This window comes from Pleuronectes platessa, chromosome 6 (assembly GCF_947347685.1).
Source record: "Pleuronectes platessa chromosome 6, fPlePla1.1, whole genome shotgun sequence".
NCBI lineage: Eukaryota > Metazoa > Chordata > Actinopteri > Pleuronectiformes > Pleuronectidae > Pleuronectes > Pleuronectes platessa.
In genome coordinates, this window is record NC_070631.1 from 27,216,799 (window position 1) to 27,337,832 (window position 121,034).

At 40.6% G+C, this 121,034-nt stretch overlaps 4 protein-coding genes across 12 annotated transcripts; 1 reads left to right on the forward strand and 3 right to left on the reverse strand.

Moving 5' to 3' along the window:
- Positions 1–1,109: 1,109 nt before the first annotated feature.
- LOC128443098 (targeting protein for Xklp2-B) lies at positions 1,110–11,383 on the reverse strand. Of its 2 annotated transcripts, none has more exons than XM_053425839.1 (17): positions 11,254–11,383; positions 10,719–10,841; positions 10,351–10,407; positions 9,929–10,108; positions 9,496–9,615; positions 9,137–9,316; positions 8,704–8,823; positions 8,401–8,524; positions 7,969–8,046; positions 7,723–7,818; positions 7,279–7,388; positions 6,974–7,122; positions 6,451–6,761; positions 4,026–4,245; positions 3,801–3,896; positions 1,587–1,784; positions 1,110–1,312 (listed from the first exon to the last, which is right to left on the reverse strand). In XM_053425839.1, exons 2-17 carry the CDS (start codon positions 10,825–10,827, stop codon positions 1,202–1,204), a joined length of 2,259 nt encoding a protein of 752 aa, XP_053281814.1. In that variant the 5' UTR covers positions 10,828–10,841; positions 11,254–11,383; the 3' UTR covers positions 1,110–1,201. The 2 variants fall into 2 exon arrangements, with proteins under 2 accessions (XP_053281814.1, XP_053281813.1); XM_053425838.1 differs by having other exon boundaries at positions 10,288–10,407.
- A 2,753-nt stretch (positions 11,384–14,136) lies between these two features.
- LOC128441928 (DENN domain-containing protein 2D) lies at positions 14,137–43,983 on the reverse strand. Of its 4 annotated transcripts, none has more exons than XM_053424053.1 (19): positions 43,715–43,982; positions 39,071–39,137; positions 38,858–38,944; positions 38,608–38,673; positions 37,029–37,115; positions 36,779–36,844; positions 27,738–27,785; positions 27,269–27,364; positions 26,077–26,252; positions 23,972–24,084; positions 22,988–23,057; positions 22,813–22,890; positions 20,554–20,694; positions 18,310–18,458; positions 17,383–17,554; positions 17,234–17,281; positions 16,390–16,471; positions 16,070–16,306; positions 14,137–14,448 (listed from the first exon to the last, which is right to left on the reverse strand). In XM_053424053.1, exons 1-19 carry the CDS (start codon positions 43,742–43,744, stop codon positions 14,381–14,383), a joined length of 1,881 nt encoding a protein of 626 aa, XP_053280028.1. In that variant the 5' UTR covers positions 43,745–43,982; the 3' UTR covers positions 14,137–14,380. The 4 variants fall into 4 exon arrangements, with proteins under 4 accessions (XP_053280028.1, XP_053280027.1, XP_053280031.1 ...); XM_053424052.1 differs by having other exon boundaries at positions 16,070–16,309; XM_053424055.1 differs by lacking the exon at positions 14,137–14,448 and having other exon boundaries at positions 16,150–16,329; positions 43,715–43,983.
- A 9,335-nt stretch (positions 43,984–53,318) lies between these two features.
- Positions 53,319–73,737, forward strand: stk38a (serine/threonine kinase 38a). 2 transcript variants are annotated; one of them, XM_053424416.1, is made up of 14 exons: positions 53,319–53,395; positions 59,065–59,202; positions 60,046–60,097; positions 60,415–60,537; positions 61,998–62,081; positions 62,179–62,302; positions 62,391–62,545; positions 67,333–67,444; positions 67,574–67,635; positions 68,702–68,819; positions 68,911–69,034; positions 69,248–69,343; positions 71,063–71,157; positions 71,248–73,737. In XM_053424416.1, the coding sequence occupies exons 2-14, from the start codon at positions 59,072–59,074 to the stop codon at positions 71,382–71,384; spliced, it is 1,413 nt and encodes a 470-aa protein (XP_053280391.1). In that variant the 5' UTR covers positions 53,319–53,395; positions 59,065–59,071; the 3' UTR covers positions 71,385–73,737. The 2 variants fall into 2 exon arrangements, with proteins under 2 accessions (XP_053280391.1, XP_053280390.1); XM_053424415.1 differs by having other exon boundaries at positions 71,063–73,737.
- Positions 73,738–80,157: 6,420 nt separating this feature from the next.
- Positions 80,158–96,071, reverse strand: LOC128442954 (mitochondrial carrier homolog 1). 4 transcript variants are annotated; one of them, XM_053425607.1, is made up of 12 exons: positions 95,774–96,071; positions 91,043–91,127; positions 90,300–90,406; positions 89,295–89,354; positions 87,487–87,544; positions 87,120–87,171; positions 85,808–85,867; positions 85,613–85,706; positions 84,473–84,520; positions 84,324–84,391; positions 83,710–83,785; positions 80,158–83,581 (listed from the first exon to the last, which is right to left on the reverse strand). In XM_053425607.1, exons 1-12 carry the CDS (start codon positions 95,915–95,917, stop codon positions 83,507–83,509), a joined length of 927 nt encoding a protein of 308 aa, XP_053281582.1. In that variant the 5' UTR covers positions 95,918–96,071; the 3' UTR covers positions 80,158–83,506. The 4 variants fall into 4 exon arrangements, 2 of the variants coding, with proteins under 2 accessions (XP_053281582.1, XP_053281581.1); XM_053425606.1 differs by lacking the exon at positions 84,324–84,391 and having other exon boundaries at positions 89,295–89,357; XR_008338924.1 differs by having other exon boundaries at positions 83,508–83,581; positions 83,710–84,391; positions 89,295–89,357.
- Between the last annotated feature and the right edge of the window lie 24,963 nt (positions 96,072–121,034).

Below are 121,034 nucleotides of genomic sequence, written 5' to 3' on the forward strand. Positions count from 1 at the left end.
TAAAGTTAGTTATGTCATGCTCTTCACAATCTTTGTGTAGTGGTCAAGAGTTTGGGGTGACCGATGAATGCCGATCGGGTTCCCCACATATACCCAGAATAAACAGGACGGGCGGCTGATGAATCCAGAAATAGACAATGTATAAAAGTCTGACACATGATTAAAAAGACTGATCAAACAGCACAGGATTATGTGCAAAGTATGGAGTACTGGCATGTACTTGATATAAATAACAGATTAAAAAGAGAGAAAAATTATCATGCGTAGGCGAGCTTCAAGAGAATCAAGACATATGTGAAATGCAATACAACAGGAATGTGTGAGGCACTGGCCAAGTTCCCCAAGGAACTAGTGAACATTCTTAAATTTTAAAGAGTGGTTAATATATCACTTTGCATTTAAGAGATTTAAAGGATCAGTGTTTAGTATTTAGTGACATCTAGTGGTGAAGTTGCATGTTGCAGCTGAATACCCCTCACACGCCCCTTCCAAACATGAAAGGGAACCTGTGTTAGCCTTCAGTTGTCCGAAAAACTCAAAAGATGTTTAATTTGTCCAGTTTGGACAACTGCAAAAAAACATGGTGCCTCCATATAGAGGACCCGCTCAGGATGTAAGTATTGAAATATAAGGGTCCCATTATAGGGTAAAAAAAAAAAAAAACATTTGTACAATACAGGCAAAACACACAAATGAAAACATCACTAAGATTATTTTATATTAAATTTCAGCCAATAGATCCCTTTCACCTAAACCTTACACACAGGAACTTCAAATAGGGATTAAATTGTGTCTATTTCAGTCATTGTAGAGCATGTGAAAACTGCTGCACTTCTGTCAGTCCTGGGAGAGGGATCCTCACATATGACCCTATGAGATTTTACGTCGTCTCGCCCCCCCCCCCGCCCCAATAGGTGTTTTGGGGTAATTTTCCTTACTATATATATATTTGTGACTATGGGCTATACAAATAACATTGGATTCCGATTGATTAAAAAATATTAAATAATTCATCTGTCATCAAAACAAATTTGACCCCAAGAAATTGGAGAGGAACCGCCGCTGGTTGAAAGCTGAAGATGACAGGTATTATGCAGGCAATACACATGTTCACTAAACGTTACAAATTTTATTGACTTTTATAAAAACTTAATGTAGCAAGATCATTATATACAGCATTTCCAACAGAAATAAGGTTTGATCACAGGCGGAACCGATCAGAAAACTTTGGAGTGTGAGGGACCGTGAGAGGAACGTCACTCTTCTTCACTTCTACAGGTTTGTAGTGTCTGATGGGCTGAGCCTTGCAAACCTGCAGAGGAGATACAGAGAGAGTGTCACACACACAGCATCTGAGCCAGTCACAGTCGTAACACACTCAGTTTATAGAAATCCATGTTTTATATACAACATTCAAACTGCTAATTGGTTTCAATACCAAGGCTCATCAATGAAACTTTTATTCAGCAGTGATTTATCAACAAAGAAGAACGGTGTCACATTATGTAGATTATAGAATGAAATATAGCTCAAATTGTATTTTCTCTCATCTTCTCTCAATGAACGCTGTTGTGTTTGAAAGTGACCTGTTCTTGCCGCAGCCTGGTGATCTCCTCTTCATTCTTCTCCTCCAGCCTCTTTTCTTTCATTGCCCTCCTCTCTCGCTCCCTCTCGTCAAAGGAGAAAGGACAGACCTCCACATGGTGGTGCTCTGGGAGCCGCGGCTGGAAGGGGAGGCCAAAGTAAGGCACTGGGAGGGCCTTGATTGGTGACGGCTGTTTTACCTACAAGATACCAAAGCAGGTTTGGGTAATTTACAGGAGTCTGAGCAGGGGGAGGAGTTTGTTACAGTTGGTGCTGCATACATTGATTAATATCAATTACTCTGATCAGTTTTCGATTTTAATTTTCATCTATAAAGAACAGAAAACACTGAAAATATGTTTTAAATGACAGAGCAGAATGTGATGGCGCTTTGTTCAACCACTTTTAAATTCAAGTCAGTAAAAGAAAAAAGCAGATGGAGAATTCTCCAGTTGGAGAGACCATTTATTAAATATGTACTTTCACATTTCTGAACCTAAACAGATTCAAACATCTACAATGTAATTGCCAAGTGCTGGGAATTACTACATGCAGCATAGTATCTGCAGACCTGTAGATTACAGTTTGATGCCATGGTTAAGGGTAAGTGGTCCTTATTGTGTCAGCGACCCAAGGGGTCATGATGAATGATTGGTTAATCCAAATCAGGTGTAGATTTAATCTCTATTCGTATTGATTGCAAGAGTGAATGCAATATATGACCTCTTTATCTGATGCGTCACATCAAGTCACAATAAAGTGACGCTTAATAAAAATGATTTGCTATGATTCTTTCCCAACGGGTGTTGAAACACTTAATCTTCAAATTTAATACCTACAAAGAAATATTGGACCATCATGCATTGAGCAGTTCTCTCCCTCTCTCCCACTCCATTTATCTTACTTAAAGCCCATTTTACCGCAAGTTGAAATGGTTCCTAAATGAAATGTCTGTAAAAGAAATTGGTCAAAATACCACAAGGATCATTTAAAACGGCACCCTTTTTACCCTGTCTAAAACAGCCCTCCTCAGATTGACCTGTTTTGAGTGACACACACCTTTTGTGGTGAAATGCACTTAAAACCCCGAGTATGAGTTTATTTTAAAGCGAGCGACAGAAGCTGCTGGTGACCGGCACTGGTTCGTATAGCTCGGGGTGCGTGGAGCAAATCTGTACGGGCCACAAAAGTTATAAGGCGCAGCTCTCTTCCCCCCCCCTCCTGCTCCTCGCCACCCGGGCATCGCAGGAGAGGCTGTCCGCTGAGCGAGCACCCAAGCACGGGTACAATGCAGCCGGAGACCGGGGGGGGGGGCTCCTGGAACACGTTCGGGTGCTATTTTCTAACAAAGCTCCACAAAAACAGCTGTTGCACACGCACACCCGCGATCGTAGTGGTAATGGCGGATCCTGTGTCGCGTTGGCATCATATAATGGTGGTGGACCACGACCGAGGTCGGCGGCTGATGATGGATCCTAATAAGCGGCAGTGGACAATGACTGGACTATAGTGGATCTGATCAGGATGGCGGATCATTATCTTGCTGGCTGCTGACCATAGACTATGATTGCAGCAGGACTGCTTGACATATAGTATTGAAGTTATCCTTCAAAAATGTTTACCCTCATCAATGCTGCTAAAACCTTTATCTTGATGATGTTTTCCTACACTTGACATCTATTGCACTTCTGTCCGTCCTGGGAGAGGGATCCCTCACATGTGGCTCTGAGGTTTCTACGTATTTTTACCCTGTTAAAAGGGTTTTTAGTAGTTTTTCCTTACTCTTGTTGAGGGTTAAGGACAGAGGATGTCACACCATGTTAAAGCCCTATGAGACGAATTGTGATTTGTGAATATGGGCTATACAAATAAAATTTGATTGATTGAGCTTCAGTCCATTTCTTTCTGTGACCGGGATTTCTCAAAAGCTGATAACCAGATTGGCAGTTGTGTCTGGTTACTTGAGCTAAACTACATTTTATAGACATCTGAACTAGAATTATCACCCCTCAGACCACTTCTCCCAATTACATCTATATCTTTGTGGAAAGGCCTGGAATAGTTGACACATGCATGCTGAAAGATGTCATGCCCAACACATATGAACGATATTTGTCCTGGTTATTGTGGACATGTGAATATTCTTGATGAATATCCAGTAAAGTCAATAAATATTGAAGTTGCTTTCCATACAAGACAAACAAATGTGTCCTTACTTCCTCGACCTTGCGATCAACACGAACCCTCTTCTTCAGAGCAAAAGCTGGAGACTCTGGAACAGTTGGATGCAGAACTTTCCTTTCTGGCACTCCCTGTTGACAGGAGGAAATCGACTTGCGTTTATTTATGGGACGAACCTTAAAAGCTCCATGTTGTCAGTACAAGTTTAATGTGAAGCCTGTAGCTGAAATTGAAGTGTCAGCAGCAGGTTTCAAACTCACCACGACTCCTTCCAAGATCCTCTTGGGCAGAGGCTGGGATTTAAAGGTATGTGGCCTCTCTTCTTCCTCAGGATTCTTAGAAATCTGTCTCTCCTGGAGCCTTTTTTCAATCTGCAGCTCGAAGCCTTCCGGTACTGTGGGTTCCTTCACAGCTGGCTTCTTCAAATGCTCTGCACCTTCCAGCAGTTTCCTGTTTAGCTCCAGAGCCTTGAATTTAAACCTGGGATTAGAACATAAGATTAATTAATTAATGGCCCATGAAACTCAATGATGCATTTTCCAATTGATAAATTTGAAACACCATCAGCGTTAGACATTAAATAAAGCCTGAGCCCGTCAGACACTTTAAGACAGGGTGTCAGCTCAGTATTTGTAGCTTGAACTTTAATAGTTAAAAAGGACCCATCGTATGCCAATTTTACCACAGTTGATATGGTTCCTTGGGGTCTTAATGAAATGTCTAACATATTTTGGTCAAAATACCACAAGGATCAATAAAAACAGCACCCTTTTCACCTCGTCTAAAACAGCCCTCTTCAGATTGACCTGTTTTGAGTGGTGATGGTGGGGGGGTGGTCCAAGGCCATGTAGCGAGACTCCCTACATGGGCATGGTTGGAACATGATGTATTTTTCGGTCGTAATGGAATTCGACACCATCTAGCGTATCGTTTCTGACATAGAGGAACCATAACAAATCGCGTTTTTTTTCTAGAGTTTTTGGGACGATAGACATGCCAGATACCCAAATTAACGTGTAGAAGCACTACAAAAGTGGAATTTTCATAATATTTCCCATTTAACATTAGATTGCAGCCACACTTGTATGTTAAGGAGAAGGATTCATTTTTGTTTGGCTCATCACTCTGTAACCCCCCCCCCCCCAACCCCATAATATCTCTGCAAGGATGTGGCTACCTGCCAGGAGCTTTGTATTTATCTGCCTAACCTTGATGTCGTCATCATGCATGGACAAAACAGCGCCTATGTTTTAATACAAGCTAGGGTTCAGCGTGCATAGTTAGCGTCTGAGCAGCAGTGTCAAGTGAACAGTCAGTGCTTTAAGTGACAAGAGTAGTAAATGCGGGAAGTTGCCAGTAGAGTTGCACCTCGAGTCCAACCTCACATGTAAGGCAGCACGACATCAATTTTTAGCCATGTACTGAGATGATAAGTATCAGGCTGCGAGCGTGTTAAGCCTGCTCAGCCAGTGCAAGAACCTCCAGTAGAGCCAGAGACACCAGTTAAGGTGCTAAGCACTTCATGTACTTTAGTTTTCACATTTTGTCCTCACTGCTGTTCTGATGGAGTTTTCTCTTTCTGGAACAAGTTGTAGGATTTATGTCAGCAGCTCAAAATGTATTTTATGTTAATGAGTCATTCTGTGTCACTTTTCTTTTGCACCATCACAGATATTAATGAATGTTGTTCACGTTGATTTAGTCACATGAGAAAAATGGAACTTCATGCTTTTCCTTATTGAAAAGAAAATATGGGCCAACAACCCTTAATTTTTAATGGGGACTCTTAAGTTCTAGTAAGTCATAGCTCTCTTCAAACAGAAATGGTTCTCATATTGTTATAAAGCTCGTTTAAAATTCCATATTCATCTTAACAGTATTCTATCCCCAACATGAAATGAAACCATTGTTGAATTGCAATAAATTGATATGGGCAAATAAGATGACAACGATTCATTCACAGCAGGCAACATTTACAGTTTTAACACTGTTTGCTCATAATATGAACTTGACCAAGACCCTCTGGAGGAGAAAGTGGAGGGAGTAATAAATGACTGAGCCATGGCTCTTTGATCCATCTAAAACAATACATCTTTCCATACAGTTCCCGCATCTTTTTACATGCTTTCACAGGTTGCCACGTTTCCTATGCCATTTTCAGACATCACCTGCGGATTTAGTCGGGAGAGATGGGTCCGGACTTTAGCCGCAGGTTTTTTTTTCACATATGCAAAACACAGCTGGAGGTTCATAACAGCAAGAAATCCTGCACATTATTTAGGCGCAAACTCTCTAGACCTTTTCATTGGTGTCTTCTATGTTCATGACACCCCTTTTTCACTGAGCCATATTTGTTTTCGTTGTTAGAGTCAACATTACCTACCTACCACCCCCCCCACTCACTCGCTGTGAATCCAGCAGGGGTTCTCACATTAAATTCACCTGATTTTCCTCAGACTTAAAATCTGGGGGCCAGGTTGAGAAAGATTGACCTTTGCGTTCAAACACGGCCATATTCAGGAGAACTTGTGGAGACTCTCTGGAGTTGAATTCATGTCGGAAGCAGCTCTAGTGTGACTTCTCGCATTTAGTGCACATTTGGTTGAAGGGTCCAGAGAGCAGGTATAACCACCAGTTTAAGAAAGTGACAAAGACGTTATGGTGTGATGAAGAACAGGCTCTTACTTGTGAAGTTGGTCCACCTCTTCAGCCTCCAACTCAGCACTGCTCTTCACAGTAGTGGGCCGGCTCCTCTGGCGGGTCATCAGGTGTGGGGTATGAGGTTGGGTGAGCTTCAGCTGGTCGCCCTTCACTGGATGTGGCCCCCTCTCTTGACTCTGGCGACTACGCAGATGGTAGCGGTCAGGGGTTCGTTTTTGGTACTGCTCAATCTGCTGAGCCATGGGAACATAGGCACCTGACCCCTCCACCTTTCTCTTGTTGCCTGTCGACAGGTTGAAGGGTTGGGGTATAGTGGCACCTTTCATGGCCTTTACCTTAAAAAAAAAAATGTTTCAAATAAAGTTTAAAGTGGTTTGAAGAGCTTTTATTATATCCATTTGTTTACTTTTAAACGATCATATTACTGCTCAATAAAGACATTAGAACTGAACTCTAGGTCTATAGAGACAGGATGAGCTGAAGACAATTAAGGCAACGAAATCTGAGTATATTCAGAATCTTGATCAGTTGGATTATAAGAACTTACTGGAGAGGAAGGTTTGCGAAGCTGACTGATGAAGTCCACTTCTTTATCTGCTGTACTGGATGAAGTAGTCGCCTTAATGCGGTTGTCTGTGGTGAAATTGAATTCTTTAGGCACAGTCGTGGACAGGGCCACCTTCTTTGGGGGTGGATCTGAAATAACAGAGACAAGTTTCAGTCAAGAAGCAAAGTGAATCTTGATTCCATTTAACAGTCATTTTCAAATGGTACAAACTAACAGCTAGTTAATCAGCACATTGAACTGAATTAACTGCAGCCATATAAAGTCAGTCACTAATATCCACTCACTGCCAGCCAGAGCAGCTTTGTAGCTGGCCTCGTTCTGTCTGAGGTGCAGAGCTACTTTCTTCTGGAGGATCTCGATGCGCTCCAGCTCCTGTTCTTCAGAGCTGCACAGCCTGTTTAAAAAAAACCTCTCAGTCTCATTTAAAGTAAAATCTCCACTTCTATACATTCAATACTATTAAGATACTTAAGATTGAGGACACTATCTCCTAGTTTTTTACAGACTTCTGTTTTGGAGTAGACAAAACCATCCCGACAGATTCTGCATGTACATAAAAAGGCAACCAGCCGATCCCTGGTATCCCGAGAATCTAGTTCAAACATAAATTGACTTGAGACCAAATCAACATGTTCAAAGGGCCCTGAAGTAACTGAGACCTATAGCAGGTGCATCAGTCCCTTCAGGATTTTTTTAAAATCACACAGTCTGAATATAATTCTTCTTACTCTGTCTTCCCAGTCTTAGGTGCAATTCTGGAATTCCTTTGTCCATTTCTGTGGAGGACACTACTGGATTTTGGAGCTGGTCTGGCAACAGGACTCCTAAAACAAACAGCCGCAGTAGAAAACATGAATGAAACACAACCAAAAAGGGGATACAAAGTGGGGAGCAGACAAGGCATCACAATCATTTGAACTACTAGTACTGAATCTATAAATGTCTTGGGATGAAAGGACAATCATGAAACTTACGGTTTGGATTTCTTTGATGGTGGTGCAGCCGACTGTGTAGGAGCTGAACCGGTTGTTGTCACTTTACGTTTTGAAATCCTAAAATGAGGGGGGGGGAAATAAAAGATAAATTGAATTACATCAAAAGTTCAGCGTTGCTAACAACTTAATCTGAAGTCCCCAACCACCCGATTGTAAATTTACCGTTTCCCCTGACTGAGTGTCAACTTTAAACAAAGCAGAACATTAACCTTTGGCCTCTGTGCACTTTGTCTCATGTTTAATTCAGTCTTGCCATTGGATGCTAATACAAATGTTTTATCGGTTTGCTCAAGAGCGTGCACGAATAAAGCTGCAGACTCCAGCACCAGTTTCATTTGTTGTACTGTGAAGCTTGTGGCAGCACACGTCGATCACACTGTACTGCATGTGTAGCCATCCCTAGAACTGCACCTGCTTGGCTGGGCAGGGGGTTGATTCGCCGTCCTCCTCTTTGGTCGGCCATTAGCATGAGTCGCAGTTCCAGCTCCCCAGGATGTGACAACGTTTGGGGGTGGAGATGTGGATGTGCCAGGACCTGGAACATTAATAAGTCCACATGGATTCAGATTGACCAAGTCATGAGGTTACTGAATTACAGAAGACCAGAGGAACTCACACTAGGACCAAGCAATCTTTTAAAACCACCTTTAAGTAGCTTAACAGAAAATAAGGAGTGCATAATTTGTACTTGGTTATAATGCAAAGTTAACTAACCACTGTCTACATCCGTCTTGATTTGAGAAATCACGATGGCTTTGGGCAGGTTGGGTGTATTGCCTCTCATAATGGACCAGTCAGGTCTTAAAGGTGTAGCTAGGCCCCCGACCTGTTGTTCTGCACGTGAGACACAGAGAAAGTAGATGTGAACATGTAGGTTAAAACACTTACATATTGGTTATTCTTTCATACAGACTGTTTGCACCCTCAGTTTCAGAGCCTGGGTGAGTAGTAACAAGAGAGAAACTGTCTGCACTAAGATTAAGTTGAGTGTTTGATTGTCCTCATTGTATTTTAGCAACATGTAGAACCAGGGTTGCTCATCAGGACTGGACACAGCTTCAGCGTTCAGCTGGTCAACGAAGGTCCAACAAGTGTTTACTACCGTCTGAGCAGGTCAATGTTAAACTGAAGTCACACTGAGACTCACCGAACCACTGATCATCACTGTCGTTATTCTCCAGCTCCTTCAAGTCGATGACGTGGGAAGTAGCATGGAACTCATATAGATCTGCCGTCCTCCTCTTTGGTCGGCCATTAGCATGAGTCGCAGTTCCAGCTCCCCAGGATGTGACAACGTTTGGGGGTGGAGATGTGGATGTGCCAGGACCTGGAACATTAATAAGTCCACATGGATTCAGATTGACCAAGTCATGAGGTTACTGAATTACAGAAGACCAGAGGAACTCACACTAGGACCAAGCAATCTTTTAAAACCACCTTTAAGTAGCTTAACAGAAAATAAGGAGTGCATAATTTGTACTTGGTTATAATGCAAAGTTAACTAACCACTGTCTACATCCGTCTTGATTTGAGAAATCACGATGGCTTTGGGCAGGTTGGGTGTATTGCCTCTCATAATGGACCAGTCAGGTCTTAAAGGTGTAGCTAGGCCCCCGACCTGTTGTTCTGCACGTGAGACACAGAGAAAGTAGATGTGAACATGTAGGTTAAAACACTTACATATTGGTTATTCTTTCATACAGACTGTTTGCACCCTCAGTTTCAGAGCCTGGGTGAGTAGTAACAAGAGAGAAACTGTCTGCACTAAGATTAAGTTGAGTGTTTGATTGTCCTCATTGTATTTTAGCAACATGTAGAACCAGGGTTGCTCATCAGGACTGGACACAGCTTCAGCGTTCAGCTGGTCAACGAAGGTCCAACAAGTGTTTACTACCGTCTGAGCAGGTCAATGTTAAACTGAAGTCACACTGAGACTCACCGAACCACTGATCATCACTGTCGTTATTCTCCAGCTCCTTCAAGTCGATGACGTGGGAAGTAGCATGGAACTCATATAGATCTGCCGTCCTCCTCTTTGGTCGGCCATTAGCATGAGTCGCAGTTCCAGCTCCCCAGGATGTGACAACGTTTGGGGGTGGAGATGTGGATGTGCCAGGACCTGGAACATTAATAAGTCCACATGGATTCAGATTGACCAAGTCATGAGGTAACTGAATTACAGAAGACCAGAGAAACTCACACTAGGACCAAGCAATCTTTTAAAACCACCTTAGAGTAGCTTAACACAAAAGCAGGAGTGCATCCTTTGTACTTGGCTATAATGCAAAGTTAACTAACCACTGTCTACATCCGTCTTGACTTGAGGAATCACAATAGTTTTGGGCAGGTTGGGTTCATTACCTCTCATAATGGACCAGTCAGGTGTTAAAGGTGTAGCTAGGCCCCCGACCTGTTGTTCTGCACGTGAGACACAGAAAGTAGATGTGAACATGTAGGTTAAAACACTTACATATTGGTTATTCTTTCATACAGACTGTTTGCACCCTCAGTTTCAGAGCCTGGGTGAGTAGTAACAAGAGAGAAACTGTCTGCACTAAGATTAAGTTGAGTGTTTGATTGTCCTCATTGTATTTTAGCAACATGTAGAACCAGGGTTGCTCATCAGGACTGGACACAGCTTCAGCGTTCAGCTGGTCAACGAAGGTCCAACAAGTGTTTACTACCGTCTGAGCAGGTCAATGTTAAACTGAAGTCACACTGAGACTCACCGAACCACTGATCATCACTGTCGTTATTCTCCAGCTCCTTCAAGTCGCAGACGTGGGAGGGAGCATCGAACTCGTATCGTTCATCATAGCCACAGTCGCTTTCCGCCATTATTCAACACGAACCTTTAGAAAACATGCGACATTACAGTGAGTTAAACTGCCTCAACATGTGTTTAACCACTAGTTTACACACGATAACTATCTGTGCTGAGTTAAGAACAAGACCGAAGCGGAACAGATAACAGAGAACCTGGTTTATCTTTAAGAATGAAAAGGTTCGTAACATTCAGTCAGTGAATGTCTCCGGAGACAGTTTCTTCGTATGCGCTCTAGTCTCCGTTAGGTTCATGTTATGGAGGAAGCAAATGGCTAACGCTAGCTAAGCTTAAACATGAGCTGCTTCAGAAGAGTCAGGTCGTTAAATGAACCAAAGACTCACACACGTTCAGTATCGATTCAGTCATTTGATCAGAGATCAGCTTGAATTCACAGATTCTGATGTTTCACTGAATATGAAAGAAGAGTTGTAACTTACCGACACTCTTTTCTCTGTACGATCGGACTTGGAGCACTGCGCGGAGGGATGTGACGTTAGCTTTTATATGGAAACTGACCAATAACTGAAGTCCTGTTCATCAACTCGTCGTTCATTGGTTCGTAAAAGCCAACTTCCTGTGACCTGGCCACGTGATCACCGCGGCTTGTATACGGAAATGAGGACATGTTTTTTCCCTTTTTTTAAAAAACACACAAACAATAACAAAGAGCAAATAGTAGACCATAGATATATATCTATGGTGTAGACTAGATGACAGTCATACGAAAGGGGGATATTTGTACAAATAAAAGAAACCAAACAAACACACACGCGCGCGCGCGCGCACACACACACACACAGACACACACACACACACACACACACACACATTAACCAACGATTCAAAATCACCAAAAGGGAGACACAGGGACCTCTTGAATAACAAATAAATTGTAAATCATTTATTTAAACTACAATGAATATGATATTTACCCAAACATTGCCTACAGATGTGCCACGTCAGGCCATAATGATGCACTTCTGGAGGTTAGCCTAAAGTTGCCCACTTGTAAAATTTTAACCCTTGGTTCAAATCAATTCAATTTTATTTGTGTAGCGATATATCATAATCAGTGATGCCGGTAACGCGCTACTTAGTAACGCGTTACTCTAATCTGACCACTTTTTTCAGTAACGAGTAATCTAACGCGTTACTATTTCCAAACCAGTAATCAGATTAAAGTTACTTGTCCAAGTCACCTTGCGTTACTATTTCGTTATTTGTGGTTAACCCGCTGGGCACGTCCTGCGGCTGGGGGAGCAGTCGCCCCGTCGCCCTCCTCACCACGCCGCCGGAGGCTCGGTGTGCGGCACGCCTCGACGTTTTTTTAGGGGGGGATGTGCTCATCCGCGGTGCGGGGGCTTTCCTTCTAGTATGCCGCGGGGCGGTGTCCGTCGGCGCTGCGGAAGGCGGGGACCGGTTGGAGGGGACCGGGTACGGCGGTCGGCGGTAGCGACTCTGGACGCGTGTCGGTCCCGTCAGATCACCTCAGCTACAGCGCCCGTTGGGGGAACCCTCCGTTCGCGCGGGGGGGTTGGGGGGGGGGGGGGACCTCCGGCGGTGTCTAATAAAGTTAGTGTTGGCAAAACCGGTTGTCATTTTTATGTTGAGGCGGCGGGGGTGTTGTCGGCAGCTGCTGAATGTAACTAATAAAGTAACTTGTAATCTAATTTAGTTACTTTTAAAATCAAGTAACTTGTAATCTAACTTAGTTACTTTTAAAATCAAGTAACTTGTAAAGTAACTAAGTTACTTTTTCAAAGTAACTATGGCAACACTGATCATAATATACATTATCTCAAGGCACTTTACATTGACGGTCACGGGCATATCTATGGTCACGGGGAAGTGTTAACAGGTTGAAATATCATTGACATAAGTAATAATCTTTGACCGAAATTTGTTAGAAACAGGGCATTAAAAAAACATGTGTTGTAATGTTTCGTCTAATTGCAAGGGTCCACCTCAAAATTATAATTTTTTTTTTAAAATTCTGCCACATGGTAGAAACCTTGTGTATTGTGTGTAAAGTGGGTCTCCTTGACCTTTGGAGTAATTGCCCATTTGACAAATTTGATTAAAATCATGACAAAGGATGAGTTTCAATACAGCCCTTATAAATGTGTTGTTACATTTTTAACATTAAGGTTTCACTTATCAATCACAAAATTGGGATTGCATTAATGTGTTTTGGATTAACTGCCTAAGACATAAAAGGATATCTTTACAAAGCTTATTCTTCTCTCTTTGGGTACAATTTCAGTTTTATTTCCAAAAAAGAAAAGGCCATAGAGTCCCAGGGGTTACCCATTTCTTACAGACAAATTGCCCTTCTCATACCAATAACATTTTCTTATATATTTCCTATTCATTGTATTTAACAAGTATGTGTGCTGGGACTAACAACAACTATCAGGTAAATGTGTCATTTATCCTGCATACAATTAAAGAAAATTATAGAAAACATGAGTAGACACTATAAGTCCTGTCTGATGGTTAATGCATAAAGGCGTATGTGAGGGTTAAGTCAGACTGAGATTTCATAAAATCTGTAAAAATGACTATTTCTGGTGGTCCAAGGGGAAAAGTCATGGAGCAGGATTGTCCCTCTGGGAAACATGATTGTATGTATCAAACTCTGCGACACTTCATCCAATAGTTGTTGGGACATTTCAGTCTGTACCAAAGTACTGAGCTGAACAACTGACTTTGCCGCCCACTAAAACATAGAGATATCTGTGTGCGTTTTGAGACAAGCTAACTGAACGAAGCCAGTAGAGGAGTTAACATTTTACCCACCTATTATGACACTTCCCTGAAACCTGAACCAAACCAATCAGATCCCATTTTGCTAATAAAGATTTTATTTAAATAATTTAAACTTGTCAAATGCAAGAATGCCCTTAACCTGCATTAGTTAGTAGATATTATTAAAATAATCAGCTATCCCCATTTTTTACTTTTCATAATTATGATCTAATATCAATATTTATTAACTTTATTTGGAGTTTTGTTTCCTTAAGTGCTTTCATATTATTTATTTGATCAAGAAAACATGAATGTGCCTTGTTTGTTTGTTACCTCAGGTCATTCCCTCATTTAGGAACCTTCACTATTAGACTGTACTTATGCTTCAAACCAGTGGGTTGCCAATAGTATTTCATTCAGCTTTTTTGAGGTTAATTAATTCCTGCATAACATTATAACTACATAAAATGGCATTAAGCAAGAATAACAGACAGATATGGACAGACATGTAAATAGAAACCAACAAAGACAAATGAGGAATATACTTGTTAAGAAATCAGAGAATGCAGGTATGTGGACATAAAAAACTAGTCTTTATTTGAAATGATTTTCCTGCTCATTGGCACAGGCCGCAGGCCAAGAATCAACACCTGGAACTCAACTCTCTCATTCTGCCAGTGTTTGACAGAGTAGCAGCAAGCTAGCCATACAGTTATTCACACATTGCATACATATTTAAAACCAAATGGACACAGGACATCATTCAAATCCTTTCCTATATACTCTATTATATACACCAAAAGTCCCTGCTGAAAGTTAGTGTTTCCGTGCCTTGTCCCTTTTCTTCTTTTCTTCGTATTCTAGGATCTTTTTGTGGAATATTCCTGCAGGACAGAGGACAAAAGCATGAATAAGTGCACTGGAAAGTGTTCAACAGCAGATCATTTTACAAGTTGTTCTTATCAGCTGGCTGTGATATGGCTTAAAGAAAAATGTAATATTGCATAGGAAAGTAACTTGAATGCACATAATTGAAAGTAACTCTATAGATGAACGGTGAGACACTTAAGATAAAATACGCTATGTTAACTAAGTGTCAAAAAAGAGTAAAAAGTTAAGTAAAAGTAAAAAAAAAGAACTAGGTTGAATTAAAGAAGTGGTGTGTGAGTGAAAAGGTGAAGTGAGTCTTTTTCAGACCACTGTTTTCCTCCTAAGGGGGTCGGACATGTCCCTTGGGACAGTCACACTGTGGTCATCCCTTTTGGAGAAGAAGTGAATTTGCATTGTTTAATTGTGTCACCTAATGTCTAAACTTTAGACTCTAAAGGGTGAGGTCGCATTCTATCTCCACCATGAACCAATTAACATTCACTGTGTATAAAATCAAACAATAAAGCAATATACGGCAGAAGGGGAATTAAGACAAATGTGTGTTGTAGGAAATCATTGATGGAACGATATACAACAACATTAGAAGTAATTTTGATAACAGTATTATGAACTATTATAACATTAATAAATATTACTAACATTCATAAATGCATGCGGCTATATGGCAAGGGAAATAAAACATAACATTCCTAGCTTCAGTGTGTTTATTTGGTAAATGTATAGATGTATGTTAGAATATCTCAGTCTTCTAAATTCTCAAATTAGTTTTCATTAAATATGAATGGCGTAGGAATTTTAATCAATTTACCTGAAATCAATTAGAAATCAACATTAATCAAATCACATCATTGCACTTTTTATGTTGACCTAACTTGTAACTTACATGTGATAACCGACTGTTAAATATTGTCGCCCATGTTTAGGTGTGGAGAGTGACAGTGTGTGCAGGTCAAAAGAGAAATGCTGTTTTGTAACAATGTGAGGCAGCTGGATTTAACACAAGCCAGAATCCATCTTTCCAGACTCAAGGCTGCGGTTCTTTCTCTCATATGAGAACTTGTCTGAAACCCTTTAGTCTGTGTACCTGTTACATGGATTCTGAAAGATCTGAGACGTCCGTGCATGTGCATGGGCGACCCAAAAACTGCCATAGATTTTGTTGCATAATTATTGATTATATTGCACTCTTTGCTCTTTGAGCTGCAGTCTGAATGTGATGTCAGTTCACTGAAGTCTTCTTCTCACATAGATATCAAACTGCAGTCCCACAAGGAATCTGGATGTCTGGTCTGTCTCATACTCACTGTGAAGTTCCCCGTATGGGATCAATAAAGTTTGGTTTGATGGAAAATGGTTTGTATTTATATAGCACTTTTAGTCTTGATGTTTAGTCTTGATGACCACTCAAAGTGCTTTACAGTACAGTTTTGCCATTCACCCATTCATGCAGTGCATCTATTGGCAGCACTTTTTTCTATGAGAGGCCATTTCGGCATGCAGATGGGGAAGGCTGGGATCTAACCATCGACCTACAGGTTGGATAAAGACCGATCTACCCCTCAGCCACAGGCTTATCTTCAACTCATTTGTGTGTGATGTATTCACAGTCCTCACCTTGCTGCGGCCCAGGCTGCTGCTCTACCTCCTGGATAAACAGGTCAAACATCTGTGTCTGGATGAACTTCTTGACAAAGTGTCGAGTGGTCTTGGACTCAATGGCCTTGTAGAAGCTTCTCTTTTCAAACACTCCCTGCGCCCCGCGACTGTATTTCACATATGAGGAGTAATGGCCGACTGTTTTCACAAAGAAATGCAGGAAGGCTTCCGACACCACTCTGTTCAACTCCTCAGCTGCTGAGAGAAAGAACAGAAAACTTTTGTGATGTTGGAGCTATGTTTCTCTTCGTCACTGTCTAGTTTTTGTGTTTACTCACTTGATGCTTCTTGTCTTTTACTTAGTGCCTCTAGTATTTCTGTTTGGAGCTTTGGGGGCAGAATAGAGGCTTCATCCCCAGTCTGGTAAAGGTAAAAATATCAAAATTTGCATACAGTTATGTTCACAGGTTATATTGTTTCCCCATGAGGCACCTACGCACAGCATTTCATTTAATGGTAATTACAACATCTACTGATTTACCTTTTTTCTTGGAAAACAGAGCTAGTAGAAAGCTAATTGTTTTTGGATTTTCCAAATCTATCCATTGTTCCTCGTTTGCATTGTAAATTATTGAAACATTTGAACTAAACTGTAAAACTCCAGGTTGAAGAGGTTGAAGCCTCTCTCCTTTGGAGGGTAATTTAATAGTTTCCGCTTTAATCTGGGAGCTTTGTTACACCAGATAAATTAGGAAAGGAGTGAATTCATTTGTTTAAATAAAGGGTTTGGTAATGCAATAAATAGCAGGAATAAACCTTTTAAATTAATCCTTAAAATCACATTTTTTCAGCAATTGGTTACATTTCCAATGCAAACAAGGAACATGATAAAGGGCCACCTTGAGCTGTAGCTCTAGTTTAGGTGAGGGTTCTGAAAGCACTCCACTTGTGGCCTGAGTGACTTATAGATCACTTTCACGATAAATTTCACTGGGAAGTCAAAAACCTCAGGTGCTTTATAAAAATATAACCATTTAGTTAATTCGAAAGCCTTTTCTGCATCAACTTCCATCAGTGTAATTAACACAAATTTGAACTTGGACAAAGTTATTGTTTCCTTCCAAAATTATAACCAATTTTCAACGAAAAGATTCACTACAGTTTAGTTAACAAAGCACTCACCGAAAAAATGAAGGTCTTCTTTTTATCCTCAGACAAGTCGACCATCAGCTGTGTCACAGAAGAAGAAAGGGACAGAATGAGGGCGTCCCTCTTGACTTCACAAGTAATCCTACTACTGCCTTTGTACAGCTTAAGTAATGTTTACTCACATCACCCTGGTCGTCGACCTGGTCCAGCAGGCGCTTCTGGACTCCAAGCAGATAGGGGGTGGGTGCCATCACTACATCAATCAGGATCTTTGGAACAATGGAGATCAAGGTGTGCTGCCAGGTGAAGGGGTAAAGGAGGGCTGCTACTGCATGAATGACTTGGGATAATGTGCTGTAGAGAGATGAGAGTCAACATCAGAGCTGATTATGAGCAAATAGACTGAATTTGATGAACCAATCTGATTGATAATCAAAATTTCAATATTACCTAAAGTTTCAGCTGCAGAGTTTAGGCTTTTTATGAGGTGCATAGGTTTTATATCAAAATCAAAATTCAAACAACTGAATTTTCTGCAGACCAATAAATTGGGAGTCTCTGATTCCACTTCCAAGAATTTGGGGAACTTTCTTAGATGATTTACTTCGATGGTACCAATACTGATTCGATTCATAAAAAGGTTTTCTTAAAGGTTCAGTGTATAGGATTTAGTGACATCTAGTGGTGAAGGTTCATGTTGCAGCTGAATACCCCTCACTTCACCCACTCCTTCCAAAATGAAAGATAAACTTGGGTAACCTTCAATTGTCATAAACACTCAAAAGGTGCTTAGTTTGTCCAGTCTGGGCTACTGTAACAAAACTGGCCACCTCCGTAGCGGGGACCCGCTCTTGAGATAAAGTAATTAAATACAAAGGGTCTTTTCTAGGGTAAAGAAAACAACTATTTGTACAGTTTAGGTGATTATACTTATATATCAATAGGATTATTTTATATACAATTTCAGCCAAAAGATCCCTTTCACCTAAATCATACGCACTGGACCTTTAAATACGTTAATGTTAAGGAAACAAAAGGTATCCATGTAGAAAAGCCTTTTCCACACTTCTTTTATTTAGTAGAAGAGTGTCCAGGTAAGTATGCAATACCCCAGATCATCCGCGATGAAAATTATCCTTCTCTCCAGGACAGCGGCCGCGAACACCAGTAACACCTCATCATCTGTCAGGCAGTCGAAAAGTTTGGCAAAGTTGACATGTTCCAGCCATGAATCCAGTGGACGCGTCAGACTGATGATCTGATGGAGAGTGAAACTGTCACAAATATGTCAACAGTGGTAGCAGCAATCTTTCAGACCATTACTGCACCTCGGTCTAAAGTCACTATAGCCTTGAGATAAAGTGACAAATGTAGGTTATTTTCAGTGCTTTTCAGGATTTATTACATCCTCTTTACGTGAATGTACATGATGACAGCAGTAGCATCACTGCCAATCATGAACCAGAGGCATTGTTCAGAAGAACTGGTATTTAAATCTGTCCTGACAGGTCTGACCACAAGTGGTCAGTGTTCAGTACGTGTTCATGTCTGGCATTAATATACATTCTGAATATGTCTCCTGTGACCACTTGTGATGACATTTCATAATAGATTTTACAAATGTGTTCCGCCCAATGAAAGTTGGCTACAGGAGTTTAATTGCAATGGCCACTGTCAGATATATAAAATAAATAAAGGAGACTGTATGGATCAGGATTAAAGAACCTTACTGGGCCCCTGGATGTTAGGGACACACACCCAGGTCTGATCAGCCTCTGGTGGGCCTGCCTCAGCAAAGGGAGTCTTTTGATTAAAAAGAGGAAATGCCCAATGATGCTCAGCTGATGATACTCCTGGTGATCGCTAACATCTGCTAGTGGTTGGTAACTTAACACTAAACTAATGCGGAAGACCTTCAAGTATTCCGGAGCAAATCTGGTGTGTTCACTCCGGTAATTAGCACTGACCACTTATGATCAATTCACTCAGGACGAATGCTAGCAGGTGTGAAGTAGTCAGAGTCTTTACGTCGTCAGGGAACCATTTATCTGTCCCTCTTTGAGTCTGAGAGCTGGTCACAGTAGAACTGCACTGCAGCAACAATGGCAACAGTGAATACTTGAGATGACTGAGAGATGCTGAGACATGGTATGTGGCCTGATGTGAGAAGTGTTAGGTTTCTGCTGTGAGCTACAGGTTGGGTAATGCAGGACAGGTTCAGACACAACCTTACACTGACACACCCACCGAGAGGATCTCATGTGACACTGGATTTCACTGTGTGTGGGGGTTTGTGGGCGTGTTTTTATCCTCTACATTTACAACCTTCAAAGACATAGAAGCCAATCAGTGACAACACAACAGCCTCTGTACTCATGATTATCAGAGCAAGGGACTGTCTCTCTATCCACACAGCTTTTTGGAACCTGTCTTGAGAACTTTCTGTCTATCCACTGGCTCAATGTTTTCCTCTTGTGTCACTGAATGTAGTCATACTACTTTAATGCAGCTTGGCTGAAGTCCCAGTCAGCCAGCAAGAAACCACTTGCACTCCTCACCGAAGCCTACTGGAAATCTCTGATATATATATGTTTACTGTCTTTTCACCGTCCATAGAACTTACAGTTGATTCAGTCAATAGGCGGTGAAATTATAAGGATTTGTGCGATTCTCTGCAACCTGACTTGTAACCAGGGATGGGAAGTATTTATGATACGTGTATTAAAAAAAATTATTCATATATTTATCAAAACACTTAAGTGTTTTGTATTTTTGTAGTTTAAAGTATTTTTTGTGAGAGGTCTGCGTAATGACTCATAAAAAATGAAAATTGGTGTCTACTCAGTAATTTGCCCAGGCTTAACAGTTCCTGTTAGGTGTTGTTGTAGTATCCTAGGCGAAATCAAATTTACGGTGTGTTCTAGCTATTTAACCCAAGCAAGGATACACGTCTACGTTTAGGCTACGGCGTAGCATGGACGCAGAACTATGAATTGGGCTTAATATGTTACGTCCTGCCTGCAGCACCAACCCTCACATGAGCACTCCGCAGATTTCTGTTGTCAAAACTTATCAACGGAAAATGTGAAGGCAGTAAGGTAAAGGCAAACTCCAGAGAAAGTCGGACTCAAATTCTGTGCACATCCTCCAGAGATCATGTCTGAAAACGGCTTTAGTTTGTCAATAAAAAGGTATTGACTTTTTAATTAACATTTGGCTAACGAAAACTACAGACAAACGACTATGTGGATCTGCATAGTCTACTGTGTCAATAAAGAAAAAACACTATTGATACATGTATCGTTAAACTTTATGTGGACTGTTGTGAGCAGAGGGAGGGGTTTAGGTCTGACCTCAGTGCCCGACTCAGGAATGAAGCTCTTAATCTCCACAGTGTTTCCCGGAGCTGGGAATGGGGCCTCCCGCAGCTTCTGCATGAATGGATAGATCATAGCCATGGAGATCTGCCGCCGCTTCTCCACCTCATCAAATATCTGGACACAGACAGGAGAAAACACAGTAATTGGGCAATAATAATATATCTCCACTTACTAATTGGACCAAATGAAACAAGAACATAGAGGATCTAACTTAATTTGACTTTAAGTTATTGAATAGAAGGCAGTGTTAAATTCAGCAAATTTATTTCAACACCAGCTTCCGGATTTAATGAAGTGTTACACAATAACAAACAAGTAACAGGAAGTGGATGATAAAGATATTTCTAAGTTTCATTCCCATTCTGAAAGGGTTCACGTTTGACCACTGTTTTAAAGATAAAGAGCTGTAGCACCAAACAGGACATGTTTTATTGTGAAGTCTGACCTTTAAACACAGTGGAAACTTCAAAATCAAGCAGAACTTTAGTACTACAATACTGAGACCGTAGACAAAGACAACAGGTTAACATTTTGGAAAAATATAGTGCTTTGGTAAAAGTTTTCAGCACTTATGTGATTCTTAGATTCTGACACATCATGTGTCTGACTGACATTCGACCCAGAATTATTCTGCAGCTCGACGATGAACCCTAACACTAAAGAGACATGGAGAACAAGGAGTCAAACAGCAGATGGTGTGGTCCCCCCAGGGACCTGATCTCAGCATCATCGAGTCAGTGTGTGATCAAATGAAGACACAAACACTGAGGCCCCGTACACACCTGGCATTAACATCTGGCCTCACATGCGTCTCATGATCAGATCTCACTTCCCCCCTCTATACAAAGAAACACGTACAGCCTTTCTGTTCATGAAGATCAAGTTCTGTTGTTTTTACCCAGTCTGAGTACATGAGAGGGTCCGATGTCACTCTGTTTGTGTGTGTGTCGGCACGAGCGAGCAAAAGAGAGATAGAGAGACGAGTTAGGAGAGTCTGAATGAATCTTGTGTGAAGAACGATTTGACCAATTTAAGGAATTTATCGATCATTATGTGATGATAAGTGTTGATATTGTGGCGGATGTTACAAAATAATCAACGAGAAGAGGATAACTACGTTTGATTTATAGTATTATACTATATATATAGTGACACTGCAGCGGGTCAGAGGACGTCAACTGAGGTCCTCCACATGTTTCCACTGCTGAAAGAATGTGGAAACATGTGGCCCAGATCACCTCCCATTGTGATCAGATCCCTGTCTGATTTGAGTGCATTCCCACCAGTATTTATAGCTGTCCACTTGAGATCAGATCACAAAAACCACATGTTCATACCAGTTGTGACAGACTGAATCCACTAAATAACTGGGGAAACTCCTGCAGACAACCTTACTCACTGTGCAGGTGAACAGAGAACTGCTGCTGCTTTAAAGGCAGAGTGGTCACAGAAAATATAAAAAAAGGTTATTTGTGTTTACTGGAGTTATTTGCTGTATTAATATTATTATTTAAAAAAAATATTTCTTTTTTTTTAATTATTATTTTAGACAGCATCTTCATCTTACTTTTATGGCCCTAAACATTTGCTTAAAGTTGCTGACTGCTTCTCAAGGAAAAATATTTCCAATTCGAGGAGACAGAGAGATTTAAGTGAGCACGACACACGTCAATATGGAGCACTTGATGTGGTACCACAAGGTGACATTTAAAAATCTCTTGTTTTGTCCAACCAAAATATTCAGTTTAATACCACACGAGAACGATGAGAAATGGAAAATTGTGTGGGTAAGGAGATGGTTCAGTTCAGCACCTCCAGTTAAGCCGCGGGGTGAATAGTGCTGCAGATGGCTGTGAGCTGATTACTTCCCTGTTTAAAGGAGGCAGCATGTGAGAGCTGACACTGACACAGAGAGACACACGCTCTGTAAGTGCAGATCCAAAGAGATTAAAGTGAGAAACAAGAATTTATGAAAAGAATTGTGCCCCAGAACAAATGGGCAGCAAGGTGCGAGGTGGTGTAGTGTTTTTGTGCTGTGTTCTACACATCTGGTGTTTTTTTTTAGAGATTGATATAGATTAGATTGTTATATAAATTTAGTCAACCTGTCAATAACATCTTTGTGTTTGAGACCCTGTTAAAAGGTCAGACTTACAGTTAACTGGGCTGGATTAATACATAGAAAAACACTCACTTATTTCCTCTTTTAGAAATGTTAAAAGTTGAGCTCACCTTGGAGAAGAGGCCGAAACAAGCCAGACTGCTAATGATGCAGTATGCCTCCGGGGGGCGAGCTCCTTTCCCTCCGGGCTTCAGGTTGGTAAGTGGAAATAGAGAATACTTCATGAGCAATACATGAGTTCAAAATTATGACACACAGTGAGACCATTTCTGAAAAGACACTGACCAACAACCTCCTGCAGTATCCATTTCTTCTGCTGCCATCAACCTCAGTCAGAACAAAGGAGAAGGTCTCACTACAGACAGAAGAGGAAAACTCACAACTAGAGCTTTACACGACATTTCACATTGCATGAAAGTTAGGACAAATAATATTTTGCTGAGTACTCTTTGTGAGAGAGAAAAAGTTAAAGAAAAGGCTCAGCAACAAACCGACATCCATGTTCTGCTGTTACCTTGTATTTCCTAAACTTTGAATAGATCCATAATGATAGCATGAGCAAAGGTCTGATCAATTCTATTTGTAAAACAGTGGGAACTGCATTAACTCATCAGGCTATATTTGATTTATTGGCACATGTAGTGCAGCTCTGACATGACTCATGGGATAAAAATCATCACAGACGTGAGCTTCTGAAGACTCCAGAGACGAATCTGGATAGGACAGAGTGGAAATAAGTGCTGTGGATAGATGTTGCCATAAAATCTCTAAAGATCTATTTGGAGCAACTTTTGATGAGACAAACAATTTAGCCATTTGCCGAAATGTTGTGCTGTGGAGCTGTGAAGCAGCCAGTGGGATGGGAAACATTGCACAGGTAGATTCATTAAAAAAAAAACATAGGTCAAAACAGTGAAGATGAAAAGAGGCCTCCGTCCCCTGAGCTGAAAGTCGCTGTGGGTAGATCTTAAACAACCTAAAAATATCTTGGAGCCTAAAGTGATCTGCAGGAAGGTCATTCTTCAGTCAAAAAGAGAAAGACTGCTACAGAAAGTGTTTGCGAAGGGTGATTCTATCCAGACATTTGGCACAATCACTTTTTCTTTTTTTTAGATTTGAGTATGTGAAATAAAAAGAGAGTATTAACATTCAAAGCAGAAAGACTCAGATTGACCTCTTTTCAGTCATGGATCTTTTATGAACTTTAGTGTAGAGTGAAGCAAGAACAGAGGAATTAAGGTTGTCAAAGTGATAAAGGAGCCGACAAACCTGTGGTATTCTGTTAAAGGAGCCCAGTTGATGCCTTCTGGGAAACAAAACAATGTGATTGCCTGTAGCGTCTTCTCTTCTTCCTCCTTCTGGGATCTGGCCATCCCATCCCTCTGTAAACACACAGATGATTATATCAACATATCTTGATTTGGTTTGGCTGCTTCATATTGTTAATTTAACATATCCTCTTGAACAAAGTGTTAAAATTGATAAGCTGGGAATTTAATGTTTTGGGACTGAGCTATGACGGAAGAAGGGGCCGACTACAGTTACATCCACACTACCACATCAATTCTGCTCCAGATACGCCTCTTGTCCACACTACTCTGGAGTTTTAGAGCCACTTAAACAGAGAAGTTTGGAAATGCTGCTGGACCAGTTTCAGTTGCCTTTTCAAACTAAAACGTAATAGTATGGATGTAGCCTATGGCCCCACCTTTTAAACTCTTCTTCCTGCAATCCTCATATCAGAATCTTTTACTTGTTGCTCGGGTTCGTATTTTTGAAACAAACAATTCTATGAGCAGGTTAAGTTTCCACACTGGTCATTATGACCTTGCTACAGCAACAGAACTGGCTCCTGTGCAGTTAATATAGTTAGTTCATTTGTTTTACAAATTTAACATCAACAGCAACAGATTATTTTACTTTGAGCTATTTAATTGTTGTATTTCTTACCACTAACTGTGGATAATATACTACGTTGGACAGACCACACAACCATGCCTTGGATTGTGTATTACTGTGATCTGTCTCACTTAGCAACACATCAGGTGTACTTTCTCAGGCAGATCTCATGTGTCTACCTAGCCTGACGTTGTCATACTCACAATTCTAGTCAGAATGTGAGTCTGATAGCGCTCCATTGGGCTGTGATTATGGGGCGTGTTTCAGCCGATCCAGAAAAAAAAAGCCTCTTGTCTCAATTGGATAGACCTACAACCAATCAGAGCAACGTAGTATGTGACGTATGTTAAGCGACTCATTGTGAGTTATTTACTAATGCCGGGTTCACACCGGACGCTGAAGCGCAGCGCCAAGCCTTAAATAACAGCTGGCTCCCATCCACTCCCATGTTAAACCTTTGTGCGGGTCACACCGGAGGCTGAAGCGCCGCGCTGCGCCAAGGCTGCCTAGCGCCGTGCAGCGATCGTTTCGGCGTCGAGTCTATTTCTTGCGCTTGACGCGAGCGTATCGCACCAGGAAACACATTGAAAAATGATTTTAAACGATATTGATGACATATTTTATATGTTATAAATGATCAAATATGCATCCCATACTTTGAATTCCCCTTCTGTTGTCCTGGAGTTTTAATTTTACCAATGACATTATTAAATGTCCCCCTCTGCCCATCCACTAAAGCCACACAAGCAGTGATAAAGATAAAAAGAGAGAGGGGGGGCTACGTATTCTCCACATAGGCTTGAGTGGAGAATACGTAATTTACCCTCGACACCCGATATTTAACGGAGCAAACAGCGGAGAAGTTCTTCAACATGGATGACATTAAATGAATAATTAAAGTGGAGAAGTACATTGAGTTGTATTATCCTCGGAACAAGTTGTATAAAGACAACACCAAGAAAGACACATGTTGGGATGCTGTTGCTTAATGTTGGAGCAACAAGTAGGTATATACTTTTATAATGCTGGATCAACGGGTGATATTATTAGCGCTGCCCGGCGCTTCACCGTGGCTTCAGCGTCCGTTGTGAACAGCCCGAACAGCCAAGCGCCGGCGCGCTAGGGATTAGCGCGGCGCGGCGCTTTGGCGTCGCCTCCACGTTCTTTGTTCCTCTTTCAAAATGAAAGCGCTGTCGATGTCTTCTAAAACAGACTCAAATGCAGCATCTACACATCTCAGCTCTCCAGCGGCAGGCGTTCAACCGAAGCGCATTTTGATGACGTGGTTGATTACGTTACCGTTGATCATCTGTCCATCATCTTATGAAGCACAATCTGATTGGCCTGATCGGGCATAATTTCTCCCCAACGGAGCGACTCCAGATCGAACTTCCCGACCTCAAATGTTGTGGGCGGGGCTAAATTCGTCTGGCATCCAGGCTAGTGTCTACATGGTGTGACAGTGACAAACTGACCTTGGGAAACTGGTAGGTGATCTGAGGCTCATAGTTGCTTCCATCCTTGTTCTTCTTGAGGCTGACAACCACCAGATACTCAAAGAAGTACTGACCACTCAAGTAACGTTGCTGCCTGGATGTGTTGGGTTCCACTGCTTGGCCGAGTGGCTCTGCAGGCTCCTGGTCTTTCGATCCTTCACAGAGTGTAGAAATACATTGTGAAGGGTTACTGCTGTAGTCCAAACAGAAATGTCCACAGGCCTCTTTCTCAAACTACCCATCTGTCCTGTTGACTGCACTCTACTGCTCTGCTCAGAAACCATCTGTCACCCCCACCTCAACAGCAGTCAGATTCCTTTGAGCCTCTGAATTATAAGGTTATATAGAAATGACTTGTTTATAAATGTATTTTGATAATACCCTTGAATTAAAGCTGAAAGTCTGCATTTCACTTACATCTTGATGTTTCATATTCATTGTGGAGGTGTAAAGTGGAGAAAGTGTGTATCATGAGTTACACTGTTGTCGCTGTGGAGATAACTATCATTGGATTACTCTTCCTGATGATTTTCAGATAAGCGCTACACTTACATTTTTATTTCTGAGCAGATCCATGGGCATTTATTAATGAGCTATGTGACTTTATCTTCAGAAAGTGTAATTCAGACTCTGAATATTTAAATATGTGTATCATGTCAGTGAAGGAGTGCAACTTTTGATCAGCCATCGGGTGCTGGAGGTCAGAGCCTCAATATCACCAATGAGTACTTCTGCAGCTCCAGCTGCTATATTTGTTGATAAGCAGCCAAATCAGTGGTAAAAACGAACGATAGGAGTGTACTGTAAGTGAAAATAAAAATCTTGAGTGTATACGGAGTAAATACAGAACCACTGACTAATAGAAATAACAACAGAAATGAGAAAACAAGTCTGTTACTTGAGTCAGTAAACTAAAACAAAAACTAAAGTGGTACTAAGACACCATGATAATAGGAGTAAGTAATAAGGAATATTGCATGTGATAACATAACTACAAAAAACTGTTTGCAGGTCTTCATGCACTGCAATGCACTTGCATACACTGTCCTTTTTACCTTAGGCAATATACAACAGCAGGTCCTGTTCAGTCTCTGTTCCACCAGTCAGTGTAATGCCTAATAAGACTTTGACCACATGTGCCTGAATCATGTCGCTTCAACAAAATACTCACTATCTTTTTTGCCTCTGCGGAAGGAGGACCACATGGCACTAAACCTCTTGAGGGCCCCTTGTCGTCCACCTTCATCTTCACCTGATGGGATGGGACCTGATGGAGAAACAAAAGCTGCACATCACTGACACTGTCACACAATCACACAACAACATTACCCCCAGCTCCTCTTTTTAACTTGTTGTTAAAACTATATTTTACAGAATAGACAATGCAGAGAAGAAGTTTTGGCATTTTAGATCATTGTTATTCATAAATAAGTTTAGGTTAAGGTTCAACTTAAATATCGAGGCACAATTGTATTTCTTTGCCGCACAATAATATGATATCATGACAGTCCTATTATCAGTTATGAAACCTTATTTTGACAATGCTTGGTAATATGAAAAGAGAGAATTTTATATTGTCAGTCAAAAGGGAAATGTATCATCAAGAAACAGCCTGATTGGACTTCAGCGACTTTTCTTACCGTGGTTTCCAGCGACATCAGAGATGAGGTTCCCTATGGGCTGTTCACCTACACAAGACAGAGGCTTGATGAATATAATGCTACTCAGGAAAAGTCCTGATTCAGTCACAGGGACTTTACAATCACAGCCATTCTGCTGGCATTATGCTACACTTTGGAAAGTATTGTATTGATAAACCTGAGGTAAAAAAATATCTAAACTCAAATCCAGCACCCAGTAGAGCTCATACCTCCAGCCGTGCACTTAAATTCCTTATCAAATCCATCACGTTCATTCGGACAAGGTTCTATAACTTTTGAGGATACATATAAGCAGTTGATGCCATACCGAATCCACATTATCTCGGCTCCACATTAGTGGTAGTTACAGGATTGGAGCATTATTTGTTAGCATACATTGGCTGAAAAGTCCCTACATACTATGAAAGCCCATTTAAATCTGCCCGAATCACATTTTGATTTGGCTCTGCAACAGATTGCATGGATGTCAGTCCCCTAACAGTGCCTATTTTTTTTTTTTTTAATCAAGAGCATGAATTATTCCCTCAGATAAATTGAAGAATGTCAAATAAAACTTCAAATAAATGTTTAAGAAAGTGATTAAAAAAAATCCCTGATCCATCCCTTCCTCTGGATCTAAGCCAAAACTTAATGGCTTCTACCTTGGCTCACGTCCCACCTTTCCAAGGGCATACAAGGCATCTCGGAAATACTGAAAGAATTCCTTTAATTTATTTTTGCAGAAACTTGAGTCAACTTTGGAACTCACAAAAATATACAGATTAGGATGTGAAAAAAAGAAAAAACGCAGCAGAATAAAATACTGCAGAAGACAAAGAAGACAAAATGACTATCAATGAAATGCTGATCAAACTTGATGAAGTAAAGACTGTAAAATGTGAATCTCAAATGAAGAATGTGAGAAACTACTCTGTACCAGTAAATTGTGAGGAAGTTACTATATGATTTAAAAGATTTAACAAAGGAGGAAAACTGAACATTGAATGGATTCAACGTACATTTGGCCTGAGAAAGAACACAATGAAGTGACTGCACGACTTTTATGAATTTGAGAGGTGAGTTTCCTCTTGATTATAAATGCATAAAATAGATGTGCAATATGTATGAGAAACAACGTGACAACAGAAAATATGACCTCAGTAAGTTAATGTTATGGCAAGAAAACTTGTGCATTTGCATTTTTTTGGATCTGAAGCTCTCTCCCTTTTCACAGATGTACATGTGATGGAAATAATCACAAAATACTTACTTAAAAATATATTTCTGTGCTTTCTTATGAAAGAAATTACTGGGAACACTACGCATTATGATCTTTAAATTCAGGTCACAGCCATGAGTTACTTATTAACCTTGATATACGCAGTCAGATAATCAAATAGCCTAAAGCAAACACTTGGGAGTCCATGTGGTCTGAAATACAGACTGAACTTTGAGTCTGAACAACTGAAATAGTTGAAGCTCAACTATGTTAAATCAAAGGTCAACAGTGTGATTGTTTCGCTTGCATTTGTGACTGAAGAAATGAATCTTAGAATGAATGTATAACTGTATTTTAGAGTTGTTCAGACTGCACAGGCTTCCGTGCAGAATCCTGCAGCATGAGCCACTCAAAATTAGCAAATCTCAAGGTAAAATATTCATGTCACATCACTGTAAGTTCTGCAACTGTATTTTCCCTCATGTCAGGAACCAAGACCACAGAAGTTTGATCAAGAAGCTCATAAAAATTGAGGTGAGTGAGTTAAACTTATATATAGCTGGGCTATTTCACTGTGTCAGGTACACATGCTGCTTGATAAACTATTATATATATATGATAGGATAGAGTAAGCAGATACCCAATATTAAAGGAATCACATCAGGTCCAAAACAGCTTATTGATAACTATGGCTACTTTCTGACATGCAGTGAACTCCATTGACATTCCCTAGTAAAAAGTCCCAAAAAGTCTGCCAAAACCCCGGAGGCACTAACCTAGACATTTGCGTTTCTAAATGCTAATCAACAGCCAATACAGAGGCTTGAATGACTTGGCTTATTCCACTAATCCTGCTAACAGACACACCCTGCAGATACACAAAACTGGCCAGCTTTAACCAAGCCATTAGTGGCCGTCATTCATTAATAGCAATATAACAAAAGTCCAATCCCAATAAATATATATCAATATAAGCCATTGTGTAAACACAGTGAAGAGGAATATCACCTTTTATCGTTCTCATAATTTTTTTAATGTTTTGTTGTTTAGAGAATGTGTTATATAGAAAAGTTTTAAAATCCCTTCACCTTCAATCAATGTCAATATAAGTCTTTTTAGATTACATTCTTTAAACTTTAAAGAAAATAATAACATGAAATTTATTGCAATTATAATTAATACTGTATATTAGATTCACAACTTCTGATTTCAAACTTAATCAAAATGTACTCGAGCAGCCATCAATAACATCTCCTTGTTGTATCAACAGCAGCACTCTGTTGAATCACTTGTTTACTGCAGACTCTCAGGAAAGAATTTTTATACTTGTGCTGCATTCAAGTCACATGGGAAAAAACTGTCCATTTATCATCTTTTAGATAGTGAATATACAGCAGTGGTTTAGCATAACTAATACAGAAACAATCTTAAACTGATTATTTTTTCTGTAACAAAATAGAATGGAATAACATAAAAAAAGAAGTGCTATTCAATGTCTTCATCTAAGTGCTTGGGCTAAAGTTAATTTAACAATCGGGGTAGCATTCAAGAGTGGAAGTAGGGGAACTGATTTGACCAAACCCACAAACTCATAGGAGAAATGATACATTATACTGGGGTGTCCAAGCCTCATATTTACCAAATGTGATGAAAGATGGGGAGTCAATATATGTTGCAAAACATTCATAGTGCCGGAAAAGGTTTACTGACACGAAGGGGTGTGGTCTATATCCATCCCTTCAGCCCTCTTGTGTACAAACACACCTCTGCCACCACCGCAGAGTAACTGGATCCGCCAATTTATTTGAATCAGCTTAAAAATTGTATTGTATAATTGTTAAAAGAGTTCTTTCCTAATCCATACTGCATCCTTCATGTTTTAGTCGCAAAATCCTGCTAAAAGACAGACAGTTACTCCATCATCGTAACCTCGTAGTGGTAAAAAAGAGGGGCACTCAGAGTGTCTACCTACACCAAGGCCCAACAGTCCCCTTATAAAACCACATTTAAATTCATTTTTTCCAGCTGTTTTTACGTAATCCTGCTAACTGACAAGTGCAGATGAAAACATAACCACTTTGGCAGAGGTGGCCATAGCTGCTCACTGCTCTGTGTGTCCTTCACCAGATGGGTTAAAAGCAGAGGATACATTTCCCTACCTGCATGAGTGTGCCTGTGCATGTCTGTGCATGTGTTTGGGACAAATAAATGTATCTTAATCTTAATCTTAATCTCAAATGCACTGAAATCCCTCAAATAAAATATTGTATGATGAAAATCCTATTTACATGTTAGAGATGAAAACTGGACAACAAAACCTAGACAAAAACTGAAAGATCAATTGACTGAAATTTGTTAAAACTGATATACACTTTCACCAGAAGATAAAACTAATTTAATATCAGCTGCCATAATGAACAATGGTCACCAGACAGCCCTAGTCCCTGCTGAATCTCTTAAACACTTTGCCCCAGGCTGCCTTCTTTTAGGTTTGTGGTTGTCTGTGCAATGTTTAGTTTGCTGTCAAATAGGTCTCGCATTTATCAACACTTAGACTTTTATATTAATTAAAAAAGCTGAGTGAGCACAAACGTTACATAATAAAGACTGAACTCCAAAACAAAATCCCCATGCACATTATTCTGGTTTCACTTTCGGCCTGATTCACCTCCCTGGTTCCTGAAAACAACCTTTACTTAAGTTAACAATAGAAAATCTCTATTGACAGGACAAGGAGCTTGTACTAGGTCAATAGCAATGGCGTGATAAGGGTGTAAAAACCATCCTGTTGAACAGCTTTATACCCTGGGGCTGCTGAACATGTTACAACACCGAGCTGTCTCGTCTGTAAGCAAAGGAAGGTGTAGCAACTGAGGCTTAAACAAGAACTGAATCCTGTTCATGAGTTGTTTTCAACTTAGGAAACATGAAACTGTTGATTTAAAATAAAAGCTGCCCACTTTGTGTATAGGTTGTAAAGTGTGTGTGACGTTTTATTAACTTTTACATTTCCTTTTCACTAGTGATCCATTTCAGGAATCCCACTGTGAAGCCAGTGCGGAAAGACACAATTAAACCGGGAAAAAAATGTATTTGTCAATGCAGCTGTTGAGGCACAAATACAATCACCCATATTACACATGTGGATCCATTAAAAAGCTAAAAGTTGATATGCTAATATCTGATGCCAAATGTATTAGGTATAAGTTGATTTTAGTTGGGGGAACTAGCTTAAGTACGTGCACTGGTTACAACCACATATCCGGCTTTAGTCATATAGTTATAAGGTTCAACAAAACACCAAAATAACTTGCATGACTTAACTGAAACACACCAAAGTGCAAGTTGTATTTAGTGGAAATAATCTGATGGCTTTAAGAAACAAACCACTGAAGTCAATTATTATTGTTATTATTATTATTTTTAATGATAATAATATTTAATAATAATAATAACAGGCCATCGTATCAAATATAACATCATTACGTCTATAAATATCACTCTTTTCATTTTCATTATAAAAACCAGTCTGACAAACTAATGGAGGTGTAACCAGTGGTGGAGCACATGACACCCGGATATAAGAGTTCACAGACCTGTTGGAGACAGGTTACAGGCTCGCTACTGAACCAGTTAGTCGGTAACATGAGTTTTGGTTCCCAAGTCACGTTGTGCTGTTCGTGCCGGGCTCGCACTGTGAGTATGTGGTTCCTGGAGCAGTCTCCGTACAAAGTTATGGTCAGTACTCACTCCATCTGTTCTGTGCGCCTCCTCTCCTCCTCCTCCTCGTCACCGCTTCACTCATGGCTGCTCCACACACACCTCGGTCCTCTGGGAAGTTTCAGAGTCAGTGACACAGCAGCAGCAGCGGCTCTCATCGTGTCCTCTCCGACTCAAACATTTCATCCTGCTCCGTGTGCTCACTTCCAACCAAAACCCCCAGCCGCACCACCAGCACAACCCGTCTGAGCCCAAGAGCTGCTCTTCGTGCTGCGTTCAGGGGACGAGTGAAAAAAACCGGTGCGATGCGACTTTAGTTCGCTGTAACGAGGAGCCTGGTTTGCTGCCAGTAACACAACAAGCAAGTCAGCCACATTTACTTAACAACAGCTGGACAGCGCCGAGGGTTAACTTAAGTTCATGTAGAGAAACAGAGATCCGCCAGGCGTCCTCCTTCCAGCTGCAGGCAACAAACAAGCTCTAACAAGAACATCTGGAGTAGACTAGCGCAGCTCTTACCTAATAAGAACCTGTTTATGGAGGGTTTTCTGGGCCAAAACTATATATATATTTATATAAATACATAAATAAAAGGATAAATAAACAGGTAGATAGTTATCAAATTAATTGCCTGAATAAATGTGAATTCATAAATGTATTTATATATTTCATATTTATCTTTTTATCAATATATTTCGAATTTTATTTAGACATTTATTTATAAATTTCGAATTTTATCTATTTATTTATTTATACTTTTATTTATCCTTTGCGTAACCTGCTGCACACTACAAAATAAAACTGTCAACATCAGTCATCAAAGGGCAGGGGGCGGGTTAAAGCTTCTGATTGGTTTGTGAACAGTGTTACGGACCCAGCATGCGCAACCTGTCGATTCTGCTCTCTTTGATCAAGCTATGAGTTTGGTTTGCACTGTGAAGCTACAATCCAGCAGATGGAGATGAGGCAGAAAGAAATCATAGGATTCAAAAAATATATTATATGGTCTTTTATAAATGATAATTATTTTATTATTATCTGGGAATATTGTATATATTAACATTCTTATATATTCTCTATACCAGTTGGTGATGATAATTAGGGCTGCAAGATATTAGGAAAATATGCGACATGAGATAATGTTGTTTAATATCGCGATGACGATATGATTTGCCATAAATAAACATAAACAGTCCCTGGCTAAGGTTATTGAGTCCATGACAGCTCCGTGGCCGGGAGAAGGCATTTATTCAGGCATTTAATAATGTAATAATGTGTTTATTTATCCTTTTATTAATTTTTTATTAATTCATTATGTATTGAAATATATAGTTTTGGCTCGGAAAACTGTATTTATATGTCATGATAACCACTCAAAGCACTCTACAGCACAGATTTGCCATTTACCCATTCACACACATATTCACGCAGTGCATCTCTATTTTATCACTCATCACTCATGCACTGCCAGCACAGCCATCAGGGACAATATGGTGCTCAGTAACTTGCCCAAAGACACTTTGGCATTCACACTGGGGGATCTGGGACTGAACTGTCGGACAACGCATATTTCCAGCTTTTCACTACAATACTTAAATTCATATTGTTGCTACAGAACTGCTTGCATCACACGGATAAAAGGAGACCATCGCAGATTTTAAACTGATTCTGCAGATTTCTAAAACACTGGTAAAAGTTTAGCAGAGGCCTATGGGCCATCTAACTTAATGTTTTGGACCTTACACTTATCATAATGGAAACCAATATACACCAATCAGAAACAGCATTTAAACAGTTAAAGTGTTAATGTTGTGGTTGGTCTATGCACGTAAAGTAGTGGTGTGTTCCCTTTGAATGTCCCCTGAAATTGGATTTCAGACTCAGAGACAGACGAACCTCTTCAGCCACGACCTCATAATCCAAGATGGCTGTTCCATGCATTAAAAGTCAAAAAGCAGATACTATTATCACGTTCATTTTATTTGTCCCTCATTAAAGCAGTCATTCACTGAGTGCTGCCCAACATTCACATGTGGACATATTGGTATGCGAGTAGTTTTTGAAATGGGTAATTTTACTTTTACTTAAGTAGATTTTGACTGAAGTATTGTACTTCGCTACATTGGAAATTACATCCGTTACGCGCACCTGTTATGCCTCCGCGCAGTTTGAGAATCACTGGATTGCTGTTCACTGTAAAGCGAGCCCGGATGAGCTCTACTCACCTTGAAAATCAGCTGTTGCTCAAACTCAACAAGAAGTGTGTAGACTAGTGCTCTAAAGGTGGACCAAAGTTTAACCAAAAGTTTAAATATACAGTGGGACTGCGGAATTTTAACTTTTTATTTTAGCTGTCATGTGGTTCATGTCTTGACATGTTTAATGTCATTGCACTTATATTTGTAAAGATTCTCCTATAATAAAAAATTAAAGCGGCCCCCCCATCAAGTTGTTGAAGTAACTTAGTAACTTTTACTTAAAGTACATAAATGAACTACTTTTTACTTTTACTTGAGTCGATTTTTAAATGGGTACTTTACTTGTACTTAAGTAAAATTTCATCAAAGTAAAGGTACTTTTACTTGAGTACAATATTTCAGTACTTTTTACACCTCTGCTTATACCTGGCTTTAGAGCAAAGCCCTCGTTCCCTACACAATGCATAAAAAAACTTTTTGTTTTTCTAGAACCCAGTGAACTGAGGTCTGAGTTAAAGGTAATGAAAAATACATACTGTGATATATTTATAAAGATCCTATCACAGCCACAGAGGTCATTGTTCAACCTAATTCACACAACTAATAGAACTTCTCAGGAATAGTAAATTGACTTTGACAGAATTAGATTGTCAATGTGACATCATAAATTGGTTTTGTCTGCGAACTTGACTTCCTGCCCTGTGTTCCTCCACCTGTGGATCACCCTGATTGTTTCCACCTTCACCTCCCTGGTTTCTCCCTCTAGTGGATTTAGTCTCTTTTGTCCTTCTTCTGTTTGAGAGTTCACTGTAGTATTTGAGTCTCACGTCCCAGCCTTTTGTTCCAAGTATCTTTGTGTTTTGGACTCATCTTCTGTTTTTTAACTTCCTCTTTGCTTAGTGATTTGGATACAGTAACCTGAACCCGTTTTTTTAATTTTTATTTAGCTCTACTACTCTGTGTGTCTCATCTCCTCTGTCTGTTGGCTGCCAGCTGGGTATCACTCCCTCCTTCTTCTCTTGTTTTTCATTTCACCCTGTGTGTGAGGGTGAATGCTGCTACAGGATGTGGCTGCAGGTCTTCTCCATCCTGTCTCCTCCGCACCTGATCACACCTGCTGCCTCCATATCTAGTCCCAGTATTCATCCAGTATTCATTCAATCCTCTGTAATCCAGTTGTATACTGAGACTTCTGTTCCGGCCTTTTTGATCATGTTTTCACCTGTGACCCTGACTCCTGCCTGTTTGTGTGTGTCAGGCTCAAACCCTCCATCTGTTCCAAATGCTCCCTGTCTGGTTTCTGTCATGTCACATTCCAACTGGATTAGATTCATCATCTGCCATCTCATCTCCGCTCTCACCCCGTTCACATACAAACTCTTAGATCTGTTGCTCATTCTTATATTCAGTAAATGTCGCTTTAACTTTAACTCTGCCTTCATGTCTGAGCTTAGCATTGAGGTCCAATACTTGCTTTAAACTTTACACACGGGTGTTGTCATAGACAGAAATAATATTTATAAGATGGAAGCCCAATATATAATAAGAAAATTATTACTGTTTTTTCCCATGTTTAAGATTCTGCTCTGTCAGGGAACTTTCAAAAATTCATAGCAGCAACAAGATTCTCCAGGAGAATTAATACCCCAACCCAATGCATGATTATTACATTTCAGTTTACGTGTATGTCATCAGAGTAAAGGTGTGCTCAAACTGAACACTAGAAAATATTTCCCTTTGTGTTCTAATGGAGCACAACTCAAAGTGCCGGGTCATATAGCTGCACCTGTTTGAATATGATTGGATGTTATTAGTCACCTGGTACCCAAGCAGCTTCTGAATTAGCCAGTCACAGTGAAGCTTGAATCGAGCTGCTGATCATTTAGTGTCACTTTGTAACATACCTGTCTTCTTCACCTGATCTTGAGAACCACAGGGCTGGGAGGCACCATCACCATCGGAGACCGACTCTGAGATTGAAAGGCAAAAAATAAAGCGTACAAGGTTTGTATTGACAACTCTGAACAGTTGGTGTTCTTCACGAGGGACCAAATCGATTTGTCATGCTATTGAAAGAGAATGTCGAATTAATGTCACCATCTTGGTAGATTAAAATTAGTGAGAGGAGCTGAAATATGAAAGTATCATATTTACCCTTCCTTGAAGACTCTCGCACTGATGAAAACGACGGCAACCCTCTGCGCCTTCTAAATCCACCCTCTTCCTCGCTGTTGTGCCTTTCTGTAGAAAATGCATGACATGCAGCAAGAGGTATCAGTAATTAAAAGGCTATCTGACATGCAGGTATTGTCTTTGACCAAATATAGGCATTTTATATCTTTTTGAATGTTTGTGAATTGATCATACTTTTTATACGAAGAGATGAGAAGTTTCAACTTCTCCTTGTGTTTGGAGACAGTTGCTGCTCCACATCACAGCCACAGAGGTCATTGTACAACTTAATTCACACTACTAATAGAACTTCTCATGAATAGTAAATTGACCTCGACAGAATTAGAATTTTTGTAATTCTACATAATTGCTAATAAGTCTTAGATTATTATGACGTAATGTAAATGTAACAACATAAATAAGGGAAAATAAATTATGACATAATTTGCAATAGTCCTAAACAGATTGTTGAGATTTCGTCCTTCTAACATCCCAGACTCATTTTAAAGGTTATTTTTTCTTGTTTCTTCTTATGTTGAATTATATCCTGTTTTATTTTGTATACTCAACTCTTGTGTCTTCTCAGCGAACTTGACTTCCTGCCCTGTGTTTCTCCACCTGTGGATCACCCTGATTGTTTCCACCTTCACCTCCCTGGTTTCTCCCTCTAGTGGATTTAGTCTCTGTTGTCCTTCTTCTGTTTGAGAGTTCACTGTAGTATTTGAGTCTCACGTCCCAGCCCTTTGTTCCCAGTATCTTTGTGTTTTGGACTCATCTTCTGTTTTTTAACTTCCTCTTTGCTTAGTGATTTGGATACCGTAACCTGAACTCTATTTTGAGACTTTAGCTCTACTACTCTGTGTGTCTCATCTCCTCTGTCTGTTGGCTGCCAGCTGGGTATCACTCCCTCCTTCTTCTCTTGTTTTTCATTTCACCCTGTGTGTGAGGGTGAATGCTGCTACAGGATGTGGCTGCAGGTCTTCTCCATCCTGTCTCCTCCGCACCTGATCACACCTGCTGCCTCCATATTAAGCCCAGTATTCACCCAGTATTCATTCAATCCTCTGTTTAACCCAGTTGTATACTGAGACTTCTGTTTCTGCGTTTTGATCATGTTTTCACCTGTGACCCTGACTCCTGCCTGTTTGTGTGTGTCAGGTTCAAACCCTCCATCTGTTCCCACTGCTCCCTGTCTGGTTTCTGTCATGGTCCAACTGGATTAGATTTATCTGCCTCCCCCCCCCCCCCCCCCCCCCCCCCCCCCCCGTTCACCTACAAACTGTTATATCAAACAAACTAATCACCCAACCCAATGCATGATCATTACATTTCAGTTTATGTGTATGTCATCAGAGTAAAGGTGTGTTCAGACTGAACACTAGTAAATGTTTCCCTTTGTGTTCTAATGGAACTCAACTCAAAGTGCCGGGTCATAATAGCTGCAGCTGTTTGAATATGATTGGATGTTACACCTGGAAGCCAAGCAGCTTCAGAATTAGCCAGTGACAATGAAGCTTGAATGAAGCTGCTGATCATTTAATTGTGTGACATTGTAACATACCTGTCTTCTTCACCTGGTCTTGAGAACCACGGGGCTGGGAGGCACCATCACCACCAAAGACCGACTCTGAGATTGAAAGGCAAAAAATAAAGCGTACAAGGTTTGCATTGACAACTCTGAACAGTTGGTGTTCTTCATTAGGGACCAAATTGATTTGTCATGTTATTGAAAGAGAATGTCGAATTAATGTCACCATCTTGGTAGATATAAATGTGTGAGTGGAGCTGAAATATGAAAGTATCATGTTTACCCTTCCTTGATGACTCTCGCACTGATGAAAACAACAGCAACCCTCTGCGCCTTCTAAATCCACCCTCTTCCTCGCTGTTGTGCCTTTCTGTAGAAAATTCATGAGACGCACAAAGAGGTTCCAGTAATTAAAAGGCTGTCGGACATGCAGGTATTGTCTTTGACCAAATATAGGCATTTTACATCTTTGTGAATGTGTGTGACTTGATCATACTTTTTATACGAAGAGATGAGAAGCTGAAACTTCTCCTTGTGTTTGGAAGCAGTTGCTGCTCCGCATTCTGAGAGAAAAAGAAATAAGAATACACTTAAGTGTAATATAAGACTAGGTCCATGATAAAATAAATTTGTCGTCAAGAAAGGAATTGTATCATAAGAAAATAAAATGTTCTGACTTGCAAGCAAAGAAATAAATCTATATCCCATCAGCTTCTGGCATATTCAGAGAATATTTGACACCATTTGACATTTAATCTTGATCTTGATGCGGAGCTCAACATGGTGATGACTGCTACATTGGGTCAACAATATGTACTTTGTTAAGGTTAGAGAAGCATCATGGTTGGGTTGAAATTACTCAAATGAGGTGAGAGGACATTTGATGTTATGGTTACAATAATTCCAATATGGTTAGAGTTATGAAACTATCCTGGAAATTCCCTACTGATTCTACCCACATGTCTTTCTGCCTGTATGAACTGTGTATTTATGCATGTCTGTCTGTCTGTAAGTCTGTATTATGAACACATAACTCGTTAAATGTTCAACTTGCTTGACTTCTCACTTGCATGTGTATGCTTACAGTTTTTCTCGATTGCATAAACACTAAAATTAAAAGTATTACACAATGATCAATACCTTACACTCAAGGAGCAAATATCGGCCCAGATCTGCACCTCTATAAGCACAATGTCAGCCTCACACTTTTTGCATAACAATACACACAGTGATCTGCAAAACACTAAACACACTTGTATACATTAGACACATAAGTATATCAAGATATCACTTCCTTGCAATTCCAAAGCACTGACTTTCAAATGACCACCCCTATGAGCTAATTGGTTAAACACAGCCATCAGGTGCTCAAACACAAGATTGCTTAATTGTAGACACAACAATCAGGTTTAAGCACTATACAAATGCATCAGCTGAGTTCACCTGACTTCAACCAAAATGGAGCTTGTGCTAAAAAAAGAAGAAGAGTGAGGGTGAGAGGGGGAATCCACGGAGGAGGAGGAGGCTGCGGCTGCAGCTTGAGTATGTGGAGGTATGTATTGTTCACTTTAGCACTGTGATGTTGAATACTGCACAGGTAACCTTTATAATGTAAATGTACTGTATACCAGACCTATGCTGAACTACACAATCTTGTCTTTCACTGTATTTCGGAGAGTTTTACAGATGGATGCCGAGGAAATCCCGCATGAATTCATATACATAGATGAGGCAGGGTTCATAGGACAAAAGCAAGAAGGAGAGGCAGAAATATCATTGGCCACGGGGCTATAATCCATGTCCCAGGGCAACGTGGGGGTAACATCACCCTTTGTGCTGCCACTACACGGAATGGGGTCCACCTCCGTCACGCCAATATGATCCCTTACAACACACTCACATTCTCAAATGTTTGGACCGATTGCACGACATCATCACAGCAGAACACCACATGCACCAGATGCAATACATTGTCATCTGGGACAATGTGTCATTCCACCAATCTGCTCTGGTCCAGAACTGGTTTCAACACCATCCACAGTTTACAGTACTATACTTTCCACAATACTCTCCGTTTCTAAACCCAATCAAAGAGTTTTTTTCAGCATGGCGGTGAAGGGTTTATGATCTCCAGCCCCAGGCTCAGGTACCCCTCATTGAAACCTGTACTGGATACAGAATTTTCTGCTAGTCTGATATTTGCTGAGCTTACAGTGTTATGCACACTCCTGTAGTAGCATGAAAACTGGGACATGTTTTGTTGTGATTCTCCATGTTGACATGTTGACTGATTTGGGGATATGGAGAGAAATAAATTATATTTTCATGAGACTGCAGTATTGGTCTTGAGTAGTGTTTGGTGAGTTTATTGTATATTTGCACTTTCTCTGTGTACTTCACTTACAGTACTCTAATCAATGATAACTGGAATTGCTAAAAGTGTTTTAGGTTAGCAACAGCAGTGTGTAACTGGGTCAAACTGAATTAAGTCGTATGAAACGTGTGTGTTTCATATGGTAACAAATTTTCATTTTTTCATTTTGCAAAGGATCTGAGGTGTTCTGCTTATTGGGTGTGTGGTTGTGATAATGTGTGTAGTGCTTTGAAAAACTGGGCCCTGTTTTCAAAATTGTACTTAAGCAATGGAGTGTGTGTATGTGTGTGTGTGTGTGTGTGTGTGTGTGTGTGTGTGTGTGTGTGTGTGTGTGTGTGTGTGTGTGTGTGTGTGTGTGTGTGTCAAAACAAAGAGGATTTTTACATTAATATCCAAATTGCAAGAATGAGGAACTGATTCTAACAAAAACTAACAGGTCCTCAAATATTTGGGATTGTAAAGTACAACCCACAGCTTGGTGGCTGTAGTTCAGAATGTGTATATTTGTAACTTATATATGATTTAATTTCTGCTTCCGTTTTCTATTCTACATACATTAAAAATGTTTGTCTAATTTATTTCGTTTTTCACTGGTTTGGTTTGGTCAGTACTAATAATGGTAATCGCAACCACATGCACTGGTCACACTGGGTAGTTAGCGACACCAGAGGTGTGATATGGTTTCTCCTAAACGTCTGTCTCTGTGCTCGGACATGTTAAACTTAAACAGAGATTTCTGGGACATTATTCATATTACATGTTCAAATAAAAAAAATAAACACATACATTTCTCAGTGTTTACACTACTGTAAGTGAAGTACACAGAAAAAGTGCAAATATACAATAAATTCACCAAACACTAAACAAGACCAATGCCGCATAATGTATTATATGTATATGTATATGTATATAATGTATTTCTGTCTATATACCCAAATCAGTCAACATGTCAACATGGAGAATCACAACAAAACATATCCCAGTGTTCATGCTACTACAGTAGTGTGCATAAAACTGTTAGCTCAGCAAATATCAGACAAACAGAAGATTCTGTATCCAGTACAGATGCCACTGTATATCTGCTAAGATTTGGCTGAACTCTAACCCTAACTCCCTCAGCGTCAATCCGTGGTTCACAACATGGTCGACAAGTGTTGCGCGATTTCATTTGATAAATTTTGTCTTCTTATAGCATGTTCTCCTCCTGCTTCAGGTCTTCCTCTTCCTCTACCACCACCTCGGCCTCTACCTCTGGCCCGGCCTCCGCATGTTCCTCTTCCTCCTTCTCCTCCTCCGTGGATTCCCCCTCTCACCCTCACTCTTCTTCTTCTTCTGACTCCTTCCATTTTGGTTGAAGTCAGATGAACTCTGATGATGCATTTTTATAGTGCTTAAACCTGATTGGTGTCTACAATTAAGCAATCTTGTGTTTGTACACTCGACGGCTGTGTTGAACTGATTGGCTCATGGGGTGGTCATTTGACAGGCAGTGCTTTGGAATTGCAAAGAAGTGACATCATGATATACTTCTGTGTCCAATGTAGTGTGTTTAGTGTTAGTGTGTATTGATTTGCAAAAAGTGTGAGGATGACATTGTGCTTATAGTGGTGCTTATCTGGGCCGATGTTTTGCTCCTTGAGTGTAAGCTTTTGATAATTATTTAATACTTTTGATTTTAGTGTTTATGCAATCGAAAAAATTGTAAAGTTAAAGTTAATGTCATGGTCTCTGAGCAGGCCTCCCCCTGCGGGAGTTTGGTCATCAAGGAGATGTAGCTCATCTGTTTGGCTGCATCTTAAAAGCTGGTGACACTCAGTCGATCTCTCTCCCCATGGTTTCCACAGCATTTAGTTTCAATTCTGATTTGATTTCCACATTTGATTTCCTTTTCATTTCTTCAAATAACCTTAGTCTTAGTTAAAATTCATGTGTGGTCTACACTACTTTTTCCAGCCTTGAGCCAGGTTGTGACAGTTAAGAAAAGATCAAATAATAGTAAAGGAAGTAACGTACAATGTTTTATTGATTCCAACCATAAAAAGACCATTTCCCCTTTTAAAATTACATAAATTAGTATGAGATAATCAGTATATATACTGCAGGGACCCCAATTTAAAATCTAGTTTTTTTAATCAGCCACTACCACAAAGTAATTAGTAACATGTATAGTCAGTGTTTCAAGTTCAGTTTGATCAGCACTTCAGTCTGCTCCTCCTCTGATACCGATGAAATATTTTTGTTTCACTTACACAGAGAGAGAATGATACTAACATTGAGATGGTTTGAACCCTTGTGAGTAGAATGCAATGTGAATTGATGAGATAGAACTTGTTTCAAACTAAACTAACTGCAGTATTCAGGAGTTAATCTGTTATCAGTTCTGGATTTTACAAGTTTTACTATAGGAATATTGTCACTTATACTTTGTGGCCACATTTACAGTTTTTTACACATGATTAGAGTAAATGGTTCAGGTTCAAGTAATTACATTTGAACCCTTCCCCTCTGAGTCAACACCAAAATGGTGTGCTGATGTAAATCTGCAGGAAGTAAAAATGAAAAGTTGACAAAATGAAAGTTCTCTATTCCTGCTGTCATGGGTTCAAAGGAACTGTCAGTTTCTCACACTTTACATTTCAATGTGAAACATTTGCTCTGGTTTCCAACCTGCTGCTGACTGTTTCATTGCACCTCAACCTTTATCCAGAATTCAGTGTCAAGTTGATCATAAAGGAGCAACAGACAAAGAGTGTGAAACACACTTACCACTTGTGCTTGCTGTGACGTCTTCTCCATTTTCTTGAGCTGATGTAAGAAACTATTTATCCACTGGATTCCCTGTTAATGAGCTGACTCCGAAATAACATTGACTTTACTTCTCCATCAGTAAATAAAAGCTGAAGAGGTTCTCTTTCCCAGCAGTCAGTAGTATGAAGAAGCAATTGCAAGTGTATGAGGAAGCGCTTATTTAAGTGAGCGGTTGGACTTCAGTCTAAGGCTGGGATTTCCTCTATCAATGTTTAACCACAATACTGTGACGCAGATGACACAATGTGTGTGTGTGTGTGTGTGTGTGTGTGTGTGCTTGTGTGTGTGTGTGTGTACTTTACAGTTAAACCGTTCGTCTACTTTTAAAACCAGTTAATTAATGTACTACTTAGACTTGGATAATGATTAGTACTGTGTACTTTCCTGACTCTTTAAATAATTTTGAGGCAACTGTCCCCAGTAAGATCCTGTGTAAGCCTGTATGATTCTCAATAAATGATATGAATGTTAAATGTCATATCCTTGGAGTGCTCTGCCTTTGGGTCTTGAAATCTTTGACCATAACCAACTTGTGCCATCTATTGGTGATATAAAGATGGAGCAGGTGCCAGACGATAAGATGGTTGTGATGGAAGCTGTTTTGGATAATTTGTAGACTGTGTAGAAATGACTTGAAGGAACTGCAGTTGTCTATTCAGATGATATAAAAGTGTGTATAATACTGGTTGAAATGCAATAGTCTTGAGTTTTGGCCATCTTTCTTAAATAGAGACAACATATGAGGGCTAATAATTTGATATGCTGTTCAGAGTGCAAAGGGCATGATCAAAGTAATCTTGGAAATCTCAAAATTATGACAGTACGGCGAAAGAAAGATAAAGCTAGATCAAGACCTTTGAAGCTTTGCTATCTGAAGCAATGATAAGGACCACAGTATTATCAGAATTTAGCTGTTGTTTGCCATCCAGACTTTTATGGCTGTCACACAAATCCCCCAACAAGATGTTTATCTGCTTAAAAGACAAACTGCTGAATAGCTTTATTTGTAGGAGATACTGAATTTGTGATGTGACTTGGGGCGGCTGCGTTTCGGGAGATAGGTTGTCCGCTAACCAGAATGTTGACGGTTCCCTCCGAGTCGTTTATCTTTCCGCCTGCCGAAGTGTCATGGGCATGATACTGGACCCCAAATTGCACCTAGTGGCTGTGTTTGCACTGTTTGAATGTGTGTGTGAATGGGTAAAGGGCAAAACTGCACTGTAAAGCTTTGACTAGAAGAGCGCTGTATAAACACAGACCATTTACCATGGTGTTAATACCAGGTCAGAAAAAAGTGTTAGTTTGGTTCATGTGATCAAAAGTATATTATACAGCAACATATTGATTCTACCAATGCTGAAGAACTCTCACTATCATCCTAAGAAAGGAAAAATAAATATTTCTACATTAAATAAACTGTACATATACAGTGGATATAAAAAGTCTACACACCCCTGTTAAAATTCAAGGTTTTTGTGATGTAAGCAAATGAGACAAAGATAAATCCTGTCCTAACTTTTTCCACCTTTAATGTGACCTATAACGTCATCAATTCAGTTGAAAAACAAACTGAAATCTTTTAGATGGAAAAATACAAAATAAAAAACTTACAATAACCTGGTTGCATAAGTGTGCACACTTTTAACCTAACACTTTGTTGAAGCACCTATTGATGTTATTACAGCACTCAGTCTTTTTGGGTAGGAGTCTAATGGCACATCTTGACTTGGCAGTATTTCCCCCCTTTTCTTTGCAAAAGCGCTCCAAATCTTTCATATTGTGAGGGCATCTCCTGTGCACAGCCCTCTTCAGATCACCCCACAGATGTTCTATTGGAATCAGGTCTGGGGTCTGGCTGGGTCATTCCAAAACATGAATCTTCATCTGGTGAAGCAATGTTTTTGTTGATTTTGATGTGTGCTTTGAGTCGTTGTCATGCTGAAAGGTGACATTCCTCTTCATCTTCAGCTTTCTAACGGAAGCCTGAAGGTTTTGAGCCAAAAACGACTGGTATTTTTTAACCGTTTATAATTCCCTCCACCTTGACTAAGGCCCCTGTTCCAGCTGAAGTAAAGCAGCCCCAAAGCATGATGCTTCACTGTGGGTATGGTGGACTAGTGGCAGAAACTTGGACTATTGGCAGAAAAGGTCTCTGGTTCGTCTCTGGTTCGACTCCACGGAGAAACAACAAAAAGACAAACCTGGATTGATCTGTCCATAAATCCAAGAGGATTCTCCCTACCCTGTCTAGTGCCCCTGAGCAAGGCACCTTACTCCCCCAACATCTGCTCCCCGTGTGCTGTACATGGCTGGTCACTGCTCTGTGTGTCCTTCACCAGATGGGTCAAAAGCAGAGGCTAATTTTCCCTACCTGCATGAGTCTGCCTGTGCATGTCTGTGCATGTGTTTGGGACAAATAAATGTATCTTAATCTTAATCTTAAATCTTTGGGTGCAGTGTTGTTTTTGTGCCAAACATACCTTTTGGAATTATGACCAAATTATGACCAAAGGTTCAACCTTGGTTTCACACATTTGCCCACATGCTTTTTGGAGACTTCATGTATGTTTTTGCAAAATTTAGCCGGGTTTGGATGTTTTTCTTGGTAAGAAAAGGCTACTGTCTTGCCACCTATACCCCATAGCCCAAAGATACGAAGAAGACGGAAGATTGTTGTCACATGTAGTACACAGCCAGTCCTTGCCAGAAATTCCTGCAGCTCCCTTAATGTTGCTGTCGGCATCTTGGAAGCCTCCCTGACCAGTTTTATTCTTGTCTTTTCATCTATTTTGGAGGGATGTCCAGTTCTTGGTAATGTCACTGTTGTGCCATATTTTCTCCACTTGATGATGATAGTCTTCACTGTGTTCCGTGGTATATCTAATGCCTTGGAAATTATTTTGTACCCTTCTCCTGACTGATACCTTTCAACAATGACATCCCTCTGATGCTTAGGAAGCTCTCTGCGGATCATGGCTCTTGCTGTAAGTTGCAACTAAGAGAGTGTCTTGAAAATCCTACTAGAACAGCTGAACTTTATTTGGGATTAATCAGAGTCACTGTAAATGATGGCAGGTGTGTACTGACTACTATTTAACATGAGTTTGAATGTGATTGGTTCATTTTGAATACAGTCACATCCACAGTTATAAGAGGGTGTGCAAACTTATGCAACCGCATTATTTTAGTTTTTAAGTTTTAGTTTCCCCCCTAAAATAGTTCAGTTTGTTTTTTTAATCGAATTGTTGACGTTATAGGTCACATTAAAGGTGGAAAACGTTCAGACAGGATTTATCTTTGTCTCATTTGTTTACATTACAAAAACCTTGCAGTTTACCAGGGGTGTGTAGACTTTTTATATCCACTGTACATAAAACCCAGAGTTGGGCCCAGGAAGCAGAGCTGCAGTGCTAAACACTTCTCTGCGCTCCCTCTGGATCAGTCACACAACCACAACCCCATAGAGATTGAGTTTGTCCACCGTCCGATTAACTACTTAAATTAAACAATAACAGAGCGAGAATTCCACACAATAATCTAATACAAATTAACACAGCCTCTGAAGCAACGCAGGAAACTAAGACTTTTAAATGTGGTCTTTTAAACATTAGATCACTCCCCCCAGTCACATAAATTCACAGGTTCCCACAGAATTCGGGCGAGGAGGTGGAGTTGCTGCTATTTTTAACTCCAGTCTATCAATTAATCCTACACCTAAACTCAGCTACAAATCATTTGAATGTCTTGTTCTTAGTCTTCCACACCAATCCAGGAAACACCAACAGCCAATCATATTTGCTGTAGTTACAGATTTTTTCGATTGCATAAAAACTAAAATCTAAAGTATAACATAATTATCAAACCTGACACTCAAGGTGCAAAACATGGGCCCAGATCTGCACCACTATAAGCACAATGTCAGCTTCACACTTTTTGCAAAACAGTACACACAGTGATCTGCAAAGCACTAAACACACTTGTATACATTAAACACAGAAGTATATCAAGATGTCACTTCCTTGCAATTCCTAAGCACTGCTGTCAAATGACCACCCCTATGAGGTAATTGGTTAAACACAGCCATCAGGTGTTCAAACACATGATTGCTTACAGTTTTTTACGATTGCATAAACACTAAAATCCAAAGTATAACACAATTATCCAACCTGACACTCAAGGAGCAAAACATGGCCCAGATCTGCACCACTATAAGCACAATGTCAGCTTCACACTTTTTGCAAAACAATACACACAGTGATCTGCAAAACACTAAACACACTTGTATACATTAAACACAGAAGGATATCAAGATGTCACTTCCTTGCAATTCCTAAGCACTGCCTGTCAAAGGACCACCCTATGAGCCAATTGGTTAAACACAACATGTTTAACCATTTGGCGTTTAAACACAGCATTGCTTAATTGTAGACACAACTATCAGGTTTAAGCACTATAGCAATGCAGCAGCTGAGTTCACCTGTTTTCAACCAAAATGGAGCTTGTGCTCAAAACAGAAGAAGAGTGAGGGTGAGAGGGAAAATCCTCGGAGGTGAAGAAGGCTGCGGCTGCGGCATTAGTAATGACGTTGTGTGTGATGTTCATACTGCACACATAACTTTCATAATGTAAATGTACTGTATTCCAGACCTATGCTGAACTACACAATCTTGTCTTTCACTGTATTTCTGAGTTTTACAGATGGATGAGGAAATCACATGAATTCATATAAATAGATGAGGCAGGGTTCAACCTGACAAAATCAAAAAGGAGAGGCAGAAATATCATTGTCCACGAGGCTATAATCCATGTCCCAGGAAAACGTGGGGGTAACATCACCCTTTGTGCTGTCACTACACAGAATGGGGTCCTCCTCCGTCACGACAATATGATCCCTTACAACACACCTCACATTCTCAAATGTTTGGACCGATTACACAACATCGTCACAACAGTAAATCACATGCACCAGATGCAATACATTGGCATCTGGGACAATGAGTCATTCCAGCGCTCTGCTCTGGTCCAGAACTGGTTTCAACACCATCCACAGTTTACAGTACCATACCTTCCACCATACTCTCCGTCTCTAAACCCAATCAAAGAGTTTTTCTCGGCATGGCGGTGGAGGGTTTACGATCTCCGGCCCCAGGCTCAGGTACCCCTCATTGAAACTGTACTGGATACAGAATTTTCTGTTGTCTGATATTTGTCGAGCTTACAGTGTTATGCACACTCCTGTAGTAGCATGAAAACTGGGACATGTTTTGTTTTGATTCTCCATGTTGACATGTTGACTGATTTGGGGATATGGAGAGAAATAAATTATATTTTCATGAGTCTACAGTATTGGTATTATTGGTAGTGTTGGGTGAATTTATTGTATATTTGCACTGTCTCAGAGTACTTTACAGTACTCTAATCACTGAGAACTGGAATTGCTAAAAGTGTTTTAGGTTAGCAACAGCAGTGTGTAACTGGGTCAAACATAATTAAGTCATATGAAGCGTGTGTGTTTCATATGGCAAAAAAAATATGGTTTTGATAAATTAGTGTATAGTTTTTACAAGAGTGTTTAGTTTTGCAAAGGATCTGAGGTGTTCTGCTTATTGGGTGTGTGGTTGTGCTAATTGTGTTTAGTGTTTGAAACACCGGGCCCTGTTTTGAAAATCGTGCTTAAGCAATCGAAAAAAACTGTAACCGTGCTCTGGGGGCTTATACTGAATTTTAACGGAATTCCCTGAGTTTTTATCAAACCTAGTCCTAAAGACCGATAAAATTGTTATTGTTGGTGACTTTAATATTGATGTTGACAATAATAAAGATTGCCTTAGCGTAGCATTTATTTCGATACTAGACTCAATTGGTTTCATTCAGTGTGTACACCAACCTACTCATAGCTGTTACCACACACTTTACCTTGTATTATCGTACGGTGTCGGAATTGCACATTTAACAGTACTTCCGCACAATCCAGTTCTATCAGACCATAATTTAATTACCTTCGATTTTTCATTATCTGAATATATGCCACTAATAAAAAACTCCTTTTCTAGATGTCTACCTGATAGTGCGGTAGCTAAATTTAAGGAAATAATTCCGATTACACATTTCAACCTGTATTAACCCGTCGATATAAACAACAAATTCTTTAAAAACCCGAGCTCCATTGAGATCGACCACCTCGTTGATAGCTCTGCAGACTCATTACGATTAACATTAGACTCCATAGCGCCTCTAAAAAAGAAACATGTCAAACATAGTAAATTAGCTCCATGGTATAATTCCAAGATACATGAGTTAAAACAATTATCAAGAAAACCGGAAAGGAAGTGGCGCTCCAGCAACAGTATTGAAAATCTCCTAGACTGGAGGAGTAGTGTTAAAGAATATAAAAAGGCTCTGCACAAAGCAAGAGCTGCCTACTATTCAAGACTAATAGAAGAAAACAAAAACAACCCCAGGTTTCTCTTCAGCACTGTAGCCAGGCTGAAAGAGAGTCACACCTCCACCGAACCCAGTATTCCTCGATCATAATTGATAGTTCGTTACTTAATACAATCAATCTGTCATTATCATCAGGATATGAACCACAGTCCTTTAAAATAGCAGTAATCAAAACCCTTCTCAAATATAGAGAAGTCTTCATATATATGAAGACTTTCAGTCGGGGTTTAGAGCCAATCACAGCACAGAGACAGCCTTGGCAAAAGTCACTAATAACCTTCTAATAGCTTCAGATCCGGGATTTGTGTCTGTCCTCGTTCTGTTAGATCTCAGTGAAGCATTCGACACAATTGACCATCACATTTTATTACAGAGACTAAAACAGTTAATCAACATTAAAGGAACCGCCCATCTTATTTTTCTGATCGCTCCCAATTCGTACAAATTATGATGAATCATCTGTGTGCACCAAAGTTAACCATGGTGTGCCACAGGGCTCTGTGCTCGGCCCAATTTTATTCTCCACTAGGAAACATTATCAGGACACACTTGGTAAATTTCCACTGTTATGCCGATGACACCCAGTTGTACTTGTCAATAAAACCTGAACAAAGTAATCAATTAACTAAACTTCGAGCATGTCTCAAGGACATAAAAACCTGGATGACCCGCAATTTTCTCTTATTAAACTCAGACAAAACAGAGGTTATAATACTTGGCCCCAAACACCTTAGAGATACATTATCTAATGATATAGCTGCGCTAGACGACATTGCCCTTGCTTCCAATGAAACAGTCAGGAACTTGGGAGTGATCTTCGATCCTGATTTGTCCTGTAATTCTCACTTAAAACAAATTTCTAGGACGGTCTTTTTCCACTTGCGTAATATCTCAACATCATGTCCTTTCGCAAAAAGATGCAGAAAAACTAGTCCACGCCTTTGTTACATCCAGACTGGACTATTCTTATTCCTTATTATCAGGCTCCAGCAGTAAGTCGTTAAAGACTCTGCAGCTTGTCCAAAATGCCGCAGCACGTGTCCTGACGAGAACCAAGAAAAGAGAGCACATTTTTCCAGTATTAGCATCGCTACACTGGCTTCCGGTTAAATCTAGAGTAGAATTTAAAATTCTCCTCCTCACCTTCGAGGCCCTTAATAATATGGCGCCATTTTACCTTAAAGAGCTGTTAGTACCTTTTTAACCCACTAGAACACTGCGCTCCCAGAATTCAGGCTTACTTGTCGTCCCTAAAGTCTCTAAAAGTAAAGTAGGAGCCAGACCTTTTAGCCATCAAGCCCCTCGGCTGTGGAATAATCTACCACTTTCAGTTCGGGAAAGCAGACACCATCTGTACGTTTAAAAGTAGGCTTAAAACCTTCCTTTTCGATAAAGCTTATAGTTAGAGCTGGTCCAGGCTTGTTTCAGACCTGCTCTTAGTTATGCTGCTATAGGTCTAGAAGGTTGATAGCATCCACTGGCGGTATGCATTAATTAGTGCGGCAGAACGTAACTTAACCTATGTTCTAAAATAGAAAGTGTTAGATAGATAGAAAGGCATAGAGGTATTCATGTCTGATCTACTGAGTGGGCCACATGGTTTTCATAGTAGTGCCATACAAACCAGTAGCCAGTCAGATTTACCTTGAGCCTCAGTGTACCCTCAAGTTTGGCCTGTATCATTGTATCATTGATTACAAAGCAAAAACACCTGATGACGCTAAGGTGCAAAGGGAATTTATGATACAAGACACACAGAGCTTCTCTTTCCAGCTTCTCCTTCCTCTTCGCCATCCTTATCACATCAAAGTAATTCATATCACATTACTAATCACTAATACAATATTTCTGACCCTTGTTCCCCTTCCCCGGAGTATAGCATTGAAGTTATCCATCAAATGTTTACCCTCATCAATGCTGCTAAAACCTTTATCCTGATGATGTTTTCCTACATTTGACATATTGCACTTCTCTCCGACCTGGGAGAGGGATCCCTCACATGTGGCTCTCTCTGAGGTTTCTACGTATTTTTACGAGGGGGGATGGGGTTGACCTGTTCAATGTTCAATGTGTAAACATAAAATATTTGGGCTCTACAGTGGCATGCCACTATTTAATCACTGTTTGAATAACATCTTCCATTCACAGCAGCAAAGTGATCAATTACCCTCTCATTACAAGCATGCATGTGCCCTGCCCATGGGGAGCTTGGTCAGTGCATTTAGATGTCCTCATCCCATTGAGGTTCTAGTAGTACATCGTACATCTTATATCAGGCTTATGGAGTACGCCATACTCAAAAATTGGAGTACCTGATATCTCAATGAAGAGCCTCACAGTCAATGACTGATCTGGTTGAAATCATTCTGAAAGAGGCAGCACTACACTGAAAATGCTGCAGACAACTGGATATTCAAAGAAAAAAAATCAAATTAATTTAACTATTCTTAAAAAGATTATGACAATCATGATTCATAATTATCTATATTTTATTTTGTAGATCAAGGGATCGATACCCTATCGCCCTCTAATGACCAGCAGTGACTTATTGTAAACTCAATTGAGTTACTGCTGCTTTTGATTCTTATGTTAATTGAGGGTAACATTTTACAATTTACCTAAAATAAATTTGTAACTTTCTAATTTCAGTTATTTTCAATTATCAGGGACTGGACTGGAGTGCTGTAGTCACATGTTGGACTTTATATTTGGGTTTACACAAGCGACGACTACACACTATTCATCATAGTGGGAGAAATGGAGACTGGTGATGAAGCAGGTTCACTGTGAAGCACTCCACCAGAAAAAGCTTGTCTGCGTTGATCTTAGTTTTCTTATCACATCTGTGAGAAGCTTCTTTCAGGGACAGGACAGTGTGATCACAGCTAAGACTTTGGAGTGTGTGAATATGTTACTCAGACCAGAAACTCAGCTGACTGACATCAGTGAGAGCCGAGAAAACACGCCTGTGCTGATTCAGCATGGAGAATAAAACATGTTACCTCTTTTTTTCGGGTAATTTTTCAAACTGTATTTACTGTAAATATTCTGAGTTCCACCTCCGAGTTGTTCAGTCAGGCGTGCTGCTTTGACACGGTTTAGCCACTAGGGGTCATGCTGAGTTTTGAATGATGGTGACACGCAGTACTCAGTGACACAGAGGAAGAGACGGCAGGCACCGCACCTTCGACCAAGGTAAGCGAACAAAGACAACTCTGAAAATACACAACAAACAGACTAACGGACAACATGTCGGCTGTTTTCTTTCTTTAACCTTTACACCAAATGAACTGTCGACACACTACCGTACAACCTTGTATTTGAAAACAGACGACTCGAGGTGTTTTAGCAGAGAAGTAGCTAACGTTGGCGAGCTAACTTTCCCTTTGCTGTTTGCTTTGGGTAACTTCGGGTTGTCAAGTTCTTGAAAGTGAAGATCGAGGTTTTCCGACGAAAGCTTTCAAAATAAAGTTCCTAATAACGAACGGGTGAGAAACTGTCCTTCTTAAGCGGGTCAGTTTTATTTTGAATAAGGTTTCCGGTTTAGTGTCATACTTTATCTTCTGACTTCACCCAGTCAGGAACTTTAATAGCTAACTAGCAAGCTAACTGAAGTTAGCTGGTTAAAGTTGTTGTTTATAAGGCTATTGGATATCGGGAGCTGCGCAAACCTACCATTATATATCATATTTGAGCCAAGATAACGTTTAAGCACCTTAAATGTTAAGTTAAGTTCGTATCTGCTTGTTCTGTGGGTGATGAATGGCTACGTTGCAACCGAGAGGAACAACTTCAGAGGCTATGTGGTGTTTACGCTGACTGGTTCACAGAGCTGAGCAAAATTAGCTTCACTATATGTTTTTTAAATAGTTAGCAACACTATATGTCTTTATGGAGGACGACACGATGCGCCCTCGTTAAAATTCTGTACAAAATACGTTACCTAAACCTACGGTCAGGTGGCATGAAACGCTACAAGCATATAGATTATCATCAATACAAGGCTGAAGATACATACTGCTCGTTATTAATAAAATGAAACTGCTCACTGGTTAATATGAAGCGGTTCAGTATAACAACAAACACATGGTTTCTATTTCGGGAAGCTTGACACCACCACAATAATTTGCATGTAACCCCCATTGTAAAGGTTTTGTGATAACAAAACATCCCCATATTTTATGTAGGGTCGTAACTGTATCAGGTTTTCTCTCTATAATGAGTTTTGAATTATATAACAGTATATTCCTTTTCATAATTATTATGTCCATCACCTTTATGAAAGTTGAAACATGAAATGATTTAGTTAAATGAATTGGTCGTTAATGTTTGATAGAAATATATGTGGACATTTATTTAGCAACTAAATAAAACATGCAAGAAATTAAGTTAAAATACTAGATCAAAATGCAATTTAAAAAAAGATCATGACAGATTCTATCTGATTCAATACCTTTTATTAACACCCGTCTTCAGAGATGTGATCATAAATGGTCAGTTCTAATTACAATGCACCCAAGTGCATTCGAAGATCCAACCACTTGGAGATGGTCCGGGACGCATCTGACCACATTGATTATGCTGTGTGAACATCAAACCGTCCTGGGCCAGGAAAGACCACCTAATTAACTGCATCTTCCAACCTGCTACCATTTCACAATTAATCAGACAAACTTTATCGTTTCTCAATGGCCATACATCGATTTACCACAATATCAACACTGTTCACTACATATTGACTGAAGCTTTCCTTAAATTGATAAACTCTTTTCTTGACAGCATTGCTGTACGAGCTTTATTCACTGCCTCCTTTCTATCTCACTCATGCACACAGACAAATTGACATAAGACACACCTTTGTACTCAGACTGGATAAAAACAGTATAATTAAGTCTATGTGAACACAGGACATTTGTGATTATTTGCGAGCAGGGAAGTTAGATCCAATCACAAGTGGTCACAGAAGACCCATTCAGGATAAATTGTACTGTCGGGTGTGAAATGACAAACGTAGAACTGACCACTTGATGGGAGTTTTCAGGATGGATGTTGATACCAGGTCTGAACAGGGCCAGTGAGACAAAGAACATAGTTCTACAATGAAGCAAAAGCATAAAATACTATGGTTATATAATTCAATAACATTTTTACTGCTCAGAATCACAATACACATTATTGACCTGACAATATTAAAGAGGAACCCAACAATTCCCACCACAAGCAATCCAAATCCCATTAGAATCTTGCCGCTGTGTCGGGAGATGTGCAGGTCCGTCGGCGTGTTTCAGAAACTTTGTTAAGAGTTTTACTTCCTCTAGATAGTCAAGTTTGATCGTCTTCTCAGCGCTCCGCCAGGGCCGATCCAAGGACCTCACTAACCCATCCAATGGGTAGTAGTGATGTGTGTTCAAAGGGCAGGGACTTAATCAACGTGAGCACATTTCCCATCCATTTATTCCCTTTAGAATTATCCAGATGCTCATGCAGGAGCTCGGTTCAGTCTTTATTATTCTGTCTGAAATTTAGCCTGCAGCAAAACTAGACTGTGTCCAGTGATTTTTTTCTTCTCTGTACTAGCACTGTGCAGGTTGTAAACAAAAGAGGAGAACTATCCTATTACAGTGCCTTGCATAAGTATTCACCCCCCTTGGACTTTTTCCCATTATGTACTGTTACTAACTGGAATTCAAATAGACTTAAATAAACTTTTTCCCGTTTGATCAACAAAACATGCATAGTACTTTGGAGGTGCAAAATAAATTTTATTGTGACACAAACAATAATGAGAACAAAAAAGTTGACATCTGTTGGGTGCATAAGTAGTCACCCCCCTGTGTCAATACTTGGTAGAACCCCCTTTCGCTGCAATTACAGCTGCAAGTCTTTTGGGGTATGTCTCTACCAGCTTTGCACATCTAGAGATGGAAAGGTTTGTCCATTCTTCTTGGCAAAAAAGATGAAGCTCAGTCAGATTGGATGGAGACCGTCTGTGAACCGCAATCTTCAAGTCTTGCCATAGATTCTCTATTGGATTGAGGTCTGGGCTTTGACTGGGCCATTTTAAGACATTAACATTCTTTAATCCAAACCATTCCTTTGTAGCTCTGGCTGTATGTTTAGGGTCATTGTCCTGCTGGAAGATGAACCTCCGCCCCAGTCTCAAGTCTTTTGCAGACTGCATCAGATTTTCTTTAAGGATTTCCCTGTATTTGGCTTCATCCATCTTTCCCTCTATTCTGACCAGTTTCCCTGTACCTGCTGAAGAGAAGCATCCCCACAGCATGATGCTACCACCACCATGTTTCACTGTTGGGATGGTGTGCTCAGGGTGATGGGCAGTGTTGGGTTTTCGCCACACATAGCGTTTTGCATTGAGGCCAAAAAGTTCAGTTTTGGTCTCATCTGACCAGAGCACCTTCTTCCACATGTTTGCTGTGTCTCCCACATGGCTTCTGGCAAACTCCAAACGGGATTTTTTATGGATCCCTTTCAACAATGGCTTTCTTCTTGCCACTCTTCCATAAAGGCCAGATTTGTGGAGTAGACGACTAATAGTTGTCCTGTGGACAGATTCACCCACCTCAGCTGTGGATCTCTGCAACTCCTCCAGAGTAACCATGGGCCTCCTGGTTGCTTCTCTGATTAATTTTCTCCTTGTCCGACTCTTCAGTTTGGGTGGACGGCCTCCTCTTGGTTGGTTTGCGGTTATGCCATATTCTTTCCATTTTCTTATGATGGATTTTATGGTGCTCAGAGAGATGTTCAAAGCTCTGGATGGTTTTTTATAACCTAACCCTGCTTCATATTTCTCCACAACTTTATCCCTGACCTGTTTGGTGAGCTCCTTGGTCTTCATGATGCTGTTTGTTCAGTAATGATCTCCAACAAACTCTGAGTCCGTCACAGAACAGGTGTATTTATACTGAGATTAAATTGCAGACAGGTGGACCCTATTTACTAATTATGTGACTTGCAAATGTGACTTGTGAATGCGATTGGTCGCACCAGAATTTTGTTAGGGGTTTCACAGTAAAGGGGGTGAATACATATGCACTCAACACTTTTCAGATTTTTATTTTCTAAATAATTGTGAAATCCATGTAATATTTCCCCCCACTTCCAAATGATGCACTATTTTGTGTTGGTCCATTACATAAACTCACGATGAAATAAATTTTAATCTGTGGTTATACCATGACAAAATGTAGAAAAGTCCAAAGGGGGTGAATACTTATGCAAGGCACTGTATGTGTGCCTAGAACTTGTTTCCTTTTGCTGTTATCATAAGGGGCATTGTGTATCATTCTGGTTACTGAAATGTAAAATTATACTTTATCTGTATATTTCTTTTTATAATTTTTCAGTCAGTAGAAATAAAGCCTGAAGAGCAGAATTTTTGGTTGTTTTGTGTCTGTTGGGCCTACTATAAAAAGCACTTTGCATTTTTACGATTGGTACTTTTACTTTTGATCCTTAAGTAGATTTCAACACCAGATACTTTTGATACTTAAGTACATTTAATATGAGCTACTTTAAGACTTTTACTCAAGTCATTTTCTTACGGGTGACCTTTACTTTTACTGGAGTCACTTTCAGGTAAGATATCTGTACTTTTACTCAAGTATGGATTTCAAGTACTTTATACACCACTGAGTGTGAGACGTGCGACCAAAAGTCTGTGAAGTGCAACTTAACATTTTCTTTGATCGCACCGGTGTGCCAAACATTTAAATGGTTTGTTTTTTTGCCAGAATTAAGTTCATTTATCTTTGAAAGGATGTACTTGCATGATTATGCTATAATACTCTCATTATAATAGTGGTTTAAAACGGTTTCACAATGATGACAATAATACAATTTATCACAATAATTTCTGGGACTAATATCGTGCAACAATATTTGTTATTGTGACAGCTCTACCTTATTACCTTTTGAATAATGCACCACACCAGAGGTTTTCTCGCACAGTTTACAGCTTTAGTTCCATGAGGGCAACTCGCATAAAACATTTCTGAAGCGGCATGAAAATATTTGTAGATGGCTGACAATTGTGAACGCATGTTGTGATCGTCCTCTCTGGTGAATGCACAACCAACGTGCTTGATTTGAGACATTACCCTGCTGGAAATATATGCACTATACCAATCAGGATACTCTGTACAGTACACAATGTACTACATGCGAGTGTATTGACTGCAGTATGCGATTAGATTACAATGTAAATGTAGATTCAAATATGAGCTCAGTTTCCCTTAAATCGCATCTGCCTCAAATATGGAATCTGCTAGCATTGCACAAATCCAATTTCGTCATTATTTCTTCATAACTGCATGTCACAATGTTATTGCTCTTTTCAGGCAGCAGAGCCCATAGCTTTCCTTCCTCTTTCTCTGGGTAGACATCATTGTATTTATTACATTTAATAGAGCAGACATTGCAGCCTACTCGGCTTCTTCTAACAGCAATCCATTATCTCATCCAGCGTCTTTCGTCTCAATGGTACAGTGCTGTGGCTGAGGGGGTAGATTGGTCGTCCTCCAACCTGAAGGTCGGCAGTTCGATCCCCAGTCTGACCCTTCTGCATGCCGAAATGACTGTGGGCAAGATGCTGAACCCTGAATGGCCCCCATAGAATAACAAAGTGCTGCGAATAGATGCACTGTATGAATGTGTGTGTGAATGTAAAACTGTACTGTAAAGCGCTTTGAGTGGTCATCAAGACTAGAAAAGCGCTATATAAATACAAAACCATTTACCATTTACTTTTGCTCAGCCTGTGTGGCAGCAATATGGACTGACAAAAGGTGGACTGTGTACTTTATGGTGGACATTCGGCTCACTTTGTTGTTTTCATGTATTTGAAGGTAAAGCATGGCGATGACCGGCCAGAGCTCATGCTCCTCCATGAGTAACCACACTAAGGAGAGGGTCACTATGGCCAAAGTGACCCTGGAGAACTTCTACAGCAACCTTATTGCCCAACATGAGGAGAGAGAGATGAGGTAATGTCCAAGACTTTCACATTGACATATGGGATTTTTAAATGGCTACATGCTGAGTTTTTGCAGTGCTGCCGATAGATGTGCCCGGATTAAATGTGACCCCAATGTTTGAAATCCACTTTACTCTTCAACTATCGTTTTATCTTATAGTGAAACTGAAAAATAACTATATCTTCAAATTCTACCCTAATATAACTAGAGTTTAACCTCCTTAACTTAAGGTTCTGCACCAAGGACAGCACTATATACTACAGTTATACTTTAGTATAGGTTTTCACACATTGCAACCACAATATGCGTATCTACACTTTGAGATACTTATATTTGCAGGAAAGTGTCTCTTCAGAAGAAAAACCACACAGACTTGGAGGAAATTGCCTTTTTTTGGATGCTGAAATGTTTGGTAGTGGTCAACTCTAAGGCGAGGTTACATCTGTGTGCTATTCAAAGGAATTTTGTAGTTCTTAAACGATCAATGAATCAGAACGAGTGAAACTTTGGCCTTCACAGTTTTCCCTTTGTTGCACATTTCCTTCTTTTTTCCCCTTGAAATGGTATATATAGTTTTTTTCATTAAAATATGCCATTTAACTTATAATATTAGGATTTCCCCCCCCAAAAAATTAGTCTTTCAAAATATTTTTTTCCTTCAATATGGCCCCAATACTCTGTTGTATTGTCTCTCCTTTTGCTCGGAATCGTTGTACATTTTTTCACAAAGTGGCAGTGAAGTTTTTGTGATTTTGCCTTATTTCTATATAATATAATGCTATATGCCAAATTATATAATGGGGGTGCATACTCTATTTGGTTGCTATAAAACACAAGTAATTGTCTTTCCAGACAGCAGAAGCTGGAGAAAGTGATGGATCAGGAGGGCTTGGCTGATGAAGAGGTGAGTTACATCTGCAGGGTTTCCCACAATGCTCTGTTGCAGTATGTGTTAACTCTGTCAAAGGACTTTCGTCAAAGTGTTGGTCAGATCATGAGGCTTGCTGAAACAATACTGTGAGGTGCTTGATGTTTGTTGTCTTTGAGTGAACAGTATTTTAGTATTCATTATGACTTTCTTCACAAGTGTTTGATCCACTGTTGCCTCTTGTACAGATGTGGCAGATTTTTTAATAATCAGAACGATAGGTGTTTTCGGTTTTTAAGTAGTTGGTTGGTGTATATATATATAAATTTAAAAGTATGGTTTGTGCTCTGCAGAAACGTATTCGGCGCTCTCAGCATGCAAGGAAAGAGACAGAGTTTCTGCGTCTGAAACGAACTCGCCTGGGTCTGGAAGACTTTGAGTCCCTGAAGGTGATTGGCCGAGGAGCTTTTGGAGAGGTAAATACCCTTTTACACACAGTGTAAAAAAAACGGCTACTAGTTTATTTTAATATGGTGAATTTGTTATGTTTGACAACTGTAGATGATAGCACTGATGACATCATCAAAGGTGATGGACCAGTTGGACAGACACCGCATTAGACTTAATAATAAACACCCCTTCACTAGTGAATCTGTTGGATCACAGTGGCACGCAGAGAAGATACTCTTTTATCTGTGACAACACACACAAACACTCAGGTCATACCAACAATGTCTTTCTACACAACTGTCCCCCCTGGTCTTATATCTTACACGGCCACATCTGAAGTTCTTAAGCTATGAGCAATAGAAAGTCAAGATTCATTACAAAATATATATATATAACCACTCAGGCAAAATGCAGAATCACAGCAGTTGAGAGTGTGTCTGTGCAGAGTTACTTTTCCCTCAGGTTGTGGGATCACAACACAGCTACACACTTATCTTATATAATCAACCGCTCATAGTGATGAATTCAACTCGGGACATATGTTTCCACACGGGAGCATTTTGTTGGAGGAGGCGGACTGGCTCTATCTGATTGACAAAATATATTGACATGGAGATTGTGAATGTGTGGCGCATAAAACACCATTTATCACAGTTTTTGCCATCTTTTGCAATACCTCTATGGCACACGTTGATATCGCCATAACGATAGATTTTCGATATATAGTTCAGCCCTAGTTCTAACTAGAGATGGATCCCTGTCCATTAAGCCATCCTGCAGCTGCAAGTTATGTCATGTGACATGGTGGTGTTCTGCAGCACCGGCAATAGTTGGACACAATTTCTTACCAGCATGCATTGCTTTAAGTCAAGCATGCATTGTTAAGTCAGAGCTGCGAAGCACCGCATTAAGTCAAATGTGTCGACTGCTTGTATTTAGCCATCAGTCCACCCATCCATCCCATTCTGGTTGGAATAATTACTCAGGATTGTCCTGAGGGAATTTCTTCATGGCCTCTCGAATAAAGTGATTAGAATGTAGTGGTCGTAGATCACTTTGACACCACAAGGCGCATCTTTGGCCATGTTGCAAGAATTTATAAAATTCAAGACATAATTTTAGAACATAAAATGATGACTTTATATGCAAAAGGTCTAAGGTCAGTTTGACCCTGACATCATTATGATCCGATACAACGGCTTCTGCTCTTTAGACAACATAACTCTGTCACAGAATGGACTGTGACCACTTGTCACATTAAAGCAGATGCTAAATTTGTAGTACAGATCTTCTGGTAAAATCTCTAGACAGCATTTTACACACTGGCAATCATTCACTGGAATCATAAATGTCAGTATAAGGATAAAAACATAAGTGCTAAGAGATGGGTGTAAAATGCAGCACGACTGGTTGAGAGACCAAAGACGATTTTCCACTGATTAAGCATCTGTTGATGTGGTCTGAGCTTTGCTGTGTTTGCCTCTAGGTCCGTCTGGTTCAGAAGAAAGACACCGGTCATGTATATGCCATGAAGATACTCCGTAAAGCTGACATGCTGGAGAAAGAACAGGTGAGGCAGCAAAATGCTCAAACTGGAATACTACTGCTGTTGTTTGTGAATGACATTTTTGAACCCGCCTGGGTTTCTGGTTGTCCCTGTCTGTTAGGTTGGTCATATTCGTGCTGAGCGCGATATTCTGGTAGAGGCAGACAGTCTGTGGGTTGTCAAGATGTTCTACAGCTTCCAGGATAAGATGAACCTCTACCTCATCATGGAGTTCTTGCCTGGAGGTTTGACCTCTAACCCAATAACACTGTCATCTGTTTTAATCCATTTCTCCTGACTGTAAATCTGACTGTTTCGGCTGCTGTGCTGCAGGTGACATGATGACTCTGCTGATGAAGAAAGACACTCTGACAGAAGAAGCCACTCAGTTCTACATAGCAGAGACAGTGCTGGCCATCGATTCCATCCACCAGCTGGGGTTCATCCACCGAGACATCAAACCAGACAACCTGCTGCTGGACTCCAGGGTGACTCAGTTTTCATTTACTGTTTTCAGTAGACTAGATACAGATCAGTTTAGCTTCTGCCGGGCATGCACTCAAATCTGCAGAACCTGCTGACATACTACCAAGGAACTGTATGTAAAAATGCAAAAGTCCAAGCCTCCGGACTTTCCCTGGATGATCACAGCCAGCCTGCCTAGTAAAAACTCTTGTGTCTTATGTCTAAATGAGCTGACATGAGAACACAGTAGGATATCCTCCGAGGGATGTTTTTAACATGAGACAGATGGAAAAAACTAAAAGATAACAAATATCTCAGGATGATGCAATACACGTGTGCTGTATACAAAAACACATCATCTCCGCAGTAGAGTTATTACACCAAACCACACCCTGCCTCTGCCTGCTGCACCAGCCCTTACCTGAGCGCACCAGAGATTCCTGTGTAATGAATGCGTCAGAGCGGAGTATCTCTTGCACTGCTGTTCATGTGTGAAAGACCAACTCAGGTGAAAGTCTGGACTTAATTCCGCGGACATTATCCAAAGTTCATGTCTGAAAAACGGCTAATGTCACTGTACATAAGTTTATGTAAAGATAGAGTAAGTGATCCTGGAGAAGGACTGGATCACTGAACTCCACAGCAAAGCAATTATTCCCTCTGAAGAAACACAGAAAGGGATAACTAAAGCTAAGTATTATATTAAATGCAATATGTTTCAGTATTCCAGCCTGCAGAGAATTTAGTTGGAAGCTAAGATTGAGATATTTTAAAACACCCCTAATAGCTAAGTATGACAAGAAGTATTCCCCTCTCTGCTGGAGAGGTTGTGGTCTAGTAGGGGACTTTTCTCACATTTTCTGGGATTGCCCTGAATTACAGAAGTTCTGGGAGGAGGTGAAGAGGGAGATATGTGAGATCTTGAACTTAGACTTGACCCACAATAGCTGATTTTGGGAGCTACACCTTCAAGGGGGCTAGGGAAAAACGAATTGTATATGATCAGAGTAATGATGTTAATTTCCCACAAAATTATCACAGTAAACTGGATCAGGCCCCACCCACCTACCATGGACCAGTGGCCCCAGGGGCTCCAGGCTGTAGTTGCAAGCCAAAGACTCCAGATGGACATTTACTTAGCAAGATGGACACCTGTTATAATCTATCTGTTAAAATGAACATTCTGTTGACATTTGACTGGACAAGCTGGATTGAATATGAAACTGTGAACCCATTAGGATAACCCTTCGGCCATTTGTGTTTTCTTTTTATTTGGTCTACACTTGTAATATTGTATGACATGCTGTGTGAGACTCACTGTCAAGGAACTGAACTAAAAAAAAAAAAAACAGCAAGTCAGTTAAACTTCATTGATATCAATCTGTGCATTTAGGAAGCACAAGTGATACTATGGTCATGAGGGCTGGGTGATGACCGAAAGGACGAGATCGCGGGTACAAGCGGCCGAGATGAGTTTTCTCAGAAGGGTGGCTGGCGTCTCCCTTAGGGATAGGGTGAGAAGCTCAGCCATCCGTGAGGAACTCGGATTAGAGCCGCTGCTCCTGTACTTAGAAAGGAGTCAGCTGAGGTGGTTCGGGCATCTGGTAAGGATGCCCACTGGGCGCCTTCCTTGGGAGGTGTTTCAGGCACGTCCAGTGGGGAGGAGACCTCGGGGAAGACCCAGGACTAGGTGGAGAGATTATATCTCAACACTGGCCTGGGAACGCCTCGGGATCCCCCCGTCAGAGTTGGTCAATGTGGCCCGGGAAAGGGAAGTCTGGGGCCCCCTGCTTGAGCTGCTCCCACCGCGACCCGACCCCGGATAAGCGGACGAAAATGAGATGAGATGAGATGAGATAGTAATCAGCTTCACCTGCTTTGGTGCAAATGAAAGTGAGAACAGGTGCAAGAGGCAGAAGCAAGAAACCCCCCAAAAAGAGAATGGTTTTGCATGTGTTGCCACAGACAACTGCTCTCTAATTATCCTTCCTGACTGAATATTCTCTAATTTTGTGTTCTGCTAGTGTCCTTGTCACTACTGGTAGCATGATGCGGTACCTGCAGCCCAATCGGGTTGCACAGGTAGTCCAGTTTGCGCTGTGTCCCAGCTCAGTCTCAAAAGCATGGAGGAGATACCAGGAGACAGTTACACAAGGAGAGCTTGACAGGGCTGTAGAAGAGCATCATCTCACCATTAAGACCAGTATCTGCTCTTTTGTGCAAGGGGGAGACACTGGTTTGCCTACAGGCACGTGGGGGCCATACACAGTACTGAGTCACATTATGTTTTGCTGGGATAAAATTCATGCAGGTTGGATCAACCTGTGATTTCCATTTTTTCTTTGATTTTAGGTATGATTTTGAATCCAGCCCTCAATGGGTTGATGATTTTGGTTTTCAATAACGGTTGTTACATCATTTTGTTCACACAAATTATAGAATGTAAATCAGTAACGATTTTTATCTTGAATAATTGGTTCATCAAGATCTGATGTGTGATTAAAGTGTTAATCTTCATTTTTTTGAGCAGTTACTATTGTAAAATATCATCAAAAAAAGAGCATCCAAAAAAACTAGAGACAGTAAGTTATTTGTTTTTATAGAATACAGAAGAGATCTTCGTTAGTTTGTAGCTAAGTTAACTAGGAAGCAACATTACCTGTCAGAGTAATTCAAAAAATTTAACAGCCCAAATAATCCTGTTAATAATCTGTTAGCAGACCCTTGTTTTTAGGCCCCCTCACACGACCCCTCACACATATACAAACCTATACCCTGATACAGATAAAAAAGTCAGACTGCAGCTAACATTACATGGGTTGTGGGCTGGCGAACTCCACAAATGCTGCTGCAAACCTACATGCAGATAGGGTTACACAGTTTCCCATAGTCGCAACAAGACAGTGATATTCGCAATCACACTGCCAGCCACCAGCATTGTTTATCAGCTACATAGAGAGAGGCACTGCCCCTCATCTTACCACCATTCTACATATGAAACACACATATTTATGATTGCGCTGACTGTGGGTGAGGGGTAGAGCAGTCGTCCTCATACCTGAAGGTCTGCAGTTTGATCCCCAGTCTTCCCCATCTGCATGCCAAAGTGTCCTTGGGCAAGATGCTGAACTCCGAATTGCCCCTCATAGAACAACAAAGTGCTGCTAGTAGATGCACTGTATGAATGTGTGTGTGAATGTAAAACTGTACTGTAAAGAGGTTTGCGTGGCCATCAAGACTAGAAAAGCGCTATATAAATACAAACCATTTACTGAAGACTTAGTTTGCAGCACTGTACTGAACTTGGTTATGGGCTCGCACTGTGTGATACACAGAGGTGTAAAAAGTACTGAAATATTGTACTCAAGTAAAAGTAGCTTTACTTTGATGAAATTTTACTCAAGTACAAGTAAAAGTACCCATCTAAAAATCTACTCAAGTAAAAGTAAAAAGTAGTTCATTTAAAATGTACTTTAAGTAAAAGTTACTTAGTTACTTCCAACAACTTGATGGAGGCCGCTCCTATACAGTGCAAAAAAGGACAAGGGGTCATAAATCCAATCCAAAAACTGTTATTTTTAATTAAAGGAGAATCTTTACAAATATAAGTGCAATGACATTAAACATGTCAAACATTAAACATTTAACATGTCCACACAACATTTAAGAACTTTTGGGAGGACATGTGAAGACATGATCCACATGACAGCTAAAATAAAAAGTTAAAATGCCACTGTCGCACTGTATATTTAAACTTTTGGTTAAACTTTGGTCCACCTTTAGAGCACTAGTCTACAAACTTCTTGTTGAGTTTGAGCAGCAGCTGATTTTCAAGGTGAGTAGAGCTCATCCGGGCTCGCTTTGCAGTGAACAGCAATCCAGCACAGCTGAAGAGTAGCTCGCAGGCGGCAGGGCAGGTAGGCCAGTGTTGAGTTTCAGGCAGTGTTGTTCATGAACGAGTTCAAAAGAACGCGTTCATTGAAGACGTTCATTTTTATGAGAACGTTGAACTGAACGCAACTTAATGATAAATAATGAATTTGAACGGTGAACACGTTCATATTATCTGAAGTCTAGCTAAAACGTTACGGAATGTTTTCCGCTGTCTAAATCGAATGCTTGCACCATGTTGTTGCGATCTTTGTTTATTTGAAAAGAAATGCAGTCTGGGGGGGGGGGCCGCCAGGAGTGAAGCTTGCATAGAGCACCAAATGTGCTAGGGCCGGCCCTGTGTAGCGCAGTGATTCTCAAACTGTGCGGTAGCATAACATGTGCGCGCGCGGCCGGGAGGGGAAAATGCGAGGCGGAACTAATATTATAGCCGAACTAATGTTTTGACGTCAGCATGTCTTTAACGGCGGAGCAGTAAACAAATCGCTCTTTCGCCGTAGACAAGGTCGGCCACCCGCGGCTCTGCAGCCGCTCAGCAGTGGCTCCCTGTGCAGTGTTGCGCATATTTTTCTCGAACAGTGAGCTTTACGATCAGTTTTCATATGTTGAACGTGCACGTGAGGGAACGTCATCCACTCTATGCAGCATCTACCACTGCAGTGAGAATTACCTTGCGCCTTGAACTGTTTTTTTTTTTTACTCAGTAACGGCTGTAATTTCCAATGTAGCGAAGTACAATACTTCAGTCAAAATCTACTTAAGTAAAAGTAAAATTACCCATTTCAAAAGCTACTCAAAAAATTACAAAGTACACAAAAAACGACTCAATTACAGTAACGTGAGTAAATGTAATTCGTTACTTTACACCTCTGGTGATACAGACCTCAGTGTTAGAATATTGTGTTTCGTGTGTTTCCAGGGTCACGTGAAGCTGTCTGACTTTGGTCTTTGCACTGGGCTGAAGAGGGCTCACCGCACTGAGTTCTACAAAAATCTGAACCACAGCCTGCCCAGTGACCTCAGTAAGCAAAGTCAGTAAACCTTTTCTTTTATTTCATCTAAAGTCTGCACGCTACCTCAGCTCACATTCATTACACATTAAGGTCCTTATTACAACACAAGGGTGTCAGTTTTGATATTTCGCTGCGCTCTCTCTACAGCCTTCCAGAACATGAACTCCAAGAGGAAAGCAGAGACATGGAAGAGGAACAGGAGGCAGCTGGTACGTCTGAACATATGATAATATTTTGACAGCATTTTGGTCATATTTAACAAGAGCTGGCTTTTCATACACATTTATGAAGATTGTGTAGGGAACTTATGAGCATATAGATTACAGTTTAAAATAAAAAGGGTAAATTTACCCCCACCTGACACCTTAGTGTTTTTCACAAAAGGGAATAATGCAATAAGTCAACTAATATTACGATTTATTTCTTAATTGATGTGGATTGGAATATGTCTTTATTTGTGTCTTTAACTCATTTTTTAAATTGAAAACATTCCTGTAAAGTAATGTGTTAATTTCTCAAAACAAGTTATTTTGTAGTAATATCCAGCCCCACAAATATTAACTTTTTTGACTCAACACTTCAACATCTGTTTCACAGGCTTTACAATATACCAACGTCATTTAGAATCCATTTTTATGATTTATCTAGGTGATAAATATGAATACAAATTAAACAGGCTTTATATATCATTTTGAATTCTTTCCCAAACACATTTTGGTTAAGCTTACATTAAAAATAATTGAAACTCAAAAGAAAACTCGGTCGAGATTAACACATTGTTAGTCCAGAAACAGTGCCAGTTTACTGACTGCCTAACATTTAGATCATGTAATTAATTACTTATTTAATAAGAAGGTATCGATTAGGTTTTTTCAAGACACAAAAATACACAGTGAGTCATGTTCAAAGAGTGATGCTGTTTGATATTAACTCTGACAATTACAAATTGTTAAAAAAAATTTGGGTGACAAAAAAAAAATAATTGAGGCTAATGCTTATCAACTCAGAAGTAAATTTATATCTTCAGGACCATGTGTGTGGTTGGGTCCGATTTGATTAACAGTGAACTGGAAATATCAGAGTTGTGATTAAATGGTTTTAAATTCAGATTTTATTTTTGGTCACCTTTTCTCTTCCATTTAAACCAGTGAGAAAAGCACAGGGGAGAAACTCAAATCTAGAATGGTCTCATGTGACACGTGAACTCAGATGAAGAAACAAATGCTCAATGTTCATAACAAAGCATCATAGCAAACGTTGTGTTGTTCCTGTCAGGCTTTCTCCACAGTGGGGACACCAGACTACATCGCTCCAGAGGTCTTTATGCAAAATGGATACAACAAGCTCTGCGACTGGTGGAGTCTGGGAGTCATCATGTATGAGATGTTGATCGGTAATGACTCAAGCACACCATCTCATTTACCTCCGGGAGACTTAGACCAGATGTGGTCAGAATGACGATGACTGGTCTTTGTGATCTACAGGTTACCCTCCGTTCTGCTCTGAGACGCCTCAGGAGACGTACAGGAAAGTGATGAACTGGCGAGAGACGCTCACCTTTCCCCCAGAAGTTCCAATATCAGAAAAGGCCAAAGACCTCATCCTCAGGTATGATATACCTCTTGACATCTCCAACCCCTCTCACACTTACTATAGTTGTTGATGCAGCCGATGGTCACACGCTGATGAGTGCTTACACTCGTTTTGTATATTTATGGTGGATGCATTGTTATGGTTTTGAACAAAGATCTGAGACACCTGAAATAGTTTGCATGAGCTGGTGCCTGTGAATGATTTTAAGTGAACACATGTCATGAATAGGTTCTGCTGTGAGGAGGAGCACAGGATCGGAGCTGTAGCTGTCGAAGAGATAAAGTCCAATCTTTTCTTTGAGGGCGTGGACTACGACCATATCAGGTAAGGACCGTTGACATACGCTCGTCTTAATTTTGACTTTACGACATTGATACATGTGAAATCTTCCCTACTTCTTAGACTACTAGAGACAGTATGTTGCTTTCAGGCATTCACTGAACTCTAATCTAATCTCCTGAAATTATCTAGAGGGGCTGTAAGAGAGAACACAAATGTTAGTCACTGGCTCCGGACAATCTTTGGAGTTTTTCCTGCCAAAGATTTTAAAAACTGCCCTGCCTCTACCTGCTTCACTACCACCTGGTCTGAGTCCTCCGGAGATTCCTGTGTTGTTGTGAACCCGTCTAACTGGAGAATCTACTGCTACGTTCTTCATATTTGAAAGACAAATTCCGGTCCCCAGACATTTTCCGGAGTTCATGACTGAAAACAGCTTTTCTGCCTTTTAGCCGTTACGATGTGGGTGCTCTAAATTGATTGTAATGGGTTATCTTTAGTCTCTAGAGCAGGGGTTCTCAAACTTTTGCAAGCTGGGCCCCCCCAAAGCTGGTTAGGGGTAGTAGTGGCCCCCGCGCCGCCCGCCACCACCGCCCTCAACTACACCACAATATATAGATAGATAGATAGCTTGGAGACAGTGCTATGCTTGGAATTGGTGGATTGTTGTTGCTAGAGGCCATCACGTTTACCTTTTAAAGAAGTCCACTGGCTTCTCTTTCAAGTCAGGGTGTTTGGTGTCGAGATGCCTTTTTAATTTGCATGGCTTCATGCTGTCATCTGCCAGCACCTCGGCACACAAAACACACTGAGGACGTTGCTCAGTCGTGCCAGTGACGGTGAAACCAAACTGCAAATAGCTCTCGTCATATTTGCAAAGCTTTGGCTTCTTCGCAACTGGCGCATCGGTTGCCTGACTTTTACGAATCAGAAACTTGTCCATGGTAGTGTTTGTTTGCTGATACAGTGTGTGTGATGTTTATAAAGTTCTAATTGCAACGTCATGGTCTTGTGAGTGTGTTTGTATGTGTGGCTGTGAGCGACTTGCACACGAATAATGAATAAGGCTGTGCTAGGCAATGGTTCCTAACAAAATGAACAGTACACAATGTAGACAGGGACACAGAATAGTATTCAAGTGCTGGTGTTTTATTTGTTGCAACACGGTGGATGATTGAAGATGTAAATGTAGGTGTTAAGGAGAAAAGGGCTAGCTGCAGTTGGAAGAAGTTAGCTAGCTAGAAGGCTAGCTCTTGGGGCTATGAGCTTTCTAAAAAAGACTGTGGAGCTAATTACTCCTTAGATCAGGCTACGAATAGGCCTACTGCAAGTGCAGGAAGGTATTACTAAGGAAGGAGTGAGTCTTTAAAAAGAACTTGCGTTCAAATGATAACACTCCTCTTTTGATTGGTGGATCAGGAACGAAACAGTTTTTGATTTGTGTGTGTCAGTCCAGCCCCTAGCATTTCGCCACTGAGGGAGCTTTCACTAACCAGTGACAGGTCGTCGGTCGTTTTTTTTTTTGTCTGTGACATTGCGCCCGACCTGGAGAGTGTCCGTGCCCCCCCACTTTGAGAACCACTGCTCTGACCTTGTGTCATGTATGAGTTTTGTACTAATGTTTGCGTGTTCTTTGAAGCTGCTTTATGAAGGCCAGGGTCATAGTGCAGATCATAGCTGATTCTCAGCTCTGTTCTCACCAAGTTCTCAAATGCAACATTTCCCCCTCTGACTCTTCTCTAACTTGACTGATCTGCTCTCCAGGGAGAGACCTGCTGCCATTCCCATCGAGATCAAAAGCATCGACGACACCTCCCATTTTGATGAGTTCCCTGATTCTGATATCCTAACACCTACAGGTACTGTACTGTTCCTTATGAAAACATTTCAAATTCCACGCCTCTGCTGTGAAATGCTTGAAAACCCTGCTCCTCCTCTTCCTCCTCCAGCCACCCCAGTGTCCAACCAGACTGAGGTTGACCTGAAGAACAAGGACTGGGTCTTCATCAACTACACATACAAACGCTTCGAAGGCCTGACTGCCCGAGGAGCCATACCGTCCTACATGAAGTCAGGAAAGAGATGAGCACCTTCAACTGGCTTTATCCAACACCGCCACGAAATCTGAATGAGTCGTCCAAACCCCTGAACTTCAGGCCTGAAAAGAGAACGCTTCCTGTTCTCACCAGTACCTGACTGATGAGGATTCTCGTCACAGGACTTTGCAAATAATAAAGGGGCTCAATTACATCCATTGCTTTCCACCATAGGAACTGCTGCCTTCATCTCTGCAGGTCTTCTTTCTCTGATGCTTCCGAGGGTACCTCTCTACTTCTTGCTTATACCTGAGAACAGAACTGTGGGATTAAAGTGATTGTGATTCTCTCCACTTGCCTTTTCCACCAGTGGATGCAGTGGGACGTCTTCACTCCTGATACCAGCATCATCTACATTCCCTCTCTATAAACCAGCACCAGTCTGTTTCATGTACCAGGGGTTCTTGTTCTAAACCAGGACATCCACTCCGCTCTTTGCTTTATGATGACTTGTCAACTCAGAAGTTGCGTTCAGCTGTCACTTGAAGTGAATAAGGTGCTCTTCAGGGATTCTGTCCAAATGTTTCTCGTTTCTTCTAAGAGCTCAGTGCTGCTGGCTCTTTCAGACGATCCAACCAAAGACTTTCTGCTTCATCTCTCTGACACGTCACGTCCTTAAACTTAGACTTTTTATCCTTTTATAGACTAGTACTAGGAATATTTGCTTGTTGATAAGTGTGAATATGAAAATGATGCATTTTGTGGAACAAAACACGAGTCTTTTTACATTTACATTTGACATTATGTTAATTTAGCTTGAGCACCTTATGTGATTGTCTGATCACTAAAGTCAGGCCCATTGGTTTGTTTGGATTGGTGTTTTCATTCGACCGATAAGAAAACTTTCCCCACAAATGTCTCCATTGTAATATTTTAATGCCACAAACTTGTCATACGTCAGTACATCTTCCGTTCAAACTTAAATTAAACTAGATGAATGGATATAAAAATAGAACTGCTGAACTCACTGCAGCCGCCAAGACAAAGTGTCAGCTCCTCGGTTGATCGACTTGCTGCATTGATGTAACCCTGAGAAAAAACGGGGACAATAGTTCCAGATTCAAAATTGTCAGCCATGACAAATGGCCTCAAATGATCCTGGACGAAGAGAAATACATCTGCTTGTTAATGTTAGCCCGTCCCTTCCCTATTCACCTCTGCTTCAGCTGCTACATTCACAAGACATTGAAATGTTTTGGATTATAACCGTATGTTGAGATTTATTTCTTTAATATATTTAGCATAATTGTTCATTCCTGAGGTCAGGATGTTTGATATTTCAAATCTGGGAGCACAGGGCTAAACATTTTCCAGTGAACACAATATCCAAAATGCTGTCGATTAAAATGAATGTAAATTAAGTTGTATGGAGTCGTGGAGAAGAAGTTCCTCTTTTATTTTTTTTGCCACAATCATTTTAAAATGGTGTTTGTGTGAGTAGTCTGGACCTTTATTTTCATCTTTGTCCTGATCTGATGTGCAACTAGAAGAAAGTTTCTCCTTTCCCAGGAGAAAATATGAAACCTTTGACAATATTGACAGCGTAAATGTAATCATTTGGCCTCTTACATGGTTGAAATTTTCGATTGAAAAAAGATTCATGAAGTCAAATTATAAGCAACTCTTGTAGGTTTGACTCACTAAGTCCAAATTGAATCATATTGGTTTTTAGTTTATAATCACATTTTGAAATATATATAGATATATATATCTATATATATAGTAAGATTTACATCAATTTTAAATACAGTTTTGACTTAAAGCAGACCAGTTATTTTATAATTTTCACGTAAAAATAAAAAAGACATTTAGTTCTCTTTGTTGTTGGTTTTAAGCTTTTCTCACATTTTCCTGTTTGTGGAAGGAATAATCTTCTGTATGCACCAGCTCAGTCTGAATGTTTTCCTTATCTGTTGTAAAAAGCCTCTTCAGGTAGTGTGTAGATGAAGCTCAGCACGTTGCAACACGTAGAAAAGCACACAAGGAGCTTTTTTCTTTGACTCTATTATTGGAATGCTCCTGCTCCGCATGCTAGGACCAGACAACAGATGAGTCTGATTCCAGCAGCAGAGCATGTGGTCTGGTTTCATGATGCCACTTGGTGGGTGAGTGAATGAGGTTTCAGATTGTGCGTGTGGATGTTTTCATGATCTGGAGAAAGGATGCTATGTTCTCCACATGCAATGCTCAGATGTGTATGTATGCTGTAGCACATGTGACCTGAGAGTGAGAAGTGAGGGGGGGTTTGGGAATGTGGGTGTACATTATTTAAACCACTGTTCTCTCTGTGGCGTGTGGCTGTTTTTGTTTTCTGCTATTTGACAATGAATTACTCTGCACTTATTGAGTTGTGTCTTCCTTCAAATCTGATCGTCTTCATTGGAATTCCTGTGTTGTGCCCCCTAGAGGAATAGTCAGACCGAACCAGTCAGTTGGCAACTTAAGATCAGATCTTCAGCAGACTGGAGCCACAATGAGACCAACTAAACCTGATTTTAAACTTAAAGCGAAAGTATTTGAGAGCCCAGTTTAAACCCTGTTAAATAAACCATTAATAAGGCCATTTGGCACAAACTTTAATCCTTTTATAAAGTGAGTAGTGGCTAAAACATTCACTTAAAACAACTCCAGGCTGAACAGATCAGAATTGGTTATCCAAGGTCAAATGTGTAGGTCACAGTGACCTCCCCAAACACCACTTCCAGTGCAACTCCAGGGTGGTATTTCTATTTTTTTATTATATCGTTAGGCTGCCTTAATAAAATGAAAAACATGAAGAGGTCTGAATACTTAGTGAATGTAATAGATAAAAAAGGCTTGATATCAAAATTTCCAATTGAGAAGACATTAAATAATTGTTTTTTTATAAAGGTATGTTTGAAATTAAAGAATTGTTGTGCAATAGTGCTTAAAAAGTGTTACCATAGAATGGTGTGCCTTTATGCACTCAATAAATTTGGTTATCGAAATAAAATATAAAACAATATTTAAAATATTAATATAAAATCATAACTTTAATTGTTTAAAGTTCTCGCGGGGCACCACCCTTCATAGAAGGGAAAAGATAGCCAATTTATTGATTACGATCAGTCTCATTTAGATCTAGTTCAATTAGAAATCTCAATATTTTTACCATTAAAGATTATATAATGAACAGGGAAGGTTATGAAGTTTTTTTGTTTCCGTTTGTATCCGTCTCATGAACTCGATATCTCAAGAACGCATAAAGGGAATTTCTTAAAATTTGGTACAAATATTCACTTAGACTTAAAGATGCACTGATTACATCTTGGTGGTCAAGGTCACTGTGACCTCACAGAGACAGTTTTTCACTTGAGGGAATCCTTTCACATTTAGCAAAAACATTGTCTTGGACTTATGGATTATCTGATTTCATTTTGGGTCAAGTTTAAAGAGTATGTACAGTTGCAATCAGAAATATTCAACCCCCTCACCTCAATAGACATTATAGTGATGTGGATGACAGGTAATGACATATAATGACAAAAAACTCATCAAACAACAAAAGATATTTATTAGGGCTGTGAAATGATTAAAATTTTTAATCAAATTAATCACAGGTTTCTATGGATTAATCATGATTAATCACATTACCGATTTTCTCGGAATATTTTTGTGAAAACAAGATTTATGACATTTAACTTTTCTTTTGTGCTGCAACTCAGCAGTTCTTCAGCAGTTATCATTGCTTTTCCATATGGAACATTAATATAATCTCATCATCTCATCTCATCTCATCGTCATCCGCTTATCCGGGGTCGGGTCGCGGGGGGAGCAGCTCAAGCAGGGGGCCCCAGACTTCCCTTTCCCGGGCCACATTGACCAGCTCTGACGGGGGGATCCCGAGGCGTTCCCAGGCCAGTGTTGAGATATAATCTCTCCACCTAGTCCTGGGTCTTCCCCGAGGTCTCCTCCCCACTGGACGTGCCTGAAACACCTCCCAAGGGAGGCGCCCAGTGGGCATCCTTACCAGATGCCCGAACCACCTCAGCTGACTCCTTTCTAAGTAAAGGAGCAGCGGCTCTAATCCGAGTCCCTCACGGATGACTGAGCTTCTCACCCTATCCCTAAGGGAGACGCCAGCCACCCTTCTGAGAAAACTCATCTCGGCCGCTTGTACCTGCGATCTCGTCCTTTCGGTCATCACCCAGCCCTCATGACCATAGGTGAGGATAGGAACGAAGATCGACCGGTAGATCGAGAGCTTTGCCTTGCGGCTCAGCTCTCTTTTCGTTACAACGGTGCGGTAAAGCGAACGCAATACCGCCCCTGCTGCTCCGATTCTCCGGCCAATCTCACGCTCCATAGTACCTTCACTCGCGAACAAGACCCCGAGGTACTTGAACTCCTTCACTTGGGCTAAGGACTCATTTCCTACCCGGAGTAAGCAATCCATCGGTTTCCTGCTAAGAGCCATGGCCTCAGATTTAGCGGTGCTGATCCTCATCCCAGCCGCTTCACACTCGGCCGCCAGCCGATCCAGTGAGTGCTGAAGGTCACAGGCCGATGATCCAATGAGGACCACATCATCCGCAAAAAGCAGTGACGAGATCCTCAGACCACCGAACTGCAACCCCTCCCCACCACGACTACGCCTCGATATCCTGTCCATGTATATCACAAACAGGATTGGTGACAAGGCGCAGCCCTGGCGGAGACCAGCACCCACTGAGAACGAAACTGACTGGCTGCCGAGGACCCGAACACAGCTCTCGCTTTGGGAGTACAGAGATTGGATGGCCCTGAGGAGAGACCCCCTTACCCCATACTCCCGCAGCACCTCCCACAGTTTCTCCCGGGGGACCCGGTCATACGCCTTCTCCAGATCCACAAAACACAAGTGGACCGGATGGGCATACTCCCAGGCCCCCTCCAGGATCCTTGCGAGAGTGAAGAGCTGGTCCGTAGTTCCACGTCCGGGGCGAAAACCGCATTGTTCCTCTTCAATCTGAGGTTCGACGATCGGCCGAACCCTCCTTTCCAGCACCTTGGAGTAGACTTTACCAGGGAGGCTGAGAAGTGTGATACCCCGATAATTGGTACACACTCTCTGGTCCCCCTTTTTGAACAGGGGAACCACCACCCCGGTTTGCCACTCCTTTGGCACTGTACCCGACTCCCACGCGATGTTGAATAGGCGTGTCAACCATGACAGCCCCTCAACACCCAGAGCCTTTAGCATTTCTGGCTGGATCTCATCAATCCCTGGGGCTTTGCCACTGCGGAGATGTTTGACTACCTCAGTGACCTCCACCAGGGAAATTGACGACGAAACACCATCAACCTCGAGCTCTGCCTCCAACATAGAGGGCGTGTTATTCGGATTCAGGAGTTCCTCAAAGTGTTCCTTCCAACGTCCGACGACCTCCTCAGTTGAGGTCAACAGAGTCCCATCCTTACTGTACACAGCTTGGATGGTTCCCCGTTTCCCCCTCCTGAGGTGCCGGATAGTCTTCCAGAAACACTTTGGTGCCGACCGAAAGTCCTTCTCCATGACCTCTCCGAACTTCTCCCACACCCGCTGCTTAGCCTCCGACACGGCAGCAGCTGCAGCCCTTCGGGCCTGTCGGTACCCTGCAACCGAGTCAGGAGTCCTCCAGGATATCATATCCCGGAAGGCCTCCTTCTTCAATCGGACGGCTTCCCTGACCACCGGTGTCCACCACGGTGTCCGAGGGTTACCGCCCCTTGAGGAACCTAAGACCCTGAGGCCACAGCTAGCCGCCGCAGCTTCAGCAATGGAGGCTTTGAACACTGCCCACTCCGGCTCAATGTCCCCAACCTCCACAGGAATGCCAGAAAAACTCCGCCGGAGGTGTGAGTTGAAGATACCTAGGACGGGGGCCTCCTCCAGACGTTCCCAGTTCACCCGCACTACTCGTTTGGGCTTACCAGGTCTATCCGGAAATTTCCCCCATTCCCTGATCCAACTCACAACCAGATGGTGGTCGGTTGACAGTTCCGCCCCTCTCTTTACCCGAGTGTCCAAAACATGCGGCCTCAGATCAGATGACACGATCACAAAATCGATCATTGATCTTCGGCCTAGGGTACTCTGGTACCAGGTACACTTATGAGCACCCTTATGTTCGAACATGGTGTTTGTTATGGATAATCCATGACTAGCACAGAAGTCCAATAACAAACGACCGCTCGGGTTCAGATCAGGGAGGCCGTTCCTCCCCACCACGCCTCTCCAGGTATCTCCATCGTTGCCCACGTGGGCGTTGAAGTCACCCAGCAGAACTACGGAGTCCCCTACTGGAGCCCCATGCAGGACTCCATTCAGGGTCTCCAAGAAGGCCGAGTACTCTGAGCTGCTGTTTGGTGCATACGCACAAACAACAGTCAGAGTTTTCCCCCCTACAACCCTTAGGCGCAGGGAGGCGACCCTCTCGTCTACCGGGGTAAACTCCAACACCGCGGCGCTCAGCCGGGGATTTATGAGTATCCCCACACCCGCCCGGCGCCTCACCCCCTTGGCAACTCCAGAGAAGAATAGAGTCCAACCCTTATCCAGGAGTACGGTACCAGAACCGAGACTGTGCGTGGAGGTAAGCCCCACCAGATCTAACTGGTAGCGCTCCACCTCCCTCACAAGCTCCGGTTCCTTTCCCCACAGCGAGGTGACGTTCCACGTCCCCAGAGCCAGCTTCTGCCGCCCGGGTCTGGTCCGTCGAGACCCCTGACCTTCGCTGCCACCCATGTGGCTGCGCACCCGACCCCAACGGGTCTTCCCACAGGTGGTGGGCCCATGAGATGAAGAGAGGGGGGGTGCCACGTAGTTTGTTCGGGCTGTGCCCGAACAAACTACGTGGCAAACCCGGCCACCAGGCGCTCGCCATCGAGCCCTCCGTCTGAGCCTAGCTCCAGACGGGGGCCCCGGGCTTCCTCCGGGCCGGGTCACATCTCCTCTTCCGTCGATATTCATTGAGGGTTTTTGAACATTAATATAATCTTCATCCTAAACAATATTCGGGCTCCTTAGCCATTGTGTGGTTGAATAAAACTCTTTTTTTTTTTAAATCAAACAGAAATTATTTGAGCTTCTTAGCCATAGGATGGTTGACATTTTTTATATTTTTTGTCACACAACCATTAACCACACCATGATACAATCTAATGCCTCTAAAGGCCCTCTTAGCTACTCGTTCTTTAGCCAGTTGGTGAGGCAAACTAACTTGTTCAAATTCTCTGACAGTAAAGCTGACCGCTTCTTTTGCACAATGTGTCCTGCGAGTGAGTCTGGTTTGTCGCATTCCACTTGAACGCCCCTCGCCGACCAACACATGCTTCGCGTTGCGGTGGTTAGGCGGGTATTGCTACGGTGAAACGATAACGTCTTCTCGCAGAGTGTGCATATCACCTTGGTTTTACTGAATGTTCGATCTTTGTTTTTTTGGAACACGATCTTCCCGTCCAGAAGGTCCTCAGGTTCATCAGAATTATCAGAGCTGCCAACTTTTCAAAAAACCTTGGAGTGAGATTTTGTCGGGGGTGACCAACATTTTGCCGCGCACACAGCCACACACGTTGGTGGCTCAAATATCAGGGAATTGTTGGAATTTGGCGTTGTATCCATGTTGTTCGCTGCATTCTGGTGGCCTTTGGGGCCCGAAGTCGTTGATAGGAGCGGCCGACTGGAGATGGACAACATTGGTTACATTCTGTGACGCAAAGACATAGCTGAAGGTCCACCCCCAGGAAATGTTGGTTTAAGTAGATGTTGTTTCCTGCATTCTAGTGGATTTTTGGGTGGTATGCTAAAGATGTGCAATACCTGAACTTCTTCTGATTCATGTTCCTCTGATCATGACTTGTAGGGCCTTCTAGCCTTGAGCTGAACATTCAACCAGAAAACTATTGTTGTGCCTCAATGACCACAATATAGCCTAATTAATAGACCTTTGTTTAAGATTTGACCAAGGTAGGTTGATTGACATTTTGATTACAATGGTTTTCAACTAATTCTGAACTGAAACCTAACCTATATTTTAAATAATTGTATTCTTAAGAGCAGTTAATGATTTATGTTCGCCTCCCACCACACTTTCCATCAGACAAAAAAGTGCAACAAATAAAGTGCTTAAACAGTAGCCTTTTTAAGCAACACAATGGACCCTCTTCCCCAAAATAAAATTTGTCTGGAGCCGCAAAACATATTTGATAACAAAGCTAATAAAGTTTTATATAAAGTTATACTATACTAAACTATGGTTTGTTGCATTTATGAAATTATCGAACAACAATAAAGAAAACTGTTGACATTTGATTGATATTTTTACCTGTTACAACAAAGGAAAAACCAAACGCTTATGAAGAGAAGAAAATACACAGGCAAGTGTCGGCCTACTTTGAAATAAATTAAACACAGACCTTTGTAGGGTTATTTGAGTCCTCCCCGTATTTGTGGAAAATGTATGAAATAAGAAGTACCCTATTTTTAAATAAATAAAAACATATAGCTGCAGCCTTATAGCTTAAAAATATATATTTTAGTTGGCGAAATATTTAAACGAAAAGTGAGAGCAGGTCAGGCTGGAGGCGGACACAGAAACTGCAGCTCGGTAGAAACCAACTGCAGCTTCTGCTCTGATCAAGACGCTGAGCTCTGATCAGCTGAGACCAGAGAAACTCTGTGTTTTCACTGTTTCCACTGAGCAGCCGGTGAGTCAGTGACCAGCTCCTTCACGTGAAGGAGCTCTGGTCTTGTGTCTCTGAGCGAGTGCGCGGGGCGGGGGGCGGAGCCTCGGGACCGGTGCGCTATCTGGGGCACACACAAACACACACTCGCCCGCTCCTGGTACTTCATGATGGCCTGATACGATGATGTTTTAAAAAATGATCGTGACTTAGTCAACCACCAACATTTTCGTCACGTCTCGTCAACAAGTTAAAATAGATTTAGTCATGCGCTTCACTTAAAAGATCCAGGTTGTTTTTGGCGTGAGAAATTGGATGTGTGGCGTGAGTGCGTGTGAAAACATGCAAAAGCGTGTGTCACACGGCGGAAGCGTGAGAGTTGGCAGCTCTGGAATTATCCATGTTGTTTGTTTGTTTGAATGGCAGCTGCAGTCTGACTGCATTAGAGCGGCAACTAGTGCAGAGGCGGCGGAATTGGAAGGTCCTTCTGCGCATGCGTTAAATGCGTTAAAAAAAAACGAATTAATCCTGTAATTTAATCATAACGCGTTAACGCGTTATTTTTCACAGCTCTAATATTTATTGATGTGTATTTTAGTTATTTTGACAACAGAAGTTGACTTAACTTTGAAGTTCAAATGAAAAATGTAACTCTTTCAACACATGTGCATGTGTAGTATTATTCAACCCCCCAGCTTCAGTACTTTGTGGCGCATCCTCTAGCTTTTATCACTTCTAAAAAATGTTTTTGGTAAGTGCGGACAAGCTTCTTACACCTCTCGTTTGGAATTTTTGCCAATTTTTCAAGTGCAAAAGCCTCTAGATCAGTGATGTTTGATGGCTTCCATGCTGTAACTGCCTTCTTTAAATCCCAGTGAATACCACTCCAGGACGTTCCACAATCTTTTTCTCAACCAAGCTTTGGTGGACTTAGAGGTTTTGCTTTGGATCATTGTCTTGCTGGAAAGTCCAATGATCACCAAGGTTTAATTTGTCAACAGAAGGCATCACATTCCTCTTTAAAATGGCCTGGTATTTCTGTGAATCCATGATGCCATGTACACAATAAAGATTGCTAGTTCCTGCCGCAGAAAAACAGCCCAACATCATCTTTGACCAACCTCCATGCTGGACTGTGGGGATGGTATTCCTCTGGTCCTAAGCCTGGCCTTTCACACACCAGACATACCGCTGGTCCATACGTCCAAACAGTTCCAGTTTGGTTTCATCAGTCCATAGAACTGTCATCCGAAACTCAGTTGTCTTATCCAAATTCCTCCTGGCATATTCTAGTCGACTTTTGATGTTCCTTGGGGTCAAGAGCTGAGTGTGTCTTGAAGCCGGCCATGAAGTCTTTTTTTATTCAGTGCATGTCTTATAGTTGCCACTGACGCACTTGTACCAGCCTTCATCAGGTCATCCTGTAGGTGTCTTGCAGTCACACAGGGGTTTATCTGAGTTGTTCTGACTAAGTTGCTGAGGGCCCTTGATGAAATGTTGGGCTTTCTTCCACGGCCAGGCGGGTTTGAAGCTGCTCCATCAGTTTTAAACTTCCTTATAGTGCTCCCAATTGTGTCTCTTGGAATATAATTTTTTGGGGAAATCTTCTTCTACCCAAGGCCTTTCAGGTGTGATGAAATAATCTCCTCTCTCAGCTTTTGTGGAAGCTCCTTTGCCTTTCCCATGATTGCAACTCACCTTGAATACCTTCATGGGTGGGGTTTATATATGCATCACAGCTGAAGCAAATGAAGGATCGGTATAGATTTCCCAAAGGCTTAATTATGTTTCAACTCAACTTTAGGACAAAATAACTGTCAGACAGCTTTAAAAACAACAATATTATATAGGGGTTGAATAATTGTGACATGGCTATCTTAACAAAATATACTGCTACACACAAATACTACATCATGCATTTTCCGTGTTGATTTTCTGTATCACTCAACTCATAAAGAAGTCATCCGAAGCAGAATCTTGCTCAAAGAGCAAGATTCTGTCAACTTTATTTGATAAATCCTTAAAATCTTTGGTGGGTTGAATATTTCTGATTGCAACTGTATATGTTGAAAGGGATATATTCAGATGAGCTTCCTTCACTTAGACTCTAGGATAAACTGAATTGAGTCAAGGTCCCTGTGACCTCTCAAAACACCTGTTTTGCTTTGAGAATGTAATGCCTCACCACCACCTTGAGGGAATTTGTTGAACTTTGACTCAAAGATGATGAACTGATTACAGTGGTCAATGGCCAAAGGTCAGTGACCTCATTTGAATCTGGAAATACATTTTTGTAGATGCCAGAGGAAAACAACCTATTGAAGTAATTAATTTGTTTTCCCTCAAAACATTTTTACCAGATATCAACCGATTTTCTTTGATACATAGAAACTTGTGTGTTTGTCCACCAGCACACAGACCTGGGGTCAGCTGCTGGACACGTCCATGTATTGCACTCGCTCTCTCTCAGGTCACCGCATTACGTCTTTAAAGCCAAATTTGAAAAGTCTCTTTACCTTGTAATGATCATTAACGGCCACAATGATTCAGCATCAGTTCCACAGTCTCACTTTAAAGAGGACATATTATGAAAAGTCCACTTTTGTAGTGCTTCTACACGTAAATTTGGGTATCTGGCATGTCTACCGTCCAAAAACAGGTCAATCTGAGGAGGGCTGTTTTAGACAGGGTAAAAAGGGTGCTGTTTAAGTGATTCTTGTAGTATTTTGACCAAACTATGTTACAGACATTTCATTAAGACCCCAAGGAACCATATCAACTGTGGTAAAATGGGCATTATATGTCACCTTTAAGGAAAGTTCTGTGTCGGCAAAATTCGGATCCTCCAAACCAATCTGGGCTGATTTTGTTTAAAATGCACACCATGCAACCATTTCATGCAGCCATTGGTTTCCATTCATTTCTTTTACAATGTGAAAACTTAACTTGAGGAATTTGCTTGCCATGATGCGACCCAGTATACATTATGTGGAATTATTTTGCATATCACAGTGACCATTTTGTAAATTGGTTTGAGCAGTTTTATAATGGACCATAAACAGATTTGTTGTCCTGCACAGGATCAACAGTCATCGTACTGTGTAACAGTCTCGGTGACTGGTCAGAATGTGTTGGGGTCTGTGTTTGATAATGTGATAAGATCAATGAGGTTGTAACAGCTGCAGTCTGCTGTTGATGGAAACGTTGGTTGAGGATGTTGATGTACTGCAAAACCCATGAGCCTCTGCAGCTGTCGCTCGCTATAGAGAGGAGGCCATGACATCAGAGGAGCACGCTGCAGTCGAGAACTAAACATTGCTAACTAGTTGAGAACGAGATCTGTCCTCACCCCACTGAGACACAACCAAAGCTGCTGTTAGATAAAATTTGATGGCAAGCGAAAAACAGAGTCTCTGCTAAACATCCCAGCAGGGTGACAGTCATAATGTCAGTTCTCGATGGAGGGCAGGGAGGTGACAGGCACCCAGCGGGAAAAGAAGCTCGATCCTCTGTAGAGCTGACCCTGGGAAAGGGGCGGGGGTATTGATTATTATTATTGAATATTGACAAGTCTCAATTCTAAACCTGGTTAAAGGGAGGTGAAATGAGTATATTTCCACAGGATGAGTGGGAGTGACAGAGTGGGCGTACCTTGTGGCTCAGGTGACTCCAGCAGTGCAGCCAGGACTTGAAGATGGGAGAGCGAGGAGGAAGACCTGCAGCCAGACTGACACAAAGCCCAACCAATCACACTTCAACATTTTCGCCGGGATTTTACAAATACCACTAACTATGTTGTTGTCCATTCAAAGAAGACAAGTTAATAGTTTGTGATATAGCTGCGGTGAGTGCTATGATCAAATGAAAATCAACAGCTACAACCTACAGCCTTGGAATTTGCTGAAAGCTCCAAGTTCACAAGGTTTGACGTGTTTGCTCCTGTTTTCAGAAATAGCGGAGGCTAATAGTGTCACGATCTAACCAATACGAGCCAGCTGTGCACACTGTGTTGTCACCATGAGCTCTGCAGCAAGCAGCAAGTCACTCAACACTGCCTCATCAAAGCAACATGAGGACACTGCTGATGTCACCATTGTGCACAGGAAGTGTAGTCTGGAGTTTAGGGTCTCAGGAGGTAGAGCATGAAGGTCAGCGGTACTATTGATACGGAGTGACGACAACAAGTTGAATCCCATCATATTGTCATTGAAGTTTGAAATCCTTTTCCATACGAGAATATAATCATGTTGGAAGAATCGACTAACCCACAGTTGTTGACTGCCATAAGATCAGCCACCAACATGAATGGATATGTTAGAATACTCACTGCAATCTAGAAAACAACACTGCATTAATCTGAAGTCATGACAAATAGGAGGAATAATTCAAATAACAATGGAACTGCTGAACTTACCCCCATCACAAACTTAGTATAGCTTCTGACTGCTGAGGCCTGACTGAACTGCAACAAAAAAAGAGAGGCCACAGTGTACTGGCTTTATACGGAACAGGAAATTGGATTTACATTGGAAGTAAAAACTGGAGGAAATAGCTTAATCAAATGAAAGTCTGAAATATAAAAGTGGAGTACATTAGGTGAAGAAGCCGAGTGTTGAAACATGTTTTTCTAGGGCAATTTTTCTATCATTGTAATAATCAGTACTGCTACCTTCAAACATTAATTAATACACCTCTTCATTTATGTTGGACACTGTCTTTTCTCATGAATGTTGTAAACATCATTATTTTGCTGACATGCACTGCGACACATAGTATCTATTGCACTTCTCTATTGCATATAAATTCGATTTTATGATTATCGGCTATACAAATAAAATTTGTAGATGGTTTCTATAATGGTCAGCCTTTGAACAAGCGAAGCCTTCAACTGTTGTCTGTTATCGCCAATTCTGCCGAATGATCACATTATTAGGCAGAATTGGCGTTAACCTTTATCTTTCTGATGTGCTCCTTTACACGTGGCATCTATTGCACTTCTGTCCGTCCTGGAAGAGGGATCCCTCACATGTGGCTCTCTGATGTTTCTACATTCTTTTTACCCTGTTAAAAGGTTTATTTTTGGAGGGTTTTTTTGTCTTGTTGAGGGTTAGGGGAAGTAGATGTCACACTTTGTTAAAGTCCTATGAGACAAATTATGATTTGTTAATATGTGATATACAAATAAAATTTGATTGATTGATGATTCTACACACACAAACCACAAAGTTTTTCTGAAAACAAACAGGTTTTACATTTAATTTGTACTTACAGCTTTGGCAGCAAATCACTTGCCTTTCAGCTGTTGAAGCAACATGTTTGAACTCTCAGCGTTTTCATGTGATGCACTTTAGCTCCCAGCTAACAGTGGTTGCAGAAGGTGTAGACTAGTTTCTTTTACATGCGAGTGATTCAGATATTCGAGTCTTCCATTGGTACTTTGTTTATGGCTTTTTGTATATGCATAACAAACTGTCTTATTCATTACTTGTCATCAATATATAATGTATTGTGTAGTTACAAAATAATAGTGCTCGTCATCCAGATAGATACTTACACTGTCGTCTACAGCGTAGGTATTAATAAGGTGAGAGAGGATGTTACAACACCACAGGAAGAGAACCTCTCCCAGCATATGGGGTATGAGACCTCTGCAAACACACAAAACACTGATCAGACTGGTGGAGGTCAAAGATCTAATCAACATGTCCGAAGTGTTTTTTTAAATAACTGTAAAATTATTATTACTCACACATAGAATCCAGCCACTCCTTCCTCCTTAAATATGTTGGTAATACAACTGAACATCCCACTGTAAATATGATATAAAATCAATGAACAATGTAAAAATCTACAAAAAAATGGGTTTCTTGTTTTCAGCTTTTAAATGGCAGCTTCCTGACTCAGCTATTGTAAAGTGTCTAAGCTGGTGAAATGAAGCAGATCTGAGTCTGTTCATCCCAATGCTCCTTGCAGCAGTTTGAAGTAGATGGGATGATGCTGTCATACTTATGTGATCAAATCCCACCTACAGTGTCCGGATGAGGCAGACTAGCTAAATTTCCAAATATGAATCAACTAATAATAATAATGATGATTGTGACAAAAGCACCTGAAAAATAAGAATATCTGAAAGTTAAAAAAAAATCTGACACCAATCCTGGCTCTATCCTCAGTGTTCACTGTTATGATGATTATATATTTATATTTGCATAAGTATACATTAGTAGAACCTGCCAGAGTGAGGCATGAACAGAGTCTATGTACTGAACACAATACGCAGAAACATAAGCAAAGAACAACAAGCTGGTAATAACACTTTAAGTGAAACACTTCAACAGACCCAATGAGCCTTAATTAAAACACATAGTACCTACCTACCATGCCACCTACCTACTTATCAACCTACCGCCCTCCCTGCCTATCTACCTAGCAATCTACTGGATAACTAGCTAACTTTAGGGGGAACTCCAGCACATAGACTGACCTATTAAACAGCAGACTTAGTGTTACCTTTAAATATTGTTGAATAAACTGCAACTCTAAAATCAGTGATAAAGTTGTTTTATACTTGCGGATCCCATTCATGGACTCTCTGGAATCTAACTGATATTAATCTGTTGTAGTGCAGGGGAACTATAATCCCTACATTATATGAGATTAAAAGAAAGAAATACATAAACTTTAACAGTTAAAAATATAAAGCTGTCTCACTGACTATGGGCCTTGCTAGTCACTCACTTCAGTCAGAGGAGAGCTGTGTGCAATCCAATTGTTTCCTACTGCTGTTAGTGCTTCACATTAAGTGCTTGACTGGTGATCTATGGGTGGCCTTTGTTGTGAAGCTGCTAGAAGAAAAGTCCCGTAATTTTTGATCCGGGTTACACTGTGGGGCCACAGAAATCTGAAGCATTATAACTTTGATAAATAATAATTCAATAATTGTTTTTCCGAACATTAACCTTAATTGTCGGTCATATAGTCATGCGTATTTAATGGTTGTAGAAAAAACCTGGTTTCAAAGGCTGTTCAGGAAATTACTGCGGCATCATACCAAATCTTACCTGTACTTGACCTCTCTGCCAACAAACTGGGCCATGCAACGCACTGACATAACTGCCAAAAGGAAACAAAACAGGTGATCAGCAAAGATATGTCAGTCGTTCTGAGAGCAATTTTCTGCTCATCTATTTTATGTAAAAACAAACATTTTTCATCTTAGCCAGTCAGACAAACCAAACCATTTGAAGAAAATCATTGTACTCAGAATTTGTGATGTCAATTTCACAATAATTATTAGACCATTGAGAAAATAACTATAAAAATACCTTCATAACTATTCAATAATGATAAAAAATACAGGGGCTTTTGTATATTGAGCAAAAGCTTTATATGGTAGAATAAAGTTTTACAGGCTTAATGAGGACATACCATGAAAAGGATGAGTGGCTACTCTGGACAGGCACTGGATGATCATCTCATGTGTGGTCTGAAGACATGAAAACAATGTGAAGAGACAGTTTGATAAAAGGATGAAAAGATGTGAAATGAAATTTTGGCTATAAGCCAAAATATCTGTTAATTTTTTGCTTGATAAATGTGTTTTGAGTAGGACTAGCTTATTTCTGGTAAAAAACATCTGAGGATGAAAAAGACGTAGAAGACACAGACAAAACGTGATCTCTGCAGTGGAGTTAATACATTAGATCCTTCCTCTGCCTGCTGCACCACCCCTCACCTGAACAGTCTCGTAATTTGTGTTCTCGTGAACTTTGTGAATATGTGAAAGGGAAAATACAGAAAAGGTCCAGATCCAATTGTGTGGACATTCTCCGGAGTTCATGTCTGACCTTACTTTCTAGACATATATTTTCGCCACATCTCTTTTTGTAGTTTAACAAAAGAAGCCTTGAACAAACATGAATCAACACAGTGATCATGTAATGGTAAATGGTTTTGTATTTATATAGCGCTTTTCTAGTCCTGATGACCACTCAAAGCAATTTACAGTACAGTGTTACATTCACCCATTCACACACACATTCATACAGAGCATCTATTCGCAGCACTTTGATATTCTAGGGGGGCCATTCAGGGTTCAGCATCTTGCCCAAGGACACTTCAGCATGCAGATGGGTCAGACTGGGGATCGAACTGCCGACCTTCAGGTTGGAGGACGACCACTATACACCTCAGCCACAGCCGCCCCAGAAAGTCTGGCATAACAAATGTTGTGTATTAGTGAGATATTATAGTCTGAAACTGTCTGATTAAAGAATTAGAAAAATGTATAAGAGTTATGAGTAATAGGGGAGAGCGGCTACTGATTTTACTTTCCCTTTCTCTTTTTTCTTTATGAATCTTTTGAGGGTTGTCTTGTCAATATTTCTATCCCTTCCAGCTTTTCTTAAGGACTTCTTTCCTTGCATGACCTCAGCGTCTGCACTCTCCATCTCTGCGAGGGGTGTTTGGCCCCAGGTTGTCTTCCTGGTGTAGTTTCTTGGCATGATGGCTTTTCTACAATGTTTATGACATTAAAAATAAAACATATGTAATGTAATATTACACTACAATATGTTTAAGACTAAACTTAACTTGTGCTTCATGTCTCACTTTACCCCACAGTGTTTGTCTCACTTTACCCCACAGCCACCATTTTAGAAAAAACAACATCTCTTAGCAATTCAGGCTAATCTTCAGCTAGCATCAATCACATGGTTTTATATGTTGGAAGTTCATCAACATGTATTATATAAGTTTTTCTACCTGAATCAATTTGTTTTGATACAACAGTTGATTAAGTTCAAAGCAAGAAAATTTACTTTTACATGCAATAAACATGTTTTTGTGAAAAAACATCCTTTCCACAGCACCAGCCCCAACTTCTTCTTCATGGCAAGGGGGGAATGGGAGGGGCTTGAAAACATAATGGTCACATGACCACAAATGTGTTCCGTTGCCTAGATACAGGGGATGTCTCACATTACCCCGCTCTCCCCTACAAGGATAATTGCTGTACACTTTTTGTTTGCCAATTTTCCATACTCTGTGCACTGGTTGAACATTTTTAAGAGCTACTTTGACAGATTAATTTTACACTGTAACAAAAAACTACCAACATGACAAACAGAAAGTAGGTAGTGAGTATAACAACACAATGCAATTACATCTTAGCAGTTAGCCTCCACATGAATTGAGCCTGGGATGATCCCAAAGTCGGGAGCAGGGTGACCTCTCACCTCTCTAACCACTTTCTTGAGTGAGGTCTGAAGGTCGTCTCTCTTTGCTAGAAGCTCCGCCTGCTGAATAAACAAGTGAATTACTCGGACAACTCTACATAATACCTACTGTATACCTTTCGATTCTTAAACAACCTCGACAGCTGTTTCTGTCCGTCCCTCTGTCTAAGCTGAGGTGTAAAGCCTGAAACATGCTTCTGCGTTTTCACGGGCCCGTAAGTGCAAGAGCCCTTCCGGGTCCCTTACGTGCTTATGTATCCCTCCTTACGTGCTGACGGGTGTCGACCCCCTTTTCTAAAATTTACGGCAAAGCTCCGCAAGCTCACTCAGCCCGCAAGGCTGTGATTGGTCTGCTCTACATCCCTTCTGGAGCTGCATTTCCGGTTTCATGCCACATAACACAGGCAGAAACAACGGGAGATTTAGAAGAATGAATATGGACCAAATAGAAGAGCGTTTGGCAGAAGAGATCCGAAAGTATGTCCACTTGTATAACCCGTCACTGACTGGCGTATTTGTCCGCCTGAAAAAGGCTACAAGGAGCCGCAGTAGCTATGTAAATAAACAATCGATGAAGAAGAAAGAAGGCGTCTCTCAGGTCGTCTTCGACAAAAAGCATTACTCCGCCTAGTGTTCTGGCGCGGAACTGCTTTGTAAAACGCGCAACGGTTGGGGAAGCATGAATGACAACGAGCCTTGCGCCACAGCGGCGTGAAAAGACGCAGACGCAGTCGCAGAAGCATGTTTCAGGCTTAAGGGCGATCATGCGTTTGCTGTCACTGCTCAAAAGCTTTGGAAGAATTTATCATGAAAAAATCTGGAAATTTATAAATCTGTGCTTCAAAGGCTAAGCTCTGCTGCAGTTTACCTTTGCCCAATCCACTGTAAAGATCTGGCTTCAGTTTCGGCCTTCAGTCAGATTTCTGCCCCAACACAAGGCCCCATAAGAAACAGCCATAACACTGTCATGATATCTGTGCAGTCTTAGTCTCAGAAGTTGCTTACCTGTTTAACGTTGCTCCTGACCATGGTGGAAATGGCACTGGTTAGGAAACGAGGTGAGAAGCCACGGAGGAGTCCCCTCTTTCCATCCACCTTCACAATGTGATGTGCTGAAAACAAATCCATCTCCTGTCGGCTGCTCTTAATTCATGTCCAGTGAAACTGTTACAGAGCACTCACACATATCAGACTTCAGCAGGAACGTGTGTAGTAGAAGCTGAGAAAAGCTCAAATCTTCAAGTGGCAGTTCCAACACCAGTCAATCAAATCACACTTAAACTAGTCAATCAATTTATATTCTTTCTAATACAGATCCTTCCAGGCATCAAATGAACTGAGCCTGGAGAGAGGAGGTAGAGCCAGTTGTTGAACCAGTTGTTGGTATGTGCTCGTCTGTTTGTGGAGTTTATTTTCAAACTACTTTCCTTTGGCATTTCATGAATAGCTAGCATGGCACATTAGCACAAAAAACTGATCACTATGATCTCTCCCTCGCACCGACTCAAACTCAAACAGGCTCATTTAAAAACAGACTGGGTAAAAACATAATTTGGTCTTCAGGAACAGAAATGATGAGCATGATTATTTGCATATAGAGCGGGGAAGTGAGATCTGATCCCAGTGGTCACAGGAAGCAGGTGTGAACAGACAAACTTAGAGCTCCCTACTTCGGATCGGATCTAGGACAGATTATGAAACCCAGTCTGAACAGGACATAAGACAATAAATAGTCACATCTCACTCACCATAGGAGAAGAAGCCAGGTAAGTATAAGACTCTTCTTCCAAACATCGTTGTGCCCACAGTTGGAGGAAGAGGTTCATGTCCCACCTGGAAACAACAATAGCAAAGAGCAAACACAGCTTCTCTGCTTTGTGGGAATCAAGGAAACTATTGTAATGACCAACTAGAATTACTGCATCAGAGTTGTATGCAGTCAAGTTGCAGGAAATATGGTCACAATCCCCCCGTCTGTTCCTGAGTTGTGGCGTTTAATAACGACCAGAAAGTTGAACTTTATCGTCTTGAAGTAATCCTTCACATTTTTGTGTGTGATAGCACAGTGCACCATAAATCTTAAAAGGGAAAAGATTTGAACTACAAACAATGCAACAGCGTTTAGCTGTCTTAGTTCTATTTATGCAGAAAATACACCTTAGGGTGCTTGTTAAACATGGTCAGTTTAATACTATAACTCCTTCCTCTCAAAAAAGGCACCATCCACTGTCCTCTGTGGCACCTCAAATTTATCTGCATTTCTATTACATGTGACGGAGAGGAAGGGGGCTTAATAAATGCCAGGAGAGGAACTTTAATTATATGTACTCAGTTTGGACATTTGTGGTATTAAATGGCACTGTGATCAAGCAGGCTGGATAACTGTAATGCTCTCCTATCTGGTCTACCAAAACAGTTATAAATTGTAAATGGTTTGCATTTATATAAAGCTTTTCTAGTCTTGCTGACCACTCAGTATAGTTCGCCATTCAAACACTCATACAGTCCGTCTATGACTATGTGTAGCACTTTTTCTATATGGGGCAATTTCTGGGTTCAGCATCTTGTCCAAGAACACTGCGGCATGCAGATGAGGAAGACTGGGAACTGCCAACCTTCTGGTTGGATTAATCCAGGACTCTGAACAGGAATAGAAGGAGAGAACATTTTACACCAGTCCTAAAATCCCTACATTGGCTGCCATTTTTTTGGCCTGTTTTAAAGCACTTCATGGTCTTGCCCTAGTATATTTGACTGACATGCTGAGAATGTATGAACCAGCTCGGCCCCTCAATCAATCAATCAAATTTTATTTGTATAGCCCATATTCACAAATTACAATTCATCTCATAGGGCTTTAACAGGGTGTGGCATCCTCTGTCCTTAACCCTCAGCAAGAGTAAGGAAAAACTACTAAAAACCCTTTTAACAGGGTAAAAATATGTAGAAACCTCAGAGAGAGCCACATGTGAGGGATCCCTCTCCCAGGACGGACAGAAGTGCAATAGATGCCACGTGCAGGAAAACATCATCAATAATCAAAGTCTCTAGCAGCATTTGATGAGGGTAGACATCCCGAAGGACAACCCCAACATGACATGCCAAGCAGTCCCGCTGCAAGCACAGTCCATGCTCAGCAACCATCTAGACCACGATCCACCATCCAGACCAGACGCCACTCCAGTCCTCAGTCACCGTCCACCGCCGACCACCAGGACCCATCACAAGCCACCACCGCGGTCCTGGTCCACCGCCCGTGCCCAATGCCAACGCGACACAGGGTCCGCCACCAGCACCACGATCAGCCCAGAATCCGCCACAATGGATCCACCACCGCGACCCCTGTGTACGATCCACAAACCGCAATCCATGGTGCGGCCACAGAGGCCCTGGATCTGCGGGTGATAAAGCAAAGGGATTCCGGGGAAGGGGGATAGGGATGGAGAAGAGGAAGGAGAAGCTGGAAAGAGAAGCTCCGTGTGTCATGTGTCATAAAATAGAACAAGTAACGTTCTGGCGCACTAATTAGCTCTAACTACAAGCTTTATCAAAAAGGAAGGTTTTGAGTCTACTCTTAAATGAAAAGATGGTATCTGCCTCCCGAACTGAAAGTGGTAGATTATTCCACAGCCGAGGGGCTTGATGGCTAAAAGCTCTGGCTCCTACTCTTTTTTTAGAGAATTTAGGGACGACAAGTAGGCTTGAATTCTGGGAGCGGAGTGCTCTAGCGGGTTTATAAGGTACTAACAGCTCTTTAAGGTAAAAAGGCGCCATATTATTAAGGGCCTTGAAGGTGAGGAGGAGAATTTTAAATTCTATTCTAGATTTAACTGGAAGCCAGTGTAGCGACGCTAATACTGGAGAAATGTGCTCTCTTCTCTTTGTTCTCGTCAGGACACGTGCTGCGGCATTTTGGACAAGCTGTAGAGTCTTTAACGACTTACTGCTGGAGCCAGATAATAATGAATTACAATAGTCCAGTCTCGATGTAACAAAGGCGTGGACTAGTTTTTCTGCATCTTTTTGGGAAAGGACATGTCTAATTTTGGAAATATTACGTAAGTGGAAAAAAGCGGTCCTAGAAATTTGTTTTAAGTGAGAATTAAAGGATAAATCAGGATCAAAGATCACTCCCAAGTTCCTGACTGTTTCATTGGAAGCAAGGGCAATGTCGTCTAGCGCAGCTATATCATTAGATAATGCATCTCTAAGGTGTTTGGGGCCAAGTATTATAACCTCTGTTTTGTGTGAGTTTAATAAGAGAAAATTGCGGGTCATCCAGGTTTTTATGTCCTTGAGACATGTTCGAAGTTTAGTTAATTGATTACTTTGTTCAGGTTTTATTGACAAATATAACTGGGTGTCATCCGCATAGCAGTGGAAATTTACCGAGTGTGTCCTGATAATGTTTCCTAGTGGAAGCATATATAATGAGAATAAAATGTTCATGTTCTCTGGTACAAGTCTTTGTTATTGTTCCAAAGTGCCGGACGAAAACTTTTGGTGAGTCAGCTTTTGAGTTTTTAATGCCCTGAGCAGATTTTTAAGCGTAAACTTAAAATGACCTCTTTAGTCTTGCTTTTAACTACTTATGGTCTTTTCGACACGTGACAATTTGTTAACTGTTTGCTATGTTTTATCATTATTAAATACTTTTACTTATTCTACTATGTCTTCTATCTCAACTTCTATTTAACTATATTTTACTATTTTGTTCTTCTTTGCCCCTTATTTTCTTTTATTTCAGTTTCTTAATTTAGATTTTTATTCTACAATCCTACAGTTGTTCTATTTCTTCATTTATTTGTCTCCATTTTAAGGTGTGCATTAGTCTAAATGTATTTTACTGTTAACTGTTTATTTATTTTCTTTGCTCTTGTTTTTTTTCTTCTACTTATGTCTGTCTAACAATCATATTGTCAATCATAATGTGAAGCACTGATGGATTGTTACTGTCATTGGAAAAGATATTACGCACAATCTATAAATAAATTTGTGTTTATATAGCCCATATTCACAAATCCCAATTTGTCTCATAGGGCTTTAACAAGGTGTGACATCCTCTTCTCTTCACCCTCAACATGAGTCAGGAAAAACTACCAAAACAACCCCATTAACAGGGCGAAAAAAATACATAGAAACCTCGGAGAGCCACATGTGAGGGATCCCTCTCTGGCCTGTTACAGTTTCACAAGGAACCAGAATATTTCTACCCTTCTCAGTGTCCATACGTTGATTTATTTGTTGCATTGACCACAGTATAAACACTGACCACCACATAATGGCCGATACTTTTCTTAAATTGGAAAATCTTTCTTCACAACACTCATTCATCCCCTCTTGACTTTGCTCGCTTTTTTTCTCTCTCACTCACTTTACGCTGCCGACACACTGACACACACATACACATATCCACATTGACATTGGATACATCTGTAAACCAAACTGGGTAAAAACAATAGTATTTGTGCTTTTGCAGACAAATGACCGAAATGATTATTTGCAGGGAAGTGAGATCGCAAGTGGTCTGGAACAGACAAATTTAATTAGAAAAAAATGGCGCAGCAAACATTGTGCATTAGTTGTGTTGTACTTGTGTGACTATGAGAATGTGTCTTTATTTACCAGCCATCCATCTATCCATTTTTCTGATAATCTGGGGTCCGGTTGAGTAGAGAACCTCTTAAGCAGGTATTGTAGACATTTCTCTCATCAGCAATGCCTTCCAGCTGCTACTGGAAAATTCTAACTACATTCGCCTAAGTGTAGATTTGTCTGATTGATGCTCAAAAGTTCAAGTACAGTCAAACTGTTGTTGAGAAAGCAGACCAGAGGTAAAGGTCTTACAAACTCAAAACGTCCACATGGACAGGCAGGAAGACAGCCATGAAAATATATAATAAAGATATAAAATACATAATTTAAAAAACTGCTGAAAGTTAGGGTCTCATGTCACAAGACAGCAAAGAGGGTGTGCTGAGGTTTAGGAAAGCATCATTTATTAATATTGTTATGTTACATGTCTTAATCGCATTAAGGTTTGAACTAGACTTTCTCAAGCATGTTAGAATCGACCTTCCATTTGTGTAATCGATTAGATGAACGGCTCACAAGTCATGTAGGTGGAATTAGTAGGTAGATGGTGAAACTGTCGGTCTACACCAGGGTTCAATCACCAGAGCATGTCATGGTACACAGTTTGACTGTCAAAACTAGGAGAATATTTCACATATGACGTTATTATGTAAATTTGTTTGCAAAAGAAACTGCGGACTGAATTGTTCCTGAATTTTTGATAAAACACAAAATAGTAACTGCTCTGAACCTCTGTCCCAGCTGCTCTGGTCCCTGCTAGCAGTTCAGGTGAATGAGCGCAATGTATTCCCCCCCATAGATAGTATATAAACAGGTGGTCAACAACACACCAGCGGCGGTGATATCTGACTTTCTCCGGCTAGCTACTTAGCTACATTAGCTACCTGTATTAGCAGCTTCACGTACAGCAGCGGGTGTGTGACGGCTGTCACACCCGCTCCCAGCAGCAGCACTGCGGTGTCCAGAGGCACGGGGGTCGGTGTAGCATCCGGGTCCACACATACTGACAGGTTTTCTGACGGCTCCATCTTTAGCTACCGTGGGAGAGGACACTGCTCATCCCCGCTGTGCCCAGCTAAAGGCTAGAAAGATAACATCGTAGTTTCTACGCGACACGAGGGCACAGAGTGGGTTTCATTTGATTAGCCTGCTGTTTGTTTAACGTGGTTGGAGCTTTGTTCGTTTGGGACTGATTGACAGTTGACCAGAAAACACGAGCTGCCGGAAGCTGCAGGGGTTATATAGTCTATGATGAGATAATAAAGACAGGATATAAGGATAGAGTTAATAAAACAGCAAACTATAAAAAACATATACAACATATGTATGTGTGAACTACTCAGACACATTGTATTTACTGGAATGTGAGTGAGCTCACACAACCTATACAATCCGTTATAGTTATAGTTATGGTTTTATCATGGACTTTATATAGTTTGAATTATGGAGACGGTACCGTTGACTGTATTCAAAACATGGGCTGAATCTATGGTCAGTACTTTGGACTGTATATAGACCATGGATTGTATACAGACTATGGGCTGGTTCTGTTGTCTAACAGTAGATAAAGTCTTTGATTTAAATGCAAAATTGCATCACCATCCAGCAAAATATTTGTTGTGTTATTTCTACTTTCTTTTCCACCAACTCACCAGAAAAGAAGACAAATGCGACCATATCATTACTATTATTGCTGTTGTTGTTGTTATCATTATTATAAACTTAAAACGCATTATGCACCCTGGTTTCTGAAGCAGGTTGACCGCAACTCTGTAGAAAAGGGTTAAATTCAGCTCAGAGTCACTTCAGGATCTGCAAAGCAAAGAGCACATACTCAATTAATTCCAGCAGGTGGTGCTATTAGCCTGACAATGGTCTTCAAATAAGGACCAAACAACAGTGGCTCGATTTTAATTTCTCTCTCTGTGTGTGTGTGTGTGTGTGTGTGTGTGTGTGTGTGTGTGTGTGTGTGTGTGTGTGTGTGTGTGTGTGTGTGTGTGTGTGTGTGTGTGTGTGTGTGTGTGTGTGTGTGTGTGTGTGTGTGTGTGTGTGTGTGTGTGTGTATTAGAGAGAGAGAGAGAGTGTGTTTCTCTGTGTGAAAGGCTACCAAAATTGTATTTATTTATTTATTATAATTATTTTGTATTATTATCACTGACTCACCTCCTGTCAGCAGTCAGTGGTTTGCAGGCTTAGCTAGTGAGGATGGTGAATGGAAGGATAACGAATAGACCTGATGTTAATTGAATACAAGATTTTGTGTAATAAACAGGGTTACACTAGACTCAGGGTTAGGGTGAAACCTACAGTCTATGGGTGAAACCAAAGCTTTGGCATCCCTGTCTCACTTCTCATTCAGTGACTTTAAGGAATATGGGGACATGGGATGGAAATCTATCTCTCATCTTCATGATTCTTTGTCATATTTTTGGTCGTGGATATGTCTTCATCCATAGATTCTCTCTGGACTACATCAACAGGCAACCCATCCCCCGCCTCCAAACAACAAGAACTGTTACTGAATCCTTTCAATGCAAACATGCAGTAATTTCACCTTTTACTTTAAATGCTTATATCAGACGAAAACTGCTGCTATCTTGAAAGGCTATTTACTTTATCCCCTGAATGTACATTGCATTACTTCCCATGAAGTATTTTTGCACTCTCAACTTATTTAAGCACAAACCTAGTTTGCACTTCTCTCATCCTATCCACGAGCTCCTTAGCAGACTATGTTGTACTAGTTATCATGTTTGAGTACTTAATATGTTGAGTACTCATATGTTGTTTTTTCGCGTACTTATATGTTCTGTCAACTTATATGTTTACACCGGGGATCAGAGAAACCCCCTTTCAATCCCGTCTGTGTCTTTTATATATGGCAGCATTGACAATAAAGTTGACTCTGATTCTGTGGGGGTGTTTTTCAGACACAGAGACTGGTCATGGTTGAGGGAAATTTGAATGAACCCAAGTACAAAGATATCCTCAATGAAATTATGGTCCAGACTGCAGAATCTCAGACTTGGCCAAGGTTAAGCTTACAACTGGAGAACGAGTCCTCCTGCAGGAGCCATGGTTCAGTTCTGACTCTGCTCTTTGCTGCATGTCTTCCCTGCTCTCTGTCCCCCTTTCACACTTAACTCTGTCCTATCAATATAAAGGCTTGCTGCACAAAAAAGGTAAATTACCCCATGCACATAACTATAATAATGCAGGAATGGCTTAGTGAAAGATCTGAGAATGTTCCTTAGTGACCTAGCCTGACCACTGACTAAAATCCAATTGAATATCTCTGGAGAGACCAGAATATGAATGTTCACCTACAGTCCAGGTAGAACCTGACAGAGCTGGAGAGGATCTGCAGGGTAGGATGAGTTAGAAATAAAGTGCAAAGCCTGTAGCATCCTACCCATAAAAACTCAGGTCAGAATATATTTATGTTAGTTTGATATGTAACTTTTCCATTTCCAATAAATTTGCAAAAGATTCTGACAGTCAGTTTTCACTTTGTCATTGTAGACTGCTGGGTGTAGATTGATGAAGGAAAACATTTTTTTAATTGTTTTAACATAAGGTCTGAGAACTTTGTGAATGTGAGATGTCTCTTCTGTTACAGAGGAGTGGCAGCAGAGACATCATTTTTGAATTACAGTCTAAACATAACACTTATTCAATCATGAAATACAACATTCATTCCCTGATTGAATTCCCTGGTTAAAGCTTGAATTGTGGAAATGTCAACAGGACATTTATTTACATATCATCTGGTGTCTTTGTTTGTGCATAGTATCGTCACAATGTCATTCATGGAAGCACATTTAGCATGTTTATATGCGAGACTTAGAGCCACTCTTGCCAGATACAATGTCAAACTGAAAATTTTAGGATAAACAATATGATTGGTAGAAGTATAGGAGCAAGTGCACACACACACATCTACATAAAAATTTCTATCAAACAAGTGTAATTTAACGAGCAGACGCAGTGGGTCAGTTGAGTCATGATTGTTATGACAGATGATGGTTTCAGCTGACTGACCGCTTCCTTTCCTACTGACAGACAAATGGATACATCAGCTATTTTAAAGTACTGAGCAATAATGCAGTGACAGTAAAAATGAGTCTTTAAGAGCCAATCCCTTCTCTCATCACAACACGCTATCCGAATGTATTGTACCCAGGACTGATACTGCTTAGGATAATCTGATTTCAATTCAGGTCAGAGATGAAAACTAAAGTGAATAATCATTTGTTTTAATTAATTTTATATTATTTATGGTTGTAATGGCAATGTGATATGTGTAATGATGATTAGATGGATTTTATTACCTATTCTGCAGTTCCCTGTAGCTCTTTTAGCAACTTAGCAAATGGTTCTGGTTTTAAAGCCCATAACTTTACTGTTTTGGTTGTGTCTCTGTGCTCTCATCAGCCTAGTTTCTAACTGCAGCAAACAGGTGTTTTCAGTGAAAGCACTTTAAAACCACTTTAAAACCACTGTAAACCTCCTTCTCTTTACCAAACAGCAGAAACTATACCTGGTGAACACAATGGAGCATTTAGCAGTTCAAGAAAGATCTGTCTCAGGAGGTTGAAGGGACCAACATTCATCAGGTAAACACCTTTGCTTTGAGGATTTCTTGAAATTTTAGGGAAGCGTTTTCTAACATGTATATAATAATCATGTTCATTGGTGCTGTATTTTCAAACCCCTCTGCTGCGTCCATTGGGACCAACGGTTAGTAGTCAAATACCAAACACTTTTAGACCATCATGTTCAAAATGTTATTTTTTGTTTAACCCTTTGCTCGCACATCTGTGACACGTCAAAATGGCTGCTGTGCAAAGGGGCAATTTTGAAGTATTTTACAGATCTCAGGGAGTGGTTTGTTTTGCCTCAGATGCTGTGAAATGATGGAGGGTGAACAGTACAAATCAGGAAGAGTAGAGGAGGGAGAGTGAGCCATTAGCACCACAAAGTCCTTCTATTACTAAAAAATAAATCATGGACTTTATTGTCAGTGAACTTAAATACACAAAATATCAATGTGAGATCAAGTTTTTGTAAGTAACTTTTCTTACCCAATGCTTTCGGGGATTTCTGCGAATTGAGATTCAGGAGTAGAGAAAATTCAGGAGGGGTAGAATACAAAGTATGTACTCACAAGCAAATATGTAATAAGTCATTCTAAATCAAGCAATCATAAATTGGCAAGGAGCAGACAAAAATTCCCCACTTGCAGGAACCATACAGGAGGCTGTGCTAGGAACAATGCTAGAAGACATATGTACACAAAGACAACAATGACAATCGGACGACTGGAAGGGCACTCAGAATGCTCCTACTTCCGCAAACTGTCCCCAAATGAAACGAAATTTAACTAGATCAGTTTTTTTTTTTTTAGATTTGCTCCCAATATCACACACTCCTAGATATCAGTTCCTTAAACGTGCCGGATTTTCTTCATCAAGATCCTGGAGTTATTCTCTGAAATAGGAAAAAGCTGTAAATCAACAGAATATTTAAGAGAAAATTAAAAATGAATGGCTCTGCTCCCTGTTCTGTATCCACACCAAAATGTTATGGCTTCATAATCCTACTAAATAACAGATAGTACAAGTTATGGCTATGACTATGGATTTATGAGACAGAATGATGACCATAGCTACAGTCTTCACCTTGAATGATGCCCTCTCTGTAACCTATACACAATCAATCAAATTGTACTTGTATAGCCCATATTCACAAGATGGTTAATGTGTCAAGTAAGCCCTTATCACCCTCACAGGTGTATTATGTTCATTTGAATAGGCTGACCCTATTCAAATGAGCTGATATCAGTCATCTGTCAACTTTGTAAGGGTTTACTACCTCAGGAAAGAATTGAGGATTCGGCTACAGTAACCATCACCTCAATCTTCCACCTCAAGCCCCTCAAGCACCATTCACTGACAGACAAAGCACTGACCGTTTTGGCCCAACACATTGCCAAGAGACACAATGTTTTATGGAAGAAACCTGAGGTCTGCCCGCTTAATAGGTTCACAAAGGCCTTGAGTCAGTAATCACAATAGCAAGGTGCGACCCCATGAAGGAACTCTCAGTCTGCTCCCTAGGTGCAGTCGGTATGAACCATTAAAGAAGTTTGATAGCCTACCAAGGGTTGTCTCCCAACTGACACTCCTGCTGCCACCTTATTAAAGCAGGAGGGGGTCATCAACGGGTCTTAATAATGCTGGATGATCTATCTGATTCCAGGAGTGACAGGTAGAGGCGTGAAACCCTGTTAATAGAACAAGTGGCTTGGTCTAGTTACTGATTGCGACACTAGTCAGAGAACACACTCCCTTTATGGTCGTAGGTAACTCTAGTGAAGGGTGCATTTGCGGTATGAATGGTCTGCATTACAGCTTCTCAAAAAGATGAGTGGGGGGCACGTGCAGACGTAGACATCAAAGACATTTTTTTCAGAGCCCCTGCCCCCAAAATGTCTGTGCACGTCCCTGTCCACAGCTATATAGTTGCTGGTTTGGGGTGCCAAATCTGACCTCCCACCTGGGAGAGGAGATCTGGGGCCACGGTTGGTTGTGGACTGGATGGAGGGGAACAGGAAACCTTTGCCTCCTGAGAGTTATTAGCTCTATAGCAGCGATGTCTTCTCTCTCTCCCTGTTGCTCCACTGCTCTCTCTTGCTCCGAGTGTCTTATGTTTACTTACTCCTCTTCCTCCCTTAACAGTAGAGGTACTTGTAATAAATGTAGTGTGTTGGTAGTGATGGAGGCGAGGCTTAGCAACTTAGAAGCTCGGCTCAGCAGCTTAGAAACTCCGTTAGCTGAAGTTAGCCGGCTCCCGCTAGCCGCGGAGCCAACTAGCTTATCACGTAGCTTAGCCTTAACTAGCAGCCCCCTGACTAGTCCCGTGCAGCAGGGAGCCCAGGGCAGCTGGGTGACGGTCCGGAGGGGGCATAGTGCTAGTCTTAAAAAGCCCACGATTAAAGAGCCACCAGCTCACGTTTCAAATAGATTCGCTCCACTCAGTGAGGCACCCGCTGATAAACAAACTCTGATTATTGGCGACTCGGTTCTGAGAAACGTCAGGTTGCTGTAGTTTACCGTGCTCCGGTGGCTTATTCTGAATTTTTAAAGGAATTCCCTGAGTTTTTATCAAACTTAGTCCTAAAGACCGTTAAAATTATTATTGTTGGTGACTTTAATATTCATGTTGACAATAATAAAGATTGCCTTAGCGTAGCATTTATTTCAATACTAGACTCTATTGGTTTCAGTCAGTGTGTGCACAAACCTACTCATTGTTGTAACCACACACTTGACTTGGTATTATCGTACGGTGTCGGAATTGAAAATTTAACAGTACTTCCGCGCAATCCAGTTCTATCAGACCATAATTTAATAACCTTTGATTTTTCAATAACTGAATATATGCCACTAATAAAAAATTAATTTTCTAGATGTCTACCTGATAGTGCTGTAGCTAAATTTAAGGAAATAATTCCAATTACATTTAAACCCGTATTAGCAGTAGATATAAACAACAATTCTTTAAAACCCTGAGCTCCATTGAGATCGACCACCTCGTCGATAGCTCTGCAGACTCATTACGATTAACATTAGACTCAATAGCGCCTCTAAAAAAGAAAAATGTCAAACATAGTAAAATAGCTCCGTGGTATAATTCCCAGACAAATGAGTTAAAACAATTATCAAGAAAACTAGAAAGGAAGTGGCGCTCCAGCAACCATGTTGAAAATCTAATAGACTGGAAGAATAGTGTTAAAGAATATAAAAAGGCTCTCCACAAAGCAAGAGCCGCCTACTATTCAAAACTAATAGAAAAGAATAGAAACAACCCCAGGTTTCTCTTCAGCACTGTAGCCAGGCTGACAGAGAGTCACACCTCCACCGAACCCAGTATTCCTCGATCCCTAAATAGCAATATCTTTATGACCTTTTTTAATGATAAAATTCAAACTATTAGAAATAAAATCAACCATCTCCTGCCCTCAATTGGCACTAATACCCTCCCAACAACAGAGATCTCAGAAACGGCTGAGAATCCTACCCATTACTTAGACAGCTTCTCTCTGATCACCCGTGATCAGTTTACCAAAATAATCTCAGGTTCTAAACCAACAACCTGTATCTTAGATCCCATTCCTACAAAATTACTTAAAGAAATTCTGCCCCTAATTGATAGTTCGTTACTTAACATTATCAATCTGTCATTATCATCAGGTTATGTACCACAGTCTTTTAAAATATCTGTCATCAAACCCCTACTCAAAAAACCCACTCTAGACCCAGAGGTTTTAGCCAATTACAGGCCAATATCTAATCTCCCCTTCATGTCTAAAATCTTAGAAAAAGTTGTAGCCAATCAGCTGTGTGAGTTTCTCCAGGAAAATAATATATATGAAGACTTTCAGTCGGGGTTTAGAGCCAATCATAGTACAGAGACAGCCTTGGCAAAAGTCACTAATGACCTTTTAATAGCCTCAGATCTGGGACTTGTGTCTGTCCTCGTTCTGTTAGATCTCAGTGCAGCATTCGACACAATTGACCATCAAATTTTATTACAAAGACTCAAACAGTTAATTAACATTAATGGAACCGCCCTTAACTGGTTTAAATCGTATTTTTCTGATCGCTCCCAATTCGTGCAAATTAATGATGAGTCATCAGTGCGCACCAAAGTTAACCATGGTGTTCCACAGGGCTCTGTGCTCGGCCCAATTTTATTCTCATTATATATGCTTCCACTAGGAAACATTATCAGGACACACTCGGTAAATTTCCACTGCTATGCGGATGACACCCAGTTATATTTGTCAATAAAACCTGAACAAAGTAATCAATTAACTAAACTTCGAACATGTCTCAAGGACATAAAAACCTGGATGACCCGCAATTTTCTCTTATTAAACTCAGACAAAACAGAGGTTATAATACTTGGCCCCAAACACCTTAGAGATACATTATCTAATGATATAGCTGCACTAGACGACATTGCCCTTGCTTCCAATGAAACAGTCAGGATCTTCGATCCTGATTTATCCTTTAATAGTCACTTAAAACAAATTTCTAGGACCGCTTTTTTCCACTTGCGTAATAATTCTAAAATCAGACATGTCCTTTGACAAAAAGATGCAGAAAAACTAGTCCACGCCTTTGTTACATCGAGACTGGACTATTGTAATTCATTATTACGTTACTTGTTCAGAACGTTACTTGTTCTATTTTATGACACATGACACACGGAGCTTCTCTTTCCAGCTTCTCCTTCCTCTTCTCCATCCCTATCCCCCTTCCCCGGAATCCCTTTGCTTTATCACCCGCAGATCCAGGGCCTCTGTGGCCGCACCATGGATTGCGGTTTGTGGATCGTACACCGGGGGTCGCGGTGGTGGATCCATTGTGGCGGATTCTGGGCTGATCGTGGTGCTGGTGGCGGACCCTGTGTCGCGTTGGCATTGGGCAAGGGCGGTGGACCAGGACCGCGGTGGTGGCTTGTGATGGGTCCTGGTGGGCGGCGGTGGACGGTGACTGAGGACTGGAGTGGCGTCTGGTCTGGATGGTGGATCGTGGTCTGGATGGTTGCTGACCATGGACTGTGCTTGCAGCGGGACTGCTTGGCATGTCATGTTGGGGTTGTCCTTCGGGATGTCTACCCTCATCAAATGCTGCTAGAGACTTTGATTATTGATGATGTTTTCCTGCACGTGGCATCTATTGCACTTCTGTCCGTCCTGGGAGAGGGATCCCTCACATGTGGCTCTCTCTGAGGTTTCTACATATTTTTACCCTGTTAAAAGGGTTTTTAGTAGTTTTTCCTTACTCTTGCTGAGGGTTAAGGACAGAGGATGCCACACCCTGTTAAAGCCCTATGAGATGAATTGTAATTTGTGAATATGGGCTATACAAATAAAATTTGATTGATTGATTGATTGATTATTATCAGGCTCCAGCAGTAAGACGTTAAAGACTCTACAGCTTGTCCAAAATGCCGCAGCACGTGTCCTGACGAGAACAAAGAGAAGAGAGCACATTTCTCCAGTATTAGCATCGCTACACTGGCTTCCAGTTAAATCTAGAATAGAATTTAAAATTCTTCTCCTCACCTTCAAGGCCCTTAATAATATAGCGCCTTTTTACCTTAGAGAGCTGTTAGTACCTTATAAACCCACTAGAGCACTCCACTCCCAGAATTCAAGCCTACTTGTCGTCCCTAAAGTCTCTAAAAGTAGAGTAGGAGCCAGAGCTTTTAGCCATCAAGCCCCTCGGCTGTGGAATCATCTACCACTTTCAGTTCGGGAGGCAGATACCATCTTTTCATTTAAGAGTAGGCTCAAAACCTTCCTTTTTGATAAAGCTTATAGTTAGAGCTAATTAGTGCTGAAGAACGTAACTTTTTCTATTTTATGACACATGACACACGGAGCTTCTCTTTCCAGCTTCTCCTTCCTCTTCTCCATCCCTATCCCCCTTCCCCGGAATCTCTTTGCTTTATCACCCGCAGATCCAGGGCCTCTGTGGCCGCACCATGGATTGCGGTTACAGCTGCAATACAGTGGGCCATAGTCCATCACATTACATTTCATTTCATTTAGATGACGCTTTTATCCAATAAGTGCATTCAAGGGTACAAACCCAGAACAACAAGAATCAAGAAAGTACAATTTCTTCAAAACTAGAGCAAAACTACAAAGTCCTATAATTAAGTGCCATTTAAGTGCTACTAAATTGTTGGTTTCCCCCCAAAAAATTAGATTTTTTTTTTTATTTTTTTTTTTTTTATGAGGCGGGCCAATTTAAAATCGATGGCGGGCCGCAGATGGCCCGTGGGCCGTAGTTTGGACACCCCTGCTATTGACAATACAGCTGAGGATGATGGAAATGTCATTAGTTTTTTATGCTAGTTTTGCAGTTATTTAGTTCAAAATATTTAATGAATGTCACCCAAGTCCATCCTCTGAATATGTACAACATTTCACAGCAATCAATACAATTGTCAATGAGATATTTCAGTCTCAACCAAAGTGCTGTCCAAGCTGCTAGCATGGCTAATCAGAAAAAAAGTATGCTTAAGTATTGGGTTTGGGTTAGGGTTAGGATTAGAGATATTTGAATAGATTGCAAGTCACAATTGAATAGGCTCAATAAATTCCTATATGAGAATGAGGAAACAGATGTGGGAATAGGCCTTTCTCTTTCACCCTTTCAGACTTCATACAGATAATGTGTTTATAGTATATATTGATGCCTGTCAGCTCATCATAAATTTTATTGATAGTCTCCAGTGCTGGCTCCTATCGGCAGAGCTGGTACAAGTACAATTCTCCACAGCTCACTTAAAAAAAAAAATCACCATCTCTTTCTACCTTTTATTGATTCCAGGGAAATAATTTAGCTGCTTTTTGATATATAGCCACAGAGCTTGATTGTTTTATTAGCTGGTGGTCATATGTGTTTAAATGGATTACTGCTTTATGGATTTCAGCTTGTTGGAAGTCACTGGGGTTGTCCCAAGGTTAAAATAGGATCAATTTCACATTCAATGTTGTTGATTAAGTAATATGGGTAAAGTAATATGGGCTAATTATTAAAAAAGTGCTGCAAATGTTCAAAAATAACTGATTCACAAACTATTGTAATAGTTTCTATTGAAATAATATATAAATCAGTAAGATGATAGTATTTTCATTATTTATCCATGGTTGACAACTTGTTCGGTTAAATGCAGATGTCGACCCCAAATGTCAGAGTCGGGACAAAACGCACACAATGTGGTGACAGTAGATGTTAGCATTTGAGCCAGCGATTACTTACACTTCTCCTGCTGTTACAGGCCCAACCTGCCTGCTGTGCCTGCTGCCATATTTTTATAGCACACAACAAATGCTGCACTTGCTGTGTCTGGATTTTGGATAATCGCTTACTTTGGTTAATGCTGGACAGTATCAACCAAGTCATCATGGTAATTATGGTAATCGAAGATTAAATGGAAAAAGTAACCGCCGGGATATTGTTTCATCCCTACTGCAAACTCCAGATGATGTAGTCATGTCATGCTTTCTGGACTGAATTGAAACAGTCTGAAGCACAAATCGACAAAAAAGAGCCTGAACAACTCCACCTTGTTCAAATGTATCTGGTCATGAGCATGCATTTTTCATGAGATTACGTTTGTTCAAACATTTGTAAAGAAAGTTAGAAATAGAAGAAGTTCAGATTCTCTATAACTTTTTCGTGTTTAATAGAAATCAATAGATTTGCTTGCACACAAACATTACATTCCACAGAAGCAATATTGTCACATGCTGCATTCATTTGACGTACGGTACTATGTAGCACCCGATATGAATTTATGTTCCATAATTTTCTGTCTATAATGAAAAGTTAACTAGTAAAAAAAACACAAATTGCATAAATATATCTTCAGTTTTCGGTGCATTAAAGAATAAGCTTTCCCCGTTGTTGCAGTTTCAACATTTACTTTGTTTTCCATTTTCAAGTGAGATTATAATTTACCAGTGTCTCATTGTGATACCTCAAACGCAAATTAATTGGGGCTCCAAATCAAGATCATTAAAATAAAAAAATCCCTGCCAACAACTGGAAAAGGTTCCCTTTGATACTGCAGTAAAAACGACTTCCTTTTTTACACTAATGATCCTGATGATAATAGTGTTTGCTGGAGGTAAAAACCTTCCATACTGGAGCTGCAGAGGATGGAGCACCAAAACTGCAGATTGTTGTCAAAGAGTTGGAAATGTGTGGTCATCTCCTAACTGTAATCTCTAGCGGGCAGGCAGGCAGGCAGGCAGATTACATTATTGATCCCAAGGGGAGAGTTAAATAAATCACTAAATAAAATAAGAAAATCACCAACCATACATCTTAATGGTTGTCGTTATCTTCTTCCTAAAGGTACCCTATAGCCTACTCTATACTGTATGAAAGTTGTAACAGAAATGGTTGAAGACTGACTGCAACTGTACAAATTGTTCTATAGATCTCATTTACTCTGGGTACACTAGGGACATGACTCCTTAGCATTTTGAAATGGACAAGTCTGTCCACGTCACAAACTAAAAGCATTATTTGTTAAATGGAATGTAAAATGTTTGACATAATGACACTAATGAAAATAATTAAATCCTTGCTCCGGTTTGTCCATTTTGTTTTCTAAGTGTGTAAAAGGGTGACTCCAGTGTGGCTGCTGGTCAAACTGAGTTGGTATGGTAAGGTGAGATTATTTGTGTTACCCTGAAGTCTTAGATTACATATCCAACACCTCACTCCTTATGAATGATGATTAATTTGCTTCTCTATGATGTTTGATAAACAGGTAGTGGAGGTAGCAGTTCATCCTGCTGCCTCCACAGATCAGCCTCCTTTACAAACTGTGTAGTGTGACTCATTCACCATCACTAACCCAATTTATAATTGGCAACTTCAATGAGCACATCAGTTGATAGAAAAAAGCCTCAATCACTGGCTTCAATAACCTAAATAAGTCTGCTCTAAATCCCAATATGATACATTAGCCATATTCTTTTGTTCTTGGAGCTGAGCTTCCATTTCACTTCCAAAATGTCCCGAGCTGATAAGACGAGGCTGTGTGCACAGCGAGGGGAGCGAATCAGCAGCTCAGTGCTCTCATGCACTGACAAGGACAGGGGACGCTCACTTAAGTTAATTAGTAAAGATGCCTTCATCTGTGAGATGTGACAAACCCATTAGCAACAAAGACTTGGCTGCTCCGAAAATTGCACAGACACTCAAAGACACACACACACACACACACACACACACACACACACACACACACACACACACACAACCACACACAGGAAATGTGGTTTAGCCTCTGGTGTTGATCATCATCCCTTGCAAGTCCACAGTGTCTGACAAGCTGCAACAAACATGTCAGGAGGGCTGTTTCTCTGAAATGAATCTGAATAACACTTGCTGTTACTATGGTAGTTAGAGTTGAAAACACACTGGTAGCACAGCAACTGTGTTGGAGTTGGTCCTGTCATGGTTTTTCTGTTAAACCAGTTTAATGAGAGTTAAACTTGGGATTGTATACAGCTGCACAGAGTTAGACAACCTACCCAACCCTGCATGGCAAATGCTGGCTATCAACTGCTTCTATGTACTTTCAGTAAATTAAAAATACATTGTGAAATAAATGAACATATGAATACTGTGTTGAATATATAAATGGGTTTCATTGAATATCACTTTTATCTATTCTTTCTTGCTTTCTTTCCTCCTAAAGTTCTGTCTCATCATAAGTTCTGTATTGTTACATCTCATATTATAATTTAGGTTAGGTATAGGAAACCAGAAGAGAAGAAAATTAGCAGGATGACTGTAATACTTTTGTTACATTATAGAAATGCACGTTTTTTATAAAAAGTTTTCTTTTAAATTATAATGACTTTTTAATTTCATGTTACCATCTTTTATTTCATCATGACGGTGGTGCCAGCTGCAGCCTCATTATGATCATACCCTACTTCTTAAGTTACCAAGCTCCATGACTGCTAGCTGATTTCAGCAGTTTGCCAGAGCAACAGCAATCATAAGGTAAATGCAGTGACTTCAACAGATAGGGGAGCTGTGATTTTGATGTTTACAACACAAGTGACAAATACTTATACAAGGCGAATATAGGGAATATAGGTAGTTTTGATAAAATGATGATATCAGGTGTTTAAGATTTATTTAAGATTAAAAAAAATTCTTATCCACAGTTCCCAGTACAAAGCAGATGAAGCGTCATCACCAGATGCTGTTGTGATCCCTGCTATGCCCACTCTCTTCAGGAGCTGGGACTATTGAGTCTACATTTGTCATCAAGACTCAAGCTCTACTTCTTCTAGAATCCAGAGAAAATCAGTTAAACTTAAGATAATCAGGCATCACGCTCAAAACTAAATTTGTTTCCAAGAATATGTTGTGAAACCAAGCTCAGCTTACTAACCTGCCTCTGACTTGCACCTCAGCAAAGCTGCAACTGTGTTGTGTGTGGTGCATTGATCTGTTATGCCTTAATCCTGGAGCAGAAATGCTGCATCCATGATATCACACATTTTACTGGCTGACAAAGTTGTGTTGAGTGAATGATGTAGCATCCCGGGAGACAAGATCCGTTTGGATCCTGTTGTCACTGTCCATGAGCACAATGAGTCACAATATGAACACTGTAGAAGGAGATGGAATAACACATGATTACATCGCCTGAAGATGAGCTACAACCTAAATTTTATATGAAATACTTGATATTAAACCTTAACTTTATTGAACAGTAAAACAAATGACAGTTAATCCAATCAGAACAGTCTAATGTCATAAACATATGTCAGAGTAATTGTTCTTTATCCCTTGGCTCAAGGATAAAGCACATCCAGCAGTGGGAGCTGTCAGAGCCTTGCGAGATTAGCCACAACCTAAATCAAAGAGGCTCATCGTCTCTCCAGTTGAATCTAAAGCATTACTTGTATTTGCTGTGGAGATAAGGTCCAATACATCAAGGATTAGAACAGGAAGACTCACCCTGTCCAGTTTATACGCACCTATAAACTACACTTGACAATCCAATGTTCTGCTCTGAACTGCAGACATTTATCCATAAAGGTCTATTTACACAATACTCTTATACAGAGCTCTTGTCCTGTTTGTTTTGTTCACCTGTGTCAGTCATAAACTATCACTAGTGACTGTGATGTTATTGTGTATATGAATCATTATATAGATCAAACGGGAAAAAAGTGATTTTATTGTTATAGCTGTAAGAATATATAGATTATTACTACTATGTATAGAGGAGTTACCACTTACTAAGTCAGTATGTGTTGTGTATTGTTGCATTATGTGACCACTTAGTTGAAGGAATCACAGCACCTGCTTCTGTTCTGCCGTTGATCTGATCATATAAAGCTAATATACAAATGAATGGATCATGTTTACTGTAGGAAGTGTTGCTTGTTGTGAAGTATTATCATTGACAGTAGATACAGAGCAGATGAACATAATGAACCCTTAAGCAGCTTTAGAAACGTGGTGGAAACCAAAACAGAGCTAAAACAGGGTAAATACTAGAATTATTCAAATGAGTAGCAGTTTGCTAACATAAAGCACCGGGAACATTTTCAAGGAACAAGTAGGCTCCTATATGGTCTATAATTTTTTTGTTGCGTATTCTACAAATGGAGTTTTGACCTGCAGGGCTATCGTACTGCTGTCTTAAACTCAGGAAGATTAGACAAAACAGACTGCTGATGTAGGCTATGAACAACCGACAGTAAAGACATGCTGATCCACTCCTGACCAGCAGGCAGTGGTAATGCCACAGCAAAGATGACGCCATAAAAAAGGATTGTTTGGGAAGCATTTGTGCAAACAGCGCAAAGACAGCAAATGTGGAAATCGTGCTGGAGTTGATTGTGATTTACAGCACTAAAATGGGATAATTGTATCAATTCTGGGTTGAAGCATAGCTACAGTGCAAGTATTTGAGCAATCAGATATGTTTCGCACTGCGAGCATTACACTTATCACTGCTGATGCCAATGTCCATTTCTGTTTTATAAATGTATATATCATTCATTCTAAACTTATTTTTGTCATTTATAAGCAATGCAAAGTGACTCAAACAGACCACAGTAAAAAAAAAGGAATAAATTGTATTTCATTCACATAAAAACACTTCAGTTCTTTTGTCCTGGAAATATTTAATAACATGCCTGACTGACTCCTTCCTCGTGTATTTGTTGCTCTGTCAGTTAAGAACAATTAATAGGACCAGTGTTTGATTGTGACCATGATCACATATTGATCCATGTTCCTGATGAGTGTACACTAAGCAGTGTGCTGATCATTGGCCCCCAGGGGACAGTCTTTGACTGTAATGACAGAAGGTTTTCTTTCATTTGTGTGCATCTAACTGATGAAACATGAAACCCCTGAAAATGGAAATAAATTCACAAAATAAATAAAAAGAAATGCCCTATAATTTATTGCACTTTAAATTCCTTACTATCAAAGCAAAATATGCACAGTACTGCTCATTTATATACACTCTTAAAAGAAGGTTCTAGTTAGAATCAAAGTGGTTCTCCACTGCAATGCCACAGGGGAACCTTGGAAAGGAGAAACAGTGGGGGAAGGGAAACAAAGAGCACCGAGTCCTAACACAAACACTAAATATTCAGTAAATAGTATCAGAGATACTATCAGTTATTGTGTTAAATTAATCCTACACTTAGCTTTAAACATGGAGAAAACCACTACTTCAGTGTACTTTATTATTTGTTTAACAGCCTCGAGAATGGTGGCTAGTTGGTAATGTTAGCTAACACAGAAAAAACCCTAACGTAGCTAATGTTAACGCGGCTAACGCTAACTAGCAAGCTAATGCATAGTTCGCTCTCTAATCAAACGATGCAAGACAAAAAAAACACTACAATCAGGTAAAACTATGATTCTGTGTGAAATTAACTAAGACACAGATAAATGATTTCACCACATTGTTTGACTGAATTTACCTTGACTGTAGATCGGGTTGCCAACTCTCGGAAAAATAAATAAGGGACACCTCATTGGTAGGGCTGGCCGACCCGATTGCCTTCACCCTTCCTGGCGTGGTAAACATTTTTAGCCCCTTTTTTTGTCAGTGAAACGATTTTGTTAACCATTTGATCCTGAATTGATTTAGATGCATATTTTTCAGTAACATGAACACATGGGAAACAAATTATTATCCAGCAATTCACTTTAATAATAAACTTAATTAACTGAATAAAGTACGAATCTTTCTTTAACAGAATCCTGTCCTGCTTAACTTAAAACTGTATACATTAATATAAAACAATAGATAGAAAGCGGAACATCCATCCTGAGATCCAGCCGACACTCGAGTCTCTGTGGTCAAATCAGCCGACACAGAAATTCTAGTGCACCCATATACTGAGAAATTATGTATTCCACAGGGGAAATGTTGGACTTTACTTTGAAAAATCTCTTAATCTATACAGTAAAAATGTCTGATATTCAGTGTGTGGGTAGCCTGAGAGGTCCTGAACACAGTCATATCAATGTCTCTCTGGAATTATTGAGCAAACGGTTTTTATAGTACTTTGAAATATCCAGAAATTATGTATTCCACAGTGGAAATGTTGGAATTTACTTTGAAATATCTCTTAATCTGTACAGTAAAAATGTCTGATATTCAGTATGTGGGTAGTCAAAGAGGTCCTAAACACAGTCATATCAGTCTCACTCTGGAATTATTGAGCAAACTGTTTTTATAGTACTTTGAAATATCCAGAAATTACCTACTTGAAGCTACAAATGTTTGACTTTTATTTAGTAAAATCTCTTCATTGATACATTAAATATGCTTTATACTGAGTGAGTGAACAGTCAGGAGGACAACTGTATCAGCCTTTGTCAAAAATTATGGATCAAAGAGATTTTACAGTAGCATAAAAGATTGGCTCGCTCCGTATCATGGACTACCTGCATTTACCATACATTCTGTAATACGGGCGCACTTGAAATAAGGTAAAGACGAACGTCTGCTCACTTGACCACGAAAAGACGAACGTCTGCTCACTTGACCGCAGTATAACAAAAGTGCAAACAGAACGTGGTGGGCTGACTCAGCCCACCATGGGCAACAGAGAAAGTGCGCCTGTAAACCGTGCAGTGCGCTTTATAGATATTTTCGCGCACATTTTCCACCCAGGTGTTTGCTTTTTCCCATTCCTCCCGGTATTTTTGCATCCTTTTCTGCTTTTTTCTCGGAGTACGAGTCGTATTGCTGCTCGAAGCTGTACCGCCCCGTAAAGCAGTTTTGTTGTCTTCCACTATCTTCTCCTTATACTTACTTACTTATCTTCCACTATCTTCTCCGCGAGCAACAGTACCTCCTCGACCAATGGGATGAGCGTATTCTGTATCATCGTACTCGTGTGTGAATATGCTGTCAGCTCACTGATCCCAGAGCACGACATTGCCTGGGAACAAGTTTACCGTAAATGTTCATATAAAGCGCCCTGTTATTAATTTTGCATTGGCCTTTTACTGACCATTTTATAAATCTCCCAGTAATACGGGACAAAGCATAGATATATATATATATATATAAAGGCTAGATGTCTCGTCCGCGTTCCCGACCAACGGAGACGAACGTCCGCACATGGCGGCCATCTTGCCACAGGCAGCTCGCCCACCCATAACATTGTTATGGTAGTGAAACATGTACTTTTTAAATAAAAGAAAGAAAAAAAAATCTTAATGTATATTTGTAAAGGGAAATCTTGTACCTATATAGAACATTATTCTATTTTTTAGAAAATAACATAATTATTCATAAGTATGCAGTGTCATAACTTCATCTCTGACGTTTGTTACAAACTGAACCGTTTAAAAATCGGTTGAGAATTTAGCAAGTTATGGATATTTAAAAAGTACGTACCACTACAACACAATGTTATGGGTGAGCGAGCTGCCTGTGGCAAGATGGCCGCCATGTGCGGATGTTCGACTCCATTGGCCGAGACATTTAGCCTTTATATATATCTATGGGACAAAGTGCGTCCCTTTTCAGCTCAATACGGGACGGGTGCTTTTGTTTCTAAATATGGGACGATTCCGTTTTTCAAGGGACGGTTGGCAACCCTTGTAGATCCCCAACTGCGCACCAGAGAGCAGGAAACATACAAAGTGGCAACGTTACATTGTTCTTCTCTCCAAAAGAGTGATTTAACATGAAAAGGTTCTCCAAAGCACCAAAAGTGGAGCTTGTTGTGTCTTGGAGTAACTCTTCTCTTGAATTCAGTTCCACAAAGAACCATACAAAGCAAAAAAAGGTTCTTTAGCAAGAAAAGGTTCCCCAGAGCACATGTGAAGAACAAGTTTTTCTTAGAATGCATATAGTATTTAATTTATTGTATTAAAGACATACAAGTAAATACCACAAATGTTTTTGCATGCAAAGTTAATGACATTTTAATTAAAAATACTCTAGACCAGACACCGAATAGGTCGCCACAACATTCAAGTTAGAGGTTTTCTACAATTACAATTCACCCGCGTTTCCTGAGGGGTTATTGGGGTAATTCAGTGTCCTTGCCCTATATGACATTTGGGTGAAACAGTTTGTTCTCTCAGGACTCTTTGAACACAATAGCAGCAGCAGCAGAGTCACTGTTACTCCCTAATGAACCACTTCCAAGAACATTTGGTTACTGATATATTACGTGTGAACCGAATTTCAGGGCAATATATTCAATTAGAAAATAATTTCAGCCTGGACAGGGGTGATGTACAGACCAACAGAGCAACCTCAACAAGGTGCCAGCACGGCTAAAACGGACAAAGATTCATGGAAAGGCTGAACACATACACGTAATTTAGTCCAGCATAATTTTCTGCTTTTCTGTGGACTTAATCATCATCTATTAATAACATGGAGCATCTGATGAGTAAGCACTATATGGACGTGAACCCTGAAACACTCTCATATGTTTTCTGGTCTTGAGCAGGTAAATCTCTCTCACCTCTTTTCCACTCACCTCTCTCTCCCATTTTTCTCCGTTCACCCAAACCAGTCGAGGCAGATGGCCCTCTGACATTGACTCTGGTTCTAGAGGGTTCTTCCAGTTGTCTGTGAAGATTATCAGTCATAGGTCATGGTATCTTCAGAAGTTGTACAAGTGTATGAAGGCAACCACACTTGCTTATGTTTCTGAAGGACTTTTCACCTCTCATCCAAGAGGATATGTGGTTAAATGCCCTCAGACCTTGTGGGTATGTTTTGAGCTTGGTGGTGTAAGGTTATGATCACCCCTTGTGTTCCGGTGGCTGATAAGAGTTTTCTCCTAGTTAATGAAGGAATTTTCTTCTCTCCACAGTCGCCAAATTGTTTGCTCGTTGTGGAAACTTTCAGTTTCTCTATTATTTTTCAAGGTCTTGACCTTACTATGAGATACTGTATGTTATGATTTGCCGCTATAAAATTAAAACAGATGTTATTGAATTGAATACCAGGGCAAATGACATTCACCTCTAAATGTGTCAAAGTGAAAATAAAAAAAGGGTTGAATATCAAACTTAAGTCTTAGAGCCAAATGTTCTACATATAATAATTTCATGCAATCGGTTCATTGGTTAGTATTTATGTATATATCCTTACGAACTTATATACTATTGACCAAAGTATATAAAATGGGTTATGTTATAACAGGAAGTTACTTGTGGGTTGAGAGGAAAAACCGTGATGACACTTGGGTCAGCTCGATTTCAGCCAAAGGACTCTGTCCATGGACCTCTCCTGTTTACATTATATATGTTCCCCCTGGTGTGTGTTTTGCCAATCAAAACCTCAACTTCCATTCATATACAGATGACACACGATTGATCAAATTAGTGTTCTCAATGATTGTATCCTGGATATAAATTATGGATGGCCCAAAACTTCTTGCAGCTTAAAGGGATAGTTCACTTGAAACAGGAAATTCACTCTTTACCTTTTCAACACTATTCCAATGGAGGGGTGGGTGAAGTGTTGAGCCTACAAGAACACATTTTTAGTCTCAGGGGTAAACAGTGTTGCAGCTAAATCCAATGCAATTGTAGTAAACAGGTGGTGTTAGGATTTTAAATTTTAGCTAGTCTGTGTCTGACTGAACTCTAAAACATAAAGATAGGTGGATTGGGACAGAAGCAGTTTGAGCCAGATAAAGGCCTTCATACAAATTATGAAGAATAACCTTTTTCCTTCCTACTGTTTAATTAATAACCAAGGACTGTTCAAAAACAAGAGAGACGCCGGCTGTTTGAGGCGTTCTGATGCGACTCAAAGCTTCCCCGTTGCTGCTAGAGTGCCGGGGTAGTGTGTTGGATGCCCATTGTGTAGCTGTTCATATCTTTCATTGTTTCCTAAATAAATACTTGATTGAACCAAACCGAGTTCGGCTCTTCTCATATTTAGAATAAACGACCACGCAACGACAGTGGCTCCTTCTTCAAACGTAAAAAAAAACAGGCTTAGGGTTGCAATTAGGGTTAGGGTTAGTGAGAAAAGAAGGTCGTAGAAACTTGCAAATAGGCTCTATCCCCACTTATGCGGGCACACCTGATCGATTGGTACCATCCCCGAGCTTCTACGACCTTCGTAAGGGAAAACCCCAATTTGTGAAGGGTTAGGGTTGCAAATAGGGTTAGGGTTGCAATTAGGGTTAGGGTTGCATTAGGGTTAGGGTTATGGATAAAAGAAGGTCGTAGAGACTTGCGAGTAGGCTCTACCACCACTAATGCGGACACTCCCGATCAATTGGTACTATCCCCGTGCTTCTACGACCTTCAGAAGGGTAAAACCCAATTTGTGAAGTGTCAGGGTTAGGGTTGCAATCAAAATATATATATATATATATATAATCTATATAATTTCAATAGGGCCTTACTGTCTGCCAGTGCCTGTCAGTGCTCGGGACCTAATAATAATCCTTAGAATTTCAATAGGGCCTCACCCTGTCTCACTCTGTTCGGTGCTCGGGCACTAATAATAAAACATTCCTCCATATTGCTTGTGTGGTGTCATCCAAGTGTCCCTAAGCCGACATTTAAATTTACATCATTCGAACCAGGGAATGGAGGAACCAAAAATGCACGGCTGACAAGGCGAGTTCAGTAGATCAGGCAGTTAAAATCAGGCAAAAAGGGCAATGGCAGGAAAACAGGCAACGGTCATACACTGAGAACCTCAAAAGAAAACAATGCTGGAACAAGGCAACACTAGGAACACACAAACGAACGGGCAACCTGAGGGGTTGACATTTAGGCTAAAACGGTGGCGGTGTGGCCAAGGGGGTAGAGTGGGCGTTCTGCAACATGAAGGTTGAGTGGGTGTTCTCTAACATGAAGGTTGCTGGTTCAATCCCCACTCTTCCCCATCTGCATGCCGAAGTGTTCTTGGCAAGATACTGAACCCCTAAATGGCCCCTCATAAATGTTGAGTGTACTAAAAATGTAAGTCGCTTTGGACAAAAGCCTCAGCTAAATGACATGTAATGTAATGTAAAACACGGTGATTGCCTGGGCTTCCGGTTACTTGGATGACACCACTCAAGCAGTATGGAGGCTTATTATGGGTTTTTTCAGCTGTTTTTTTCCCATCATGAATAAGGAGTCACCAGTTTCTACCGTTGTATTGGATGTGCCCGCATCTCTGTTTACCCCTGAAACTGTTTTGTGGACTCAATTACTTCACCCACCCCTTGTGATGAGTAGATAATGGGTGAATTTTCATTATTACTATCCCTTAAATATTGACAAGACTGAGGTAATGACTACTGGTGTGGAAAATCCTTACCTCCACCTTCAAGCACCTGGGGGTCTCTGTCCCAAAACATGGGTGCAAATGTCACAATCTTGGTGTCACCTTTTATAATGACCTCTCCCTAAATAATCATGTCAACACAGTCCAATCATTTTCTCTGCAGCTCAGAAAACTTTCAAAGATCGGCATGTTTTAATCCAGAAGAAACTGTCATTTGTCATTCACCCCTTCATTTCCTCTTGTTTGGAATATTGCAATTCTCTCTTCACCTGCCTGAGCCAACAGAGTTTATATAAAGGTCAGCACATTCTAAATGCAGCACCCTGACTCCTCACCAAATCTGCTACAACAAAGCATATGACTCCAATTTTACCTTCTCTTCGTTGGCTTCCAGGAAACTTTTGAACTTTTAAGGCCTTTTCTTGAATTGTCCTTAAGTACATTTCAGAACTGTTGACACCATATGTGGCCGGTCGTACCAGTTCCTCAGCGAGAGCCTTGCTCACATTTCTCAGTCCCAATTTAGGACTAGAGGTGACCAGACCTTTACATTTGAGCAATCTCTCTGAGGACATCTGTCTGACAAACTCTGTATCCACTCTTCTTAACGACTGTTATATATGTTATAATGTTTTATTTTATCCTGTTTGTCTTTTTAAAATGTCTATTTCCTATTGTCTATCTATAATTTTTTTATTTTAAACTTTAATGCCTACTTACCAGTACCCGAACAGCTGATCACCCCAGTCCTCCATGACCTCCACTCTTCTTAACGACTGTTATATATGTTATAATGTTTTATTTTATCCTGTTTGTCTTTTTAAAATGTCTATTTCCTATTGTCTATCTATAATTTTTTTATTTTAAACTTTAATGCCTACTTACCAGTACCCGAACAGCTGATCACCCCAGTCCTCCATGACCGTCACTGGCTCCCATTAAAATACAGGATCAACTTCAAAATTCGACTCACCACCTACAAGACCCTCAACAACATGGCTCCAACCTACCTCTCGGACCTCCTCCCCCAGCACAGCCCCACCCGACAGCTGAGATCAGCTGATGTCTACCTCCTTCAGGTCTCCAGAACCAAGCGCCGACAGGGCGTTTTCAGTTGCCGCCCCAACTCTCTGGAAGTCATTACCACCCATCATTAGAAACACCCTGTGATGGAAATCTGGAAATACAAGAGGCTGGAAACACCAAAGTTATCTACTTGTATTTAATAAGGGGCTTTCTAAAGAAAGGATCAACACAGGGGATCAAAAGGATCTCAGAGTGAAGATAGAGAACAGTCAAATACAAGGGTCTTATAAAGGAGGACTGAGGGCTGACTCTCTGAACCAATCCAGACTGGTTAAGTAGGTGTGGGAAAGAAAGGAATCTAAACACAACACAGTTGTTTCCCATGTGTTTCCTGGGGCAGTGTGGCCTAGTGGTCGTCCTCCAACAAGAAGGTTGGCGGTTCAATCCTCACTCTTCCCCATCTGCATGCCGAAGTGTCCTTAGGCAAGATACTATTTTATCCTCCACTATGTCAAGCGTCTTTGACAAATTTGAAAAGCGCTATTTAAATGGAATATTATTATTATTGTTATTATTAATGGACCTTGTAACTTTGTTTTGAAAGGTGCTAAAAATATAGTTTGTTATTATTTATTATTCACTGATATGAGATTTCAATGAAAACTCAATTAAGTAATCATTTCATATCCAACGTACGGGAAGTACATGACACTCTCTGAGCTGTACATAGCAATGATGAATTAATAGTTATAGTTAACAACAGTGGTAAGATCTATTCACCACCGCAACCCTGAGCTTTCCTGAACTTTTTATCTGCCAATGGTGGGAGCAACTTGGGAGAAAAGCTGTGGTACTTCCTGTGCTGACAGACAGAGGGCAGCACTGCTCCCTACATGCTGCCTGGGCTGCCATCAAGTTTCCAGGCTGAGGACACAGAGCTGTAATGTGGGACGTCATGTACTGAACACTGTGTGCTGCTGCTCAAACACACAAACAGACAAAAGAACTGCTGTGCTGTGAAAGACTTGTATGTCTGCACTTAAGGAATCCAGTCAAATATTGTCAGTAGGTTTAGTGGTACTATTCACATACTGAACATTGGTCTGATGTTATTTAAAATGTCCTTAATATCATTTGAAATATATATATTTGTATTTAGCTTTTATGCGTTGCTTGTTTATAGCTTCTTTTTTTTTGTCTAACTGTAAACCCACGGCTGGAGTTTTCTTTGAAACATGTATTTTCTGAGGTTAAATGTTTAATGCTCATGTATAATACAGAGCATATTGTAATAATGTCACAATATGTATAATATTACTAAACTCTGCGCTATACTCTCTTCATTATCAAAGACCATTGCAAATGTTATAACATTCTTTGATATTACAGTTTTTATTATATTATTAAATTGTATTATACTGCACCTTTCATACAAAAAATGCAGCTAAAAGTGCTTTTTAACCTCAAGTAAGAATGATCAATAAGAACACAAAAGAAATACAAAGAGACAATGGTGTTAAAAAGAAAATAAATGTATTAAAACTAAGATCGTAGAAATAGGTCTTGAGTTGTTTCTTAAAACCATCAACAGAAGAAGCTTGTCTGATGTGTTGAGGGAGTTTGTTCCAAACCTTTGGTGGAAAGCAACAGAAAGCTGCTTACCCAACATTTTTATAGTTCGTTTTGGGGATATTGAGCAAGCCTGTGGGAGACGACCTGAGGGAACGGTTTGGAACATATTCATAA

What these genes read in the sequence shown, in the direction of transcription:
- stk38a (XM_053424415.1), top strand. Translation starts at nt 59,072, where the DNA reads ATGGCGATGACCGGCCAGAGCTCATGCTCCTCCATGAGTAACCACACT. An exon ending in AGGGCTTGGCTGATGAAGAG is followed by an intron (nt 60,098 to 60,414) that starts GTGAGTTACATC and finishes TGTGCTCTGCAG; the next exon opens with AAACGTATTCGGCGCTCTCA. An exon ending in CAGTGACCTCAGTAAGCAAA is followed by an intron (nt 67,445 to 67,573) that starts GTCAGTAAACCT and finishes CTCTCTCTACAG; the next exon opens with CCTTCCAGAACATGAACTCC.
- LOC128443098 (XM_053425838.1), bottom strand. Translation starts at nt 10,827, where the DNA reads ATGGCGGAAAGCGACTGTGGCTATGATGAACGATACGAGTTCGATGCT. An exon ending in CAGTGATGATCAGTGGTTCG is followed by an intron (nt 8,824 to 9,136) that starts GTGAGTCTCAGT and finishes TCTCACGTGCAG; the next exon opens with AACAACAGGTCGGGGGCCTA. An exon ending in GGATCTTGGAAGGAGTCGTG is followed by an intron (nt 3,897 to 4,025) that starts GTGAGTTTGAAA and finishes TCCTGTCAACAG; the next exon opens with GGAGTGCCAGAAAGGAAAGT.
- LOC128442954 (XM_053425607.1), bottom strand. Translation starts at nt 95,917, where the DNA reads ATGGAGCCGTCAGAAAACCTGTCAGTATGTGTGGACCCGGATGCTACA. An exon ending in ACCTGGCTTCTTCTCCTATG is followed by an intron (nt 90,407 to 91,042) that starts GTGAGTGAGATG and finishes ATTTGTTTTCAG; the next exon opens with CACATCACATTGTGAAGGTG. An exon ending in GGCAGAGAGGTCAAGTACAG is followed by an intron (nt 85,868 to 87,119) that starts GTAAGATTTGGT and finishes TCATATTTACAG; the next exon opens with TGGGATGTTCAGTTGTATTA.
- LOC128441928 (XM_053424052.1), bottom strand. Translation starts at nt 43,744, where the DNA reads ATGGAGAAGACGTCACAGCAAGCACAAGTG. An exon ending in TTCCTGAGTCGGGCACTGAG is followed by an intron (nt 18,459 to 20,553) that starts GTCAGACCTAAA and finishes ACTCTCCATCAG; the next exon opens with ATCATCAGTCTGACGCGTCC. An exon ending in TAAAAGACAAGAAGCATCAA is followed by an intron (nt 16,310 to 16,389) that starts GTGAGTAAACAC and finishes TCTTTCTCTCAG; the next exon opens with CAGCTGAGGAGTTGAACAGA.